Genomic DNA, 125,070 nt, shown 5'->3' with positions numbered 1-125,070 from the left:
CTTCCTCTCATTTCTTGAAGGCTTTGCCTCCTGCCTCATGGTCGTTCCCTCTGATGCGAATCCTGTCCTAGTTCTTCGAGATTTCAACATCCACACAGATAGTTCCATGATCTCTTCTCCTCCAGTGACCTTGCCCTTTACCCTGTCTGAACTACTCACTGCCGTGGTCATTTCCTGGTGCTTGTCCTTACCGGTAACTTCAACCCCTCTGTGTCCCAGGGCCGCTGTACCAAAGTACCACCGACTGGGCAGCTGGAACAACAGAAGGCTGTTGCCTCACAGTTCTGGAGGCTGGAAGTCCGAGATCAAGGTGTTGGCGGGGTTGGTTCCTTCTTGAGGAAGGAGGGAGCATCCGTTCCCTTCGGACCTCTCCCCGACTTCTGGTGGTTTGCTGGCAATCGTTGATGGGTATTCCTTGGCCTGTAGATGCATCGCCATGATCTCTGCCTGCGTCTTCACATGGCCTCTCCCGTGTGTCTATCTGTCCTTATGTCTGATTTTCCACTTTTTATAAGGACACCAGTCATATTGGATTAGGGCCCACCCACATGACTTCATTTTAGCTGGATTACCTCTGTAAAGTCTTTATTTCCATTCTGAGGTACTGGGGATTAGGACTTCAACATCTTTTTTTTTTTCTGAGGGGGGCACAGTTTAACCCATAACACCTCCTATCATCTCAATCTCATGCATCCCACCCTCTGATCACCATCTCATTTCTTCCCAACTCATTCTCTCTAGTACCCTATCACCAAAATTCCTTCGGTCCCGCCAGGACCTGCCATCTACTGATTGTACCTCTGTCATGCCTCTTTTATCATTCTCTCTTCCCTCTTGAACCAACGTAAAGCCCACAGCCAACTAATAGAATCACTCCCTTGCATATACCTTTAATCCCCTGGCCTCTCTCTCCCCTATGTTGTAGTCATTTGTTAAATTGGCAGCCCTGGCTAATCCTGTCTATTCTGTACTTAACACGGCAGGAGAAAAACCCCAACACATTTGTAAATAGAAATAGAAAGTTTGATGAAAATGAAACATTTACACAGTTTCAAAGTACCTCCCCATTATGTTTTTATTAATTATACAGGGAAAAATAGTAAATGTATAATGGAGAAGTCTGGCAAACACCAACTTAAGTAATGAAAATGAACATCCTTATTATTTTTTTTTTTAAGAATTTATTTATTTGACAGAGAGAGACACAGCGAGAGAGGGAACACAAGCAGGGGGAGTGGGAGAGGGAGAAGCAGGCCTCCCGCCGAGCAGGGAGCCCGATGCGGGGCTTGATCTCAGGACCCTGGGATCATGACCTGAGCCGAAGGCAGACACTTAACAACTGAGCCACCCAGGCGCCCCAGAAATGAACATCCTTAGTAATGAGATAAGTCTCACTTGAAGGGACACCCGGGTGGCACAGTTGGTTGAACGTCCAACTCTTGGTTTCCACTCAGGTCATGATCTCAGAGTCGTGGGATCGGGCCCACGTTGGGCTCTGCACTCAGCATGGAGTCTGTTTGGGATTTTCTCTCCCTCTGCCCCTCCACCCCCCATTCTCTCTCTCTAAAATAAGTAAATAAAATCTTTTTAAAAAGTAAGTATCACTTTAAATTCCTAATCACCTCAAGTGGACCCTTCATGCTGTGTGGTATCCCTACTCCATTCCTTAGTGTATTTACTCTTGACCTTCTAGATGACTAGTCATACTATCTCCTCTCTTCTCAAATCTCCAACACCTCGTTTTCCCATCCTCCCTTTTAGCTGATTATTGACCTCTTATTGATTATCGATTATCTGACCTTGATTATTTCCTTGAGAAAGTGAAAGCAATCACAGCAGTACTTCTCTAAGTAGACACTCATACACTCAACTGCATCTGTGCCTTCCTTCCTCCTGTCCCTGTAGATGCTACTTAGGGCCACACATGCCCTAGAGCCCAACAGTTCCCTTTTCTCTCTCCTGGAATCATCATATTTTCTCTATTTTTTCTTTCCTATAAGAAAATGCCTTAATTTCTTCTATCTTTAAGAAATCCTCTCTTAAGGGAGGCTGGGCAATTCAGTCAGTTAAGCACCTGACTTTGGCTCAGGTCAGGATCTCAGCGTTGTGAGATCTAGTCCCACATCAGGCTCCCCACTCAGTGCGGAGTCTGCTTCTCCTTCGGCCTCTGCCCCTCTTCCTGCTTGTGCTCTCTCTCTCTTTTTCAAATGAATAAATAATATCTTAAAAAAAAAAAAATCCTCTCTTAGGGCCTAGGAACCCTAAGGAACAACTCCCCAGTAGCAATGAGCATACCCAGCCTCCAGATCTTGGTTTCTAAATATTACTCCCCACCAGAAGAAACCAGGGCTCTTTGGAGAAATGGCGGATTCCAGGGTTGGGTTGAGGAAAGTCCAAGATGACTCTTGAGCATGTTATGCCAGAAAGTACATCCTCAAAGAATGATGGGGGTTTGTCAAAGAGATGGAAGCCAGCTTGAAGGGGCTCCTACTGGCCAAATCATGGACAATTTGAGCACCAAAGTAAATGATAGTAATGGATTACAAACCATTGAATAAAATAGGAAGTCATGAGTCCATACCGACATAAGCAAATGAATAAATAGAAAGTTTGAGGAAAATGAAACATTTACACAGTTTCAAAGTACCTCCCCATTATGTTCTTATTAATTATACAGGGAAAAATAGTAAATGTATAATGGAGAAGTCTAGCAAACACCAACTTAAATAATGAAAATGAACATCGTTAGTAATGAGATAAATGGAAATTATGGCCCCTAAAGTTAAAAAATGTCAAAGTCTCAGGGCACCTGGTGGCTCAGTCAGTTATACATCTGCCTTCAGCTCAGGTCATGATCCCAGGGTCCTGGAATCGAGTCCTGAATCGGGCTCCTTGCTCAGCGGGGAGTCTGCTCCTCCCTCTCCCTCTGCCCTTCTCCCTGCTCATGCTCTCTCTCAAATAAATAAATAAAAGCTTTTTTAAAAATGTCAAGCTCTCAAAAGTCAAGGACAGTTTGGGGGCACCTGAGTGGCTCAGTCAGTTAAGTGTCTGACTCTTGATTTCTGCTCAGGTCATGATCTCAGGGTTGTGAGATTGAGCCCCATGTCAGGCTCCCTGCTGGGTGTGGAGCCTGCTTGGGATTCTCTTTCCCTCTGCTCTCTGCCCCTCCCTCACCTCCCTTTCTTGAGAAAAAAAAAAAAGAAAAAAATCAAGGACAGATTGAAGAATTGCTCCAGTTTGAAGGACACTAAAGAAATGTCTAAAAGCAATGTGCGACTTTTGAACTGGCTATAAATGACATTATTTGGACAACTGGTGAAACTTGGATGTGGTCTGAGGATTAGATTGTCATTATATATTAATTCCTGATTTTGATAATGGTATGGGGTATATAGGAGAATGCCCTTGTTTGCAGGAAATCTGCAGTCAAGTATTGGGTGATGGATCATCAAGTTGGCTGGCAGGTTTCAAGAGGGTTAGAAGAAAGTTTTTGTACTGTACTTGAAACATTTATGTAAGTTTGAAATAGTTTGAAAAATAAGACTTAAAAAAATAGTAAATATTGCATTTCTTGACCTCACTCTCCTCTCCCGCTCTCTTCTCCACTTTCTTAGAAGAGTTGTACGTACTCCAATCCTTCCTTTCCCGTTTTTTTCTTGAACCACGCCAAACAGCTTTCATTTCCACCAGTACTCTTGCTAAGGTCACCAGTGACTTCTGTATTGCTAAGTTGAAGAAACAATTTTCAATCCTCATCTTGACAGACGCATCAGCAAAACCTGACACTGATTAATCTTTCCTGAAACGTTTTCTTTTTTTATATTCCAGGACTCCACATTCTCTTAGTACTATTTTTTTTTTTTTAAGATTTTATTTATTTGACAGAGAGAGATACAGCGAGAGGAGGAACACAAGCAGGGGGAGTGGGAGAGGGAGAAGCAGGCTTCCCGCTAAGCAAGGAGCCCAATGCGGGGCTGGATCCCAGGACCCTGGGATCATGACCTGAGCCGAAGGCAGACGCTTAATGACTGAGCCACCCAGGCGCCCTTCTTGGTACTATTTTTTCAGTCTCCTCTGTGATCTCTCCTCATTTCCTCTGACCTCTGAAGAAATGAAGGATCCCAGGATTTAGGACTCAGACCTTTCCTCTTCTTACTCCTTTGTTGAGCTCATCCAGCCCCTGGCTTTAAATAACATCCATATGTTGATGACTTACTAATTTATATCTCTAGCCCAGGCTTCTTTTCTAAACTCTGGACTTCTATAACCAACTGCTTACTCCACATTTTCCATTGGATGGTGTCCAATAGACATCTCAAATTTAACATGGCCAACACTTAACTCCTGATCTTCCCTCCCCCAAGTCTGCTCTATTTACTCTCCCCCTTATTGGTTAATGGCGACTTCTTTCTACCAGTTGCTCCAAAACCCTTGGAGTTACCCTTGGCTCTTCTCCTTTCTTCACATCAATTACATTAGCAAATTTTATTGTCTAGAGCACCTCCACCCTGGAACAGGTCGCCACCATCTATCATTGGAGTTACCCAAGAGGTCCCCTTACTGGTCTGCTGCCATACTTGCCCTCTCTAGTTTATTCTTTACCACTCTCTAATGGCTCCCCATTTCTCCCTGAGTAAAAAGTCAAAGTCCCTAACTTCGGGCCACAAGATTCTACATGGTCACTTACTCTGACCACATTGGCTGAGAATAAAAAATTTACTAATACTGAATGATGTAGAAGATAGGTCTCACTTACACATTGTTAGTGAAATGCAATTTGTTAATATCTGTAAAAAATTTAAATTAAGCATATACTATGACCTAGCAATTCCTTTTTTTAAAAAAATGTATTTTATTTATTTATTTGAGAGAGAGAGAGAGACAACAAGCAGGGTGAGGGGCAGAGGGAGAAGCAGACTCCACTCTGAGCAGGGAGCCCGATGTGGGGCTCGATCCTGGGACTCCAGGATCATGATCTGAGCTGAAAGCAGATGCTTAACTGACTGAGACACCCAGGTGGCCCCGACCTAGCAATTCCATTGGTAAAAATTTATCTTGTGAAAATACACAAGTGGCCAAAGACACATATGCAGTGTTCGCTGCAGCACTATTTGTCATGGGAACACAAATATACATGGCCCATCCATACAACGGAAGACCGTGTATGATAATGGAGATTCACGGACTTTGGAAAAATCTCCAAGATGTGTCATTAAATGCTAAAAGAAGCAGATCAGTAACTACAGAATAATCTCATTGTTTAATAAAAGGTCAACATAAACGTGCTGTGTGTGTGTGTGCGCACGTGTGTGCATGATTTGAAAAGGTTACTGATCAGCATGGGTTATATCTGGGGAGTGAGGCTGGGAGTTGGAGTATGAAAGAGATGCTTCTTCCTTCTATAATGTTCTATTCAATTTCAGTCACCTTTCTTTTTTTAAAGAAAAAAATGCACCTTTTAAAAAAGATTTTTTAAAAAACATGCACTTTTATAATTTGTATGTCTTTAGTAATTATAAAAAACATTTTTAAAAGTTCATCCCTATTCCAAGATCATAGAAATGCTCACCTGTATTTACTTCACATTCATGTGTCTTTAAAAAAAAGTACATGTTTGAATTAACTCACACAGGATTAAAGGATGGGTGGGTATATCTAGAGTTTGCTGCAGAGCATGACTGTTTCTTTTTTAAAACCTTTTTTGATAAAGAAAACAGAACATACTATTTGTAGAAAATCTAGCAATAAAAACTCTTGGCAAGCCAGAGAAAACCTGTTAACATTTTAGGACATTTCCTGTAAAAGGCAGGGTGTCCAGTGATGTGAAACCTGAAACCTTCTCAGTCTTTTGCTGATGCCTTAACGCCATTTGAAGGGGGGATAAGGGGGGCCTGGCAGTTTGGGCTTCCTCTGTTTGGAAAATTCAGCAGAAGGGGTCACACACAATGGTAAGGCAAACATCACCCATTGTTCATGGAGAAAATAGTGAGGTCACCTTAATCCTGCCAGCAGATGTTGCCAACCGAGATATGCAGCATTCTGCCATCGTGAAGATCAAGTAGTCTTTTAGCCAAACCCTTCCTTGAAGTACAAGGAGAAACTGGTTCCCCAGGAGTGTCTTTGACCCACGTGTGTGTCCCCCCTCCACAGGCTTACTTCAGACGGAGGGCGCACCCAGTTCCGTGGGCTGGACATGGGCAGATTTAGGAATGGAGCTGCCCACCTTGGAACTGTCAGGAGGGCAGGGCTGGCTCCCAGGTACCAGGTGTGCCTGAGGTTGCTTGGCCCACGCTGCCCCAGGGGCCGAGGGGACACCTTGCATTTCCAACACTGCAGAACAGAGCCTGACAGCAGACGGGCCAGACCCTGGTGACACAAACATGGATGTACCACCTGGTTTCAGCTTGCCAGAAGTGGAGTCCAGAGTCAAACCCACCATGCCAAACTCTTTCCCGGAAAGGACAGAGGGTAAATACCCGGCAGGCAAACAATTCTGGACTAACAAGGAAATGAGGTAATACATCAGGTTCAAACAGAGAAAGGCGCCCGAAGAGCCCAGAAATAAAAAATTAGAAGGATGTAGCCTTTGTATAAGTCCCCGTGGCAAGAGGCAGATTAGTAGCCTGGCAATATCATTCGCTAGCCCATAAAAGCGGAAGGGACAATGGGAAAGGAGCTGCAGATAGAAGATGGAAGTGAGAAAATGGGATTCGGACGTTTAGGGAAAACCAAGATATCTGACTTGAGCCTTCTCTAAGTCTTGTTAATTTCTTCCAGGACATCAACCAAGGGAAACGGGAGGGAGAGAGGCCAGATTAAAGGAGACATAGGAAGAACTAGAGAGCTAAGGAGAAAGGTGGTCTGGCCCAATCTCCTGATCTTCCTTCCATAGATGAGGAAAACCAAGGTCCAGAGAAAGGATGCCACTTTCCCACAAAACCAGACTCAGTGGCTAAGACTCTTGAGTTCCCTGTCTAGTGCTCTCAAGCCCTGCCCATCAGGAGTGATCCATAGGCCAAAAAGGGAGGAGGAGATTAAAGTCCTGCCAGAAGAAAGGCAAGCTACACACTCAGAAAGAAACCACTCTCCTGAGGCTCCATCACTTCTCAGCCAGACTGGCACCATGGTAGGTGTTTATTTTAATGGGGGGAGTTCTTCTACTGCTCTCTGGAGCATTCCAGGGCTGGAGACACCAGTGAAAGGAGCTAGTTTAAAGGGAGGCCCAGACACCCTCCCTACCCTGACCTTCCTTGGGCTGGCCAGGGCACAGAGCGACAGCCAGCGTACCACCGAGGTGTGAATGGGCCCAGCCCTACTCCTGCCAGGCACCCCTGACCTCAGCTCTGCAAGCCTGTGGTGCCAACACAGACCATGTGTTCGCCAGAGGGCCCCCACCCCCATGATGAACGGTCCAGAATCCCAGCCACAAGGCCAGAAGTACTGAGCGCCTGCTGCCCAGGTGGCCTTCAGACTGTACATGATGGGGAGAGGCTAGGTACCGGCTAGGTCTGATGGGCACGCAACAAGTCACCCCACACCTGGCAACCTGGGCAGGAAGGAGGCCCTCCTTGGCCCAACTTGGCTGGCCAATGTGTGATGGTCTAGGTGCCCCCTGGCTTACCTCCAGCTAATGCCCAGCTTCATGCCCAACGGGAAATCCAAGGCCTAGAGGGCCACCGCCACCCTGTGGCCTTTTCATGCCATGTGGAGAGTATGAAATAACTCCTAGAAGCCTAGACCCTTCCACACAGCCTCATTCTTGGCCTCCCCTTCCTGAAGTGAGAATTTCAGAGCAAGGGGAACTTCTGGTTGAAATCTGAGGTAGAGGGGCACCTGGGTGGCTCAGTTGGTTAAGCATCTGCCTTCAGCTCAGATCATGATCCCAGGGTCCTGAGATCAAGCCCCACATCGGGCTCCCTGCTCTGCCGGGAGCCTGCTTCTCCCTCTCCCTCTGCTGCTCCCCTTGCTTGTGTTCCCGTTCTCTCCCTGTCAAATAAATACATAAAATCTTTAAAAAAAAAGAAAGAAAGAAAGAAAGAAAGAAAGAAAAAGAAAGAAAGAAAGAAAGAAAGAAAGAAAGAAAGAAAGAAAAAAGAAAGAAAGAAAGAAAGAAAAAGAAAGAAAGAAAGAAAGAAAGAAAGAAAGAAAGAAAGAAAGAAAGAAAGAAAGAAAGAAAGAAAGAAAGAAAGAAAGAAATCTGAGGTAGAAATAGGGGCAAGAAGATCTGGGGGGAAAGCCCAATGTCTGAGGAGAGATAAGAAGGTGGCAACAGGGGGTGCCTGGGGGGCTCAGTCAGTTAAGCGTCTGCCTTCGGCTCAGGTCATGATCCCGGGGTCCTGGCATGGAGCCCCACTTCACTTCCGGGCTTCCTGCTCAGTGGGGAGTCTGCTTCTCCCTCTGCCTCTGTTCCTCCCCCATTCATGCTCTCCCTCTCTAATAAATAAAATAAAATAAGATTAAAAAAAAGAAGGTGGCAACAGTTTGAGACCCAGCTGTGCTTTGCTTTCTGGCAACAGGAGGCTACAGACACTTAACTCTGTCTACACAGCAGTCCCCGAAGCTCACTGCACACCCCATCCCCCCCAGTATGTACCGGAGTTTGAGCGCATGCCCACAGCCGCACCCCTCCCCCACAGGCAGCCCAGCCTCTGCCCTACCGCAGGGGAATGAATCCCCTGACCCCAGGCACCATTCCAGGCCTAAGTAGGTCCCACACCCCAACCCTTCGTGACCTTCTAAGGTGACCCCACCAGCAGCTCTGCTGGTGGCAGGGGGCTGCCTCACAAGGGCACCTGAGGCCAAGTCTAGGTCCCTGGGGTCCCTCACCCTGGCGCCCACGCAGCCCCCACCCATCTGTCCACCCCGGAGACCTCCCACAGAAAAAGCGGAGTCCAGGGCAGGGAGGGGCCTCCACGTTTTATTAGGAATAGGGCAGAAGCAGAGGCTGGAAGCAGAGCAGCCGAGTTCTTAACGACAGATAAATTAACCGCAGTGCGGGGATGGGGGTGGGGGCTGGGCCAGGCGCTTCAATATAAAAAAACCACAAAAAGACAGACAAACGGACCCCAAAGACATGGGGCAGGGGAGGGCAGCACCATCCAGACAGCAGGGAGGACCAGGGCAGACAGAGAGAGAAGGCAACTTGACCCTTCGCCCCCCAAACTCCACCGGCCCGGGGACTCTGGGCTGGCCCCTCGGGGCTCCAGGGCAGGGAGCAGCCAGGCTGGAGATGGCACAGCTGGTGGGCGGGAAGCCCAGCACCACAAGGTGGCTCAGCCTCAAGGGGGCGCTGGGGGCCGGGACACAGCGACCTTGAACCCCCAGGCCCTCAGAGGACGAGCCTTACTCCAGGTGAGAGAAGGGACCAAGGGTGGGGTCTCTCCCTGAGCTGACAGTGGGCATCCCCTCCACAGCAGCGGTGGGTAATGGGGTGTGTCAGGGACCCCCTTCACCTTCTGATCCATCTGCCTCCTTGGTCCCTGCAGGGAGGGGCCCCATGGGCCCCGAGGGATGGGGCACGAGGACAGCTGGTCCAGTCAGTGGTCTCCAACGCCAGAGAGGGGCCCTAGTGTGGCGCAGCCCCTCAGCCCTGACTCCCGCAGGAGGAGAGTGAATCGTAGAGGGAGTCACTGAGAGACTCTGAGGTCTCCAGACCTGGGGGGCCGCCACTGGCCACTCTCCCTTCCTCGCCCACGTCCGATGTGCTGGGCGTGCGGCTACCTCCAAATGCCGGGCCCTGGGGTGTAGGGGCTGGGTGGCTGGGCTCCAGGCTCCGCTTCTGGTCCATGGGCAGGGCCTGGGAAAGGAAGGGAAGCTCAGGAGGTAGCTCCTTTCACCCCTCCCCAGCCGGGCTGGAGAGGTGCTGGGCTCTGCCCATCTGACGGGGTGCTGCAGAGGGGGCCCACCAAGGTGGCCCGAGGCAGAACTGAGCATGGTCCTACTGAGGTTCTGGGGAGGGAGAGAAACCCTTTCTCCAAGAGGGGTGTGAGAAGGGGCAGGTGGGTGGGCTGCCCGGAGGGGCATCCAAGGGGGCTGACCCTTCAGCCTCTTCTAAGACAGGGCTGTACCTCGTTGCAGGAACTGCTCTCCCCATGTCCCTCCTGCCCTCCAGGCCTGTCCCCTTTCTGGCCATGCTCACCATGGGGTTCCTGGGCAGCCCCTCCAATTGTCGGGATGGGCATAGAAAAGGGTCAGCGGAGCTGTTGGCTGCCCTCGCGTTGGGGAAGGTCCAGTTCTTAGCCAGCTGGACAGGAGGGGGAGGGCCTGGGTCTTCACAGGGATCTGCATGGGGACAAGGGGAAGGTGGGTGGTGGCAGGTAGAGCTCCAGGGATGACCCGCCCTTCTGCCCGTCTACTCACCGTCAGGACAGGTCTGATGGCCCCGGTGGCCCGGAGCGGCGGTGAGCAGCGCGGGGAAGGCTGACATGCTAGGGTGCCGCCCGCTCACCAGCAGCTCCTCTATGCCTGGCACCTCACGCTCCAGCGTGTGGGCACGGCGGGGGACTTTGGTAAGGGGTGGGGGCCGAGCCGGGGGCACTCCGGGTGGGGGGTCCAGCCGTGGTGGCTTTGTCTTGGGAAGATTCTTGCTGGGGGTCCCATTGCTGCCATGGTCTGGGGGTGGAAAGGTCCCAATGCCACTGTCCAGGGTTCGAGTCAAGGAGCCACAGGCTGGGGAGGGGAGGGTAAGTCAGGGAGGGGAGGCTGCAGGCTCCGCCCCTCTGCCTTCTTCTTCCGGCTTTCTGCCCCAGCCAGGGCTCCCCACCTGGGCAGGGCCCCTCCTGGCCCAACAGGCTGTCACCCCTGCCAGTCCTCCCCCTCAACTCCCCTAGACGTGGAAGGATATGTGGGGCGGCGGGGAGGGAAGCAGGCCAGGTACCCAAGGGCAGGGAGGGATTTAGTTCTGTGCAGTTCCAGTGCCTACCTGGTGCTTGGCCCCAAGATGGCACTCAGGGCCTAGCACCTGCTGCAGTGACAAGAAAGCAGTAAAGTGGGCAGGGGCTGAGGGGCAGGTCCCATCCTTGGCCCCTGACCCTGCTGACCTGTGAAGTGTGAGGTGGGCACTGGCTCAGCCAGGCTGTCCTCTGAGGGCATCTCTTCCCGCCTTCCCGGCTCGCTGTTCGGCTGTGTGGGGGTACAGGAGACCTCAGAACCCATTCCTTCCACCCCCGCCCAGGCCCCTCCCCAAGCTCTGTCATTAGGACCCCCTGAGCCCACCAGCCTCCAGAGACCACGAGTACACCCAGCAGCTTCCATGACCCAGGGAAGGGGGACCCTCCAGGGGGTGGGAGATCTGGCAGGGCCACAGAGCCAGGCCCAATACCTAGCCACCAAGAACCTACCTTTCCAGGAGGTTTTCCACAGCTCTGAAGAGGCCCCACCAGGCCATTTCGAGGCCCACAGGCTGGCCAGGGGTTCTTGGGGTCAGAGGACACTGGCTGGTGGAAATCGCCATACTCGGGTTTGGGCTCCCGCCAGTTCTTGGGCGGCAGCTCCTTGCCATCCACCCTACAGGCAGCGGGGTAGACGAAGGTGAAGGGAGGCCCGGGTGCACCCACTCGGACCTCACGCCCTCCGGTGGGGCTGGGTCTAGCGAAATCCCCACTGCCCCCGGCCCCTGGGAAAGGGGACATAGCCCCGGTGGCTGCCGCCATCAACTCCTCCTGATGCTGGGAACAGGCAGAAGCTCTAGGAAAAACCTCAGAGAAACAGCAGGGGAGATGGGACAAGTTCTCCAAAAGCCACACAGGGTCAAGCCTAGAGACCTCTTGACGCCATCTGCTAGTAGATGGCAGCCTGGTCACCTCCTGGTCCACACAGGCCACACCCCCACCCGGTGCCCAACCCCTATGGACATTCTGCCTCATCTGGCCTGGACGGAACAACCCCCAGACGGGACGGCCCCTTCTCTGAGCCACCGCTCCCGCTGCTGAGTCTGTGGCAGGTGGCAAAGGGCAAGATGGGGAGCGGAGCCCCGTGTGCTACGGGACAGAAAATCCCAGAGTAAGACCCCTATCAGCCCACGGTTAACTCCAGCTGACGCTGGAGGCGACTCAGGAGAATGTGGACTGTTAACTCTTCTTCAGTGAGAAGCTGGGTCTCAGCACGTGCAACATCAGGCGGCCAGAGAGGAGGGGGGCTGGGGCACAAAGCCCGGGCTTCCGATCTAAGCCCCGATCTTTCCTCTGGGCCAGCCCATTAGCCCCTAGATGCTTTGGGGGCATTTTACTCGACCTCCTGCCCTTTCTGCTCTCAGGGAAAGCAGTCCCAGCCCCAGGAGGGCCCATGGGGGGTGGGGGGGAGTGCCCCCAGCTACTCAGCGCCTGCTGACCGGGGCCAGGCCTTCCTCACCTGTTGAGCAGCTGCTGCATGAAGGTGTCCGCGCCCTGGTACATGCCAGCCAGCTGGCCCTGCACCTGCCCCAGCCCCGTACTCGGTCCCGGAGCCGGTCCTCCGGGCCGCGGCCGGGCCCGGCTGCTCAGGTAGGCCTTCTCCTCCTCCAGTGCCCGGCGGAGGTCTTCCGCCTTAGCCATCAGCTTGGAGATGTTGAGGCTCTCGGCCTCCAGCTTCCGGGCTTCCACCTTGACCTCCTTCCGGAGCGGGGAGCCCCCGCCGGCCGCTTCCTTGCTCTTGGCGGCCTCTGCGCGCCGGTTCAGCGCCGGCAGCTTGCTCTTCTTCAGGCCGAACCAGCTGGCGATGCTGCTGGCGTTGCGGTGCTTGGCCTCGGCGCCCGGTGCCCGCTCCTGGCCCTGGAGCCGCAGCACGTTCTCCTCGATGCCCTTCATCACCTTCTCCTCGATGGCCGAGTGCGGGGCCCGGCCGTCGGGGCCTTGGCTTGGGTCTGCAGGGCCAGGGGCAGGGGACGGAGGCTGGGCCGGAGCGCCGCCGCTGCAGTCGGCCCACGGTGGGCCCTTCCCCTTGTCAGGCTTAGGGGGCTCCTTGGTGGTCGGTGGGGCCCCCGGGCGGGGTACCACCTTGGTGGGGGACTTGGAAGGTAGCTTCGTTGGGCTGCCATGGGGGCTCTTATTGGGCTTGCCAAGGCTGGGGGCTGAGGTGGGCACTTTGGCAGGGGTGCGGGGTACCTGGGGGCACAGGGCCCCTGCCAGCCGGCTCTTGGCCAGCTCCACTTTGGTGAGGCAGCTCCTTGGTGAGACGGGCTCCAGGTCCACCCGGGCCCCCATGGAGTGGGAGGAGTAGACTCGGGCCCCGGGGTCCCCCAGGAGCCCAGGGTCTTGCTGCTTCAGGCTGCTCGTGCCTAAGGCCACTGCCCCCCGCAGGGCCCCCTTGGCTTCTGGCCCCTCAGGAGGCCGGGGGGTGGGAGGCGCCACGTCTCCAGGGCTCTCCGCTGACCTCCCTGCTCCCCGCACCTTCTCGGTGCCAGGCCTGGCTGGCACCCCGTTTTTCTCTGGCCCTTCGGGGCCAGTCTTCAGTTTCCCCAGGGCTGCCAGTCTGTCCCGCAGAGGGGTGTAGCCAGGATCCCCAGGTCGCCGCCCTGCCCCCTGGCTGGGCTTCTTAGATGAGCTGCTAGGGGTCCGGCGGCCAGGATGGGGAGACTCCGAACCGGCTTTGTCCAAACTCTTCTCCTGGGCATTCCCATAGGAGCAGGATTCTGGGAGGCAAGGGCTGGAGGGAGCTCCAGGACTTCTGAGGACCTCAGGGGCCCGTGGCACCTCCAGAGTTAATTGTGGGTAGGTGGGTACCTGCAGTGGGGATGGAGGTGGCTCTGGGGAAGGCCCCCTAAAGGTGCTCCGGGAAAGGTCCAGGATGTTCTCATAGCAGGGAGAGACCACGGGTCCCGGGGACAGCGTGGTGGACAACGCTGGCTGGGGAGCTCTGAGCTGTGCAGAGTCCAGAGCTGCAGAGCAGGGGGAAGGGCTGGTGGGCAGGCCCTGTGCTCCCTCCGGGGACAGCTCTCCTCCACTCAGACCCCTGCGGGCCAGCAGCGGGGAGGGGCTGCCATCAGAACCACTGTGGCGACAGGGGATTCGGGAGTTCCGGGGAAGCTGGGGGCTGAGCTGGGGGCCTCCTGGGCTGGGGACCTTCTCCGAAGCTGGAGGCAGCTTTAGAAACTTGAGACCTCTGGCTGGAGAGGGCAGAAGGGGTCCCTGGACTTCCCCGGGAGAAGGGGGGCCAATTTGGAGCTTGCTTTTCACCTGAGATGAGGAGTAGGGGTGGCCAGGCCGCAAGCCCAGGGGGGCATCACCCGCACCCATGAACATGCTGAGGAAGGGGAGGGGCCCCTGGCCCTCTGAGGTAGCACCAAAGCCCGGCCTGTGGGCCTCTGGGGTACCCCCACCCCAAGCTGACTTGGGGAGGCCTTTGGACTTGGACAGCTGTGGGGGGCCCTGGTCTGGGGAAGATGGCTGCCCGGGACCTGGCTGGTCCCCGTTGAGTGGGCCTGCAGCCCCGGCCAAGAAGGCCTGTAGGTAAGACTCTGTGTCCTCAAGGAGCTGGCCCAGGTTCAACTGTTTGCGGGCCAGGGCCCCAAGCAGGGTGTCAGGGCTGGGGGCCTCGTTGGGGTCACCTGCCTCATCCGAGGAGGAGGAGCTGCTGCTGCCTGGGGCACAGGGTGGCCCAGAGCCAGTGCCTTGGGCCTGGGAGGAGCCCCTACCAGGGCCCCAGGGCCGCCCAGCACCCTCTTCCTCCCCTGGGCCCCCCAAGAGGCGCTCCCAGTGTAGCAGGCCTCCCAGGCTACCAGGGCCTAGGAGCAGGTAGGGGGCCCAGGAGGAGGGTTCAGGCTGGGGCGGGCCACACAGCTCGCCGTTGATCGGCTCTGGGGAGCCGGGACCCTCGCCTGGGGGCCGCCATGGGGTGGCAGGCGAGCAAAGAAGCAAGGGGTCAGTTTCTTCCAGGGCTCTCAGCACCTCCAGGATCTGCGCTTTCTTTCGAAGGAACGGGGACAGGGCATCCAGTGCCGGGGGTGGGGCGGCCGGGGGTCCCGGGGGTCCTGGGCCTCCTGGCCGCAGCTGCTGCTCCCAACACACCTTCGGGGAGAAACAACATGAGGAGGGGCCCGCGTGCAGGCCTAGGACCTGAGCTGGGCCAAACTGAGTATGTCAGGAACAGAGCTGGCCTGGTTTTGTCCGAGTCCCCAAAAGGAATTAACAGCTTCTCGGATAGGACAGCTCAGCTTCCTTAAGTCACTGAGCCCTGGTTACCCCAACTCTTCCTCCTGGTGTACCTGGGGTGGGGTGGGGACCTCACCTCCCTTCCTGGTTATCGGAGCACCCCCCCACTACTGTTTGGGTCAGCAGGGCTGACACCACCTACAACCCTGATATCTATCTATGTTTGCCCCAGGGGAGGGAGGCCTGTCCATTTTCCAGGCTCCAGAAAGAACACAGAGACTCAAGAAGGGGATGCTATGTGGCCAAGTGCTAAGTCAGTCCCTGCCAGCAAGCCCAGGCCTTCTCGGGTCAGACAGCTGTCCTGCGGACCCGTACCCCAGGGAGGAGGCAACTGGGACGGCTCCACGGCAAGCCTCTCCCCGTTTCTGCCCAGCTCCTTCTTGGGCCCAGCTCATCTGGCATAGTGGTTAACCACACAGGCCCCTGAGCCAGACTATGTAGGTTCAAGTCCCAGGTCGACCGCTCAACTAGTTATACGGACTTCAGCTAGTTTTTTCACCTAAGCTTCACGGCATCGTCTATAAAATGGGGTGGTAATTGTGCTTAACCTCCTAAAATAAAGGAAACCACGGAAGCAAAAGAAAAAATGAGTAATAGTTCTAGACTTGAATAGAGACAATTGTGAATATAGGTCAAAAATTATTAAAAAATATATAAACGAGATCCAGGTGTGCAACCCAGAGCGAGAGCTCAGGAAATGGTAACCATGAGTCTACCACTAACCAACTTTGCTCGCAAGGCTAGTGACTGGCGGTCGGGTCCTGTTTCTCCCGGTCTGAGGCTCATACCCAGATGAGGATCTGGGCACCAGGGAGCAGCCCTCCCCCTGGCACTCCTTAGGAAGCTGCAACAGAGAACCGACTGAGGAGTCCGTCGCCAGCAAAGCCACAGAGCACTCTGGCCAGCCCTCCTACCTCTCTCTGCCCAGCACAGTGCCCCAGCGGCAGCGGGGTGGTCGGTCCCTCGGCAGAGCTCAGGGAGGGAGAGGCCGGTAGCTCTGAAGGCGGCTGGAGCGGCGCAAGTGGGATCTGCAGGGGAGAGGCAGAGTTAGCACTGGGGCTGTCTGTCCCGGGTCCCTACCCCCTCACGAAGTTCGGCCTTCCCCTCCAGGGCAGGAAAATGTTCTTCCAAGTCTGCTCCTTTGGGGACATCTCTTGGCCTCCAGTGTGGCTTCTGCCACCATCCCTGCCACTTGGTCAGAGGAGCCTCGGGAGACTGTGCACAGGTGGAATGAAGACATGTGAGCCCAGGTGGCAGGGAGATACCCTGGGGCTCTGGAGAAAGAAGGTCCCAGGGGCAGAGGGCAGTGGCAAGCCTAATTTGCGGCTCCAGGACCGCTCTGCTTCTCTGCGGGGCCCCCTTCCGATTATAGAGGGCCGGCCCCCAACAGCCCCTTCCTGTTCTGCCTATGACCCGAGCTTCCCCGGGACAGCTGAGACTGGCGCAGAGGCATCTGTTACTGGGTCCGAGAAGAGAGATGGTAGGGGTTCTCATCTCTGCTCCCCCCCGCCCAAATGGTCTCTGAGGATGACAAAAGTACCACTACGGAATCATGGGTCACCTCTCTCTCAGTCCCTGTGAATGTCATTTCCATCACCGAGGCGTCTCGACTAGACAGGAGTCAGCTTTCAACTCCTGCCTCTGGGGTGTTTCTCCCTCTTCTGGCCGGCCGGCTACAGCCCAGATCCTCACTCCTCTGGCCTGGATGCTGCTCAGCGTTTGTCTCCCCGACCTGGTTCAGTGGCTTTACAAATCCCTTATCCACGAAGCAGAAGTATTTTTTTTTCCTTTTCCTCTAAAGCCTCCTATTCCTGCCCACTTGCCGAAGGAGACAGGTCTGGACCCCTCTGCCGGCATTCTGGGCCCGGCCTGCTGGTCCTTCCCTGATGCCACCTCTGGTTCTTTTTAAGATTTTATTTATTTATTTGACAGAGAGAGACACAGCGAGAGAGAGGGAACACAAGCAGGGGGCAGAGGGAGAGGGAGAAGCAGGCTTCCCGCGGAGCAGGGAGCCCGACGCGTGTCTCGATCCCAGGACCCTGGGATCATGACCTGAGCTGAAGGCAGACGCTTAACGACTGAGCCACCCAGGTGCCCGCCACCTCTGGTTCTCACTGCTATTCCTTGGCATAGCCTCCGTTCCAGCCCAGCCGAACAGCTTGCTTCTGCCCGGGGTTTCCCTGCAGTTCCTCCCACAGGGCATCCCTTCTCCCCACCTGCAACTCTACTTTTTAAATCGCCCGTGCAGCAAGGCCCAGGTCCAGTGTCACCTCTCTAAGGCCACTCTGCTGGCCTCTCCCCGCTCCGGGCTCGTGGACAGTACTGTCACCCAGCTCCGTACTATGGCTGTCTGCAGACCTGCCTTAGCTCGCAGCAGACCGGAGCAGACTCAGGGTTTACGTGCTCTGCACCCACCACAGCCCTGTCCAGTTCCATACACGCATTGGCAAAGGCGCTGCCCACAGTAAGAGCTTAATTAGCATTTGCTCAATGGAGCTTTCATCCTAGCAAAGCACAACTTGAGAGTAACATTAATAATATAAATAGTTGCTAATCATTACTACAACTATGGGCCAAACACTATATATTATTTCATTTCATCCTCATGATAACCTGCAATATGGGTATCTTAATCCTCACTTTTAAGAAAAAAACAGGTTCATAAGGTTAAATAATTTGCCCAGGGTCACATAGCTAAGAATTAGCTAAGTTAGGGGCCCAATCCAAGCGTATCTGAGGCCAAGGTTTATGCTCTATTATGTCATGTTACCACTGGGGAAGATAGATCTATTGCCCCAAACCCCTAAAGGTCCCAGATTTCATTTCAGTGATTTAAGGATGATCTACACCTCTGTTATCACTGGTCGCCAAGAAAGGTATGCACGGGGTGAGCTTGGCTAGCGGGGTTAGGCCTCTGGGGATCCCAGGGGGACCTGTCCAGGGCAGGAAGAGCTACAAAGTTACTGCCATCAACTCAGACCCAGCTCTGCATGGGCCTTGGGGAGAGAGCCTCCAAAAAGGCCATGGTGATGAGAAGCCTCAGCCAGTGAGCCGTGGGGCATCCTGCTTAAGGTCTGGGGGCCAAGAGCTGCCTGGCTTGCATCAGACAGATACACCCAGAAGGTGCTTTTCTTCTTGTCAAGGTTGGGGGTGGGGTAGGGATGTGCTGGCTGAACCTGAGAACCCAAGGTTCACTTCAGGTCCCTGGAGCTGGTCCTGATCCTCCCACCCCCATATCTCACCCCAGCCTTGGGGCTCCTGGCCAAACACTATATATTATTTCATTTCATCCTCATGATAACCTGCAATATGGGTATCTTAATCCTCACTTTTAAGAAAAAAACAGGTTCATAAGGTTAAATAATTTGCCCAGGGTCACATAGCTAAGAATTAGCTAAGTTAGGGGCCCAATCCAAGCGTATCTGAGGCCAAGGTTTATGCTCTATTATGTCATGTTACCACTGGGGAAGATAGATCTATTGCCCCAAACCCCTAAAGGTCCCAGATTTCATTTCAGTGATTTAAGGATGATCTACACCTCTGTTATCACTGGTCGCCAAGAAAGGTATGCACGGGGTGAGCTTGGCTAGCGGGGTTAGGCCTCTGGGGATCCCAGGGGGACCTGTCCAGGGCAGGAAGAGCTACAAAGTTACTGCCATCAACTCAGACCCAGCTCTGCATGGGCCTTGGGGAGAGAGCCTCCAAAAAGGCCATGGTGATGAGAAGCCTCAGCCAGTGAGCCGTGGGGCATCCTGCTTAAGGTCTGGGGGCCAAGAGCTGCCTGGCTTGCATCAGACAGATACACCCAGAAGGTGCTTTTCTTCTTGTCAAGGTTGGGGGTGGGGTAGGGATGTGCTGGCTGAACCTGAGAACCCAAGGTTCACTTCAGGTCCCTGGAGCTGGTCCTGATCCTCCCACCCCCATATCTCACCCCAGCCTTGGGGCTCCTGATACAGCGACCGCAAGTGACATCTTTTTTGTTGTTCTTTTAAGTAGGCTCCGTGCCCAGCATGGAGCCCAATATAGAGCGTGAACTCACAACCTTGAGATCAAGACCTGAGCTGAGATCAAGAGTCAGCCGCTTAACCAACTGAGCCACCCAGGCGCCCCCCAAGGGACATCTTAACTGAGTACAGGATTTACACCTAGTAGCCTTCTGCTTTTCCCGGATAAGGCAGGTGTCAGGTCTACGATCAGGGACTAACGTTTGAGGACACGCCTGTGTGTCACTGTGCGAGCATATGCAACTACACACCCACACAGAATGACCCGGGGCGGGGGGTGGGGGGGTGGGGGGGGTGGGACGTGCCTTTCCTGACCTCTCTGTGACGCCCAGCACTGGGCGCCTTACGCCCAGCCCCGCCCCTGCCCCTGGCCAAGAAGAAGCAACACGGTGGCCAAAGGGGCCCCTTGGGAGCTTGAAATCATTGCATTTTCAGCCTCCACCCATCACCCCACACAGGGCAGGAGCCAAGCAAGAACCTTCTCTGTCAACAACAGGGATGACATCCAGTGGGGCAAGGAGCACCTGGGAGGCGGGGGAGAGCCAAGCTTGAGGGGACTCAGGGAGTCGTCCCCTCCCCAACTAAGGCTCAGATCTATCAGGCTAGATGGGCCTTTCCCAGATGGCCACAGCCCCCAGAATGGAGGGGAATGGCTGGTGGCCCGCTTCTTCAAGTGTCGGGAGAAAACAAGGTGATGATGCTGATGGGGCTGGGAGCGGCAGGAAGCTGAGGCAGGAGGAGGGAAGGAGAATCGCTTGTGCCCACCTGAGGGAGGGAGCCTGTCGTCAGCTGGAGTTTCTGCTGAAACAGGGCGCTCAGCATCTGGTTCTGCCGTTCCAGGTCAAACACCCTCTTCTTCAGCTTGATGCACTCCTCCCGCAGGTCCTGAGCCCAGGGAGGCGGAGGGAGACAAGGAGAGGATAGCGGGGAGGGGGCGAGTTGTATGAGCCCGGTCTCCTTCATCAGAGTAGCGGGCACTCCTGCTGGGCATGCCCTTCTCCTGCAGCCTCCTTCTAGGGGAAGCTGAGCCTGCCTACGTTTGTAGCTGTCATATTTTCTGGGGATGGTAAATTCTCTAAAGTCTACCACCCCTGGTGGGAGGTAAATCCTATTCCCTTTGGCATCTTTCCCATCCCTTGAGCCAACCCCCTGCCTCTAAGAAGCCACACATCAAAGAAGGGCCCATATAAGGCAGAGGAAGACCTGGGGGTCAGAGTGGCTCAGAAGTCAAGAAGTTCCCACAGTACTTGAGTAAATATTTAGATGCCACCTTATGCTCACAATATTAACACTGCTATCAAGGCCATCACAATCTGGAGAAACCAGCTGGGGCCAGGATTAGGGAAGATTCAAGCCCAAATCAAAGTTACCATAGCTCAAAGACCTGGCCTTACCTAGCCCACCTCTCCTCCAGGTAGAACAGTATGGACCTGTCCGAGGTGGGGAGAAGGAGCCTTGTTGGAGGGTCAATAGGCCACTTCCACCAAGCTCCCTCCTCTAGCCCCTATGTGAGTAGGCTCAGGGGTCCCCAGGAAGGACTTCCCCTGCTGTATTCAGGGCCTCTCCCCAGGGCGTCTGGGCTCAGGGGCGAGAACGTCTCCCGTGGCTGCTTACCTTCTGGTTTAGCAGTGCCTGCACCACATGGTTGGCAACCTGGGGACAGAGGGCCCGAGGCACAGCCATCAGCCCACCAGCCTCTGCCTGGAGCACCGACAACCCGTGCTCCTCCCAGCTTCCCCACCTCCCCCTGCATCAGTCCCCCTGGAGACCCCACAGACCTCATCTAGACAGCGTTCATAGGTCTCCCGCTGGTTTTCATTGGCCTGAGCAAGCGCCGAGTTCTCTGCCTGCAGGAAGGAGAAAGGGGGCCGACAAGGAGGCTGTGGGATCATTCCTCCACCAGGGCAAATTCCTTTTGGGGAAGGGGAGGCATGGAGTTTACTAGCTACGCCCCTATCCCAGCTCTTGGCTCTGGCTGGATTCCCCACGGGGAGGCCTGCAGAGATGGAGAGAAGGCATCAGAAAGGCAGAGCTGAGATGGCTGGTTTTCTGTAAACCCCAACCTCAGTCAGGGAGGTTGGAGGGACTGCGGAGACACAGTGGCCAGGAGGACCTAAGCTGGGATGTGCCCAAAGTAATCCTTATTTCCCTGGGGGGAGGGCAGAGGAGGCTGGAGGGAGGAGGGCAGGGTCTTAAGAATATGGCAAAGAGCTTAGTGAGGGATCCTTGTCCTTTTCCCTCACATCCTAAGCCCTGGGTCATCTAAACCCTTCTTCCTGTGGCCCCTGTGACCATGCCTTTCTTAAACCGGCAAGGGCGTGAAAGTGGGGGGAGAAAAGGGGGTAAAGAAGGGAGACATTTGGGGGCTAGGACAGCCCTGCCCCTGTGCATGCCTCTTGTCCCAAGCTGCCCCCCCGGCCCCCGAGTTTGGAGAGCTCAGAGCAAAGAAAGGGCTTCTCAGAGGAGCTTTGCTAGAGAACGTTCAGCTCTGCTCCAGCCCAGCAAAGCGGGTTGAGAGGAAGGTCCACCCACATCCATAACGCCTACCCAAGCTCCCGAGGGCCCCAGACGGCACTGCCCCCCCCCCCCCCCCCCCCCGCCGTCTCGTGCCCCACCTCTAGCTCCCGAAGTCGGTGCAGGAGCTCCTGGCAGGTGCCCGGTTCCGTGCCACTGTCACCACCCTCTCCCGGCCTTGGCTTTCCAGGGCTCCCAGCGGGCTGGTCCATGGCCTCCGACATCAGGCCCTGGAACAAGTAAGAGACGCCCTGGCAGGCTACTCCAGGGCACAGGGAGGAGGTGAGTGGAGGAGGAGGACAAAGACAAAACTCGTCAGCATTCTGCAAGTCTAGTGTGACCAGTGGGCCACGGATATTGTAACAACTCAGGGTCTGACTCAGGCTCTTCTGGTCCTAGGACAGACACCCAGACACACTCTGCCCATTTTAAGAACGGAGACCATTGTTTTATAAACCCCAGTCACTGCGTTCACCCCACCACAGGTCACACAGACACTGGCCGGTGACCAAGAAAGCTGAATTCTCTGCTGAGATGGGCCTCGAACCGGCACACACTCGATCTTCCCGGCACAGTGGGAGGGAGCCCGCGTGCCTCACCAGCTCCCTGCTCCCGGCCAGGCCCCATGCCGTTCCCTCTGCAGGGATCCCCTGACACCTCCCTGCTTTCCACGCAGCCAGCTCCTTCCTACTCATTTTTCAGGGTTCCCACTCCAAGTCCAGGTTGGGCACCCCTCCTACACGGTTCTGTACCCGCTTCCCCGGGAGGGTGGACCCCGTGAAGGCAGGCACTCTGCATTCACGTCCCTGCCTGGACTCGCACTCCTTGGTGGGCTACCTGGCATGTCGGGGACAGACTGATGACGAAACCGACTCGTCTGTCACTGCCCGAGAACAGCGCAGCCGGGCTTCTGTCCTGTACCGTGACATATAGGTTGCTGGACTATGGCCGTAGTTACTGGCTGTACCTGACGAGTCTCCAGCTGCTATCTGAGTTGCAATTTCTTTGCTAGAGGAAAGTCCTCATTTCCTTCTTTTGCACAAATATTGCAGAAATTTCCAGTACATGGGAAACCCTTCCTAATGTAAAAGGGCAGAGGCCCCCAGTCCACTCTCTGACCCACTGTAGCCCCCACAAAAGGAGCTTAGTACTGTCAAAGCAAGGAAGAGGAGCCCTCTAGCCCCTCACCGGGCAGGCATCTGAACGATGCCTCCTCTGTGCTCCACGGTGGGGCGCCGGCGATGCCTCCCCGGCCTCCTGGCCCCTCCAGTCCCCCCCCCCCCCCCGCCCCCAGCACGCACAGGCTCAAAGCCCCTCACCTGTCTCTGCCTCCTCAGCCAGGCCAGCACACTCACGCTAGCCACCAGAACGGTCACCTCACCTGTGGAGAAGGAGGGAGACGGTGTGTCAGCCGTGCGTTCCACAAGCATTTACTGGGCTCCTGCTCTGTGCCAGGCCCTGGGCCCTCGGGGATGAACAAGCCAGAGAAAGCCCTGCCTCTGTGAAGCTTCCATTCTACTGGGGGAGGCAGATAACGCAGAGAAGCCAATGGACATACGTCGGGTCCCAATAAGGCACCGAGAGGTGACACCGAAGCAGAGACCTCGGGGACGTCCAGATGAAATCCTGGTCAGGGACCACGGCCCCCAATCCTAACAACTTTATGGGGGGCGGGCACTAGCCTGGGTGAGGGTGCGGAATCTGCGGGTGAAGGAGGCTACCCAAGACATACGGCTGGATCACCAAGCACAGGGGACAGGCCTCGCTTTCCCCCCTCGTAGGTGGCCTCTGTACACACACGAGTTGTACTGCAAGCTCCTTAGAGTCCCAGGGCTCCTGGAGCTATGCAATTCGGGACGGATCCGGGTGAGAATCCTGACTCTACAAGATCTGTTTCCTCACCTATAAAACGGACCTAAGAATACTCAGCCCAAATGTTGGGGGTGAAATGAGATGATGCGTGCAGAGGGTCTTGCATGAACTCAGTAAATGGAGACTTTGCGTGATCACATCCCGACAGAGGTATATTGCTAAGTCCTGCCTCGTTGCCTGCTGCTGCTGGATGTTCATCTGTAAGGGACGCCGAGTCCCAGGCTCCTCCCTGCGGGGTCTGGGCAGTGGGGGCACCCGCAGATCTGACAGGGCCGCACACCCACCCCGCGCTCAGGGGCCTCCTCCTCCTCAACCCCTCCCCGCCAGGTGCCAGCCCAGCCTTCACCCCAGAGGGAAAAAGGGGCAACTGTAAACGGAGAGACTTCTTTCCCAGTGAGAGAGACTGTGCCCGTGTGTGTATGACAGCGGGAAGGGGGCTTCTGAAAACTGCAGGAAAAGGAAAAACTTGTAATACTTATTTTTAAACACTCCACAACAATCTCGAGTCCTTTGTTATTTTAACATCATGAAAAATGTATTGAGTATAACTTCATTTGCTCATGACATTATCGTGTTTGATATTTTTAGAAATGGACGGGCTTGGAAAAAAATGAAAAAAATTCAGGAAATATCCTCCTTCCCACATACATAAATAGGGGTTAAAACCAAAAAAGGCCTCGGGTTACCTCCACCACTTGAGTTAAACCCCACCCCAGCACCCCAGCATGCCCGCTTGGCAGAGGCTCCCAGTGCCCCCAGGGCGCCCTAGCTTTCCCCTCAGGCCCCTCACCCTTTCTCCCCTGTGGACACCTCAGGGAGTAGCGGGGGATGGGAGAGACAGACTTGGGAGGGTGAAGGAAAGCAGCGGGGTGAACACGGCAGTGTCCAGGGCCAGAAAGGGAGGAAGATAAAGCTGGGGAAAAGCCCAAGTCTGTGGTCCCAACAGCGACAGCAAAAACCAAACTAAGGGTGAAGATGCTCTGGGAGAATATCTTTTCCTAAAAAAACAAAAATCAAAACGCCTCCAGGAGGCCCAGATCATAGGGACTGGCTGTGGATCATGTTTGTGGTTTTCTGCCTGTTGAGGAGGGTGGGGACCGGATTACCGCCCCCCCCCCCCCCCCCGAGCTGACTGCCGCCACTCTCTCAATCTGCGCTTCTGTGGATCCCAGGGCGGGGAGGCCTGAGCCCCACTGTGACCTGGGGGAGACCCTCCAAATGATACGCCACCCAAAAGCAACAGCTCTGTCATGTGGGACCGTCTCCGTCTCCCCGGCTGGGCTTCGGGGAGGCTCCGGAAATGAAGACAGACTGTGACTCAACCTCACTTTGGGGAGAAGTTTTCTGCCCTCAGTCGAGGTGGTCTGGCCAACCCAGGACCAGAGGCCTTCCCTCCATCCGCAGGGCCACAAGCAGAGGGGCAGGAAGCTGGCAGCCCGGATTGCCTGAGTCACAGGGAAGAGGCCTGCATTTAAACTTGGCGCCCGAAGCAGTGCACGCTGTGAGCAGGACCGCAGCTGGCGTTCGAGATTTCTATGGCGCAAAGAACACTTCTTACAGCTTCCCTCTCCTCTAGGGAATATTAGGAGATACTACCACCTCCAGCTCCCAGGCTGAGCCTAATGAGGAATTTGGCCCATCACAGCCTGGGTTTTCGGTCTAAATCTCGTGGGGGAAAAAACCAACCCACGTTTGTTCCCCAGTGGCTGTCCCTGCCGCGTGTCAGCGGGGCCCCTCTCCCGGGGGCTGCACACCCTCCTCCTCCCTCAGGCCCCACAGCTCCTACTCACAGCTTCTGGGCTCAGCCCCACCCCGGGCCTGGAAAACCCCCAACCTGGGTTCTTCAGGATGGCCCTGGTTTCAAACACTCCTCCCGTGGTCCCACGACATGCCCGACACGCCCGGATGTTGGATGTTGGGTCTGGAACACATGATACAGGCCACGTTGGGTAGAGATGGAGCTGCAGGAGGTGAGAGCTCCAACTTGAACTGGAGGCTTCTCCCGCCAGAACTGCCAACGGGCAGCCCCGCCCCCCACAAAGGCCTGATTCAGAGGGAGGTGACCTCAGTGCCGAGGGGAGGGGGGGAGAGGAAGGGAGGAAGACCAGCGCCTCCGGGGCCCTCCTTCAGTGGGGGTGGGGGGCCACTGGCAGCAACCAGGGACAGGGAAGGGGGAACAGCTGCTCAGGGGGCTCTGGGTAACCTGGGGACGCGGCTGGCTCAGCCTGATCACTGAGTGAATCTGGTGACTCTGTCTCTTCAGCCCAGTCGGTCATAGGGCCCCCCAAAGAGAGCTGACTGTCCCGGCCTTTCAGTCGGCCAGAGCAAAGGAGTAAGTCTGCAGTGCCCACCCTCTGTCCAGCCAGGGCACAGGCAAGACCCCTCCGTGAGCTCCAAGCCCAGGCCTGGGAGGAAGGGACTAGAGAGGTGGCAGTAAGCCTGTCTTCCGCGCTCCCTCATCCCGGCCCTTAGCCAAGGGCTCTGGGCCCCGATGAGACCCTCACTCACCAGCTGTTCCCCCCAGAGTCCTCTAGGGACAGAAGCCAGGGACCAGGAGGTGGGGGAGGGTGGGCAGCTGTGGGAAGGCAGAGATGGAGAAGCTCACTTTAATAACAGAATCATCCGTAACAACAACCGTTACCCCCCCCCCCCGCCCCCACTCCCCCCATCCCCCAGCTGCTTTCTGGAATCCCCGTCACACCCAAGAGTCCACTTGTAAACAGCAACTTCTGCACCCATTGCAAACAGTCTTTTCTGACCGTATCAGCCCGGGGCTGCTGTGGGTGTGGGGAGGGAATAAAGGGACTGGTGCCCCAGGGCATTCGTGGCCTGAAAGCAGCCACCTTAATCCCTGCCCAAAGCATCGTTTAGCCCTAGGAATTCCAACTGGTCTCCCCCCCCCCCAAGGAAAAGAGGACAGACAAGAATTTCCTTCCCTCCTCCTGACAACTGGCCCTAAGACACAATAGCCCTACTGAGAGGCATGTGTCTGTGGGGAAGGGGCCCCTGCGGCCCCTTCCAACTTCCTCTTCACAGGCACTGCAAGAACCTCCATCCCTTAGTGTGGGTTCTTTCTGACCCACAGTAGGGTCCCCTGCCCCTCCAGGCAGGCAGGAGGAAGGGCAGTCATGTTGAGCCCCGAAGTCTTACAGGCTCCAACACCCCTTACCTCCCCTCTCCCGGCTCCTTCATGCTCCCTGTCCACAGCATAACCCAACAACAAAAAAGCAGCTGCTGGAGGTGGGGAGAGGAAAGGGGCTCAGACACAGACACAATGGGTTTATTTATAGGGCCACATGGCCAGGGGCTCCACGGCTATGAAACCTAGTCCCCACTCACCAAAGCCTAGCTGGGCTCATTCCAGCCAGAAGGCAGATTTAGAGTCTAGTCCCGACACTACAATTTACTCGCTGAGCGGCTTCACGCAAATCACTCAGTCTCTCAGGGACAAGTTCCTTGGTGCCAAATGGAGGCTGTTCTAGAACAGTGGTTCTCAAAATACGGTCCAGGAACCCTGACGTTCATCCAAGGAATTCACAGAGCTGAAACTATTTTCATAACACTACTAAGACATTATTTGCTTTTTTAACTCTCATTCTCTCCTGAGTCTATCCTGGCATTTTCCAGACATGATATGTGATATCACAACAGACTGAATAGAGAAGCAGATATGAGAACCCAGCTGACTTATATTAAGTCAGACATGACATATATGTAAGAACATATATGCCATTCTTTTCACTGTTTTTTTTTTTTTTTGTCCTGGAAAATATATGGTTACTTTTCATAAAATTTGTTAACATATAATAGGTTTATTATTATTTTAAGTTCATTAAATGTTTAAAACTCTCAGTTCTAATTTATATGACAGTAAGTGTCAAAAGGTATAACCTATATAAACCAAAGCTCTTTGGGGGTCCTCAATTTTTAAGAGGTTGGAGGGGTCCTCAGGCCAAAATAGTTTGAGAATCACTTTTCTAGAAGTGTTGTCCAGTAGAACATTCTGTGATGATGAAATGGTTATTCTGTGCTGTCCAATATGGTAGCTGCTAGCTACATGTGGCTCTTGAGCCCTTGAAATGAAACTAGTTCAGGGCGCCTGGGTGGCTCAGTTGGTTAACGGCTGCCTTCGGCTCAGGTCATGATCCCAGGGTCCTGGGATCGAGCCCCATATGGGGCTCCCTGCTCAGCAGGGAGCCTGCTTCTCCCTCGCCCTCTGCCCCGCCCCCACACTCATGCTCTCACATGCTTTCTCTCTCAAATAAATGAATAAAATAAAATCTTAAAAAAAAAAAAAGAAATGTAGCTAGTTCCACCGAGGAAATGAATTTTAAATTTAAATAACCACATGCAGCTTGTGGCTACTGTACTAGATGGTACAATTCCAGAAGATCCCTGGGATTCCTTGATTGAGCCTTCTGGGTCAATGCTTTTTTTCCACAGAGTCTAGATGTTGGGGATGGGACAGGACGAGACTTGACACTCACTTCTGTCCCCAGGCTTTTGCTCACACTGTTTCTTATTCTCTCCTCACCAAAGGAAAGCCATCAACACCAAGGTTTACTGCTAGAGTTGCACGCTTACCCTCCACGGGCTACTTCACACCCACTCCACTCTTCTCAAATTGCCTGCCCTCCCTCCCCCAGAGGATTAAAGCCAGCAGAGGGAAAACCCCTCAAATCTGCCAGCGTCCTCCCAGCTCCATCAGAACGCTTGTACCTCCCCCTCTCCCCAGGTCCTCCCGGTACAGCAGAGGGGCCACCGTCTTCCCGGGCAAGGGCAGTCCCTCTTGCCCCAACCCATTCCCACTTAGGCCTTCAGTAGTGACCTCCTGAAGGGACCTTTCCCATCAGCCTTTAAAGCTTCTCAGGTGTCTTTCATCTAAAAAATAATTTCCCCCTGACATTTCCCCAGACTATGCCCTCTTCTGCCCTTCCAAGCCAAACTTTTTTTTTTAATTTTTTTTTTTTTAGATTTTTATTTTATTTATTTGACAGAGAGGGAACACAAGCAGGGGGAGTGGGAGAGGGAGAAGCAGGCTTCCCGCTGAGCAGGGAGCCCGATGCGGGGCTTGATCCCTGGACCCCGGGATCAAGACCTGAGCCGAAGGCAGACGCTTAGCGACTGAGCCACCCAGGCGCCCCCAAGCCAAACTTCTAAAACAAAACAAAACACCCATCCTCACTTCTCACTCCTTCCTCTCAACCTGGCCCAAAGTCAGCAGTTAACTGCCACAATGCTAAATCCAAACACGATTTTTCCATCCCTGTCATCTTCTCAGGCACAAGTGCCTCTGGTGGCCACTTCCTCCTGGACTTTTTTAAGCTTCAAGACATAGTTCACATCCCCTATGACTCACCCATTTAAAGCGTGCAATCCAGTGGTTCATAGTGCGGTCACAGATTTTTGCCATTGTGGCAACTGTAGAACATTTTCATTACCCTTTAATTAGCACCCCCTCACCCCTGAACTAATTTGTTTTCTGTCTACAGATTTCCCTATTCTGGACGTTTCATATGAATGGACTCATAGAACAGGTGGTCTTCGTGACTGGCTTCTGTCACTTGCATCACGTCTGCAAGGCTCCTCCATGTTGAAGTGCAGATCAGCACTATGTTCCTTTTTTTTTTTTTAAGATTTTATTTATTTATTTGACAGAAAGAGAGAGGCACAGCGAGAGAAGGAACACAAGCAGGGGGAGTGGGAGAGTGAGAAGCAGGCTTCCTGCTGAGCAGGGAGCCCTATACGGGGCTCGATCCCAGGACCCTGGGATCATGACCTGATCATGATCATGATCATGATTAACGACTGAGCCACCCAAGTGCCCCAACTACGTACATTTTTTACAGCCAAACAGTACTCTGATAAATAACTGATGTGCCACCAGTTTATCTCTTCATCTGTTGATGGACATTTGGGCTGTTTCCACTTTTTGGCTCTCATGAACAATGCTGCCGTGAGCATTTGTGTGCAAGTTCTTGTGTGGATGTAGTCACTTCTCTTGGGTATATACCTCGGAGTAGACTTGCTGGATCACATGGTCACTTTAGGTTTACCTTTTGGAGGAACTGCCGAATTTTTTTTTAAAGCGAAGGCACCGTTTTAGTCCCGCCGACAGTGTATGAGGGTTTCCATTTCTCCATGTCCTCACCACTGGTTACTGTCTGATTATCGGATTCTAGTCACCCGAGTAAGTGTGAAGTGATCCCTCATGATGGTAATGATTTATATTTCCCTATTTAAGGATGTTGAGCATCTTTTCATGTGCTTATTGGCCATTTGTATATCTTCCCTGGAGGAATGTCTATTTAGGTCCTTCTCCCATTTTTAATTGGATTATGTGGGTTTTTTTTAAAATGTAGTTATAAGGATTTTTTTATATATTTTGAATACAAGTCTCTTATAAGGTATATGACTTGCAAATATTTTCTCCTATTCCATAGCTTGTCTTTTTACTTTCTTGATGGTGACCACCTTCTCCTAGATGACTTTTCCCTGGTCTATGATGCTCCTCCTCTCCCCCCAGCCATCTTGCACCTCTACTTTGTGTGTGTGTGTGTGTGTGTGTATTTTAAAACTTTGTATGGTTGTGTATACACATACACACACTTTAAAAAAACAGACACAGCAATGTTCTCACTGTTCTACAACTTTCTTTAGAAGAACAATTAAAAAAAAAACAAAACCCAAACCCACAGACTTTATTTGGATCTTCCCAGTTTTTCCACTGATGTCCTTTCCACTGATGTTCTTATTCCAACATCTAATCCATGATTCCACATTGTACTTAATCACCAAATCTCCTTATTTTCCTATGATTCATGATAGTTCCCCAGTAGTCTTTCATGACCTTGACATTTTGGAAGGGAACTGATCAGGTCAGTATTTTGGAGAGTGTTCCCTTACTGGGGTTTGTTTGATGTTTTCTCCAATTAGACTGAGGTTATGAATTTTTGGAAAGAATACCACAGAGGTGATGTGCCCTTCTCAGTGCATTATATTAGGGGGTATAATGTTGAGATGTCTTATGACTGGTGAGGTTAACCTTGAGCACCTAGTTAGGTGGTATCTAGTGGGTTTATCTGTTTATCTGTAAAGTTACTATTTTTCCTTTTGTCATTAGTAACCAGTTTGCGGGGCAATACTTTGTGACCACACAAATACCCTGTTTCTGCTTCAATTTTCACCCGCTAATTTTAGGATTCATCAGTGGATCTTGCTTACAGCAATTACTGTAGTGTTCTAATGATAATTTTTGATTTCCCTCATTCCTTATACATTTATTAATTAGAAATCTTCTGTAAGGAAGAGCTGTCCCTTCACTGCCACTGATTTACTTAATTACACATCTATATTAGCATGAACTCATAGATATTTTATTCTTTGGATTAGAATCCAATATTATCATCACTTATTTCATTGCTTAAATTCCAGCTTTGATCATTGAGAACTCTTTCAGGTCGGTTCCTCCGCTTTCCACATACCTCCATTTAAAAAAATTTATTTACAGGGCGCCCGGGTGGCTCAGTCGGTTGGGCATCTGCCTTCGGCTCAGGTCATGATCCTGGGGTCCTGGGATCGAGCCCCCCATCCAGCTCCCTCTCCCTCTGCCCCTCCCCGCCCCCCCGCCCCTGCTCAGGCACACACGTTCTTTGTCTGAAATAAATAAAATCTTTAAAAAAAATGTATTTAGGGCGCCTGGGTGGCTCAGTCGGTTAAGCAACTGCCTTCGGCTCAGGTCATGATCCCAGGGTCCCGGGATCGAGTCCCGCATCGGGCTCCCTGCTCGGCGAGGAGCCTGCTTCTCCCTCCGACCTTCCCCCCTCTCATGTACTCTCTCTCATTCTCGCTCTCTCAAATGAATAAATAAATCTTAAAAAAAAAAAATGTATTTACTTTTGAACATCTGTTTGCTTCCTGGCACCATAAGATGTTCCAGACTGGGCGCCTGGGTGGCTCAGATGGTTAAGCGTCTGCCTTCGGCTCAGGTCATGATCCCAGGGTCTTGGGATCGAGTCCCACATCGGGCTCCCTGCTCCTTGGGAACCTGCTTCTCCCTCTGCCTCTCTCTCTGTCTCTCATGAATAAATAAATAAAATCTTAAAAAAAAAAAAAAAAAAGATGTTCCAGACTAATCTTATATTTTCCCTGCCACAATCACTTTTCCAAGGAGCTCCACCAGAGCAGCCCTCTTTCTAAAACTGTACCTCTGATTGTGTCCCTACTGCCTCACACCTTCCCATGCCCTCTGACTGCTTTGGGGACAGACCAAAGCCCTCCGCGCAGCACTGAAGCCCAGCGCCGACCCCCCCCCCGCCCCCGCCCAAGCAATTCTCCTGCAAAGCTGCCCCGGACGGAACAGTAGTGGCTTCTTGAAGAACCTCCTGCAGGAGCGGTAGTTCCAACTGTGACGCATCCTGTTCTCTAGTCCTCCCCCGTGAGGAAGAGGGGACTTCCCGTGCCCTTGGAAGGGGAGCTCCCTGAGGAGGAGCCCTGCCTGCACTTCTGTGCTCCCCCACACTCCTGCAGCAAAGCCCTGACCCTGGTCATCTCCTTTCCTTCCAGACAGAGTAAGACCACAAAGAAGGGATGGTGGGCTCCTCAGCTTCTCGTAAAGACATCCAACTGTCCCCCTGCCCAAATGGCTCTGAGGACAAACCATGCGGAGAGGTGAGCAAGGGACATTTTCAGTTTTGTCCCTAACGTTGATAAGACCTTATCCAAGCCCTCAACCCACTCCCGGGCCTGGTGACTCCCTCTGGCCAATGGGACTAAGCTATTCACTCTGCAGATACTTCCCAACAGATCACTCAGGAGGAGGACCGAGGCTGGGGACTGGGGAGCAATTCAGAGATGGCTCAGCTCTTCTGACTTCTTGGGGCTTCCAATCTAGTAGGGGACATGACACATGCAGGTAATAGCTGCACGGTGGAGCATGTGCCACGAGAGAAGTCGCTTGGAGAACTTTAAAAATCAGGAGGGAAATATTAAGCTGCAGCTGCAACAGTTTTTCAGAATGCAAGGCATCAAAGGAACGGACACTTTATAGACCAGTGGGGTTTAGGTACAAGGGAACAGCAAGGGGGTCCTTCTAGGCAAAAGGCAGGCAGAAACAGAAGGAGGCACAAATCTCGGGGTGTATACGGAAACGCAGTGCAGCTGGGCTGAAGGGCATTTGAAGGGGAGTGTTTCCTGGTCCCCTGGCCCATGCCAGTTACTAACTCCTCTCCTATCTCCCGACCCAACAGCACAGTCAGCACATTTTCAACACCCGGGGTGTAACCGGAGACACGAGCTGGATCCCACAGGAAGAGCTGAGGCAGAAAGGCTCCTGGAGGCCGTCGTGGAGGCGACTGCTGAGTTGACTACTGGAACATCAGCTCTCTGTTCTCAGATCCAAGAGGAAGAGGGCCTGGGAGGCCACACAGTCTGTTGGCTCTCAGGCTGCACCTGCAGGCTACACCTTCCCAGCCCCCAGGCTCAGCCCCTGGGGCTCACTCCCTCAGCTTCCTATCCTGGCCTCTTTCTTCAAAGGGAACAGGCTCTGGCCGGCCAAGTGCCTTCCAGGTCCGGGCAGCTTCAGTGTTGACTCAGTGGGTGCCATTTGGCCAGAGCCCGGAGGTGACCTCCTAAGCTGCCAGCTCGGGCAGGAAGCAAGTCGCCTTCTCTGGAACAGAAAGTAGCTCTGGCTCACCACAAGCCCTCACTGGACTCTGCTCTTACTTGTGCCCCCAAGTGGGAGTGAGGCTTCCTGGATTCCGGTTTTGGCTGGGCTGCACTGAGTGACCCTGGGTGAAGCCAAGAACCCTGCTGGGACTCAGTTTTCCTATCCGTAAAGTGGGGTGAACTCTCCCTGACTTTTTCTGCAGGGCATAGAAGGATGAGATCATGTCTGGAAAGGATTGCAGCTGGGGTAGGGGGTTGAAGGTGAGGAGCTCGGCAGGGCTTTTAGGGAGAAGCCCTTGGTTTGGATTCTGCCTTCCCCCTACAGGGCCCACGGGCTTCCCAGGAAAGCAGCGGGGTGGGGAGTAGAGAGAGGAAGGGTCAGCAAAGCCGAGAGCTTAAGACTTCTCCTGGTCCCAGGGACAGGAAGTGAGGTGCCGTCTAGAGAGGAAGTGAGAAGCAAACACCCCCCAACTTCCCTTCAGCCTACAGGGGAAAGGAAGGCTCCAGCTTCAGGAGCCTGCAGGCCCAGAGCTGGGGAGACAAGGCAGTGGGGTGGGGGTGGGGAGGAGGCATTAGCAGCACCATCTGGCAGAGAAGGGGGGTTCTTGTCTTGGACATAATAAAACTCAAGGGGCCCAGGACATCCCACAGACTGGGAGAGGGGGGAGAAGAGAAGCCATAGAAGTCAAGTTCAAAAACACAGCTTTCCAGGTCACGTGGCACTATTATTTACAGTCCTGGCCCCCAGCCTCCTGCCCCCAGCTTCATGCTGTGCCCTGCCATGTGCCTCCCCGCCGGGACACGCACACTCCCGCACACACCGAGGCGGCCCAGGGCCTCTGATTACTTGCTCTTACGGTATATGCCCTTTCTTTGTAGCCTGCATCATAGCTGTGGTTCTACAACTGCTGAATTATTTGATTAAGGCAGACTTTTGGGATCAGCACTGTACCCCCAGGGTCTAGCATAACACCTCGCCCACAGTAACTGCTGAGAACGCCTCAGAGGCTGGTTTGGGCCTAAACCTTGGCATCTGAATGAAGTTCAGTATACAAAGGTGAACAAACCCTGCTCACGGCCTGGGATCGACTGGGTGACCCTGGGGTGGGCAGTAAAGACCAGAAACCAGAGAACTGACAGGCGGCAGGAGAAATCCATGCACACCCAGACACTGCCAACAGGTAACAGATGAAGACAGTATATGCTATCTGCTATCTTTTGGATAAGGGGGAAAAATAAGAATAGACATTTGTATTTGTTTTGTGTAAAGACATCCTTGAGGGATATGTAAGAAACTAATGTGATCATCTGTGGAGGGAAAAGGGGGTGAAGGTAGGAGCACAATTTCTCAACATACACCTTTTTGTACCATTTTGATTTTTGGACTATATTTTTAAAAATGCTAGTGAAAAACTAAAATATAAAACTTTGAAAAAAAAAAATGTTAGCAGGAACAACCACCTGCCCAGGTGATTTCTAAAGGTCCTCCCAGCTGGGGCTATCTACTCTCTTCCCATATTAGGAAGTAGGAACCAGGCCCTTGGGACAAGGGAGAGGTGAGGAGGTCTGGCTAGTTGAGTGTGGGGACTCTGGCCAAAGGACACCAGTCTTCACTCCCTTTCTCCCTGGGCTAGAAGAGAGGCCCTGTCACCCCTAGCCCGTGGTGTGGCACGGGAGCACCGAACTGTTCGGAAGTTGGTCAGGGCCACTTCCTCCTGGATGAGAACTGGGTTCATTCTAGATCCCAAGGGGTAGGGGCAGAGGTGGGTGGTTGGGCAAGGGGAAGAGTTTGGGGCAGGTGGGAGTAAGCTGGGGTAAATGACACCTGGAGGCTCCTGCAGCTGCTGCGGGCAGGTTCTGGGGGTGTCTCAACAGATCCTCATACAAAAGGACCAATTACAGCCCCCACATCAAGACAGCCGAGGGTGAAATGAATCAGCCCATAGGAACAATGACTGCTGAGAACCCTAGGGCCACACCCCAGGAGTTCTGGGGCCCCTCACAGTCCCATCTAGGAAAAACCTCATCATTCTTCTACCCAGAGGGTCAGCGGGGAGGGACAGTGTCAAGCCCTGCAAGAGAGTGAGAACTGCAGACCAGGGCCCCAAGCAGCACCCACCACCACTCAAGCCTTGCAGGCATCAGCATGAGACGCAGAATGGGGTCGTCTCTCCTTTTAAAATATCTCTACAGATGGGTGCCTGGGTGGCTCAGGTGGTTAAGCGTCTGCCTTCGGCCCAGGTCATGATCCCAGGGTCCCGGGATCGAGTCCCACATCGGGCTCCCGGCTCAGCAGGGAGCCTGCTTCTCCCTCTGACCCTCTCCCCTCTCATGCTGTTTCTCTCTCGCTCGCTCTCTAAAAAATAAATAAAATCTTAAAAAAAAAATATATATATATATATATATAAAAAAAATAAAATAAAATATTTCTACAGATACAGATATAGATATTTTTAAAAGCCTAGTGAGTACTGGAGAACTCCCAGAGCTCAAGGACCACCATAAGGGTCCAGGAGCTGTGTCTGACTGGGCTCTTCTCCGGGGCTGCTCGACTTTTAGAAATCAGTAATAATAGCAGTGATAATTCACCTTAATAACAGCCTGGCCTCCTGAGGCCTCTTTCATCCGTGTAACTCCCAGAGCTGGGAAAATGGCAATTACTGAACAGGTGCCACGCCCCAGTGATGATGTGTTATTAATCCATCCGCCCAGGCTGGGAAACTGAGGCGCAGGGAGGACTTCCCCTCACAAGGAACTAAGGATGTAGGAGCTGAGGGCCAATGGGCGGTGCTGGCTCTGTACCTGCTGTGTTTGGGAAGATGTTGAAGAAGGTGGGGGGGCGGGGGGCCCCTCCTTTCAGAGTCAGCCAGGCCTGGGTTTGGGATAAAGGCGAGGAAGACCCCAGATGTGTCCCAAGCCCCCTCCCCAGGCTGCAGCAGGGCCTGGTGGTGGCCTTGGCTGGGAGTCAGGGCCTCTGATCTTGAGCCCATACACTTACTCTGCCAAAGTACTACAAGGCGGGCCAACAGCTGCTCTGAGCATCTCCACCATGTCTGCAACACACGCAGGCACCACGGGGTAAGTGAGGGCTCAGCCTCCCAAACAGCCCCACGCCACAGGCACCACCTCTGAAGCGGGAACAGGGGGCATCTTACAGCTGGGCAGGTGTGTGTGTGTGTGTGTGTGTGTGTGTGTGGATCAAATCAAAAACATGTCAAGAAGTGGGGAGACTACTTCTTAGGGACCCAAGCCCATCTCTGCAGCCCCCTTCCAACTTTGACACTGATCTCAAAGAAATGAGATCCTTCTTATAGCAAGGGCAGGGGAGGGGAGGCAGAAAGTCACAGAACACTAACGATTTTCCCACCGTGGCCGTGGAGGGAAGCAGCGGAGACTCACATGAGGATGGGAGGGTAAAGACAGAGGCACTGCCTGGGCAGAGCCATCCACAGCCTACTGTGTGCCTGGTGCTGTGGGAGATGCTCGAACAAACACAGTCTCAGCTCAGGGAAAACCACAAGGCCCAAGCCAGGCAGCAACCAATGACCTTGTCCTCCAACCTTCCAGGACAGGGCCTGGGGAAAAACAAGGGTGTTGTTCGAAGGGATCCGAAGTTATTTTCTTCAGCATGTTAGATCTGACCAGAGCCCCTGGGGAGGCCCTGAGATAACACTCTGACCCTCCAAGGGTCCAGCTCTCCACAATCTCAGATCCCAGAACTGCCCTTTCTGCTTTAAATTCGGCCAGGCCCTTCACGCCGGAGAAATGAAGGCCGAGGGGGACCATGTAACACACCAGACCGGAGTCAGGAGCCCTGTCACTGCCACTCATTATTGTATGAATCACTTCCCCCTCTGGACTTCAGTTTCCCCATTTTTAACACGAGGGCGTTGGACTAGATGTCTCTAGGATTCCTTCCAGCCTATGACTCTATGTTGTTTTGATGTGGTGGCAGATCCCAGATTGATTTACATAAATTTGCATGTTCAATCAGAAATCCCAAACTCCAAGTATAGAAAATCCAATCAGTCCATTAGTGCAGCCAGACTGGGGCTGGAGGCGCCTGCCAGGTTCGGGCAAAGCAGACCGTGGTAGTGGTGGTGAATTGGGGGAGGAGCTGAGGGAAGCAGGGCGAGAAGTGGCGTTTGTTCTAAGGGATGCAGTTCTGGTGACCCAGAGCCGATGGGGCTGGGGTGCCCTCTTCGGCTACTGGGCAAGGGTCCTTTCTCCTGCTTCCAACGGGGCCTCCGGCTGGCCAGCCTCAGAGCCACACCCCAGGAGGAAAGAGCAGCCTCTGCCTAGCAACAGCCGCATCCCTCACTCTGACAGAGACTGGAAACTGACCTCGCTGGGAGCTCCCATTTTCCATTCCAGGGGCTCCTCGCAGTGAGGAAGGTTTCCTTGGGGTCTAACCTAAATGCCTCCTGCTGCAGCTTCAGTCCGTGGGCAGCAGGGCCCAGGGAAGGGGGCTCCCCAGGCCCAGGAGAGCTAGCACAGGGAAAAGCAATGCAGACAATGTGTCCCCACGTCCAACCCATCCCACAGCCTCTCTAACTACCACCTCCTCTAACATCCCCCCCTGGCACCTGGGAGACCAAGGAAGAAAACAAACAAGGAAAACGTGAAGGCCTTTGGCTCTTGGGCTAGAGAGCAAGTCCCAACCTGGAGAGCCTGACTCCTGAGAAACCATACCCCCAGGAGGGAAGGAGGCCGGGAAAGGTGGGGCTGGGGCAGTTTCTCCCTGCTGCCAGGCTGCCATGGAAGGGCCCAGGAGGCTGGCTGGGCTGGGTGAGGGCAGCAGGGAAAACTCCTTGAGCCCACTGCCTGGGGACTGGGGGCTGTGAGTGCACAGGTGAGGTGAGGAGGGCCAGGGAGTGAGATGGGCAACAGCAAAGGGGCTCTCGTCCTCTTCCCATAAGACGGCGGATGAGTATACTGTGCTCCCTGGCTCAGATCCTAAAACAAGTCCCAACAGCTGAGATGCAAACTGTCTCCTGGGAATCTGCTTACCCGGCTGGCCCTTGGTTGCCTACCCTTCTCTCAACTCCTCCCCAAAGGCCCAACTCAAAGACTGGCCTGCCAGGATATCTCAGCAGAGGCCTCGATGGGTGGGCCAAACCCCAGCCAGCAAGAGTTCACACCCCAAGCCACTAGGGGTGAGCAAGACAATGGCTAGTCTTAGGAGAATAAGGAAGTCTGCACCCCTGCAACCTTGGGTAACTGTGACTTGGGTAACTGTATCAGTCAACACCTACCTCCTCAAACTAAGTCCCCCAGCCAGGGGACCTTTCTCCCTTTCAGTCACTTATCAATGTAACCACACAAGGTCAACAAGTGAAAGGGAATGTTAGAGCTTTCCAGAACAACTGCTGAATTTTACACATGAGGGAAAAGAGCCCCAGAGAGGCAGACTGTCTGGGCCAAAGTCACACAGCAAGCTGGGAAGAGCAGGGACCAGTGCTTCAGACTCCCAGTCCACAGTGACAGCAGCTTGGTCTTCATATACATTGGTTTCTGCCTATTGTGGAACAGCCTTCCTCCCTGCAACCCAGGCCATCTGCGTCCCCAGGTTCCCACTCTGTTCCAAAGCCCTAAGCTGAAGAAAGATGCTGGAGGGCCTGAGCCACCTCATGCACAGACCACAGACTTTGAAAACAAAGTTGAACTATGTGCGACTATCTCTCCCCAGACAGGAATACACATGTTTCTCTGAAGTAGGAAACCCACTGAAGCTAGGCTGTTCCTAGAAAGACAGGGAACCAATAGGAGTAGTGAATTTTGTGTCTCCCTTCTTGAAAGACAAGGGGTCTTGCAAGACAGGGTCTGCAACAAGGCAACTAGGCTGGGTTCATTTTCCCCATTGAGTGCAGACCACAGAACGGTCAGCCACTGTCTCCCAGTACCATCCCTGTCCCAGGCATCTGCCTCCAGCCGCGGCCTCTGGCAGACAACTGCGCTTAGGCAGGAGGACCCAAGGGGAAGGAGAGAGCGGCTGGGAGGGAATAAGAGGGATCTGCCGTCAGTCTAAGACCCCTGGTTCCTCAGAAAGGCGAGCGTTTAAGTAGGAGCTGGCTGGCTGGGTGGACAGCGCTGAGAGTCTGGAAAACCAGGCCCGCGGGAGGCGAGGGACCTCCGTGCCCTTGGGGCAGTGCCAGGGCTGGAGACCTGAGAGCTTGAGCCCAGAATAAGAAGGGGGCTGGGGTTCGGTGAGCCGCTTTTCTAGTCGGCCTAGGCCAGGGGAGTGTCGGGCACAGATAAATTCTCTGCATTCTTCTGGCACCGCAGCCAGGACCCAGAGAGCCTTTTCTGCAGGCGCTGCCCTGGCCCCACACCCTGCCCAGCCCTTCTCCCTCCCTCAGCCTCTCTTTAGTGTTCAGCCTGCTGGCCCCCCGCCTCCGTCCTTCCCGCAGCCCCTCAAAGCCACCGAAGGATTGTTCCTAGAGACCCTGATCTCTCCGCCTCTCCCCATCTTCCCCACGCCCTACCGCCCCAGGCCACGGGGACTGCAAGGAGGGCGAAGAGGAGCCCAGGGCTCGTCTCCGCGCCTGCGCTTTGGGGAGAGCGTCCCTCCCCCCCCCCCCCCCCCCCCCCCCCGCGCAACAACCCTGCACCGCTAAGCGGCACCCGGACAGTGGGATGCGGGTGGGGTGGGGTGCGCAGCTGGGGCAAGGTCAGTGCTTTCAAAGAGGGAGGGAGACCGGCCCCCGGAACATCCCCCTGTCCCGAAAGTTTCCCTTCCGGGGCCATGGAGTGTGCGCGAGGAGGGCGCGGGGGGCGGGAGGGGGTGGGGTGGGGGTGGACAGAGTCGCAGCCGGACCCCCACCCCCCCACCCCCGCCGGGGACAGTGGGGCGGGAGGGAGGGGCAGGCAGCGAGGTCCGGGCAGGAAGGCGCGCCGCCCCCTCCGACCCAAGGCTGCCACGAGAGCCTTACCCTTCAAACCGCCCACCCCCAGCCCACAGCTTGCAGACCCTCCACTCGCCGCCCTTTAAATCCCAAGTAGGCCTGGAACTCACCGAAATCAGGTGTTGAGCTGGGCCAGCGCAGGCCAGATCCGCCGGGTCCATGGCCGCGGCTCGGGGGCGGGGGGCAGAAGAAGGGGGGTGCTGGGGCCGCCTCTTGATGTCAAGGCTTTAAAGGGGCCAGTGAGCCCCGCCCCTCGCCCAGACCTCGCCTCCCTCCTTCCGCGCAGCCAATCCACGTTCGTCTTGGATGCGCGCCCCTCCCAGCCCCCTCCAGATGTTCCCAGGACGAGAGCTAAGTCCGCCCGTTCCGAGAGCGCCGCTTCCGCCCCGGTGGGAAGGACCTCCCCTCCCCCAATAGAGAAACACTCCTCGGGCTCGGTCGGGTCGGGCTTGGTAAACCTCCCCCGTGCCGGGGTAGGAGAAGACGCGCTGGGCCGAGCGGGGGTGGAATGAGGGGCATCTATAGCAGAGAAAACTAAGTAGGTGCGCGCGGAGCCACGGGCATGCGCGTCTGCTTCTGTGGGGCTGGGCGTGCACGTGTATGTGTGGTTGTGAGCGTTGGTGTTTGTAATTTGCCTTCCTGCTACGTGTTGGGTGTAAATCTATGGGACGACGCTTGAGTGCCTCCTTGGCCTTAAATGCTCCCTCCTCACTTTTCCTTCTCCGGATCGGGATTGGGTCTTCCCAGTAGTGTGGAAAGCTGGGCGCTAGGAACAGGCTCCGCTGCTTTCAGAGTAGTGCTGGTCGTTTCCTCACTGGAGGAGGTAAGGCTGAGCATAAAAAAGATATAACCTTGTTCTCAGCCACTTGCTATCTTGATGGGAACGAGTGCCTGCCCTGTTGAACTAACCGCGTGCTTAAAAGAAAAGCAAACAGCCCACCTAGGCCCCTGCAGGGCCTCAAAGCTCCCTTCAGTACCATTCTCAATGGTCCTTGATTAAATATCTATTTGCCCTTGTCTGGATACCGTATAGTCTTCACAATCTGCATGGTAGTGACTGGCCCGCTAATGCAGGTTGGGGTTCTGCAGAGAAATACAAAGGGATCCCTAGTCACTGTCTCTGCCCATTTTATTAAAATCGCTTCTGTTGTGTACACGGAATGTATTAACGCATCATATTAAGTCCAATAAAGGAACATGAAAGCTGAGGGATCTTGGGGTGCTCAAATTGGCTAGGATTAATCAAGAGTTCCTCTCTGAAGGAGGCTCCCTAATTTAGAATGGGATTTGAAGGGCACAGAGAACTTGAATAGATTCAGGCAGGGTAAGGACACAAAGAGGCAGGAAGAGCAAATTAGCTGCCTGGGACAGTGAGCAGATCACCTTGGCTGGGTGGGAAGTGTAAGTCAGTGGAGGAGGTTTTGTATGGAGAAGATCAGAATGACGGTATGGATTTGACAGAATAAGTGATAAAGAAGTCATTTTGGGTTCTTGAGCATAGATGAGTGCCTGAGATCAGTTATTACTGGAGCCTAAAAGATGTCATGATGGTTATTACCACCAGCTCGCTCACCTTTGGTTTAAAATTGATTTATCCTTAACATACAATAAAATGCAGATCTTAGGTGTTCTATCTGGTGAATTTCAACAATAATATACACCTGTGTAACACCCAAAACAAGATAGTGAGTCATCACCCCAGAAAATTCCCTCATGCCCCTTTATATTTATTGTCAACTATCCTGCACCTACCACCACCCACCGCCTGCAACCTCCTGAGTTCTATAACCATAGTTTTGTCTGTTCTTGGCTTTCACATAAGTGTAATCAAATAGTATGCATTTTTGGGGTCTATATTCTTTAGCTTAGTAATGTTTTTGACTAATGTGAATCTGTTCTTTTTTATTACTGAGTAATATTCCATTGTATGACTATATCACTATTTATCCATTCTCCAGTTGATGTATATTTGGGTGTTTCCGGTTTTGGGGCTGTTATATTCTTGTGCATATCTCTTCCTGAACATGTTTTCATTTCTGAGAAAGCTCACCTTATTTTTTTTTTAATTGAAGTATTATTATGGAAATACAGTATCATATTCGTTTCAGGTGTACAACATTGTATTGCAAAATGATCACCATAAGTCTAGTTACCATGTGTCACCAAAGTTAATACAATATTATTGACCATATTCCCCATGTTGTAAAATACGTCCCCATGACTTATTTATAATTGGGAGTTTAAACTTCTTGATCCCCTTCACGCATATTGCCCACCCTCCTACCCTCCTCTTTTCTGGCAACCATCAATCTGTTCTCTGTATCTATATGTCTGGTTTTGTTTGTTTTTCAGATTCCATATGTAAGTGAAATCATAGGGTATTTGTCTTTTTCTGACTTATTTCACTTAGCATAATATCCTCAAGGTCCATCCATATTGCTGCAAACAGCAAGATTTCATTCTGTTTTATGGCTGAGTAATATTCCATTGTATGTATATTATATGTATTATATATATGTATGTATACACACACACACACACACACATTTTATTTATCCACTCATTTATTGATGGACACGTAGGTTGTTCCATATCTTGGCTATTGTAAACAATGCTGCAGTGAACATGGGGGTGTTTTTGTTTTCTTGGAATAAAAACCCAGAGTGGAATTGCTGGATCATATGGTAGTTCTTTTTAATTTTTTGAGTAACTTCCATACTGTTCTCCATAGTGGCTGCACCAATTTACATTCTCACCAACAGTGTGTAAGTGTTTGCTTTTCTCCTCATCCTTGTCAACACTTTTTTTTTTTAAAGATTTTATTTATTTATTTGGGAGAGCACGAGCAGGGGGAAGGGCAGAGGCAGAGGGACAAGCAAATTTCCCACTGAGCAGGGAGCCTGATATGGGGCTCAATCCCAGGACCCTGAGATCATGACTTGAGCCAAAGGGAGACACTTAACTGAGTCACTCAGGCACCCCAACACTTATTTCTTTTTTTTTTTTTTTAATAATAACCATTCTGTGAGGTGATACCTCATTGTGGTTTTGATGTACATTTCCATGATGGTTAGGTGATATCAAGCATCTTTTCATGTGCTTGTTGGCCATTAGTGTGTCTTTGGAAAAATGTCTACTCAGACCATCTACTCATTTAAAAAATTTTTTTTGCCCCATTGCCCCTCTTCTGCCAATTTGAAATCAGATTTTTTGTTTTTGCTGTTGTTCTTTATATATTTTAGAAATTAGCCCCTTATCACATTTATGATTTGCAAACATTTTCTTCCATTCAGTAAGTTGCCTTATTTTCTTGAGAGCTTGCTCCACTGTGCAAAAAGGTTTTCAGTTTGCTGTAGTCCCATTTGTTTATTTTTTTGCTTTTGTTGCCCTTGCCTGTGGAATCAGATCCAAAACAATATTGCTAAGACTGATGTCAGGGAACTCATTGCTTATGTTTTCTTCGAGGACATTTATGGTTTCAGGTCTTACATTCAAGCCTTTAATCCATTTTGAGTTGATTTTTGTGTATAATGTTAAGACAGGGGTTCAGTTTCATTCTTTTGCTTATAATTGCACAATTTCCCCACACCATTTATTGAAGAGATGGTCTTTTTCCTATTGTATATTCTTGCCTTCTTTGTTATAGATTAATTGATCACATATGTGTGGATTTATTTCTCGGTTCTCAATTCTGTTCCATTGGCCTTTGTATCTGTTTTGTGCCAGTATCATTCAGTTTTGATTACTACAGCTTTGTAGTATAGTTTGAAATCAGTGAGCAGGGATTGTGATGCCTCCACCTTTGTTCTTTCTCAAGATTGGTTTGGCTATTTAGGGTATTCTGTGGTTTCATACAAATTTTAGGATTATTTGTTCTATTTGTGTGAAAAATGTCATTGGTATTTTGATAGGAATTGCATTGAATCTGTAGATTGCTTTTGCTAATACGAGCATTTTAACAATATTAATTCTTCCAATCCATGAGCAGGGTGTATCTTTCCATTTATTTGTGTCTTCTTCAATTTTATCAATGTGTTACAGTTTTCAGAGTACAGGTCTTTCGCTTCCTTGGTTAAATTTATTTCTAGGTATTTTATTTTTTGATGTAATTGTGAATGGGACTGTTTTCTTAATTTCTCTGATAGTTTATTATTATATAGAAACACAACAGATTTCTGTATATTAAGTGTGTATTCTGCAACTTTACTGAATTTATTAGTCATTTATCCTTTTTTTTTTTAAGATCTTATTTATTTACTTGAGAGACAGAGAGAGAGCACAAGTGGAGGAGGGGCAGAGGCAGAAGGACAAGCAGACTCCCCGCTGGGCACGGAGCCAGACACAGGGCTTGATCCCAAGACCCCGAGAACACTACCAGAGCTGAAGTTAGACGTTTAACCGACTGAGCCATCCAGGTGCCCCTATTAGTCATTTATTCTAATAGTTTTTTTGTTTGTTTTTGTTTAAAGATTTTATTTGACAGAGAGAGAGAGAGAGAGAGAGAGAGCACAAGCAGGGGGAGCAGCAGGCAGAGGGAGAGGGAGAAGCAGGCTTCCTGCTGAGCAGGAATCCTGACATGGGGCTCCATCCCAGGACCCCGGGCTCATGACCTGAGCTGAAGGCAGATGCTTAACCAACTAAGCCATCATATTCTAATAGTTTTTTGATGGAGTCTTTAGGGAGCTTGATGATAGATAGTGGCATTTTTGGAATCTTGCAGCAGTGATTAATTCTTATTCATTCAACCATCCAATATTTATTGAATCAGGATCAGTGGACTAGTCATGGGTTTACACCCAAAATTAGACATGATCCTTTCCTCACAGGGCTTAAAAATCCAGTAAGACTCCCTATATCTACTGCATTCCAAAAGCATAGGGAAAAAAACCTTAATAGTGTGCCAAGCATTTCTAACTATTTTGGGATGTTTCCAAATAACTAAATTTTGGGAAATAAACAGACCATCTGGATTTTTATACTTTTCACTTAGATGTTTACCCTTTTTTAAAAAAACACAGCCAGAACATCTGCACTTGTCAGAGCAACTATCTGCCCTCCTTACTCAAAGGCTCTTGTATACTTGAAAGTTTAGGCATTCAGATTTTGGCAGATTCTCTATACTTTATAAACCTTCATTTTCACTGATAGGAGGTTAAAGAAGTATAACTACTGTTACCCCATGATCACTTTCTGTCTATGATGGGGCTTAAGACACTTTAAATCCTCAGTGGTATTATTCACTTAAATTATTAAAAACTATACAGGAAATAAAAAAAATAAATAAATAAAAACTATACAGAAGTCCCATAGTTGGTTTTCCACCCTTGTAATATACCATTCATCACGTATTGTTTTTTAAGATTTGTTTAGTTATTTGAGAGAGAGAGAGAGAGAGAGAGCAGGAGGAGGGGCAGAGGGAGAGGGAGGGAGAGAATCTGAAGCAGAATCCTCGCTAAACTTGGAGCCTGACGTGGGGCTCAATTTCATGACCCTGAGATCATGACCTGAGCTGAAACCAGAGTTGGATGCTCAACTGACTAAGCCACCTAGGACCCCCATCACATACTGTTCTTTACTTGAGCTGTCTGTGTTGTAAAACAAGCTAGGTCTCTTAGGCCTCTTGTTGCTACAAGCTGCTAGTAATACAAGTTTGGCAGCATAGTCTAATGGTGCATATGGTGCTGATGAGTGACCGGTAGATCACTGCTCACATCAGTCCTTTGAATGGCTTTAAGCGGGGGTTAGCATAATCAGAATTGCATTTTAGAAAGATTACTGTGGTTGCAATGTGGAGAACAGTTTAGAGAGAGCAAGATTGAAGTTGGAGAACAGACAGAAAGTTTTTGTAGTAATTGAGGGGAAAAATGGGAAATGATGTGCTCTGGACTAGGAAAGTGATAGAGGTAATGGTAGCAGAGTCAGCAGGTCTTAGGATTGGAAGGGGAGGGAAGCAGAGGGCTAAGCCAAGACTTCTGGACTAGGTCACTTGCAGATGGTAGGGCCACTCAATGAAATGGAAAGCCCTGGAGGAAGAGCAGTTTTGGGAAATGATATGCTCACTTCCAAACATGTTAACATTGAAATGCCTGGAGGATGTCCCAGTGGAAATGTCTATCCAAGAGGTAAGAGCTTCCCAACTGTTGTGCCCCAGGAAGAGGTTACAGATGTGCTGCATATTTTCTCAACCCTCAGGGGAGCACGAACTTCCTTGGAAAGACAGCAGTCTTGGTAAGGTGTGTTGCCATGAAAATACCATCATTCTTTATGTGTGCCATGATATGGAAAAGGTTGGAAAGTATTAATGAATAATGCTGTTGGATAAGTAATTCTGAAGCTAAGGAGAGAGATCTGGACTAGAGATAAGAGATTTGTGAGGTATGAGAACATCAGAACATAGATGGTAACTGAAGAAATGGAGTGGAGATCATGTGAGGAAAGAGGGACTGGAACAGAACCCTAAGGAACAGCAACATTAGAGAGGGGTCTCTAGAGAAGGAGGAAGACAACTGGGTGAGTGCCGTCACCAGAGCCCAAGGGGTTTCCAAAAAAAAAAAAAAAGTTCCCAATATTACTGTCAGGTTGGATCAGGACTGAGACATACCTGCTGACTTTAGCCACATCATTGGTGACTTTGGCAAAACCAAATTTTGAAGGGTTGAGAAAGATGTACAAAGTAGGAATGGAGGCAAGAAGTATTTAAAACTTTTTCAAGAATTTTGACTGTGCTTTGAGGGAAAAGTTATAGGCAGGTGGGCGGGGCAACAGGTGATGAGAATTCTTTTAGAAAGCTATTTTTAGAGGGGCGCCTGGGTGGCTCAGTCGTTAAGCGTCTGCCTTCAGCTCAGGTCATGATCCCAGGGTCCTGGGATCGAGTCCCACATCGGGCTCCCTGCTCGGCAGGAAGCCTGCTTCTCCCTCTCCCACTCCCCCTGCTTGTGTTCCTGCTCTCGCTATCTCTCTCTCTGTCAAATAAATAAATAAAAATTAAAAAAAAAAAAGAAAGCAAGCTATTTTTAGAAAGATACTACTTAATTTCAAAACTTACTTAAAATTCATTATTTTTATTTTTTATTATTATTTTTTAAGATTTTATTTATTTATTTGACAGAGAGAGACACAGCGAGAGAGGGAACACAAGCAGGGGAGTGGGAGAGGGAGAAGCAGGCCCCTCCCGCTGAGCAGGGAGCCCGATGTGGGGCTCGATCCCAGGACCCTGGGACCATGACCTGAGCCGAAGGCAGACGCTTAACCGACTGAGCCACCCAGGCGCCCCATAAAATTCATTATTTTTAAAAGCATTATGTGCATATGGTTAACAAACCAAACAACACAAGAGCAATTATGTGCTGCATTTCCCATTTCCAGTAATGAGCCACTTTAACTTTCTGGCTGATTCTTCAATATGACTAAATATGCTCACACTGCAAATTGATTTTCACTTTTAGATGTTTTATTACCTCCTATGTATATATTCTTTTTAAAAGGTACAAAAGTGAGGGGCGCCTGGGTGGCTCAGTCGTTAAGCATCTGCCTTCGGCTCAGGTCATGATCCCAGGGTCCTGTGATTGAGCCCTGCATCAGGCTCCCTGCTCCGCAGGAAGCCTGCTTCTCCCTCTCCCACTCCCACTCCCCCTGCTTGTGTTCCTGCTCGCTCTCTGTCAAAAAAAAAAAAAATCTAAAAGGTACAAAAGTGGACTCTTACCATTCATACTGTTCTGCACCTTACTTCTTACACTTAAAATATCTCGGAGACCTTTCTATTTTAACATAGATAGAACTATCTTGTTCTTTTTAACAATTGCATAGTAATCCATTCATGGCTGTACCATATTATTTGTTTCCTACCAATGGGCATTTAGATTGTTGCCAGCTTCTCACTTTTATCAGACAACTATAATGGATAACATTGTACATACATCCTTGCATATTTATGTGAGTATATCCACAGGATAAATTCCTAGCAATGGAATTCCTGGGTATGTGTAGTGTACGTTTTGATAAATATCGAGAAATTGCCTTCCATATGGTTATGCTAATTTACCATCCCCACTAACAGGGTGTAAGAATACCTATCTTCCCACATTCTCACCATCACTGTCTAAAAAATTTGTGAATATTGTTGTAAGTGCTGAAATATTCTTGCATTTTTTATTTGCATGTAATTAGTAAGATTAAACAAGTTTTCAGGTGTTTTATCTGCCATTATCATTTTTTTGTGAATGCCTTTTTCTAATAGACGTGTAAGAGTTGTTTGTTATAATGAAATTCACCCTTTGTCTGTCACATGTATTGCAGATTGTTTCCCTAGCTGGTGTATGTCTTCTGACTTTATTGGATTTTCTTTTTCCTTTGCCGTAGGTAGTCAGATTTATTGGTCTTTTCCCTGATGGCTTTTAGGCTTTTTATGTTTAGAAAGTACCTTTTTTAAAACATTTTTTCTCTAGTATGCTTATGGGTTTTCTTTTCATTTCATCCAAAATCTAGTTAAATGGCGAAGACCACTGTTATTTCTCAGTACTGCTCAGAATGACATCTCCATTTTAGACCAGCTAGTCCTATCTGTTCTCAACGTATACAACACCCATTCCTTTGTACCTCTGCTGAAATGTTCCTTTCTCCAGGCTCACGGGGCATGCTCCTTTCCCTCTTGTCCATCCTTGCAAAAGCTATATTCCTTTCAGGAACAGCTCAAATCCCATATCCTCTAGAAAGTCTTCCATGCCCATTGTAGCCCACAAAGATTTTTCCTTTGCTGAAGCTCACATGATAACGTGCTGCCTTGTTTGAGCCTCTCCTTTTCTCAACTTTAACATATTTGCTGAGTGAGTCAAATCTAACCTCTGGAAGTCCAGGGTTCTTTAATCTACTTTTCCCTACCCCTCAAAGAAGCTAAAAGCACACTGGGCATTTAGAAGGAATTTGATAAAATACTTGATTTGCCACAAAAGTGTATGCATTGGCCACATCTGAAATTGGCTGGTCCAAATTGAGACAAGCTGCAAGTTAAAATACACATCAGATTTTGAAGATGGAATAAAAAAATAATATAACATTATCTCATCAATAATTTCTGTACTGACTACATGTTGAAATGATCATTATATGATCAATACTGGATCATATATATATACACATATATTTTTTTTAAGTTAAAGTATATCCAGGACCATTGTCTATTCTTGTCCCTAAAGAAGGCTTATCATGCTTAGTGTTGGCTCCTAAATTATGCTGGTTTGAGGATAAATAAGATGATCTCTTGGAGCCAAAGATATTCTGTCTCCAAAGGCTCTCATAAGCCAGTATGCAATCAATACCTTCCTGGTATCAAGGCCTCATCTTAATGGATACTATACATCTTCTCTGAAACTAACTGCTACAGACTTGAAATACAACAGTTCCTGTCAACAGGTCAGGTAACTGCTCAGCCAACAGAAGAGGTCAGGTTCAGATGCGGAAGCATCTCCCAAAGGTTTTGGTGATTGAGGATTCCTCAGTTAACCATGTAGATGGAACCCCTGCCTATCCCTTTGGTCACTGGGGCCATTTTCTGCCATCAAGGAGTTATTTGGGACAGGTGCCACTTGGCTTGTAGTCTAGTCTCATTGTAGTCAGAGCCCCTGTATTAGTTTCCTGTTCCTGTTGTTAACAAATCATTACAAACTTATTGGCTTAAAACAACACAAATTTATTTTCTTACAGTGTTGGAGGTCAGAAGTCTAAAATTAAGGTGTTGTCAGGACTGCATTCCTTCTGGCGGCTTCAGGGGAGAGTCCATTTCCTTGCCTTTTCTAACTGCATTTCTTGGCTCACAACCCTTCCTCACATCACTCCAACCTCCTGCTGCTACCACTTTCTCTCCTGCTGTGGTCAAATCTTCCTTTGCTTCCCTCCTGTAAGGATACTTGTGATTACATTTAGGGTCTGTCCTGATAATCCAGATTAATCTTTCAATTTCAAAATCTGTAATCCTTAATCTATGTATCTACACATCTGTACACATCTACAAAGTCCCTTTTGCTATCTAAGGTAGCATTCACAAGTTCCAGGGATTGGGATGTGAACATCTTAGGGGGCCATTATTCAACCTGCCACAGCGTCATATACATTTCTTTGCACTGCCCTGGTGAAGGGAGAGCACCAGCAGCAGAGTCACAAGGTTTCAAAGTATCCTTAAGATTTACAGAGAAGTAGGTAAATTCACATCTCTAATCACTGTGATCACTGGAAACCATCATAAACTGGCCTCATTTCCTTAGCAATGATCATTCCCTCCCAGCATTGCCTCCTTTAAAATGCTCTGTAGTGCTGAAGCTGAACTTCTCATTACTTCCTTGTCCTAAAAAACAAATTATTAGAGATAGTAAGATGCATGTTTTCTACAGAGATGTTTTTCTCATAAGCCTTTAATCTAACAAACATAGTTGTAGTCTGTGGCATACTTATAGAATGTCATAGCAGCTTGTTTTTAACATTCTACATTTTGCAAAATACCTGTCCACCCTCCAGTTCATTTGGGCATAGGAAAAGGAAGGTCTTGTGATTTCAGTTGTACTGATGAATAAACCGAGGTTCAGAGAGGTTAAGTGACTTGAACAGGGCGGTCATGCAAGGAGTTACTGACAGATCTCAATTCCAAACCTGATTCTTTCCACTGCACTGTTCCTGGGTCAAACTTGATCTCATGGGGCTGAGAAGGACCTGACCGATCTCAGGATCTTAATACACCCTGGAGGTGGCCTTGGAATCCCTATCTCCTAAGCATGAAACAGACTGAAACTCACTTTTAGGAGGTCCTACTCAGGGATCAAAGTTTGGGGCAGATTGGGAATTTCAGGAATTCAGGGGAAGGTTAGGGTAGCTGGCGAGTGAAAGTTAGAGTGAGAAGGTAATGAGGACTGAGAGAGACTTAAGAGTGCCTGTGTCTGCTCTATGTAGCTGTCAACTGCTTTTCCAAAGCACTCAGGAGGGCCAAGCCTGTTTAAATGGTAGGCCGCAGCAGGAGTGCTACTCAGGTACTCAACCTAGAGTACTACTCAACCTAGAATTAGGCCCGACTTCTCTGGGGATTTCTAAGAATATCTGGAATAGCCAAGCGTGGCCTGGCTGGGTCCCTATTCTCAGGTTTGAACATGTAACTTGAGGAAGCACAGTAACTCCAAAGCTCATGCTCTTTTACACTGGCTCTCTGGAGTCTCTTCCCAATCTTGGATATCTGTGACATCACAAGGCATAGTAGCCAAGGCCCAGACTCTGCCACCACACTGCCTAGGTTCGGAGCCCAGCTCTGCTTTGGCTTTGTTGTCTGGCAAATGGTGCTATATTACTATCTCTTCTTTTCCTTTTTTCCTGTTTCTAACCAGACAGACCTCTTTTGGTTCTTCCTTCCCCCCCTCACTCAATAACTACTGGCAGCCCTCAGACCTAGGACCTGGTCCTCTCATCATATCCATGTATTTTTGGAATTTACTACTCTTTAAACCTCAGTCACTGTATATGAATGACTTCCAAATTTTTATATCTAGTCTTGCTGTCCTGTACCAAAGCATCAATAGCCCAGGCCTTGAAATGGACATTTATTTATATTTTTTAAAGATTTTATCTATTTGAGAGAGAGACAGAGCACGAGCTGTGGGGGGTGGGGAGGGGAAGGGCAGAGGAAGAGGGAGAAGCCAACTCCCCACTGCACAGAGAGCCCAACATGGGTGCTTGAACCCAGGACCCTGGGATCATGACCTAAGCTGAGTCAGATGCTTAGCCAACTGAGCCACGCAGGTGTCCCAAAATGGACATTTTATCGCAAATGTATGTTTGAGAAAACTCTCAAACTTCTATGCCAAAGGCTAAGCTTATCTCTCTCTCTCAATTTTCTAATTTCTCCCCATTTCAGTTTCCTGGGCAGTCTTCTGCCCAATCATAGATCTCCCTTTTCTTCTCAATACTTGAATTCAGGTACATTTCTCTTTTGTTCATCCATATATTAATTCAACAAGTACTTCTCAGCAGCCTGCCATGTGTCAGCCATTGTGCTAGGCCTCAATGTACAAAGATAAGTTAGGCTTGAGGAGATCAGTCTTATTGGGGGGGGGGGGGGCGCAGAGCCATATAAATGATGACAATATAATGAGGTAAATACTATAGTAGAGGCTTCCAGGCAAAGTCCCCACTAGAATGTAATAAAAAATGCAAAGTGCCACAAGAGTTGGGGGAAAGATTTCTGACAAAATGTAACATCTGAGCCATCTTTTAGGACAAACGGTTCAACCAGGTTGCAAGGTGGTAGAGCTGGGGGAGAAAGAAGGGAAACAGAGGGAGTTTGTGCTACGTCTCAGAGGTATGAAAGGACATGGCACATCTGACAGGGTGGTAGGTGAGTTCAATGTGACTGGTGTGTGGAGGAAAAGCATGAAGACCAGCGCTGTTCAGTATACCTTTCTGCAGTGATGGAAATGGTCTAAATCTGTGCTAATAAGGTAGCCACTAGTCACATTTGGCTATTGAACACCTGCAATGTGGCTAGAATGACTGAGGAGCTGAACTTTAAATTTTATTTCATTTTATTTCATTTAAATTTAAATACCATGTGGCTACTTTTTTTTTTTTGACAGAGAGAGAGTACAAGCAGGAGGGGCGGCAGGCAGAGGCAGAGGGAGAGGGAGAAGCAGGCTCCCCGCTCAGCAGGGAGCCTGACGTGGGGCTTGATCCCAGGACGCCGAGATCATGACCTGAGCCGAAGGCAGACGCTTAACCGTCTGAGCCACCCAGGCACCCCACCATGTGGCTACTATTGAACAACATTGGTTTAGGCACTGGATAAAGGACAGGACTCTAGGCACTAGGGAACCACTAAAGGTTTTTAAGCATAATACTAGCATAACTAGATATTTGAGGAAAGGAACACTGGCAGCAGGGATTAGAGGGTAGATGACTTAACACAGAAATGCCTGGTAGGCACCAGCCACGTGGATGGAATAAATGGGACTTACATGTAATTGGTACAATTTACCGGACTTTGTAACTTTGTCAGTGTGGGGAGTCTAAGTGAGAAGACTCAACTGAAGTTTGCAGCTTGAGCAATGGGTGGATGGCAACAACAGATAGGATTAGGTTTGGAATGAGGGTAGAGTTTGCTTTGGGATATTGTTGACTCAGGTAACTAAGAACTATCTAAGACGATATGACTACAAAACAGGAAAAATATTAATCTACAACTGTAGGGGTGGGGCCACAAATATATTTGGGAGTTATTAGCATATAGGTGGTCGCTAAAGGCATGGGAGTGGAGGAACTCATCAGAGGAAAAATATGTAGAAGAGGACTGGATGGACCCTAAGGGACCCTAAGCAATCAAAGTGTGGTCTATTTTGGTTTGCCAAGAGTCACCTGGGGTTTTTTTAACAAAAAACCGATTCCTCATTGTGAATGTACTTAATGCCATGGAATTGTACACTTAAAAACAGTTAAAATGGTAAATTTTATGTTATATACATTTTACCACAATAAAAAAATGCAAAAAAACACTCAAATCTAGTCAAACCAAACCGATTCCCAGACCCCATTCCTAACCTGAATCACTGTTTCTGGAGATGAATCCAAGATTCTCCAGGTAACTTAAGTTCAATTAAAATTTGAACTAACTGCTTTAAGAGTAGAGAAAAACTAAGAGATAGCTATGAAGAGAATAAAGGGAGAAGGGCACGGTGAAGAAGCCAAGGAAGAGCAGTTCAAAGAAGTTCAAAGAAGGTCAGTTGTGCTGAATAGTGCCATGACCCAGGAGGAAGACTGAACAAGAAGCCTCAGGATTTGGCATTGAATGGGAAATGAGAGAGCAGATGCTGTGGGGTCTATTCTTTCAAGAGCTTTGCTCATGTTTGGTGGTAAAGAGATGGAGGGAGAGACTGAATAAACCTGAAGGGAGACTGGACAGACAAAAAGCTGGTGGTTTTCAAGATGAGAGAGAATTGAGCATGTTGGCAGGTGGACAGGGAGTCAATGAGGCCAAGGATACACCAAGGGGATCCTCAAGAAAGCACAGTTTGGGAGAGGTAGTGGAGGTTGGGATCAGGAATTCGGGCAGAGGTTATTTGGGTAAAAGCTCACTGAGTAAGTTCAGAAGTGAAAAGGAGGGAAGATGAAGGAGTTTAAGACTGAGGGCAAGAAAAGACTTCCTGACACAGCTAACAAGAATGGCGCTGGTTGGTGGTTAGGTCATCTGTTTAGATTAATGGGGCAGGGATACAGAGTCAAGAACCTGCAGAAGGGTAAAAGTCTAGAAGAGTCACTAAGATGAAAGTGATCAGGAGCAGGAATATAAAAAGACTGAAAAGTAGTACTGGAGTCTGAGATTGGAAATAGCACCAACCACATAATTATCCTGCACAAAATAGAAAAATTGGTTTTCCTAAATGAAGGTTTTGGTTCCGTTCTCCTATCGTTTAGGGACTGCACCAGTTTTTGCTCTCTCATGCATAAAGTTGAAATTCTCTAGCAGGAACTTTTACTAACTTCTCCATCAAAAGGTCGAATGTCTAACTGGTGGTTCAGACTCTCTTATTCCCTACTCCTCCTATAACTTCAGAAAATAATAGGATCTTAAGGATTTTGAAGCTCATCAATCTAGTCTCCCTTCTTAGCTAGGTATATTTTGTTTTCTCATCTTCTCTCCACCAAACAAATCTTTCTCCATCTTCCACTTTCCCTTGGACTCAACTCATAGGTATCAAAACCTGACAAACATCAGTGACACCTATCCCATAGCATTGATGCTAAAGTCATCCAATTGTAGACTGCATTTTATGCCTGCTTCCCTCCACATATTCCCACCCCCATACTGGTATGCTTTGGCAGAGGACGCTAACAAAAGAAGTCCTGAATTAACTTACTCTCTGGCATGTTTTCCATTCTGAGCTTGGGTGAGGTTCTTTTTCTTGAGCTGAAACCTCCCCGGATAGAGTGGTTAAAAGCAGAAGTTTCCTACCTACGCCAGAATCACAGGGCATTCTAAATCATATTCAAGTCACTTTTATTATATATAATTATACAGTCCCACTTCATTAATTTCATTTGTACCAGCTGGATATTGGGTTCATAATTTAAATCTTTTAAACATTTTATAAATGCTAGTCAGTGCATTTTGGCCAGTATCTGTTACCTGTTGTGCTGAACCTGGGCATGTTGGAGACTTGACCTGCTCTGGAAAGATAAGATGTTTTTCTTACTAACCCTCTCCTTTAGCCAGGCCAGTGACTCTTCATTCCAGATTGTATTGTGAGGTTTTGCCTGAAAGGCAGGATGAGTAAGTCCAGAAAAAGCCTGAAGAAGCCAGATTAGATTCAAGTTGCCCATGAAACTGATACATTCTAAGGCTAGCCTGGTATAAGTCTCTAACCACTAGAAGCAGCCCCTTCCATATCCTAGAACCAGGATCACTTTCTCTAGGCCATCTCAATCTGGATAACCCAGCTCATTGCTCCACAGATACATTCTCTTCCAGGATCAACTCAAACAGTAGGGAATAGATACTGATTCTTTCAATTGTATGTCTTGGACAAAAGCTTCTGCCACGTTTTGAGGCTGCCTTACAATCATGAATTAAGGCAAGTTAACCTAATTCTTAGTATTCAGTATCTCTTTCCTGGTCTTCCTGCCCTCCTGTCTCACTGTCTCCAGAATCTTAATCTGTTCCTTTCTTTCCCTTCCTCTGTCAGTAATTCAGGAATCGGATGAGTCTCTGGTTTGTTTTGCTCTGAAGAGCAGAAGGCTTCGGTCCCAGCTGGTGTTGCCAAAGCAGCATACTAATTCCATGCCATGGTCCTGGGTCAAGATCTGCACAATCTGATTAGCCATATCACCTCGGATGGCAAGGGAACGGAAGTGGTCAAAATCATGAAGACCCAGCTTCCGGAGACGCCTTGCAGCTGCCCGGTAACACTTCCAGGGCTGTGGCTCCACAAGGAGGTAGCGGCAAAGGGAGGAAAGGTGACCCAGGAACTCCCATAGGCCATGGTCCCCGTGGTTCAGATGAATCCACATGGTTATTGACATGCAAAAGCCAATGTCAAAAACTGAACGTCCAAACTGGTTTAAGAAAGAGCTCAAGAGAACTTTCCGGGTCCTCTGATTCATAAAGTCCAGGGTGATAAAGGTCAGGGCATCAGGAAAAGGGCATTCTTTTTCAGCTCGCTCCACCAGGACTGGATCTATGTCGCAGCAGAGTAGATGGAGTTCTCTTGAGGCATCTGAGCAGGTCTCCCCATCACGTAGGGAAAGGAAGTGTTTGTACAGAGCCACACTCAGATCCTAGAGAAATCCAAAAGAGCTTTGTCATTGCAGCTCTCAACCAGTGAATGTAAGAAAAACCTCTATCTCTTATCATCCCATTGGACTGTCACTTACCCTTGGCTTTATAGGATGTGAAGCTCCTAGGTTAAGCAGGTTGCCCAAAAAGTTTTCCACAGAGCAGGTTCTCGGCCCCCTCCAGGGGTCTCAGGCTATAATGTGTCCTCTCTATACCTTCCTGACATTGATGGTACTTTGGGTTGTATGGTTGAAAGTTACAGCCAAATGAATGCAGCAAAGGAGCTGAGAGCAGTCTTTCCCACCTTAAGTAATATGCTGGTAAACTCACTTTTTTTCTTTTTTTAGGTATCTCAGACCCTAGGGAGGAGGAAAGAGTTCCAAGGGCATAACCAGTGTCCCTTACCAGGAAGGTGAGGAACAGAGCAAGCACCAGCTTATAAAAATCTGCTTTTCAGACTTGTAGTTGGGTAAGTCTGGATTCCAGAGATTCCTCATTTAGCCTTCGCTCTACAACCTCAATTTTACTACCTGGCTTATGCTTCACTACCCCCTTCTGAGATTTATTCTGCTTCTACATCCATTACTCCCAAAAGTCACTGCTGATCTTCTTCCTTCTAGCCAAGTCTAATGATTTGTGATTTTCACCATCTCAGCACCTTTGACTCTTAAACAAGTCACCATCTCCTTTCTCTAGCGTTGACTTCTATAACCATTATAACCAATTCAAATTTATGTTGTTCTAATCCATTTTTTCAAGGCATTTTTATGTATCACCTCCTTTTGCTCTGTGCAACAATCCTGTAAGGAAAATACTTAGGCCTTTTTGCAAGTGAAGAAAGTGTGGCGGGAAATCACCTAATGTCCAATAATAGTAGCATGGATACTTAAATGTGGTATATTCATTAAGATGGAATACTAAATAGCAGTTACAAATGAAGGAATTCAGCTCAGTGCATCAATATGGATGACAATGTTGAGTAGATAATTCTGAGTAAAAAAGCAAGACACAAAACAAAATACATGGTAAGCTTCCATTTATATGAAGTTCAAAAATGGGTAAGATTAAACTACATTGTTTAGAGATACAAAAATAGTGAGCTATAAAGAAAAGCAAGTAAATAATAAAAATCAGGCTAGTTGTTACCTTTGGGTGGAGGGGGGTTTTATGAACAGGGGAAGTGATATAAGGGATTCATGGGGTACTCACAATGTTTCATTCTTGATCTGGACTATTGTGATAAAGGTGTCTACATTATAATAATTCATAAAGTGTAAATTTATGTTTTATGCACTCTTCTGTATGTGTGGCATAGTTCACAAAAAATTCTGTATTTTAAAAATTATGATTCAGAGGCTAGTGACTTGTCCAATGTCACACATAGTATATGGAATGATTTAGGCTATATTAGATTCTTTCCTCTATACCAGGCTTCTCACATTTTAATATCCATATTAATAATTAATGATATGCATAACACCTATGGATCTTATTAAAATAAAGCTGCTGATTTAATAGATTGTGTGGGGGGGGTACTGAGATTCTGTGTTTCTAGTTTGTTTTTTAAGTAGGCTCCATACCCAGCATGCAGCCAACTCGGGGCTTGAACTCACAACCCTGAGATCAAGACCTGAGCTGAGATCAAGAATCGGACCCTTAATTGTCAGAGTTACCCAGGTGCCCCCTGAGATTCTGTATTTCTAATAAGCCACCCAAGTCATACTGATGCTGTAGATCAAGGACCACATTTTGAGTAGGAAGGTCCTATACTATGCTGCTTAATTTTCTCCCCATTTCCATACTTATTTCTATTCTGACTCCCTCTTCCAATCTGATTTTGGGTATGCCAGTTTGACTAGTCATTTTGCTACATCAGTCACTCCTCCACATCTCTTCACCCTCTCCATCCTCAATTCCCCAATCTCAGAATACCCTAGAAGCTTAAAAAAGAAAACATAGGGGTGCCTGGGTGGCTCAGTTAAGCGTCTGCCTTTGGCTCAGGTCATGATCCCAGGGTCCTGGGATGGAGGCCCACATCGAGCTCCCTGCTCAGCGGGGAACCTAATTCTCCCTCTCCCTCTGCCTGTCGCTCCCCCAACTTGTGCTCTCTCTGTCAAATAAATAAATAAAATCTTAAAAAAAAAAAAAAAAAGAAAAGAAAATACAGACTCAAGGGTTCAATCACCCAAGATCCTGAATCAGTTGGTCTAGAGTGAGGCCTGGGCGTTTTAGAAATGTAAATAAAGCACCCTATAAATTATGGTACATCCATACAATTTTGAAGCTGCTAAAAAAGAATGTAGTGACATGAGTGACCTCCAAATTATCAAGTGAAAAGCAAGGTGAAAAACAGTGTGCTACTATGTATAAAGCTAAAAGAGGCAGGATATTTATACATACATAAATGCTTGTGTACACATAGGGTGCATATCCAGGAAGTTATAAACAGCGGTTGCCATTGTGTAGGGGTAAAGGAGAATTTAGGGTCAGGAGTAGAGACTTACTTTTTATTACATGCCTATAATTTGCAATCACAGGGTCAGAATGTCTGCTCCTCTAGGATATGCTAGTAGTTACAATAGGTGTCAGAGAGACATTTCGATATTCTGGATGTGATTTCACTATAATCACTCTACGCTTAAGAATACTTTGCGGTAAGAAGACGTGGCAATGCCTTCCTCCACTAGGAGGCTGTATTCTCCCTCTCGATCCTCTCCACTGTACTCAGTCAACTCATTGCTTTTTAAATAAATATCCACTTGGCTCCAGGGTCCATCCTACACTATATGGCACAGGAGTCTTAATTCCAAACATGATTCAGTCACCCCGGCTCATCTCTCCCAGTAAACCAATCCCAACCCTACGCTCCCAAAGGTGAGTCTCCGGAAGCCCCGTCTCTGAAGCCAGGTCGCCAGCTACGCTAGACAGGAGGCAAGTGCCGGAAGCCCAAATACGGTGACCCTTCCCACGTGAGGTTTGGCCGTGAGGTGGCGAACGCACGGGTGGGGACGCAGGAATTTGGAACGGAGTTAAAAATTATTCCTCCCCAAGATTCCTAAGAGAGATGGTGGTGGGACCCTAGAGGTCCGGTAGCAGCAGCACGGGGCTGACCCACGCGACGCCTTTAAATTCTTTTTGGAAAAGTCGTGATGGGTGTGACCGCCATGCCCGAACCAAAGCCCCAGCGAAAGCGGAGGAAGCCAACTGCTCGGCTCCCCAACCTCCGCCCCCGCCCCCGTCACTCACCCCAGAGTTACACCCCACGTCGAGCCCCAGGATCGGCCTCGTTTCGGAACTCTGAGGAAAGAGCCGGCGAAGCAGCTCCGGGGGCAGGAGGCGGAGCCGTTGTTCTGGAGGATGGAAGCGGGAATAATGAGGGAAATTTCCAAATGGGGCTGCCCCGGGTTCCAGAATTCGCGGTTCCTCGTCCGCCGCGGCCTCTTCAACGCCCCCCGTAGCCTGTGTCGTGGACGCCGCCATTAGTCAGTCTGGTCTCTGGGTCCCGGCGGAACCGGAAGTCGGGAGTCGGAAGCCGGCTTGCGAGCTGCACGGGCACCAGCGCGCGTGCGTTGAATGGCAAAGGCGGGTGGGTCTGAAGGCTGACGTCCGCGGGGAGAGCGCTGCCAGCCGGCCTTGCGTTGCTTTGTCGAACCCTCACCACAGCCTAGGCGGTGGTGAGTAATATCCCATTTTACAGGTGAGGAAATGAGGGCAGAGAGGTTAAGTGACTTGCCCAAGCTGACAGTTTCAACTTGAGGTACCCAGAACAAGAAGTTTGTTGGGATGTTGGAAATAAATTTTGATCAGCTACATTCCTTTACAAGTGCATTAAGTGAGATCCAGAGGGTAGAAATTACTTACCCAGAGCCACGCAAAGAATCTGTGATACAGGAACGTGCGCCGGTTCATCCCATGGTTCCAGGAAAAGGTAGCCAGAAGCTTCGGGTCACTTGGAAGTGTCAGAAGACCAAGATGGCTCTGACTGCCAAGTGAGTCAGGTGGAAAGGGCCAACTGTAAGTTGTGAGCTCCTTGAGAGGCAAGGACCATCCTTAAGAGCCAGCACTTGAGAGTGCTTATCAGGTGCCAAACACTTGACTAGGACCTCTACATATATTCTTTCAATCGTCATATCACTCCTGTGAAGAAAAGACCGTAGTTATCCCTTTTTTATATATGAGGACAGTGGGTTACAACCAATTTGTAACCTGCTCAAGGTCATGCAGTTAGAAATGATGGTACCAGGATTTGAACCCAGGCAGTCTGGTTCCAGAGGATGTGCTTGCAACCATTATGTTATTCCCAGCCTTGAATCCCCTATACCCACCATAATGCCTGGCCCAAAGATGCTCAATAAATATTTGTTGAATGAAAACTCAGTATTGATAAATGGCGCTGGGAAAACTGGATACTCATAAGCAAAATAATGAAAGTGGACCCTTAACCTTACACAAAAATCAGCTCAAAATGGATTAAGAACTTAAATGTAAGACCTGAAACTGATAGCTAGAAAAAAAAGGAAACACTGATCTTGGCAATGATTTCATGAATATGACACCAAAAGCAGAGACAACAGAAGCACAAATAGACAAGTGAGATGACATCAAACTAAGAAACTTATGCACAGCAATGAAATCCATGGATAGAGTAAAAAGACAACTTAAAGAATGGGAGAAAATATTTGCAAACCATAGATCTCGTAAGGAATTAATTTCCAAAGTGTATAAGGAACTCCTATAACTCAATAGCCGGAGAACTAATAACATAAATAAAAACTGGGCAAAGGATTTATTTTTTTTAAAGATTTTATTTATTTATTTGATAGAGAGAGACACAGTGAGAGAGGGAACACAAGCAGGGGGAGTGGGAGAAGGAGAAGCAGGCTTCCTGCTAAGCAGGGAGCCTGATGTGGGGCTCGATTCCAGGACCCTGGGATCATGACCTGAGCTGAAGGCAGATGTTTAACAACTGAGTCACCCAGGAGCCCCTGGGCAAAGGATTTAAATAGACATTTCTCCAAAGGAAAGCATACAAATGACCAACAGGTATGTAAAAAGACACTCAATGTTACTAATCATCAAGGAAATGCAAATCAAAACCACAATGAGATACTGCCTCACATATGTTAGGATGGTTATTATCGAAGAACAAAAACAAAGACAAGTGTTTTGGCAAGTATGTGGAGAAAGTGGAACCCTTGTACATTGTTGGTGGGAATGTTAAATGGTGCAGCCTCTATGGAAATTCTTCCAAAAATTAAAAATAGAACTGCCATATGACCCAGCAATCCCATATCTGGGTATTTATCCAAAAGAATTTAAATCAAGTTCTCGAAGAGATAGTAACACTCCCATGTTCATTGTAACACTCTTCACAAGAGTCAAGATGTGGAAACAAGTGTCCATTGAACAGATGAATAGATAAAAGAAATGTGGTATTGTATACAATGGAATATTATTCATCTTAAGAAAGAAGGAAATCCTGGCCTTTGTGACAACATGGATGAAACTTGAGGACATTTTGCTAAGTGAAATAAGGCTGTCATGGAAGGCCAAATACTTCATGATTCCACTTATGTAAGGTATCTAAAATAGTCAAATTCATGGAAACAAAGAATATAATGGTAGTTGCTAGGGACTGGGGGGAGAGTGATAGGGGGAGTTGCTAATCAATGGCTGCAAAGTTTCAGTTATGCAAGATGAATATCTGAGATCTGTTGTACAATATTGTGCCTGTAGATAACAATATTGTGCTGTACACTTAAAAATCTGGTAAGAGGATAGATCTCATATTAAGTGTACTTACCACATGAAGTAAAATTTAGGAGAACAAAAACAAACTCAATAGAAGCTGCAAGTAGATGACTAAAGCCAGGTTTGTTTTAGGAAAATTAGAATGGAAGGAAGAAAGGAGCTGAACTGAAACAGACAAAGTGGAATGGAGGTAGGCAAAATATGGGCTGAGCCAGAGGTAGGAAAAGAACAGAGCTGGTAAGGAGAGAGACCAAGGGGTTAGCCCAGGTAGCAGTTTCCAGTTAGAAGCCAGGATAGCCCAGAATATCCAACAGGTTCAGCCAGGGGTCAGCAGAGTTGTGTTGACCTCTCCCCACCTGGCCTGCCATCTTAAAAGGCCTCCTGCTACATGAAGCCAGTGGCTTGCTGAACTTCTAAGGAACTGAAGTATGACCTCTGCAGGTCGTGTTATCTGCCCGTAAAATTTTAAGCGGCAGAGGTTAAAATGGGCCCTGTCTCTTGCCCTCCCAGTTTGTACTTCATACTTCCATCTCTGCCTGATCTATTTGGGGACATAAGTTAAAGACCAAAAGTCATAGTGGAATTGAGTAAGCCACAGTACTCTGAACAACTTCCAGAAAAAGTTCGGGGTGGAACAGCAGCCCTGGTACCATTTCTCTCCCCAGTGTTTTGACAGATTTTGGTGAGCCGAACTTACCTCCTTTTGTCACTAGATGGCGCTAGCACAAACCCTTGACCACCCTTAATTTTCAAGGCGCTGGAATCACCTTACTTTTGTAAACGCTTTTTGTTTGCTTTTTTAAACACAGTATATATTATTGCCAGTAAGGTGTTTGATTTCATTAAGGACATGGGCATGTTTTTGAGTTTTTGAAACACTGTTCACCAGAAAGATAAAAAAGTCACCAGGTCTAGATGGGGAATGGCAGGCTCCTCCTCATCCTGGGATCCTTGAGAAGCAAAGATAGAGGTGGGTCTGGTAATGTTACTGGGGACCTAAAATACCTCAGAGGTGAGCCCATAAAGAGGCATTTTAGTTTGATCCACTTTGGTGACTTTTTGAACCTGTGTCCATTTTTTATTTTTGATTGGCCCAGGTGACCTGACAATACTCAGCTCCTGGGCTTGGGGCCTGAGTCACCCCAACACCTCAAATAGCTATAGCGCACCTAGGAGCATGCTCAACACTGCAGTTGGCCAGGTTTTGTGGAGCCTGATGCTTATACAATTGTGGGGGTGGATGTGCTTGGTGGGTGGGGGATGGCCTAGATGAGGGATGGGGATTAAGGAGGGCACCACTGGGTGTTCTATGTAAGTGATGAGTCAGAAACCACTATTGCATGGTATGTAAACTAACTAGAATTTAAATAAAAATTTTTTTAAAAGATTACAAATACAGAGACATGTAAAAGTGAATATTTATTTACAATGAGGAAATAAATCACAACAAATTACACATTTTTATTTTTTTTAAAGATTTTATTTATTTGAGAGAGCATGAGCAGGGAGAAGGGCAGAAGGAGAGGCAGACTGCCCGCTGAGCAGGGAGCCCGATGCGGGGCTCGATCCCAGGACCCCAAGATCATGACCTGAGCCAAAGTCAGACACTTAACCGGCTGAGTCACCCAGGTGCCCCCAAATTACACATTTTTAAAAGCTCTGGAATTTTAGCTCATACATGAAAGAAACTTGACCAAGTTTTTCCCCAGTTTGATGACAAACTAAATTTACATGACATTGCCAATAACAAATTGTGAACCTGAAAGAGACTTTTCTAAATGATCAAATAATAAAAGGCAAATTTGGGTGTGCCTGGGTGGTGTAGCTGGTTAAGCATCCAGCTCTTGGTTTTGGCTCCAGTTATGGGACTGAGCCCTGCGTCGGGCTCCACCCTCAGTGCAAAGTTGGCTTGGGTTTCTCTCTCCCTTTCCCTCTGCCCCTCCCCGCAAATAAGCAAATCTTAAAAAAAAAATAAAGGGCAAATTTAATCTGCCATGCTAAGAAAATACTGAATTATCTTTTTTGTCCTCTCTAAAAAATGGTATTATTAAATCATTGCCATATGAAGAAGCAACCAAAGAGTATGTAGCCAAAAATGTAAGAAAAAAGTAATATTCAAGTGTGACTAGCATTTAATTCATCAAATTATAATGGGAGTTTTTTGTGATATTTGTGGTATTTGTCAGCTTTTAAAATTTTTCCTGTGCAAAGACTAATCTTAGATATACTCTTCAAATTGATTACATTTACTAGCCAATTTGCCTTTGAAAACCTCATTATAATTGGTGTATTATGAGTTTTTTATTATCTGCTTTGATCTTGGTAATTTGTGTCATCAAAAAAATATGAAGATAAGAATTCTTAGAAATTGTATCTTGAACAGTTCCCATCAAAAAAGAAAAGAATGTATGGTACATTTATAATGATATACTATGTTATTGAGTATATTGCCAACAGGACAAAACTTACTTTGACTAGATGTCAATATGGGCAGAATCCTCTGCTTATATTTTTGCACAGCTGACAATTGGAAGAATTTTCTTCAGACTAGCTTCTGGCTTCATACATCTTCTAACCCTTATTTTTTCCTCCACTCCTGCATACTTCTGGTACCAGGTGCTAAATGTAGGACAGGTTTAGATCTTGATTTGAACTCTGGCCTTGCACCTCTAGGTCATAATAGTGGTGGATAAGAGACTTCTAGAATTATTCCTTCAGCAGGTAAAAGTTCAGCTATGCATGGAAGTAATTTTAAACCATGTGAATAGATCCTAAATGGAATGTATCTCCAACTAAACTTCCCCTTAGCTGGATTCCAAAAATGCCTGTAGCCATTCCAATGCCATTTAACATAAGGGCAAATGTGAAGGAAGGGACATCAAAGTGGAAATCCAAGTTTTAACCACCTGTACTTAAAATATCATATTTTTTCAAATTTTACAAAAACAAATGACCCTGTAGACACATTTCTAGGGCCTTAGAAGTGTTCTATTAGTAAATGAGGACCCTGAAGCTTGAGCTTCATTAGCTCCATGGCAAATTCATCTCTGCCCTGCACAGAACATATACCCAAGAACAGTTAAAATGCAGAGGTGTGTATATATAGAACTGGAATTATATAAGTCAGGAACGATTGACATGTATAATGGTTTCTATGGCTTCCTAAGGAACCTTGTGCAGCTGATGTCTTGGCCCATGGTCTAGTCCATCTTACTCTCCCTTCTTTCCCTTTCAAATCATGCCCTAGAGCCCCTGCTCCCTGCTTTTCCACCTCACTCACTGCCTCCATTTGGGGGTCAGAGGGCCTCAGGACTGAGGGTTAATCAGGAGTCTGTGTATATTTTAAAATATCGAGTCTATTTTCTCACTCCAGAAACTCCAACAAGGGACTTCTGTCTGGACTTTTGGAACACAACCCATCTGTAAATGGAGAACTTACTCCTTATTGTAGTTGAGAAATTCTATAATTAGTCCTTGCAGAGTTTTAAACCACTTGGAAACAATAACCATACAATTTATAAATGGAGTGTTATAGCTGAAACGCAACCAAGAGAACCCCTATTTTGAACCCCTTATTTTCTGATGAGGAAACTGAGATCCAGGAGGTAAAGGCAGTTTCTCCAAAGACAGAGCCAAATTGGTCAGGGCAGGCTAAATGCTGTAACAAGTAACCCCCAAATCTCAGTACCTTACCATAATATAATAAAGGGTTATTTCTCCCTCGTTGTCACAGTCCATTGTGGGTCAGTGGGGAAGAGGGGAAGGGCTCTAAATATACTAAAAAATATTACTTCGTACACTTTAAATGGGTGAACTCTACGTTATGTAAATTGTATCTTAATCTGTTTAAAAAAGAAAAAAATTGAACAAACACCATATGACCCAAGCCATCACACTCCTGGGCATTTATATTAGAGAAATGAAAATTTATATCCACACAAAACCTTTACATGAATGTTCATAGGGCTTTATTTTTTTTTTAAGATTGTATTTATTTGAGAGAGAGAGAGAGAGACAGAGAGAATGAACAGGGCAGAGGGGCAGAGGGAGAGGGAAAAGCAGACTGCCCACTGAGCAGGGAGCCCCACATGGGGCTTGATCCCAGGACCCTGAGATCATGACCTGAGCTGAAGGCAGACGCCCAACCCAGGGCACCCCAGGGCTTTATTTGTAATAGCCAACAATTGGAAACAACCAAAATGTCCTTTAATAGGTGAATGGTTAAATGAAATGTGGGACAGCTGTAGCATTGACTATTATTCAGCAAAAAAAAAAGAACAAACTGCTGATACATGCATTAGCTCAAATGGATGTCAGAAGCATTATACTGTGTGAAAAAAAAAATCCCTGCAAGATAAAAACTATATGATTCCATTATATAACATTTTCAAAATGGAAAAAACAATTACAGAAGATGGAAAACAGATTAGTGGTTGCCAGGGATGGTCGGGGTGGATGTGACCATAAAGGGATAGCTCAGGGAAGATGTTTGTGACGATGGAATGGTTCTGTGTCATTTTTTGTTGTTGTTGTTGTTCTGTGTCTTGATTGCTGTGGTAGTTACATGAATCTGCATGTGTGATAAAATGTCACAGAACTATATACACACATACCAGTGTTAATGTCCCAGTTTGGGTAGTGCATTATAATCACAAAAAATGTAATCATTGAGGGAACCTGGTGAGGGGTGTATGGGACCTCACTGCACATATAATTATTTTAAAATAAAAAGGTTTTTTTTAAAGATTTTATTTATTTATTTGACAGAGAAATTCTGAAGGAAAGTTATTTCCAAACTTTCATTTGATACACAGCCAAATGATGAATTGTGAACACAAAATGAAGACACTTCTAGACATGCAAGAAACCAAAAGTATTATTTCCCATCAACTCTTTCTCAGGAAGTTGTTGGGAAAGGTTTTCCACTAAAATGAGTAGAAAGCCCGAGAAAGGGAAGTTCATGGGATCTAGAATGCAGGTTTCCAACAGAGGAGGGTGGTGAAGGGGATTCCCCAGGATGGAGGTGAGGAGAGATGCCCGCGTAACAGCTGCACAACAGAGCTCCGGAGCATCCAGTGCAGGCTAGAGAAGTCAGAAGATTTGGAAAGACGATATGGTGTCAGCAAGATGAAATGAAAGAACATCTAATATATTTGAACATACTGGGAGGATATTTACCCACTTAAGGTGGTGAAGAAAAATAATAAGGACATAGGAAAGTAAATGTACAAACAACTAACAATAACTGATTAATCTCCAGAAAAGCAAAACGTTGTGCAAGAAAGGAAAAGTAATCACCATATACTACATAGGCCTGTGGTCAACAGGGTTTACAGTCTTAATATGTAAACATTCAATATTGATCAACTCATAATTATTGATATAACCATATCAGAAGGACCCAGGGAGTGGGTGGAAGAGGAAGAGAGAGAGAGTGTGTGTGTGTTTGCATGCCCTGATTTCCATCTCTCTTTCCCAGTTTTGTTTTTTTTTTTTTTTGTATTTATTTATTTGACAGAGAGAGACACAGCGAGAGAGGGAACACAAGCAGGGGGAGTGGGAGAGGGAGAAGCAGGCTTCTCTCTGAGCAGGGAGCCCGATGCGGGGCTCAATCCCAGGACCCGGGATCATGACCAGAGCTGAAGGCAGATGCTTAATGACTGAGCCACCCAGGCGCCCCTCCCAGTTTGTTGTGAAAACTTTGTTTTTCCCTCTGACTGCCCTTTTATTTTCTTCTTCAAACTAATGTATTTCCCATGCTTTCAATAATGCACATGTATTAGTTTTTATATTCAAAAAGAGAAAAAACCAACACAGCTTATTACAAAGAAAAGGTCAGGAATGATGTCTCCAAGCATCCTCAGCTCCCATTCTTAATGCACTATGGACTTAGCATCTGTAAATTTTTCTAAATGTTATTTGAACCTATGTACAGTTTCAGCATGTACCACTGCTCGGGCATAATGAATTTCATAAGATTACCATGCTATGCAAGGAATTCTTTTATAGAATCATAGAATCCTACCTTTTCATTTACCATCTTTCAAATCCAAGGGGTTCCCTACAGTCAAGGGTTTTGTAAGGTGTGTTTAGGACAGTGTGGCTGAGGTAAGGTCTGTGAAGGGAACAGAGGCTAGAGGCCTGGGGTGCTTTGAAGTTAGTGGAGGCAGAGGAGCTGGTGAAAAAACCAGGAAGAGAAGATGAAGACCCACCTCCTCTCCCCTACTAAGGACACAAAGGGAAGACAGATCTGACTGGCAGGCTCCCTGGTGCCTCCTGAAACATGAATATGCAAATGACTCGCCTGAACCTCTTGTTAAAGTGCAGATTCTGATTTGGAGGTCTGAGGTCTACATTCTTTTCTTTCTTTCTTTTTTTTTTTTTTTCCAGAGAGAGAGAGCATGTACTCTCATGAGTGGGAAGGGAGGAGGGGCAGAGGGAGAGAGAGAAAGAATCTCAAGCAGGCGCCATGCTCAGCAAGGAGCCTGACCCGAGGCTCCATCTCTGAGATCATGACCTGAGCTGAAATCAAGAGTCAGACGCTTTTTTTTTTCTTTAAAGATTTTATTTATTTTTCAACAGAGAGAGAGAGAGAGACAGTGAGAGAGGGAACACAAGCAGGGGGAGGGGGAGAGGGAGAAGCAGGCCTCCCGCGGAGCAGGCAGCCCAATGCGGGGCTCGATCCCAGGACCCTGGGATCATGACCTGAGCCGAAGCAGACACTTAACGACTGAGCCACCCAGGCGCCCCAAGAGTCAGATGCTTAACCAACTAAGCCACCCAGGCGCTCCTGGGATCTGCATTTCTGACAGGCCCCCAGGTGATGCCAGGCTGCTGGCCCATGGACAATGTTTTGAGTGCCTAAGATGATCTGCAAGGTCCTCTAAAAACTGACCTGTTTCTTCAGCTTCCTCTCCTCCACCCGCTCCCCACCCCATTCTAATGTCTCTGTTGCAGTCATGCTGAACCACTCAGAGTCCCTAATGTGCGGGGTGGGGGCTCCTGTCCTTGCACAGGCTGTTCCCTGGGCCTGGATTCTACCCTCCCCCTGCCCCCCATGATTGCTACTTTCCTGAGACCCAGCTCGTGTGTGTCCTCTTCTGTGAGACATCACCACCCACTCTTCTTCAGAAAGAGTATTTCTCTCCCTCTACCTAGATGTGTGTCTATTACTGCCTTTCTCATACAAGATTGCAATTTTTTATTTACTCTGAACTTACTGAAGGAAGTGACCCTGTCCTGTCTTTTGTATCCCCAGCATCTGGTACAGTGCTGGCAGCTACATAAATGCCACCTAACAGAATTAATGCTTGTTTTATAAAGAAGGAATAGATTCTCAACAATGTAGTTTTACATTTTTTTGTTTTACAAAGAGGACCAAAAAAAAAAAAAAAAAAAAAAAGACTGGGAAAGGATACTCAATGCACGAAGTAGGTGATACTTGGTAACTGTCAATACTGCCAGTTTCCTTCCCATCTGCCTTCCCTTTCTCCTTTCCTTCTTTCCAATCATCCTTCCCTCTTTCCCTCTTTTTTCTGTTGATTCTTTGAATTTTTTATTATTTATTTTTTTTAAAAGATTTTATTTATTTGACACACAGAGAGAGAAAGGGCACAAGCAGGGGGAGCGGCAGAGGGAGAGGGAGAAGCAGGCTCCCCACCGAACAGAGAGCCTGACATGGTGCCCCATCCCAGGACCCCAGGATCATGACCTGAGCTGAAGGCAGATGCTTAATTGACTGAGCCACCCAGGTGCCCCCTTTTTATTTTTTTTTAAAGATTTTATTTATTCATTTGAGACAGAGAGAGAGAGAGAGCATGAGCCGGGGAGGGACAGAGGGAGAGGGAGACATAGGTTCCCTGCTGAGCAGGGAGCCTGACACGGGGCTTGATCCCAGGATCCTGGGATCATGACCTGAGCTGAAGACAGACACTTAATCATCTGAGCCACCCAGGCGCCCCAATTCTTTGAAATATTTTTTAAAGATTTATTTATGTATTTGAGAAAGAGAGAGTGAGCAAGGGGAGGGGCAGAGGGAGAGGGAGAGAACCTTCAAGCGGACGCCCGGCTGAAGGCAGAGTCCGACATGGGGTTCTATCCCAGGACTCTGAGATCATGACCCTGAGATCCTAACGTGAGCCAAAATCAAGAGTCGGCTGCTCAACTGACTGAGCCACCAAGGTGTCCCTATTCTCTGAATTTTTCTTTTTAGTATACTTCATTATACAAGTTACATAATTTTTCAGTATAGAAAACTTAGTAAATCTAGATAAACCACAAGAAAAGACCTGAAGTCTTATGCACCACCTGGAGATAACCACAATTAACATTTTGATGTATAGCCATCTAGATTTTTTCTTATCCATAAGTGTACATAAAATGTATGTGTGTATCTATATATTTAATTAACATTAAACAAATTAACTTTTAAAATAGTACTCACTGAAATGCAACTGTGGGCATAACCTCCTTTGGAGATAACACCAGAAGCCTGCATTTTGGAACATTTTAAAAAATTTTAGATCTTTTTTTGTACTGTTTTTAGTTTTAATTCCAGTGTAGTTAAGTACAGTGTTATGTTAGTTTCAGGTGTACAATCTAGCAATTCAACAACTCTACATTATTCTGGGCTCATCATGAGTGTACTCTTTAATACCCAATCACCTGTTCACTTGAGAACATTTTTAAGGACTATAAGCCAATTAGCTTGTGGCATATCCCTCAATTTGGTTTTGTCTAGTGTTTTCTCATAAGACTCAGGCTTTGAGTTTTTTTGGTAGGAATTACAGGGGCAGAATGTGTCCTTGTGAGTACATCACATTGGAAGAGACACATAGTGCCGATTATTTGGTCCCCCCAACCTCCCCCCAACCACACACACACCAGGCCTTTATTCAAGCTGTTCCCTCTGTCGGAATGGCCCTCTTCTCTCTTGCCTGCTTGACTAAAATTTGCTCCTCCTTTAAGACCCAGCTCAAAGTTCTCGGAGAAGACTTTCCTAACTCTTCATCTAACTACACTAGTGTGGCACTTACCATGTGACAATCACTTCCCTGTCATCTCCGTACCTGACGGAGCTCCCTGACAACAGGCTCTCTGTCTTAAGGTGGTGGATATGTCATTCAGCATTCTCCTGGGAGCCATACTCTGGTTTTCCTTTGGGGAAATAGCCCTCATTTTCCCTATCCCCATCCATGAGTGCAGCTTAGGGCTGAGTATATGACCTGGGTCCAGTCACTCGGTGCCTTCCATCCCAGTGCCAGAGGGATTGGTCTAGTGAAGAGCTAGCTTCCGAATCAAGGAGGTCCCATCAGGGTCAACCAGGACTTCTGTCAGAATTGCTGCACCAGAGAACTCATGGAACACACACAATAGCCCTTCCATCACATTCCATTAGTCAAAGAACTGTGCTCATTGTGTTAAACTGCTCCATTCCACCCCCTGGCCTCATGCCCCTCCCAAGATCTCCCAAAGTTTCATTCCCCTACTACATCAGGTTTAGGCTTGAGGTCCAGAATCACATCTAAATCAAGTGTATGTGCATGTGAGGCTCCTCAGGTTTGGTTCCTTAGGTAAGGCTGTTCTCAATCTGAACTAAATGTGAACTAAAGACATATAAATATATGTCTTATTAAATAACTAAAGTTATTTACCTGCATCCACACACACACGGCATATAATAGCAGGACAGACATAGGTCCAAAGGCCTCTTCATTTTGTACTATTTCCTCTCCCTTTCAGGTTGAGCTGGTGGTGCTTCTACCAATACAAAGCTTTTTTTTTTTTTTTTTAAGATTTATTTATTTATTTGAGAGAGAGAGAGGGAGAAAGCCAGAGAGCAGGGTGGGGGAGCGGCAGAGGGAGAAGAGAATCTCAAGCAGACTCTGTGCGGTGTGCAGAACCCCACCCCAATATAAATCTTAAAAACTCTGGTTTTTCGGGGTGCCTGGGTGGCTCAGATGGTTAAGCGTCTGCCTTCGGCTCAGGTCATGACCCCAGGGTCCTGGGATCGAGCCCCACATCGGGCTCCTGGTTTAGCGGGGAGCCTGCTTCTCCCTCTCCCTCTGCCTCTCTCCCTGCTCATGCTCTCTCTCTCTGTATCTCTGTGTCTCAAATGAATAAATAAAATCTTAAAAAAACCCAAAAAACAAAAAACAAACCTCTGGTTTTTCTATGAATCTTACTGGGGCACAGTAACAAGCTTCATTAGACAAGTTGCACTCATAAATCTAAGGCAAGGCCTCCTGTCTTGGGCCCCCAGGGAAACTGCTGAAGGCTAGTATCTTTAAGATCGTGAGAAGCCCTATTGTTTAGCAGAAGGCCTGTGCAATAAACACCTTTAAGACTCTTAGGAGTACTTCCGTCTGTTGGAAAGAGTCTATGAAGGCCCCATCTTAGATCTTTCTGAGGTCTTAACAAAGGGCTTTGTAATCACACTTTTGTCCTTGTCTTTACCAGGAGACCGTGTTTTCCTGATAGTGTCCTGGATTTGATTTTTGCTATTGGGCCCTTTATTACTTTGAGAATTCTTTGCTGGCTCGAAAGACTCTCATGGAGCTTTTTATGTCTCCTCCAAATTCTGCTTAAAAACAGAATAAAAAGGGGGCGCCTGGGTGGCTCAGTTGGTTAAGCGACTGCCTTCGGCTCAGGTCATGATCCTGGAGTCCCAGGATCGAGTCCCGCATCAGGCTCCCTGCTCGGCAGGGAGTCTGCTTCTCCCTCTGACCCTCCCCCCTCTCATGCTCTCTCTATCTCATTCTCTCTCTCAAATAAATAAATAAAATCTTAAAAAAAAATAAAACAACAGAATAATTCGGGGCGCCTGGGTGGCTCAGTTGGTTGGGCGACTGCCTTCAGCTCAGGTCATGATCCTGGAGTCCCAGGATCGAGTCCCGCATCGGGCTCCCTGCTCAGCAGGGAGTCTGCTTCTCCCTCTGACCCTCCCCCCTCTCATGCTCTCTCTATCTCATTCTCTCTCTCAAATAAATAAATAAAATCTTTAAAAAAAAAAAAAGAATCTGGGCTTAACTCTGGGAGAGCTGGAGGGAGATGGGAGGTGGGAAATGGGGGTCCCCATCATTAAATAATCAGCATAAGTACGCCTGCCTGAGACACAGCACAGAAGCAGTAGTTTGAAAAGTGCCTGGGGTATATGAGAAGGAGGGAAGTTTATTTACTAAAGGGGCAGGGATCTTTGAGAGACTTCTCCAAGAACAAAAGTGATGGCAGGTGCCACTTCTCTTCCTCTTCGCCAGCCTACAGAGCTGACACTTGCAGGAGCCAGCGCTAACCTTATTATTAGCGCCATGTGCCACACCCCTGTGTTTTTCCAGCACACACGCCCTATCCATCTGCATACCTCAGAAGACACCCCTCTAAGGCAGCTCATGCCCCACCACACCTTGCAAGCAGCCCCAGCAGAGACCGAAGCTACTCCAAAGTGACTCCTCCTCTGGGGAGGGGGCAGATAACCGCACACACCAGCATGCGCACTTCCAGCAGCAAGCTGAAGTGTCATACATAGAAGCAGACAGGAGGAGAGGTTAAAATGCAGCTGGGGTGGTACAGGGGAGGGGGGCTCCGAGGAGGGGATGGCCAGGGCACCTGGGGGAGGGACTGAGAAAGGCTTCATGGGAGAGGTGACCCCTAAAGCTATTGCTCTTGGGGATCCTTCCAGCTACAACATAGGCTTTCCTTCTAGGGACACAGGTTTGGGGTCGACATAAGGAAGGCTCTTCTAACAGAAGTAGAAGAGGGGCACCTCCAGCTGGGCGGTGACAGGTGCAAGCATCCAAAGAGCCTCTGCAAAGGGTATATATTGACAGGAGGACCTGTGTTTCTTTTCTTTTCTTTTTTTTAAGATTATTTATTTATTTATTTGACAGAGAGAGACACAGCAAGAGAGGGAACACAAGCAGGGGGAGTGGGAGAGGGAGAAGCAGGCTTCCTGCTGAGCAGGGAGCCTGAGATGGGGCTTGATCCTAGGACCCTGGGATCATGACCTGAGCTGAAGGCAGACGCTTAACGACTGAGCCACCCAGGCGCCCCGTGTTTCTTTTTTCTATTTTTTATTCATCTGAGAGAGAGAGAGGGAGGGAGGGAGCACGGGGGGGAGGGGCAGAGGGAGATTGAGAAGCAGACTCCCCGCTGAGCAGGGAGCCCGACTCCAGGCTGGATCCCGACTCCAGGCTGGATCCCAGGACCCTGGGATCAAGACCTGAGCTGAAGGTAGCCGCTTAACCATCTGAGCCACCCAGGCGCCCCCAGTGTTTCTTTTTCCCCATCAAGGTAAGTGTGGAGATTTAATTCACACTTAGCTATGCTGGGAGAAACAGCTCTGGTGTGAACCTTTCACATCGAATCTGAGTTAAACCTCACACGGACTCCCCAGCCATCTGAGGTGACAAGCAAAAGGCAGGCGAAGGAAAGGGTTCAGGTGTCATAATTTTATTCTTAGCTCCTGTCAGTCACGGACCGGGAAGGCGAGGCCAAGGAAGGGAACAGGCGCGGACCCTGGGCAGCTTGGAGGAGCTGAGGCCAGAAGGGCTGTGAGTGGCGGTAGGTCTCTGCCCTCAGTCACTTGGGAGAAAGCTCTGGGGCCCGGGCGGCGCAGGGTAGATTCCAGCAGACAGAGATGTGACAACGACTGGACTAAGGGGAACCATCGGAGGCTGATGAGGAGGGAGGTCTGGGGAGGTCTGAGAAGGGTCACGAATGAAGGCCAGATCCTGCCTGAAACCTCAGGCCATACAGCCCACCTGCTTTCCGCCTGCAGAACCAGGCCCTGCTTTTCCTCCGGCAGCCACTGCGGGGCAGCAAAGTGCTTGCGTGAAATCAGCCCACAGGGAGCTCTGCTCCGTCCTGGCCTCGTCCCAGGAGGGTCGGGGAGGGAGAGGCAGGGCCTTTTTGAAATCGGGGTATTCTGGTGAATTCTGGTGTCTGATTCCCAGTCAGAATCCTGGTTGGTTGGTTCCTGACTCCCCCGGGAGGAAGAATCAAGATTCCTGGGGCTTCCTCAGGTGACAAAGGAGCCACACACGTGCCTGGGAATTGGGGCAGGAGTCTGGGGAATTCCATGTGCCCCGGGGACCCCAGCTGCAATCCCAGCAGAGGATCTCTTGATCTGTCTTCCTCTTGGCAAGAAACCTCCGGCCTCCCATCCCAGATGGTCAGATTCCTGGCTGCCTTGAGCTCTATAAAATCCAACCTACCCCTTCCTGGGCCCAGCCCCACCCCTGCCAAACATGTGAGGGGCCAGCAGGTTCTCTTCCTCCTCTGCAGATTGTGGCACTTGCTCAGCTTGGGATTCTCAGTTTCTCCTAATCCTGCATTCCTGTTCCTCCGCCCTTCCTCCTTTGCACGCCCCAGCCAGGTGTTCCTGGGGCTCCTCCTGGCCTCGGTGCAGGTGGAAGGCACGGCCCCCAGCCCTGGCTCTGCTGCCGGCTCGGCATGTCCCGGATCCCTCACAGGACCCAGAGCAGGAGGCTCTGCGGCATATTCTCGCTGCTTTGAGAATGCCCAAGTGGCCCTGTCAGGTTTGTTGCTGAGGGCTTACCTCCTCCCTGCAAGCTTTCGGAGCTCAGCCTTGGATTTAAGCTTCTCAATCCTATTTCTGCATCAACTGTCCTAGGAAGAAGAGGACTTGGACAAGAGGATTCTGGGAAGCATGGCCAAGGCCCGGGCTGAGTGAGCCCTTTGGAATTGGGGCCAGAGATTAGGAGAGGAAGTGAAGGGGCCTTGGAGGAAAGGTGGCAACCAGACCAGGAAGTCAGTGGAAACAAGGGTTCTGGCGCCTCTCCCTCCACTGTGCAGACCGAGGTCTTCCATCTCGCTCAATACCATGACCCTGCGGCAGTGAGACTGGGAATCAGACACCAGAATCCTGCTCCCCAGCTTGTGTCTAAAAGGTGGAAATGACAGAGTACAAAATTTGGTGGTGGTAGTTGGGGGCAGGGGGGAGGCCAGGGGTGGCACAGAGGACAACAAATCTCCAAAGACATCAGGAGATGTCTGGCCTGACCACCTGGTCTCATTCTAGCCCCAACCTAGTAGGTTAGCTGTATGCCCTTGGTCTTGTTCCCGATCCTCTCCATCACCTCAGTTTTTCCCTCTGCGATTGGCATGTGCAGACTACTCCCTTTATAGGATTGCTTTAATGGATTAATTGGGCCCAGCACACAGTAGGCATCCAGCCATGCTCCCAGTTGCCTTTGTCTCATACACAAACACCACCATCTGTTTTTGCTTCCCTCTTTCCTCAAATGCCCAAGGTGGAACAAAACTTCAAAGGCTTCTGCAATATTTCTTGAAAGCTGAAAACAGGAAGGGTGGTCTGAAGGAAGAGTCAAAACAGATTGATAACGTACCTAGTCACTCTCTCCAAGAGCAAAAGAGCCCCCAGCATAGGGGAGAGAGGTGAGCCCAGAAGGGAGAGGCCAAGGGAAGGTCCAGGTATCTGAACCTCCCTGACCCCACCCGGTAACTTTCCACTGGCCCAGAGCCAGCTTTGAGGCGCCGGCTACACACTTCCCCCAGGTGTGGCCCCCTCGTCCCCTCCCCAGCAGGGCCTGCAGGGGGCTGGCTGGCTGACGCACACCCTGCCCAAGTCTCAGCTCTCAGCTGCCTGGAGGCTGATAAGGAGACCAGACCTCATCACATGGGACCAGCTGGAGGGACGGACTCTGGCTGAACAGCTTCCAAACTGGAGAGATAAGGAGATAAGGAATGGAGGGGGCTTAGGATTCCAGGCTGAGTGGCCAGAGAAGCCAGGGGGAGGGACATGGGCACTGCCAACTGAGGCCTCAGGAGGCCTGGCTTGGGGATCAGCCGGCACATGGCAGCAGGGGATGGGGGAGAGTTTAGGAAAGAAGTGCAGAAAGGACTCAGGGCAGGGCAGGATTGCCTCCTCGTGGGGCTGGTTCAGCAGCCAGTATAACCATCCCTCTCTCAGAGCATCCAATCCTCTAGGGCCCAAGCACTCCACTCAGCCTCAGGCCTAGGGTGGGGGACAACCCAGGGGCTCCAGAGAAGAGGGTGAGAGAAGGTCAGTCCTGCCAACCTCAAACGCCCCCCAGGGAGATGCAGGTCTGAGTGAATTGGTGCCACTTCAGAGCCCACGCCTCCCAGAGGGCTGCCTGCTCCCCCTTCCCTTACAACCCCTGGACAGGTCCCCACTTAGAAGCAGAGCCCCCTGCCCCCACCTCCTACCCCAGCAGTGCTCTGTCATGACCCAGGAGGGTAAACCAAGGCAAGTGCAGATGGCTTCCTGTCCCTCTCCCACGGGCCCCAGGGCTCAAGTGCCTAGAACAAGCTGCTGGTCTCAAAGCTGCGAGGATGGGCAGCCTGGGGCAACCATTCGGTCCACCCACATCCCCCACCTGCAAAGCAGCCTCACCTCCTCGCCCTGCTTCCTCCCACCCCCTTATAAGTGTCAATGCCTGATCTGGAAGGAAAGAACAGAGGGGTGGATTGGACAGAGGACAGTGTGCCCCAAGGTCACATAGCTGTGGCAGCCTTAGGAGGAACCTCAGTGGGGTGCAGGCTTCAGCTAGGCTTCCTGGGGTCTCTTTCCCACATCTGAAATCCTGCTGGTCCTCAAACCCAGGGGAGCCTCTGGCCTTGACTGTCCACTTTGGGAGATTAAGTGGGGGGAAGGGGCAGCACAGAGGGGGAGGGTGTGACCTTGGTTCCACAGGGCCCCTAATGCTTGGGTACGAGCTGCAGAGGGTGAGGATGAGCATCGGGCTGAGGGGAGGCCAAAGGATGGGCTGGCAGCTAGTTTTATATCTGGGCTTGCAGGAATACAGGGAGGGTCAGAGGACCAGCAAGGGGACATTATTGGAAGGAAGGAAGAAGGAAGGAAGGAAGGAAGGGCGGGCTCCTCATTCCCGGTTGGTGCCAAAAAGCTGCAGGAAGAAGGTGAAGATGTAGATGATGTCTAGGTAAATGTTGAGGGTTCCAAAAATATACTCCTCAGGGCTCAGTGAGTGGCGTCGGTTACCCATCAGCAACTGGGTGTCAAATGCCAGGAACTGAGAGAAGGGGGAAGAGAGAGAAGTCAGAAGGTCCAGCACTGTGTCACCGACCGAGGGGGCTCAGTGTCCCCATCCAGCCTCCCCCCTCCCCGATTTTGTTACCATCATCTGCTGCTTGGCTGCTCCGTGACCCTCCTGGAATGGCCCAGAATCTGGAACTTTCTCAACACCTCCCGTCCCTAATTAACACCTATTTCCCCAAGCATCTACTATGTGCCAAGCACAGGGAAATAGTCAAGAAAGACAGACAAGATCAGGCCTTAGAGTCTAGAGTGGAAGTAATCGTTAATATGAGGGAAACCAAAGAGAAATGGGAAGTGTCCCAGGAGGGTGGCTAATAATAAGGATCTTGACCTATGTGAGTGTGGCAGGGAGCTAGGGAAGGCTTCCTGGAGGAAGGGACCTTCAAGCTGAGGCCTAGTCTTCTCGCCATTGCCTCAGGGCCCTGCCTTAGAAGATGAACAAATGCTTCATTTAACAGTGAGCAGAGAATAGGCACTTACTCTGTGTTCTGTGGACATTAGCCCACTTAGTCCTAATAACATCCCTTGAGTAGGGATTATTCCTAGAGGAAACCATGGCCCAGAGACGTTAAGCTCTTGCCTGAGGTCACAGAGCTGGGAAGTGGCAAAGCTAGGATTTGAACCTGAGCAGTCTGGCTCCACAGGGCCCCACGCTCAGGCATTCTGTTCTGCTGTCTGTGAGCAGCACCAGTGGTTAATGTGTCTCCTGCCAGGAAACACTCTTTCCAGGGCACCTTCTTGGCCTAACAGACTATGAACAGTGATTCCCTTAGAGAGAGCTCCTCTCTGCCCCCCTCCTGCCCCCTCACCGGGCCTTCCTACTGTCTACACCAACTTAGCTATTCCCTGGGGTCCAAGCACAGGAAGCAGAACGCCCTAGAAATAGCATATGACGCTTCACAGGTACAGTGTAGTTTTCTGGGAGAAAAGAAGCCCAAATTTCCACCAGTATCTCAGAGGTTATGAACCCTGGCCCACATGGGTTTGGAATTCTTTAGATCCATTCACATTCTTGTTAACTGGGCTGTGCCCAGCTCTTCCGTCACTTGTGTGTGGAAGACCTATGTACCTTGAATCCTCTGGAACATTCATCATGCAATAAATATGTATGAGGCAAGAGTTGGTGCGAGCAACTTACTGGCAGAGACACCACCATGCCGTGCCTGCCTTCTGGGGCTCACCGCTTCGTGGGGTGACTACAATAAAACTCAGTAAATGCCATAATTAGGGCTGATTGAGCAGGAGGAAGGTGGCCCAGGAGAGATGACATTTTACCTGGGGCTGGAAGGACGAGTTGGAGTTTGCTAGACTGAGAAGGCCTGGGGAGGTGTGGGCCATGGTGGGGAAAGTGAGGAATTCAGCATGGCAGGAGCAGGGGGCAAGGGGACAGAGGGAGAGGGACTAGAGCCCAGGGGCCGGAGGCTCTGATAGGGAGCATCTCCAGCATATGGGACATCAAGGCATGACACCCTGGAAGGTGGGGGGGGTGGGGGTGATTATGAGCACGGGCTTGAAAGTCAGCCCGAACTGAATCCAGCCTCAGCTCCACTCCTCACTAGCTCCGGGACCCTGGGCAAGGCAGTCTCCCTGAGCCTGAGTCCACATCTAGAAAAGGGAGACGAGTGTGCTTGCCTCCTGAGGTTGCGAGAATGAGGATGCGCACAGAGTGCCTGGCCTGGTGCCTGACACGTGGCAAGAACTTAATGAATGCTGGCTGTTAATGTGGGCTTGTAGTTATTATCTGCAGAAGGAAAGGTGCCCCCGTGAGAACATGTCATAGGCTGCTGCTGAGACCCAGGGGTTTCCGGCGGCCCACCAAGGAGGCAGAAATGTTTCTAGGGGATGCTGTGTAGCCTTAACAGAAGGAATGGGGAGAGCCACAGTGGGGGCTGAGGGGGGCCTTGTGCAGCGCAGGTCAGGCTCCCTGAGCTCAGCAGCGTTGAGGGGAGGGTGCATGAGGACACAGGACTGGAGTCAGAACATTTGCATTTGAGCATTGTTTCCATCCCTCCGTAGCCATCACCCGCCTGACCTTAGTGTCCTCATCTACAAAATGGGACAGTGATAATGACCACACCACGGCGTGGTGTTGAGGGTAAACGTGTGACAGTGGATGTGACATCAGCATTATTATTCTCTCACTTCTTCTGCTCTGCTCTTTCTGATTTGGATTTGGATTCCCACGGAAGTTTTCCCCTCTCCAGAGAGAACGAGCAAGGAGAGGGACCTCCATGCTGCCAGCAGAAGTTAATAAATTGCTGATCTGGCTTATCAATCAGTGGCTTGCTTCGTTGATTTCTCAGAGCCCGGTCACCCCTGGGTGAGCTAATGAAACTGAATCTCTCAACCTAGAAGGCTTGGACCTGACCAGGTTCTGGGGGTGGCTCCTCCAGGGAGCACCCACCCAGGAGGCCTCCCAGAGCAGCCAGCAGGCTTTGCTCTTGCAGAAAAGAGGAATGAGATGATTTCTGCCCCTGCCTTTGACCTGTGGCCATGGATGCTTATCAACGTGGTGCACCTGGGATAGCGTGGCCCAGATTTCAACTGCACTGCCTGGTACCACCCAGCACTGCAGCCTCACACCTGCGAGTCAGCTGACGGCTTTCCGCTCATTTAGTCCCAACAGTATTGATCGAGCACCTACTAGGTTCCAGGGAGCTTGCCTTCAGACAGCCGGCGGTCTAATGAAAGCAAATTATCAGAGATTCCATTATGAGCATGCACTTACTGCAGGGGAAAGGAACCTGATAACCTTGGGTGATGGCGAGCTTTGTTAACTAACGTCTCGGTTTGGGAGCAGCTATGTTGGTCATAGTTAGCATCTTGGCAGCTAAGATCTTAGTTGCGAGCTAATAGCTGGGTTGACCGCTGACGCCTGAAAGGTCACAGGTGCTTGAGCTGGCAGCCACCTGAGCACGGGATGAGATGCTGCAGGAGGAGCACGCGGGAGGAGGGGCACGGCTCGGGGCCAAGAGGCAGAGGGGCACTAGGAGGCTACTAACTTACCTCTGAGGCGCCCTTTCACCCACTAATCCTTGATCTCAGCTCACTTCATAGGAGGTGGGTATTACTATCACTGTTTTACATACGAGGAAAGGCGTCTCGAGCAAGTGAGGGGCTTGCTGACGGTCACTTCCCTGGCGCTGGATGCAGACCATCGGTCTCCCATTTTGATAAAGAAGCAGGCCGGGGTGGCTGGTGGGGACGGGGCTGGGGGGGGCGGTCATTCACAGAGGACAGAGGAGCCAAAGGCCAACTTGCCTCGTCCACCCTGTTGGCCAGGCTGGGCCCAGTCAGGGCTCCCTGGCCACACTCCTGGCCTGAGGCTGCTGTGTCCAGGACCTCGGCTTATGTCTGCTGTCCTCCCAGAGGTGAGGCTGAGAAACACTGGGGAGCTGTGCCAGGCAGAGGCCCGCTCAGAGCCAGCAACAAACAGGCACTGAATACAAAAAGCTGGGGTTGCCATGTGTTGAATCAGCATAAAAAGATCACACGGCGACCGTGTCCATCCTACAGAAATGTCAGTGTTCAGTGTGCCAAGCAGCGCACGCCCAGGGCCACGTGCAGCGGTGCTGGTTCTGACAGTGAAGGGCTGGAAGCCCCAAACGCGCAACCGGGGTGGGTTAAGTAAACCGTGGGCAGCACCTACCGAGGCAGAAACATCCCTGAAATAGGCCGTCATGAGAAAAGAACAGGCTGCAGAAAAATCTACATCATAAAGTCCCCTTTCTGTAACAACAACAACAAAATGCCTGCACAAGACTATGTCATAGAGGCCCATATAGCATATACCTATAAAATGAATATAGAAAGGTCTGGAAGGAGAGACAATTGACCACCGCACTTACCACTGAGCAAGGTAGCGAAGGGCATGCAAGTGACATTTGCTTTATCTATATTAACTGAAATATATGAATGAATGTAATCATATATTATTTAATCGGAAATTTTGAAAAGAAGGATTAAGGTAACACACAAAAAAAGAGCTGGTGAACCTTTTCATTGAATCCTCACACAAGCTTCTAGGACAGGTGTTCCGTCATCATGTCCATCATGAAGCTGAGGAGTCTGGGGCACACAGAGTGTAAGTGACTTGCTCACTTCACATAGCCAAGAGGACAGACCCCAAATCCCGTTCTCCTTCCACCATGTGACACTGCTTTGGGGCGTATGTGTGTGTGTGTGTGTGTGTGTGTGTGTGTGTGTGGAAGGCTGGAAGTGGGGGGAAGAGAAGCACAAACAGAGCACAAGGCCAAGAGCGCTGTAGGCTTCCTGGGGGGCTGTAGGGAGCGCTGGGCCCACCTGGCCTGGGCCTGGGGGATTCTATAGATAGAGGCTGCCAGCCTTAAGCCCTTGTGTCCTTGGCCGGGATGTGGGACAGGATGAGGGAGTAGAGGAATGGAGGAGAGGCAGTGAGTGGAGACCTGGGGTCCACTGTTGCCTGGTGCCAACAGAAGATACTCGAGTGTCAAAAGTTTAAATGGCAAAACAGCATCTGCATGCAGCCCTGGGTCCTGGGGAGCACCTCCAGGTGGCCACTGGAGAAACAGGGTCTGGCAGGCACGTGAGCCAGAAAGCCTGCCCCAGGATAAAGGGGAGCAGTACATGAAAGTGTGTGAAAGAGCCCCTGTGTCGTCCTCTGAGGAAGGGCATGAGTGTAATACAGTGCTTAAAAACACGGGCTGGGGAGTCATGCAGACCTGGGTTCCAATCTTGCAACTGACTACTACTAACAGGTGATACTATTGATTAATCATGTGCCAGGCACTTTCTGAGTGCTTTGCATATATTAATTCACTTGCAAGTCACAACAACCTATGAGGTAGGTACTATTATTATCTGCATTTTAGAGAGAAGGAAACGGAAGCACAGGGAGGTGATAGAATTTTATCAGTCCACACAGCTAGAATGTGGCAGAGAATGGATTTGAACCCCAGGAGCTCTGCTCCAAAATGTGGTGCTCTGAGTTACAAGGTTAACATTTACAATAAGGATAAAAGCTATCATGGTAGTTGAGAAAGCACCAAGTTCCAGGTGCTAGGCTGTTTTCATTTTTCCTTTCGTATATTGTCTTATTTAGTTATTACCATGGCTTTGTGGAATAGTTCATAGTAGCCCATTTTGAAGATGAAGCAACTGAGGCACAGAGAAGTCAAGTAACTTGCCCAGGGTCACAGTGGTAAGAGGATGAGCTAGATCTTGAAAATTGTTTGGGTAGAGCGCATGTGGCCACCTAGAGAGCTCCCCGGCCCTTCTGATAGCACCTCTTCCTGGCTCTGCTCTGGATAAGAGAGCAGTGACTCATGCCTTCCCTGCCCCAGCATGTCAGTTAGATACTCCTTGGCCCTGCGCCCTACAGGAACTCTGAACCACTCCTCCCCTTCAGTCCCCCATCCCTGGGGGCTGGGAGGGGGGCTTCTTGCACCTTCTCCAGGTCAAAATGTCGGTTTGAAGGGCTTGGTTTGAGCAGGGCTTTGTTGCTGAGGATTAGTGCCTCAGAAAGTGAAACTGAGGAGAGTCCCGGGAGGGGGACACCAAGTGCACTTTCCCCCTGAAGGAGCAATCATCCGGCAATCCACCCTCCCACCTATAGCCCTCAGAGGAAAGCACTCCATTTCTGGAGGGTTCAGATGAGGCCTCAGGGGAGGTGTTAGGGCTGTTTTAGTGGCCGGAGGATGGGTGGCAGAACAGAGAAGGTTCTCATAAGATCTTTCAGGCTCATGTAAAAAACTGAGGCAAAAGAACCTCTAAGCTCTGAATGAAATAAAGATAAGACTAAAATAAAATCATACCCTGCCTTGGGTTTGTGTAGCCCTTTTTGCTTTTCAAAGTGTTTCTCCAATTGTGAAGAAGATAAGGCATATATCATGGCCCTGACAAGAAAAGCAGGGAGAGGAGTGGGGTGGTGGCAAACAGGAGTCTCTTTCCAGATGCTGTGGGGCTGGCCCAGGCCAGTCATGGGGACACAGGGGACACAGATTCTCTGTTGGGACTGGCTGGAAGTAACTGCTACAAGCCTGGTCTCAGAGGTTGAGAAAGCCTCTCTGGGTCCTTCTGCTGTGGAGGGAGTCGGTCGGGAGGCCTCTGTTTTCCCTGTGAAGTGGACAGGGAGGTAGAGTTGAAAGAATACTGGGCTGAGAGTCAGGAAAATGGGGCTTTCGTCCCGCTTTGGCAGCTAATACTGTGTGCCTGTCTATGTGTGTGAGTGTGTACAAACATGGCGTGTGGTGTGTGGGGGGGGTTGTGTGGTATGTGGGAGTGTATGTGGGGTGGGGGGCATCTCTCTTGAGGCCTCAGCACAAATAGGTCCATGCCAGCTCTGAGCGCTCAGTCTCCGCCCTCCTTTCTTCCAGGGGCTGAGGACAGATGGCTGTGTGCATCTTTCCCATGGTCGAGGGCCAACATCCAGTATTGGGGGCCTCGCACCTCCACAAACAAAGCATCTTCCTACCTAAGCTTCATTCATCCAAACACCATCGGGCCCTGAAACGTCCACTTCTGACCAACACATGTTCTTTGTACCACATATTCTTTCTGCCACCCTGTCCCTGATGCTGGGACTTGGCAGTGGCCTCTTAACTGGTCTCTCTGCCTCCGGCCTATCCACACAGCTTCTTGATAATCTTCCTTAAAACACAGAGATTGTGATGTTTTCTGAGGTCCGCATACTGGCCAGGCTGGGCAGGGGAGAGTTTTGTTCCTACTGGGCTTGTCACCTAATTTCTAAAATCCTATGCCTAATTTCTTCCCTAAATTTCCTGGCTTGGCTTCTCGATTTAGGCGGCTAGGAGAACTTAGCTTCCCGAAAGAAGGGCCAGCTCTGAGGTAGAGCCATGTGAGCACAGAGGCTCAGCCACAGTGGGAAACCTGCTGGCCTGACCTGCTTTCTCTCTCCCTGCCCCAACCCTTCTGCTTTGTCCCAGCCCCTCCACCTTGCCCCATCATCCCACCCAGCCAAGCCCTCATGCTCCCCTGCCTGATCTTCCATGAGCTTCTACATGAAAGCACCCAAGAAGAGGGAATGAGATGGGTGAGGAAGATGAGGCCGCCCTGAGGTACCTGTGGGCTGACTCACCCACTTCTACTGGCATTTGTGTCTGGTGCCCAGTGCAGGGTATGAGATAGAGGTGAGGCAGAAAATCCAAAGCCTCTTGAGAATGCACCAAGGCTAGACAGGTGAGGCCTAGAAGGGGCCTGTTCCTCAAGGCTGGACCTCGGCTCTAAGAAGCCTGGGCTCCCCACCCCCAAGCTCAGCTTCATCCACCTTGGCGGCTCTGCCCTCCCAGATGACAGAGACTGTCAGGGAGGGGCTGAGGTCTCTAAGAGAGGAGACCATTTGATTCTAGCAGCCCTTCCAAGGCCCTGGCTGGGAGGATTGGGTGGGGGAGGGGGCTCCTCCCTGGGGTCTGGGACCTCCTCTGACGCCTCTCTCCTCTCTCACACATCCTCCTTGCAGCAGCTGGGCAGGGATGCTCTGAGTGGCATCTTGTCGTTCTAGCTGCAATGCTGGGAGGGCCCATCATGGTGCTGAGACTTCTCCACAGCCTGGGGTGGGAGATGCCAGGGTGGGCAGATGAAGAGACTAGGGGACCACAGCTTCCACAGGACAGAACTGACCCAGGAAGCAGGGTCAGATTGAGGTCAAGGACATTCTGAGTTGGGGTTAATGGAAAGGCCCCAAGACAGTTCTTGTGGGGCTGGGCCTCTGATGGCCTCTGTCCACCTGAAACTCAGAGGAGGGAGGAGAATGAATCGAGGGCCCCTCCTCAGCTCTATCCTACCCCAGGGGGCCCAGAGGACCTGTGGCACATCTCCCCTCCTGGTGACCCAGGTGAACAAGGGGCAAGGAACAGAGCTGGGGTATTCACACCACACCATGCACTCCTGACCATTGTTTACATAATCGGCAGGAGGAGCAGGACCTTTCAGCGTGTTGTTCTCCTAATGAGACATTAACTGGTCATTAGGCACCGAGGCTTTTCCTCCCTGTGACTCACTATACCACTGAGACTGTCTTTGTTCTGCTCTGACGAGCACCTCGGCCAGCCCTGACCCCTCGGCTGGCCGGGCCTCTCAGGCCTCCACTCCTTCCACAAATATCAACGGGGTGCTTACTGGGTGCCGGGCACTATTTGAGGCGCTGGGGATGCGGCGAAGAACGAGCCAGACAAAAATCCCTGCCCTCAGGGAACTTAAATTCTGCTGCAGGGAGACAAGCAATCAACAAAGAAATCAGAAAAATATAAGAGTGTGTCAGAGAAAAGTAGGGATCCGAAGGGGTACGTGCACCCCGATGTTTATAGCAGCAATGTCCACAATAGCCAAACTGTGGAAAGAGCCAAGATGTCCATCGACAGATGAATGGATAAAGAAGATGTGGTATATATATACAATGGAATATTATGCAGCCATCAAAAGGAATGAGATCTTGCCATTTGCAACGATGTGGATGGAACTGGAGGGTATTATGTTGAGTGAAATAAGTCAAACAGAGAAAGACATGTATCATATGATCTCACTGATATGAGGAATTCTTAATTGCAGGAAACAAACAGGGTTGCTGGAGTGGGGGGTGGGGTGGGAGGGATGGGGTGACTGGGTGATAGACACTGGGGAAGGTATGTGCTCTGGTAAGCGCTGTGAATTGTGCAAGACTGTTGAATCTCAGATCTGTACCTCTGAAACAAATAATGCAATATATGTTAAGAAAAAAAAAAGAAGAAGAAGAAGGTAGCGGGAGGGGAAGAATGAAGCGGGGGAAATCGGAGGGGTGGACGAACCATGAGAGACGATGGACTCTGAAAAACAAACTGAGGGTTCTAGAGGGGAGGGGGATGGGAGGATGGGTTAGCCTGGTGGTGGGTATTGAGGAGGGCACATTCTGCATGGAGCACTGGGTGTTATGCACAAACAATGAATCATGGAACACTTCATCTAAAACTAATGATGTAATGTATGGGGATTAACATAAGAATAAAAAAAAAGAGTGTGTCAGAGGATGAGAAGTGCTATGGTGAGAAATAAAGCAGGGAAGAGGAGTAGGGAGTTGTGTGTGTGTGCGCGCGCACGTGTGGGTGTGCGCGCGTGCACGTGTGGGCGTGTGTGCGTGCACAGTCACACAGGATCGTAAACAAAGTGAAGACTTGAAGGCGGGGACACAGAGAGCTGTGAGTGGATCCGAGGGGACAGACGGAGGCAGCTGCAGGTGCAGAGGTGCTGGCCCGGGCGTGAGCCTGTCATGGTCAGGGGTGGCAAGAAGGCCGCAGAGTCGGGGAGGGGGCATGGGAGGAGGTGAGGTCAGCAGGGGCCTGGGGAGCGATCTCTGACGGCCAAGTGGAGGAATGATCTGACCTCATTCACCCTTAACAGGATCACTCTAACTGCTTGTGGGGGCCCCACCAGTGGGAGCAATTTGGGACATGGACCAGGGAGTCCTCACGTAGGTAGAGACAAGTGGTCAGATTCTGGCTAGAAGGTGGAGCCAACAGAATTTGCTGCGGGGCCAGATGTGGGGCGTGAAGAGAGTGGAGGAGTGGAGGATGTCAGCAGGGCGTTTGGCCTGAGTGACTGGAAGGAGGAGTTGCCATTGACAGAGATGGGCAAGTTGTGGGAGAAGCAGGGGTTCAGGGAGAAAGCAGGCACTCGGTTTTGTACATAATAGGTTTGGGGTGCCTCGTAGATTTCCAAATGGGGATACTGAGTAGGCAACTGGAAATTCTAGTCTGGAAGTCTGGGCTGGAGATCAGTTTTAGGGCCATCCGCATTAAAGATGGTATTCAAAGTCTTGAGACAGTCTGAGATCCTGTAAGGAGTGAGGGTAGAGAGAGAAGAACTGATGGCCCCATGGCACTCAGGGTGAGCATGGAGGCTGGAGGAAAACAGGACAGCTGGTGGCCAAGATGCCCAGGGAAGAAGATGCTTCTGGGTGGAGGAATGAGCAACTATATCAAAGAAGCTGAGTCTGGCAAGGCGAGGGCTGGGAGATGACCTCTGGATTTAGCAACATGGAACCCGTTGCTGACCCTGGTGAGAGCATTAAGAGGGTTCAGAGAATTGGAGAAGGATTGGGAGGAGAGAAAGCAGGAGACAAATTGGAAATACAGGTACCCCCTCTTGTCGAAAATTCAAGTTACACCATTTCATTTTTACAAAAGACCTGCAGTAGTACCTGATTTCACTAACCAAAAGAAATCCAAAGAGGATTTTCACTTTTATAAAAAAGAAGTATCGACCACAGCATCCAGGATTTGCTTTGCAGTGAGCGGTTACTGAGGCAGCATGCACCCTGAGCAACGAGCGGCGCCCCCAAGCTCCTTGCCTCGGAACCACACCCAGCATCTCGGCATCAAGCGGCCGCAGCTTGGAGCCCTGTCCTGTGTTTTATCTCTATTTATTTTGTGCCAAAGGTCAGCAAGATGTGTCCTAAGGTGGCAGAAAAACCTAAGAGGGGTTATTTTTGGAGTCTGGGACACTCAAAATCTCTTCCATATAAATGAATGGTCATTGCTTGTTCAGTTTACACCGTTCTAGTTTACGAAAGGTTTCATAGGAATGCTCTACTTCCAAGGGGGAAGCCTCTAGTCAGAGTAGATTCCCTTATTAGAGCTTCTTGCTCTAAATGGGGGTGTTAGAAGGGGATGTGGGTCAAGAGTGGGCTGTGTGTGTGTTTCCAGACGGGAGAAATTATAGCCTGTTTCCACGCTGATGGGAATAATCCAGGAGAGAGGGCAGTGCTGGTGGGGGTGGGGAGCAGGGAGGTTGTTGCAGAGAGCTCCCCAGCTTCCCCCCAACTCCGAGCTAATAAGAGTTGTCTTCTTTGAGGGGGACCACAGGGGCGCTGGAAATGACACCAGGCTGGGCACAGGACACCTGGGTCCTGTCCTAAATCTGTCCCTTACCGGCAATGGGACTCTGTGCCAGCCCGAAACACCCAGGGCTTCAGATGTGGAAAGCAGGTCTTATAACATCAGCCACTTCCTCCCTCCCTGGGTTGTGGTGGAGAGCCAACGAAGTAACAGGTGTGAAAGTGTTTTGTAAAATGTAAAGGGTGGAACAGATGACTGGGATTATTTTTATTATTCTAATATCACAGGGGATTATTCAACAAATTTTAGAGATTACTGTTCATCCAGCCCTCTTTGTATGTACAGCCTTCCCGCTACGCTGACATACTAGCTGTGACCTGATCCACATGAAGCCAAGTAACCTCCCCAACCCCCCACTGATGCTCATCTGCCTCCCACTCTGCCCTGCATATTGACCCCTCTTCTTCCATTTGTCCCTGGCAAAAGCTGCCCTCCGAAGCCTCCCAGGCTCGCTCCCCCCCACCCCCCCACCCCCCGGTGACCCTGCCTCTTTCTTTCCTCCTGGCCCTATTCCCCATCCATCCTCGTCACTGAAATTTGTTTTAAGTAGGTACTGCCTGCAGGAGAGAGCTTTGGAGCAGGAGCCAAGAGAAGTTAGTGCAGTGTGGTGACCAACCTTCCCGATTTGCCCAGGATTTAGGGGTTCCCTCAAGAAGTGGGACTTTCAGTGCTCAAACCGGGAAAGTTCCAGGTAAACTGAGATAAACTGGTCAACCTAGTCTTGACCAAGGCCACGGTTAGTTGATATGCCCTCATCTTGCCAGTCATTCAACTTCTTTGTGGTCCAGTTTTCTCATCTATAAAAGGAAGGGTTTGGAGTTTCACTAGATTCCTTTTCAGTCCCTTCCAGCCTCAGGTTTCAAGGCTGAAGGTCATTTCCTCATTCCACAAATATTATTTCCTGAACGCCACTGTATGCCGTGCACTGTGCCCCTCCTGTTGACCGTGGCATCCTGGGCACAGAGCACAGCACCTCACACATAGTAGCTGCTCAATAAACACCTGAGGAGATGAGTGAATGAATCTACCACACCCTGACCACACCCCTCAAAACATCTGCTCCTAGTTCTGACCCTCCATTTTTTCCAGTCTGTCACCCACAAGCCTGTGGAACCTGTGAATAAGCCTAGAACTCTGGCCAGACTGAGCTGAGCTGAGCATTCCAATGAGGCAGGGCCGGAGGGCCGGGTAGCTGCTCGTGCTGGCAGTGAATGTTGACCTTGGGTGCTCCCTGAGAAGATGTTACCAAGATGAGCTTGCCCACCTCGGGGGTGGGGGTCCTGGAACACCGTCACATTCAGGTGCACGGAGCCCACCTGAGCAAAGGACCTGTGGTCCAGGCAGTTGTCTGCCCCTGGCTACCTCCTGTCTCTTGGGCCTCTGCTTCCAACCACCCCATGCCCCTCCCCATGTGGCCTCAGACCCAGAGTGGGGCTCTGGAACCAGACCATCTGGGTTCCCAGTGGGGCCCTCCACCTCCTAGGATGCTGTGTGAACTTGGCCAAGTCATTTGGTCTCTGAGCTTCAGGTTCCTCATCTGAATCTGATAACAATAGATCCTATTTTATAGAGTTTTGGTGAGGACGAAATGCACATGAAGGGCTTGCTGGTGGGGGGAAGTGCTCAATAAATATTAGCTATTACTGTTATCATCGTCATCCTCATTGTCATCAACACTCTCAGTCCAGTGAGAACAACCAAGAGCGAGCTTGAACTAAGTGCATCTCTCACACTTGGAATCTCCCTGACTCCAAGAAGCCTTCCCACATTACCCCTAGGACGCAATGACTTAGTCCCCGTGGCCAGGGCACCCTCAGTCTCCCACCCCCACAAGCAGCACTGCCTCCCCAGGACCCAGGGGTGCCTCTTCTCAGCTCTGGCTAAAGCTCTAATCCTATTGTTACAACCTCCCTCCTTCCCTTCCCTGCAGCTAAGCTGCGTGTTCTGGAGACCAGAGAGAGTTCCCTGAATGCGGCATTGAGCCCTGACCCGCCCCCAGGAGCTTCACAAGGTGTCAGGAAGGAGGACTGCGAGGAAGACAGGGACAGAGGAGGGACCTGGGGAGGTGATCAGAGGCTGAGAAGGCGGGGCCCCCCAGGGAGCCACACTCACCAACGTAAACACGCCCGCTCCCAGCACGGCATACACTGCATGGAGCCAGGGCACCTGCGGAGCAGACATGGAAAGGGTTTAGGGTGGTGGGGGTGAGGGGCAGGGAGGAGGGCTTAGTCCAGAAAGCAGAGGACATAGCACAGATCTCTGTAGTGGATTCCATCTCTCACAGCACCCCCCAACCCTCCCCAGCAGTCCCTAAGAAGCCCCAGAACAGAGAGGGGTCCTTGATTCTCTGTGGGCTCAGGGTGTGTCTGGGGAACCCCAGGATAGCAGTGATCATGGAGGGACTGGCAGGGCCATTCCCAGGTGACTGGTACTTTTTCCCTGCACACACAGCCCCAGACTCAGGCTGGATGAGGGAGACTCATCCTGTGGGACCCCTGTCATCCTCCCAGCCTGAGCCTGGCCTCAGGTTGCGACCTCCCCCCCTGCCCAGTGCGAACTCATCCCTGTCCTGTGTGGGGTCTGTCTGTTCCTCTGTAGGGGAACTCCCGAGCTTTGTCTGAAGGGGTAAGGGGCTCAAGGATGTGTGTCGGGGGGAGAGTCCTCTGGAGTTCCTACCAGGTGTGCATGATGGGACTGCTTGCAGAGACTGGAACAGCGCCCCTGCCCAACCTTGGCTCCCCCTAGGTCTCAGGGGCACCCAGGTGTGGAAACTCTGCAAGTTTCAAGTCATGCCCCCCTCCATAGGGCCTTCCCCCAGAAGAGTCCTGGAAACACAAGCATCCCATTAGCCTGCCCTGAGTCAATAAAGGGTTCTTTGAAGCTCTGAGGTCCCTTCCTGTAACCGTACCCCCATCCTAGATACACAGAGGGCCCCCAGACCAGCTCCGGTCCCTCCCTTTGTCAACAGGATCCTGGGAAGTGCCAAGGAAATGCTAGAATCAATCCTGATGTCCTGGACTTGGAGCCAATACCCTGGGGGCCGGAGCTGGGCAGGATGGGGTGGGGGAAGGGGAGAGTGAGGCATGCTGCTCCTAGCCTAGCAGAAAAGGGGCAGCGGGGGGATCATGCACCAAAAGTGGCTAAGAGGAGCCTTGGGTGGGGGCTGGGGGGTGGAAGAACTGAGCCCTCTAGCAGGGGTCTAATAGCCTCATCCCTGGGGTTCCCAGGATTAAATCTCAGTCCCCTCCGGTGATGCCCTCGATCTGCCCCCTTCTCCATCCGCAGCAGCCTGCTTCAGTCACCACTGAGCCCTCTGCAGTCCTGGTTGGATTTCCCAGGGCCAACCGGCGGCTGAGGCCCCACTGATACTCTAATGGGGTGGGGGTATGCTCAGAGCCCCACTGCCCCACCTCCTGCCTGCCTGGCCAGCCAGATTCTGTCTCTCTGGACTTCACTGATCCCACAAGAGCTCCGGGGGGCCCTTGCTCAGGGCCCTTCTGGGCCTCGTGGCCCTCTGGCGTTCCTGTGCTCCCTTCTCTGCCCCGGGTTTAAATGTGTTGTGCTCCCCCCCTCAGCCTCACCTCCCCCCTAGAGGGGAGGATGAGAAAGGTGAAGCGGATGTGGCTCATGGTGCAAGCAGGTGCCCAGGCCTGCCAAGAAAAGCCTCCTTGTTGGTTTGCTTATCCTGCCAACAAGCCCAGGGCAGGTGCCAGGAGGCCTGGACAGGATGTCAGGCTGTAGGCCTTTGGCTCTGGGCCTCCCCTGGAGGGCGGGGGAGGAAACAGCACCCTCGGGCAAGGTGGGCTCTCCGTCCCTCCCCAGGGCCCCACTGGGAGACCCGGGGGACTCACATATTGGAAGGGCAGGAGGATGGCCAGGATGAGTCCACTGAAGAAAAGAGTCATGAGCAGCACGAAGATCACACCCTGGCAGGAGGTGAAGTCAAACTGCAGGGATGGGACAGGCGTCAGCTGTTAGGCCTGCCCAAGAGGGCTGCACATTCCCAGGGGGCCCCAGCTGGGCAGTGTGCTGGTGTGCTGGTCAGAGGGCGGAGGCCTACACGGCAGCCTCACGCTCCCCCCAGAAGCCGGCATTCCTCCTCCAGGGGGCCTCCGCATATCCTACTCACCCCTTTCACTTCTCCCTAGCCAGGGACCCAAGCCTGGAGCCCCCCATCCCACAGGCCTTGCCCTGCCCACCAGCCCCAGAGCTGACCTTAGTCTGGAAGCTGAAGACGGTGACGGAGAGGCAGACAAGAGCCGTGATGCCCAGGCACAAAAGGACGGACGTGGTGTTGTAGTAGCTGCAGGACGCGGGGCCAGGGGCTCAGCTTCAGGCAGGCCTTCCGGTCTCCCTGGCCCTCCCCTTCTGCCAGCACCTGACCCCTTGACTTCAGCTCCCCACCGTCCCCCCCTTCCCACGGTCCTCCCTCTCCTTGCCTTCCCAGCCTCTTCCCTGGGCCCTGCCCTCCCCAGCAGGCTTAGACTCAGACTCCTGTTAGAAGGATCTTGAAGAGGTGGGAGTAGAGGGGGGGGGGGGGGCTTTGTGCTGCTGCCGGGAGGTGGTTCACGGGGAATGGGGTGATCAGCCAGTCTGGGGTCCTTCGGGCTGCAGCTCGAGAGAGGTCACCTTGCTCCCCTCCGTTCCCCACCTCCACCCCGCTGACCTGGCCAGGCCCCGCTGTCACTGTGGAGCGGAGTGTGCGAGAAGAGGGCTCCAGGCCAATGTCTCCTGCCTGCCTGAACCCCCTCTCATCTGAATGCTCTCTGAAGGGATGTGTTTGGGAGCAGCTCCCCTCAGAGTGTGGCCCGTCCCCCTCCACCTGTCCCCTTTACCTGGACAACATCCCAGTGAGGTAGGCCATGGACAGGGTCTGGAAGGAGAAGCAGGATGAGGGAATGCTCCAGAACTCAGCCTCTGGGGGCCCAGACACCTTCAAGGCCCAGCCTGGGTCTCCACCCATGGTGCACAGCCCTCAGCTCTGCATCTGCCTCGCCCCCACACACATTCACTTCCACAACTCAGGCCTGGTGAGGAGCGTCCTGACAGGCCTGCCTACCTGTCCCCTTCTTTCTTTTGCAGTCCTGCTTCCACCTCCCCACCCCCCAACTCTCTACAACCCACTCTTCATTATCCAGAGCTCTAGGATGCCTCATTCAAACCTCTTAAAAACAACATCACAAAGAAAAGAGACAGTGGATGGAGTCGGGGAGAGACTAAGACCATTTGGAAAGAGAGGATGAGACGTCTGTAGCAGAAGTGGGGTGAAAATACCCCTGCCCCAACCAGTGACCTCACATTGGACATCCCCAACCCAGACTTCTGGGCCCTCGAAGCCCAGCCTCCTTCCCCCCCCACCACCTCCACTCAGCATCTGTCCCCAGCTACCCCTTGGTCACTTACGAAGATGGTCAGGAGAATCAGGTTCCAGGGGAAATGCCTCCTGCAAGACAAGCCACAGAGTTCAGAGGAGAATGGGGGGGACTGAAAGCCACAGCCGGGTCACTGCCGCAGCGAGGAGGTCTTGGCCTCACCCCAACCCCACTCCTCAGAGCCCCTTCCTTCAGGCACATCCCCAGGTACCCCCATCAGTGGATCCACGCCGTGCTGTTGCTACCTCAGGGGCCCCAAGTAAAGGAGGGAGGGGCAGGCTTGATGGAGCCCAGAAGATAGAGACCTCTCAGAGATGCACAGAATACTGGGGGAGGGCAAGACCGAGGCCAGAACTTTCCAGATCCTGCTCATGTTCCCACAAGTTGCTCCTCGAGCCGTCACATACCTAGGTCCAGAACAGCAGGCCAGGGTCAGATAGGTCGCAAAGAATACAGCGCTGTGAGAGACAGATGGATGGGCCAGTCAGCCCGTGCCCCCTGAGGCCCCTTCACCCAGTCCCCTGCTCCTTCTCCTCTCTGCCACCCCTGCCCACAGGTGCCAGGCAGTAGGATCAGGTTGGGGGAAGGGTGTTTAAGACGGCAGTCATCCTAGAACCTGGCAATTGGCAGGTTGGTGGTCCAATCCCCAAAAGACAGGAATGGGCATTGGACGAGCTTCTGGAAATACTGAGTCTGGGGTGCCACGGGGCAGCTGACCACCCGATCCAAAGTAGCCTCCCCAGACACTCTCAATACTTCACACAGAAAGTTTGTCTACGGTGTTTTCTATGTGCCAGGCAGAGTGCTAAATGCTTTATGACTACGAATGGATGCAATCCTCCACCTTCTTGCTCCAGAGTCCTGGCTTGTGACCAGTGGCCCATACTGCCTCAGTCCCCTCCCGCCCTTCTCACTACTTGTAATCACCTTGTCACTTTATTGTTAGTCTACCCTACTAGACTGCGAATGAATCAAGGGAAGGGCCCTCATCTGTCCTGCCAGGACCTGGCACAAGCAGGAAGTGCCTGTGGCATGAATTTCTGGATCAGGTGGCCATGTCCAGCAGACGACTGGCCGGGAGCTCAAGTGCCACATAGTGACAGGCGCCGAGGATTGAGGATTTTCTAGAGAGCAGTGGAGGTGAAGGCCAGGCTAGGAGGTGGAAGATGAGGAGCTGAGGACCCCAGGGGCATGTTCATGCCTACCTAGATTGGTGCCACCACCAACGAATGGTCTCCAGTCCCCAGTGGGCTCTCAACATGGCACCTGCCATCCTTGCCCTTCTCCCTCTTCGGTTCCTCACCTATCCCCCACAGCAGCAATTCCAACCATCCTCCTCCACCCACAGACCTCCCAGGCTGCCTCACTCCTGCATGGTCTGGCCTGATGCATCCCAGAAAGATCTGAGATGAGGTGGGGCTCCCTTGGCTCCCTGGCTGCCACCTGCAAACATCGTATCATGCATCTATGTGCCCTTTTTCCTGTCCTTCCATCCCAGACCAACCCAACCATCCCAGGCTCAACTGCCCCACCATCTCTATCTCTAATACCTCATCCTTTCTACTGGCGCCTCTCCTTCCACAAAACCCTCCTCAGCTCTTTTCTATCTTCGGCCTACGTCTTCCCCAGTTCCAGCTACTGCCACTTTATCCACCCTCACAGATTAGCTTGAAACAGTCGTCCCCACTTCACTATCTCCTTCTTCATCTCCAAATTACTCCCCAACCCTGCAAACCCAAATCCAGCCCCACTTAATGAGAGCCGGCTTTGCCACATCCCTGTGACCTTGTTGAATCCAAGTGACACTTGTCAGTCCCTGTCTTACCTGACTTTTCAACATCTGATCACTCCCACTGTTCCCCTGGTTCCACAATGACAAACTCTTGGGCCCCCTCCTACCTCCCTGGCCACTCTTTCCCAGTCTCCCTCAGGATATCTTAATATTCCCTGTTCCTTTGGTACAGAGTCCCACCCGGCTGTCTCCCCTCATGCTCTCCCTGGGGGCTCGCTCTTCCACAGGACTCCCTTTAGCAGGCAAATGCTCACGGCTCCCACACCCTTGTTTCTCATCTAGATGCTCCTTCTCAATCCCAGACCTGCATAGGCAACTGCCAACTCGGCAGACATAGCCATTCAGAAACATGCCAAACCCAACAGGTCAGGAGTGAACTTGCCCTCCTCCCTGCCCCTGCTCCTGCGTCTCCTATTGTCAAGGACGTCATGCACATTCAGGTGGCCCAACCAGAGAACTCAGCATCCTTGACTCTCACCTGGCCTCGCCCAATTAATCACAGGGACCTGCCGATCCTCTTACCCAGGCAGCGCACAGATCTGTCACCTTCTCTCCATGCCCAATTCCACCCTTTTAGGTGGGGCCACCTCTCCCTATCTGGTCCTGCTGCCTCCAGCCCTACCTTTCACCCTCCAAGCAACAGACAGATCTGACCATGGGACTCCCTTGTTTAAAATTCCCAAAGACCTGGCAAGGCCCTGCTTGATCTGCCCCACCTACCTCCCCCTGTCTTCTGCACCCTCATAACATGCCCGCCACACTGTGCTTCTGCTGGAAAGGACTGACTGGCAGCGACGCCCGAGGCCTGGGTTAGAGGGGCTCCCTCCATGCACCATGGGCATTCCTCAACTGAGGCCCGCACTCACACACCCAACGGGCCTGTTCATCTGAACCCTCACCCAGATGTAGCATCTGGCATGAGCTACTCATTTTGCATTCCTACAATTACCCCGGGGCCTGGCAATGGTTAGGTGACCTTTAAATACTTCTGGATGAAATGCAAAAGCATAAGGGATGTAGGGACGGAGAAAAGCCGATTGGATTTGGCAAATAGGACCCCTCCATCTTCACCTTCTCCTATACTTCGGAGGCTCTCAAGTGATGTGGGACAGTTGTCACAGTGATTAAGGGGCTCTTAGTGCCAGGGACCAGTGAGGGACAGTAGAATTGTCCTGCCCCAGTTGAGAAACACTCCAGGATCTGCTCTCTTCTGGTCTCAACTTGAGTCATTGGTCGGTCACGTCGGCAATATTGATAATAATAATACCTTTGTCTATGTGCATCCTGGGTGTGAGTCCTGTCTCCCTACCGGACTGGGAGCTTCCAAAGGGCAAGGGCCCAGTCTCCTTTCCTCCCTGGCCCTCAGCTCCTCAGCCCTCAAGACCAGGGGTCAGAGGAAGGGCAGAGGGACACCACCCAAGGGTTATGATGCCGCTTTGGAGCCTGACTCCCCTATTCTTAGCCCAGCTTTGCCACTTTGATTATGTGACCTTGAACAAGCTACTTAATTGCGGAGCCCCCTCACTTCCTCCTTTGTAACACAGCAGTACTGATACCAATTCACGGGGCTGTAGCTGGATTGGCCGAGAGCACGCACTCCAGCGCTTAGCACAGGGCCTGGCACAGGGTACGGACTTGAGAATGGGAGTTGTTATTACAATTAGACTGACAGCCTCCTGGGGAGGCTCTGACCCACCTCTCCCAGCTCTGGTCTCACCGTTTCCTCCTCTGCCTGGCCCCCCCACCCCCGCCCCCCAACAGCCCCAACTCCTTCCCGCCGCCAGGGCTCAGAGGGAGCAATCAGACAATATGGCAAGAGCCCGCTAAGGGAGATGACTGGGGCCTCGAGAAGGTGGTGAGTGGAGGGGGGTGCTGGAAGGCCGCCATCCCAGGGGGCAGAGAATGAGTCACAGAAGTGAAAGAAAGACTAACTTGCATGTCAGAGCCTGGGCCCCAGGCTGTTTATAGAGTTCCAGAACAGGGGAGTGAGACTCAGGTGGAGGCCAGCATCCAAACCCAGTGCCCTCCCTCAGCGTGTCCCGCTCTAGGGCCGATCCTGGGCCAGCCGAGCACTTAGGGGAAGGGCACAAGACTCCACTGCTTAAGAAGCAGTAACTGCTCTCCGAACCCCACATCCTCATCTGTAGAATGGGGATAATCATAGTATCTGCCTGGTAGGTTTGTTTTCAGGATCAAATGATAAATACCTGGAAAGCACTTAGCATGGCGCCTCACACATAGGGAAAGAGTGGTTTTATTCTTATCGCTACTAAGGGCTTGGTGTGTGGTAGGAGGTGAGACCCACTAGGTCTCAGACCCAGAAGCAGATTCAGGGGGCAAAGTTGAGGGGCAGGGAGGGGGTAGGGCAGGGCAGAGCCACAGGCTGGCTTTCTGGAGAAAAGGGCAGCATCTTGGTGTTGGAATTCGCAAGCACCTCCAAGGCTTTGTGACACCCCATAAAAAGCACAGGGTCCATCCCCACTCCCAACTTCTCTCCACCACCCCCCCACCAAGCCGGGGGGAACATCTCTCCTTTCTGTCTAGAGATGTTGAGGAGGAGGGCCGTTCAACCTCACCATCCACAGGCCAGATTCTCATGCCTGCCCTCAGTGGGGTGGACTCTGCCCCCACTTGCGAGCCTGCTCATTCCCCGGCTGTGCCCCGGCCGGGGTGCTCCATCTGCTCAGGACGTGGAGTCCCACCGACCCTCCTGTGGAAGGCCTGGTGAAGGGCCTGGGGACTCCATTCCCGAGTCCTCAGGGCACCTGAGTCTGCCGGGCGGTGCTGACGTGCTGGGAGCCATGCCAACCTGCCATGTGGGCTGGCCTGGTGGCCAGTCCCTGGGGTCTCATGAGCTTACCACACAGTGCCTCCCTGTCGCGTCTGCAGACAGGCCCTGGGTCCTATGCCCTAAGAAAGTCTCCAGGTGTGAATGTCTCCTCCCCTGGGACTCCCAACTTGACTGAGCCACCCGTCCACTCCTCTGCTCCTCCAAGGAGCCGCAGAGGCTAGGATGAGCCTCCTTGCTGTCAGCTTATGGTTGGCCTGTGTTAATTCAAGGCCCACTCTCAGACTGTTCTGGACTTGGGGTGGTGCAGGAGGCCGAGCGAACATCTCCACCATTTCTCCGCCCAAGAGCAGGCCTAGCACAGCTGTAGTGGGCCAGCGCCTCGCCAGACGTTCAGTTTCCACTCCGTAAGGCTCCACGGCTCTCTCAGGGGTCTCAGATTCCCTAACAGGGAGCCTTCCGGTCCTCCGCCAATCTTGTCCCTTATTTACCAAATGGACCATGGGCAGTCCCACTCCTGTGCTTTTGTTTGAGCCACTCCAGTCCCCGAAGTGGACTGAGGGCTTGGGTATCTCGGGCTCACTCCCATGCTGCTTTGTGCTGCTCACTACCTTCCCCTGCAGAGGCTTCCTCCCCAGCAACCCCAGTGGCCACTATAGGGCTGGGCTCACAGGCGGTGCGGAAGGAGACTTAGGTGAGAGCAGTTCTGCTCTGAGCCCAGGGTAGTTCTGGCCTAGAATTATCCAGAATGACCCCAAATTGCCCAGATAAGAGGGCCAAGAATCACCCACACCATCAAAGCTCTTCTCTTAAGTTATCCGCCATGCTCCTTAAAAAGCATAGGACAAGCAGGAGCCAAATGGCTTGAGAAGAAGGGAATCTGCCAAGCAGAGTGATGAGGAGCACAAACCTCAACCTGAATCCTGGATTTGAATCCCAGCTCCACCACTAACTAGCTCTGTGACCTTGGGCAAATTACTCAAACTCTCTGAACCTTAAGTTTTCTGAGGTAATCCTACCCAGTTGACTCGAGGATCGAATGTAATACCATACGTCCAGCACACAGAACAGGCCCAGCCCTTGTTAGGCACTCTTTAAGTGGTAGCTATTATGATGAATAATTCATAGGCATTAATAACAAAACATTAATAAGAGTCACAACATCATCATTAGTGTGGGCCAAGGTGTTCCAGCCCCGCTTCCCCTCGGGGCCAAGGTCTGGGTCTCACCAGCCAGGGCCCCAGCCCCACCCTCCCCTCTTTGTGCAAGCACCAGAACGTATGCCTGTCTTCTTCCCCCCGTCTCAGATCTAAACATCAGAAGGGCCCTCCAGGCCCTTCTCTTGTGAGGAGGTGGAGAGGGGCCATGGGCTTGGATTCTGTCAGGGGAGATTTCCCACCTTGTGCCACTGAGCGTTCTCTGGCAAGGGGCCTGGAGGCCTGGGGAATACTCACTAGGATGCCCAGTACCATCCTGGGTTGGCCTGAACATAGTCCTTAACGGGGTCACTGCAGAGAAAGGAGGGGGGAGAATCAGAATGTGTCCTCTGTCTCCATCTCCACATCTGCCCCCCCACGGCTCACAGGACTTGTGAGGAAGAAAGGGGGAAGGCACCCCTGGTGGCACAGGGGCCCCAGCCACAGTCCCAGGCTGGGATGGGGAGGCGCGGGGCTGTGGGCTGGAAGATCCGAGAGGATGTGTGCTTCGCAGACACCTGCTGGCCCAGAAGGCACCAAGTCACCCTCCCAGGGAACGGAGGACTCCTCCGTGGGCACTGGCTGAAGTTCCTCCCCAGCACGAGGGTATCCACTGCCCCCACACAAATCTCTTCAGGCAAACATTCCAAGAGCAGTCTGGCCTCGCCATGGCTGCCCTGGAAGACCCAGACCTTGTGCCCGGTCCACACTGCCAACTCACCAGAAGGTAAAAAGAGCCACGACACCCAAGGTCACCAGCAGCTGGATCAGCAGGATTGTATAGACCTAGGGGTCGGAGGGAGTTCTGCTCAGTTTGGGGAGCCCCATTTGTGGCCAGGGATACTTGGTCCCCCAGTGAAGCTCAGGGAGATCCCAGCTTCCCAGTGACTTAATCTCCTCTCCAGACCTGCATCCTGTACCCTCCACTCTCCTTCTTAGGGGTCACTAGAACAGACCCAGGACAAGGTGAAAGAAGAGCAAAGATGCTCCAGAGCCCACTCCCACAGGACAAGGGATCCCAAGTATCTGGAGAGAGGGTGAGACAATGAGTTTAAGCATAGCAGGGGGCAGTGGAGTGAAACCTAAGGACACACTTCCCAGCAGGTGTTGTCATCTGCGGTCACAGGAGAAGGGGAGAGGGATGGCCTCTGCAGGAATCTGCAGACAGAGGGATGGGCCAGGGTCTTCTCAAGGGACTCCCCCTACCTAACCCCTCCCCCCATCCTGGAGAGTTGGAGGAGGTGGTTACCTTTCTGATGAAGACTCGGCGAACTTTCTGGTCGTCCCAACTGAAGGTGGTGAAGAGCTCATGGTCTCCAGCCGGGAAACCATTCTCATAACTGGAGCTGCCTGGATGGACATGGGGAGGGCCATGAGGGCTCCCATACATTTAAATCATTTAAATGCTGCTCCCAATGGCCACCTGCTCAGAGCTGACTTTTGTCAAAGTGGCTATCCGGACCGGGCAAGGCTTTCTCTCTAGCCCTGTTCTCAAATGTCTCACCCCAACCCCATCCCATCCCCAGATCTCTCTCCCCACCTGCTTCTCCTATCTGCGTCCTGAGAATAAACTGTCATCTCCCCTCCCCTTCCTGCATGCTGGTTGGGGCTCCCTGCGGCCAAGCCCTGCCAAACAAATATGACCCTTTCCTCTTATGTCCCCCACTCTCCTCCCTGAACATGCTGGCTCCCTTGTGGCTAAGAACCAGAGAGGGACAGCCACTCTCCCCGGGCCACCTAGCCCATCCCAGGATCAAAGGTCCTGCCCCAGCTTGCTCTGAGGCCCTTGGGGTGAGAACTGGGAACTAGTGTGGAGGAAGGACCTGCTGGTACTCCAGCTGGGAAGCAAGGCAGGGGGAAGGTTGGAGGATGAAGAAGAGCCAGGACAGGGCAAGGAGGAGGGTATGGCTGGGGGTGAAGTTTGGGGGCCTACTCCCAGAACTCAGGACCCAGCTATCAGGCCTTGGGAAGAACATAGGATCCACAGTCAAACAGACCCACATGTGGATAACTTCCTCTAAGACTAACTAGCTGTGTGACCTTGAGCAAGTCACCAGCCATCTCTGAGTCTTTTCTACGATATAGGTCAGTGATACTCACCTCATGGGGGCAAAACTAGATGAAAGTGGAAGCCTCCGGCTCTGTGCCTGCTGGGGACTGTGCTGCCCCGCCTTTACACCCCTCAGCTCAGCTGGGCCATTCCTGAGGCTTCTGCTCTGTTCTCGTCCACTGTCATTTCAATTCCCCTATTCTCTTCCTGCAATTTCTCCACGAGCTTACCCTCCAAAGCCTCCCCTGAGCCCTCAGCCCCAATGCACATTCCTCCCTCTTACTTTTCTCCAGCCTGACTATATTTTTTCAGCCATGTGCTTTCTTGCTTCTGGGCCTCTCTGCACATCATATTCTTTCAGCCTGAACACTCATTTCCCCGTCTCTTCACCAGTGGAACTCATGTCATCCTTCAGGACTCGATGTGGATACCCCTTTGTCCAGGCAGTCTTCCCTGACTGCCGGGTAGGTTAGGCAAGCTGCCTAGGCCCCTCTCATTGCATACTTGTCTATATAGCCAGGTCTGTGAGGGCAAGTGTTGCAAATCAATGCATCCCCAGAAATTTAGCTGAGTGCTGGACACAGTGCTTGGCCCACACTTAGAAATGTTTGTCACATGTTGACTAAAATGAGCTTCCTTCCTGCCCCGACAGTTCCCTGGAAAACATTACTTAAGGCAGCTAGTCTTGGCCACCTGGAAATGGAAAATGAGGAAGGGGGAGAGAGAAGGAACACACTGCAAACCTGAGGCCTGGATATTTAATATTTACCCTTTAATATTCCACTTCTCTTTCACGTTCTGTCTACAGCCCCTGCCAAAGCCTGAATGGCCAGGCCACAGAGTGGGAGAAGAGGAGAAAGAAAGCAGTCCTGTGGGTATGGGGCAGTAAGAAGGGTTCCCACAAACACCAGACCTTCATTGGCCCTCCAGTAGGTCACGGTGGGGTAGAGCTGCTTGGCTCTGGGCCCAGGGGGTTTGTGGTAAGGGATGTGGACCATGGTGGCTGCTCCTGGTGAGTAGAGGCTCTGTCTGAGGCATTGTTCTTGAGATTGCTTCTAGAATTCTGCTGGGGAGGGTGGGAGTTGATAAGATGGGGGGGGTTTGAGGGGCTGCTGAGGGAGGCCGCAGGGGCTGAGGAAGATTTGAAGGGGGCCCTTCCTTATAGATTGTGGGGAGCTGTATGTTCCTAGCCCTGAGGCAAAGCTCCCACAAGCTGCTCATCCTAACAGAGGGGCTCCCACTGGCTGCGATCCTTGCTCTGCAAGGAGCTGGCGTTCACCAGGGTGAGTCTGCCTATGATATGCCTGGCCGTGAGGGGCTTTGAGGCTAGCATCCACACACCTTCTCCACATCATATCCTCCTGTCCCCAACAAAGGCTTGGAGAAGGGATCCTCAGACCCCTGGCCCCAGCAGCCCTGGGGTCTTCATGGGGACATGTCTCCACTAAGGTTTCAGATCAGCCCACATGGAAACACACTGCACTCCCACTCACAGGGAGCCAGCCACAGCTTAATACTGCCCCTTCCTGTGTCCACTCTCCCCACCCTTTTTATGCACCCCTTTCTTTGAGGAGAGCCTTTCTAGAATGGCCCCCGGTTTCCCCCTCCCCCTCACCCCATCCCCTCTATTTGCCCTAGCTTGATGGCTTGAAAAAAATCCCCTCTTCCCCATCCAAGAGTACTGTGACTGTAGGCATTGTGTTTCTCCCTTTTCATGGAGTCCTCCTTGACCTACCCTTGGAATAGCCCTCCAAATCCAAAGCCTTTGACTACAGAGCCTCATATAACAACCACACAATGCATCTATTTATGGGCAACTTCCTCCTACCCGGGTTTTTCATCTGGGCCCACCACTCCCCTTAATGCTCCTGTCTCCAGGAGCTTAGGGACTTACTAGGGTCCACATAGGCCCAGCTGGGGTGGAGAGGCACAGCCGAAGGGGCTGGGGGGAAGGCCCCTGCCTTCAGTCCCTCCCCAGAGGTGGCCTCCTCATAGGAGGGCGGGGCTGAGGGCACTGCTGGAGTCTCCTTCTTCTCACCATGGGCCTGCTGCTGCCCCTCCGTCCCGGGGGCCTTGTTAGCCACGGAGATCTGTGGAGTAGAGGCAGAGAGAGACAGTCACCGGGGAAAGGGAGCCTTCCAAGTCCTCCTCGCCAGCCCCTAATTTCTGGGACTTTCTCACCTGCACTAGGAAGGGTGTGGGTACAGACAAGAATCTCCCTATTTTATGCGGCATATGAAATATTATTCAGCCTTAAGAAAGAAGGAAATCCTTCATTTGTAACAACATAGGTGAATCTGGAGGATGTTATGCTAAGTGAAATAAGTCAGACACAGAAGGACAAAAACTGCATGATATCACTTATATTGGGAATCAAAAGTAGCCAAACTCAAAGAAGCACGGAGGAGAATGGTGGTTGCCAAGGGCTGGGGGTGGGGGAAATGGGACGATGTTGGTCAAAGGGCACAAAGTTTCCATTGTGCAAGATGAATAAGTTTTGGAGATCTAATGTACAGCATGGTGATTATAGTTAACAATACTGAATTGTATACTTGAAATTTGCTAAGAGGGTGGATCTTAAGAGTTCTCATCACACACAAAGGTAACTATGTGAAGTGACGGATATGTTAACTAGCTTGATTGTGGTGATCATTTCACAATATATATGTATATCAAAACATCAGGTTTTGTACCTTAAATATGTATAATTTCTATTTGTCAATTATACCCCAATAAAGCTGGGGTGGGGGGAATGACTCTCCCTTTTTATATAGATGGTTGAACTGAGCTCCGGGAGGATCAGGGTTGGCCCAGGGCACACACTGAAGCTGGAATAAAAACTGAGGAAGGAGAAATTCTTAGGAGAGCCCACCATTGGCGGTCATCGTCCCTGGGGCAGAGAATGCATCTGTATGGTTCCACTGTCTCCCTGGGGTCCAGGGAAGGGCCTGGCACAGAGCAGGCCCTCAAGAATATTATTGAATGAAAGATTCTTTGACTTAATCTTCCTGCTACCTTGCTAGTTGTATTTTGACCCCTGTTTTAAAAGGAGGGAACTGAGGCTCAGAGGGGAAGAATGACTTGCCCAAGGTCACAGAGCCACACATAGACCATTGGGCTGCAGGGCCCAGGCGCCATCCACTGGGATTGGTCTCCTTCTGTTGGGCGGGAGATGACACTAGGCAAGTGGGGGTGGGTGAGCAGGGAAACAGAGAGGGGTGGAGGGGGGAGACACGAAGAAGAATGGGGACTGGAGGAAGGGCAAGAGGTCTTTGGTAAAGGGTCCTGTTTCGGCCTTGTGTGTTGGAACCTCAGCTTCTCTCCCAAACCAGAGCAGAATCACAGGCTGTCACTGCTAGAAGGGACCTCAGGAGGCATCTAGTTCTGCCCCTTCCTTCATTTTATGGGTTAGGAAACTGAGGCCCAGAGGGAAATGTACCATGGCAGGTTGAAAACTCAAGTCTATTTATACTCAGCTCTGCTCGCTGCCCCAGAGTGTCCAGTAAGCTTTGGTGAGAGGATTGGAGCTGGGGCTGGGGGGGGCCTGAATGCCGCCATAAGTCAGGGGAGACTGCGGGGGAGGGGTGGCATGAAAACTGAACTGACAACAGAAAGACTGAACCTCAGAAAATGAATGGGAGTCAGGTCTGGCTGCAGAAAGAATGTGTTAAGCCTGAAGGGCCGCAGAGCAAGGCTGCAGAGTTCCTTCTTTACAGGGTGCTTCTAGCTGAGGCAGCCCAGAGGTGAGCGAGCACCAGATCTCTGCCTCCATGCAGCCCTAAGGACCACTGAACTGGAGGGTTCTTTTCCATCCCCAGAAAGCCTGTGAGCAAAGCTGGGGATGAGAGGGAGAGGGGGCAGGGCAATGCACTGCACTCATCCCAGGACAGGGAGCAGTGTCAGCAAAGTGACTGGGGGGAGGGGGGAATAGCGGGGGGGGGGGGGCTGCGGGGGAAGCTCTTCATTTTCACCACGGTGAACACCCTTAGGGAAGGGCCTTGCGGAGCCCAGGCCTGTGGGAATAGGGCCCTGGCTCACCGGCTGCCCTCCCACTCCCCGACCTCCTCCATCACCCAGACCAGAAGGGTCAGTCACATCCAGGAAAATCCAGTTCAGCCCACCACAACCAAGGTCCTTTGAGCCCAGACCCAGGCAATGGATTATCACCTCTGACTTCCGCCCTGTCCAGAACAGGTCCTCCTCACCAGCCCCCACCCTGCTGATCAGCCCCAGAGACTCCAGGGCCCTGCCCCCATACACACACACACACACACACACACACACACACACACACCCCGGCATTCCCAAGTGAGGTCTGCCCAACGGGAGGAGGTGGTATCACCCAATGACATCATTTTGAGGTCTCATGAGATTAAAAACAGAGAGAGGAGGGTCTGAGAGCCCAGAGAAGGATGCCATTGGCTCTGAGGCTCATCTTGGAGAAAAGAAGGGGGAGTGTGGGGGAGGTTCCTCTTCTGTTTTCTCTGCCCAATCCTTAGCACCCTCAAAACAGAGGGCCAGAGTACCCTCCCCCTTTGCCCCAGGCCCTGGTTGTTGTATAATTCCACAGGCTGTTGACATTATATAACCATACTAGGCAAGCCAAGTCTCTGCCCCAGCCCCTCCCCTCCATTTCAGGCCTAAAACTGAGAAAAAAGAGAAGACGTTTTATCTGGTCCCATCTAGTCCCATGCCCAGCCAAAACAAAAACAAAAATTAGAGCATCCTGATGCAGGGTTGCCATGGTAAATGCCTCCCCAACCCAACTACAAGGGATGTGTCCAGATGTGGGATAATGACAGGGAGTTGGGTGAGGGGTGTTTCTGTGGGGGTGCGAAAGATGAGCATAATGTGGTTGGGATTGGGATTGGACCAGAGGAGGGTGCAGGATAGGCATGGCCTCTCGGGGCTCACCCAGGTGCCCTCCACCACTCCCCCCACCACACCCCGGACACCCAGGCTGATTCCTTAAGGGAACCTAGGCACCTGTGAAGGGTCCTGAGATGCCAAAGCCCCCTGGGGTGGAAGGGAGGGGAGGTGGGCCTGTTGGGCAGGAAGAAGTCTGGACCCATTCCTTGAAATGGGCCTTTAGGTCCTCTGACTTCAACAAGGACCACAGAGGACCTTTGCACAAGCGCCAGGGGAGGATGCTTATAGTGGTCCAGAGAGTTTGCTTGGGAGGGGCCGGAGGATGGAGGATGGTGCAGGTGTGGGGGGGGGGCGGGGGGAGATGCCGATACCTTTCCTTGGGTCATGGTGCCGTGTCTCCGGGAAGGGGTCCCTGAGGCAGGGGCGGCCGCTTGGCTCACCACAGCCTGCCTGCGTCTCTTCCTTCCTCCGCGTGGGTTCTAGCAACATCCACTGCAGCCGGGCCAGGCGGACCGGAACGTACCATTACAGCGCGGGAGGAGGAGGGGGTCGGGGGCGGGCCGGCAGGCTTGCTGCGGAGGCCGCTGCGGATTTACAAGCCCAGGGGGAGGAGGCGGCCCACTGCCGCCTCCTCCGTCCCCTCCATCCGGTCCCCTCATCCCGGGACCAGGGAGCGCGCACTGCAGAGCCGCCCAAGTGGATGGGTCCGCAGGGCGGGAGGAGGCGCGGGGACTCCGTGACACCCGACCAGCTGATGCTGCCTGCCTGAAACCGGAGCTGGGTGTCAGGGCCTTATCTCTCCACCATCTCTGCTGCTGACAGGCTCTCTCCAAGCCTCAGTCTCCCCCCTCCCCGCCTCTGGATGCGGCCCCAGATTTCTGTCTCCATTTCCACCTCCCTCCTCCTCTGTTTCATCATCCATGGCAGAGTGGGGAAAGTCTCCCACGGCTTGTCTACCCTCCCTGGCTTCTAACAGGGCCCCTGGGCCCTAAGTTCCTATGGGCCTTTGGGCAAGCCATGTGGGCACCTCTCTTGCTTCCATGTTCCAGCCCGTGTAATGGGAGCAATGGGCCCCGCCCCACCTTGTCACTGAGGCCTGGTGTGGGAGGATGCTGCTGCTGGTTTTTTCAACCCTGCTGGACCATTTGACCAGACCTTTCCAGAAAGACCTCTAGTTCTGTCTCAAAGCCTCTCCAACCTCCATCCCCACCCCCAAACTGCTCCCTTTCTGCCTCCACTCTCAGCCTCGATCACCCCACCTCCATCTTCCCCCCATTCTGGAGCCCGTCCCATCCCCTTTCCCAGGCTTGTCCTCGGGAATCGGCCGTCACGAGGCCCTGTTTTCTAAAGCTGACGCAGTGCCGCTGTGGAGTTTGCAATCTCAAGAGCTGGGCTGGATTCCCAATTTAATCACCAGTCACTGGCCTTGTGACTTTGACAAGGCCTTAATGTCTCTGAGCTGCAGCATCTCCTACTGAAAGGAGGAGCTCTGTCCATCCCAGATGGACTGTAAGACACGCAGGGTATGGCAGGGGAAGCACACTGAAGACCACAGGGTGCTGTCAGTATGTGAGTTATTATGAACTGAGCAATCTCCTACTGGAGTGTCTTGGGCTGCCCCAGGGTGAGGACTCAGAGATCTGCCTAAAAGGATCTGAACCTCATAGGATTGGATGGGAAACCAAGACCAGATGCAGGGGTGGCCGCTGACCTTCTGCTTCTCTGTCACCTCCCAGCTAGACCCACTTAAAGATGGTGAGAAAGCAGGGCCTTGGGTGGGCAAGTAGATTACTGAATCTTGATTCCAACTCAGCTCACTCTTTGTGCCCCACCCCCCATAGCTACCAACTGCCCACATGCTTACTTATGCGCCTGGGCCTCCCTGTCTAGAGGGTCTCTCAGCCCTCAAAACCCCGAGCCCCCACCCCCATCCTCCTCTCTGTCCCCTCACTGGCCTCCCCGGCACTTCTCCCAACCCCTTCCTCCTGCAAACTGTTGTCATAGGTCCCCACCCCCACCCCCACACCACTGCGGCCCAAGAGCTGCCTGGTCCACCGCTTCCCTCTCTGAATCTGTTTTCTGGAGTGGTTTCCTTCTCCTGTCTGACAGCTCAAGTGCCTCCTCCTCCAGGAAGCCCCCTTGTTCCCTGGTCCAGCTTAGATGTTTCTTCTGTAGTTTCATAGTACCTGTCACATGGCACTGTGGAGTTTCTTTGTCTGTCTCTCTGGTAGAGTCTAAGAGATCCTGTCTAGCGGTTTTTATGTCAGCAGGACTGAGTACTACTCTGCTAGGCATGCGGAATGTGCTCAATAAATCCTCACCGTGACTCTTACCCAGACATATGGTGTTACACAGAGCCTAAATTTATGTGGGCCTGAATTTATTTGTGACTCTCGCTTGCTCCTTCTCTCCCCGTTTACTCCATTCCTGCCACACAGGCCTCTTGGCTGTTCTTTGACGGGCTAAGCATGCTTTTAGCTCAGGGCCTTTGCACTTGCTATGTCCTCTGCCTGGAACATCTACAGATTGCTGCATGGCTCACTCCGTCACTTACTTCATGGCTCTGCTCAGTCATTACCTTATTGGGGAGGCCTTCCTGATCCTATGTAAGTAGTAATGCTGCCAATGTCCCCCCACCCAGCTCATTGGACAGTCTCTTCTTTGACCCAGCTTTATTTTTCCTTCCTTGGCACCTCTGACACATACCTTTTGTTTAGATTTTTGCTTTCTCTTTGTCTCTCTCGCTCTCGTTCTACTAGAACGTCAGCTGTATGAAAGGAGGCACTTTGATGGGTCTGTGCCCAGGGGTTAATATACTACCTGGCATGGATGTACCAGCTGTCTATGAATGTTTGGATGAGCAAAGTACAATATACAAAGTCCCTATATTCGTCAGACATTTTGACATTGTCAGTGCTGTGATGTTTCTCAGATGTGGGACTCTATCTTGTGTCATTTATGTGTCCCCATTTCATGGTCTTTGGCCAATACCTGGAGTTGAGGATGTTTGTTTCACACGCCTCTGGCCTCGGGAGGCAGTAAGGTGTGGTGTTAAGGGCACGGACTCCAAAGTCAGGCGGCCTGGGTTCCCATCCCAGCTTCTCTACTTGAAAGCTGTATGACTCGAACAAGTCAGTGCCGCTCTCAGAGCCTCAGTTTCCTCATCTGTGAAATGGGAAATAGCGATCGTACTGACTTCCCAAGATTATAGAGGGGATTAAGTCATAATATAGAGAGAGCGCTTCACATGGTACCCAGCACCTGATAAGCTCTCAGTGTCAGCTGTTAGCATGAGCCTTAAGGGTTCCACAAATGTTGTTTAAAGATTTTATTTTTTTAATTTATTTGACAGAGAGAGGGAGCACAAGCAGGAGCAGCAGGGAGAGGGAGAGGGAGAAGCAGGCTCCCCACAGAACAGGGGGAGCCTGATGTGGGGCTCGATCCCGGGACCCTGAGATCATGACCTGAGCCCAAGGCAGACGCTTAACCAACCGAGCCACCCAGGCGCCCCACAAATGTTGTTTAATGAAATAATTAATTTCCACCCTCATAAGGCAGCTCAGTCCCACGTGTGTCGTGCCTACCTCCGTGTGACACATTGTGGTAGAAGCTTTGGTGGCTCAAGGAGGACTCTGACATGCAGCCTTTCTTCGAGGAGGAAAGGTCTATTCAGAGCTCACCCCTGTGCAGTGCTGGGGCGGGAGCAGGCGTGAGCAGGCCCACCAGAGAGGGGTACCTGAGGGGAGCCAAGGACAGGGAGGGGTTCCCCAGGGGAGCGGGGAGCTTATTGGGGTCACATCCCTGAATCCCTAGCCCAGGGAATGGGTTTTATCCTGTTAGCATGAGAAGTGGGGGTGGGGGGGAACTTTCAAGGGTTTCTGAGCAGGGGAACAGCAGGTCCGAAATCACACTTTAGAAGGACCAAACTGCCGCAGCAATTTTTGTTATTAAAGCGTTTTTTCTTCAACAAGAAGGGAAAAAGGATCAGTCTGGGAGCAACGTGGGGAGGGCCTGAAGGAGGGCAAGACTGAGGTGCAGTAAGGAGCTTGCAGACTCTGTGAGCTCTCATGACAGCCCGGAGCCCAGACTTCAGAGCAGGCTGCCCCAGCTCAAATCTGTAGAATGAAACCTGCGAGTTAGGATGGGTAAAGCACTTAGAGCAGAGCCAGGCACTTAACAAGTACTCCATGCATATATGATCATTCAAAAATCAGACAAATGATCCAGTGGCAAAAAAGCTGGAGAGAGGCAGACGGCTGGGGGCAGGATTGATGAGGCTGGATGTGGGATAAAGGGAGAAGGGGGTTCAGAAGAGATGGGGCTTGGAGGCTGAGGCCCTGGGAGAATGGTGCCATTAGTAAAAGGAAGGAAGGAGCTGATGTGTTTGGGTGGGGTGGTTGAGTTTGTGGTGCCCATGGGACATGTAGGTAGACATGTCCCGTAGGCCGTTAGCTAGAGGCTCCTGGTGCCCAGAAGAGAGGTCCAGGCAGAGCCTTACAGAGCTCAGGGGGCACCCTGCATTGTATTCTAGGGGGATGCCACGTCCCTTCCCGCCCTGGAGCCCAACTCTGGGGCCTCATCAAGTTGAGCAGTGCGGCAGCCGGGACTGGGCTGGATTTGGAGGTTTGGGACTCCTTGGTCATTAGCTGAATAGTGGCTGAATCAGAGTACGTGACGATATCCTGCACGGTGAGGGCAAGGAGAGAAGAGGGGGAGAGCAGGCCCAGAGCAGCACCTGGAGGTGATGGTGGGGAGTCGGAAGGAAGTTCTTCCCTCTCCCCAAAACCCCCTCACTGTCTCCAAAGGCCAGGCCAAGGTGAGAGGGAGACCAGCAGGCAGTGCTGTCAGGCTGTCTCTCAGGGTAGGGGAAGGGGTGGGCCCCTGCGCTTCCTCTCCCTTCCTCTCAGGCCAATGCAAGGCTGCCCCTCCCCTCCCCTCGCTCTACTCTGCTCACCAGTCAGCTCCGTTTGCTGCAAGCGCAGGGAGGGGAAGGGGTGAAGGTGTGGACAGAGGCGAGGCTTCTCGTTTTACAGCCATAGCAGCAAAGGGCCAAAGAGGGTGTGTGACTAACTCAAAGTTACAGGACGTGTTGGGGGCCAAGCCAAGATGAGAAGTGTCTGTGACCCCAGCTCTGGGACCCTCAGGCCAAGTATTTCAGTGACAACACTTATGCGGGGTGTAGGGGGGCTTTGGAGGTTCTCGGGCTCCCTAGGTGGGCAAAAGCAGAATTACCCAGGCACCTCTTCCCACATCCTCACCCATAACCAGCCCCTCCAAACCGGCAATAGCCCCTGCCCCCCAGGGATGGAGAGAGAGAACCAGAGGTGGCAGAGGCGGGCGGGCGTATGAGGCTGCTGAGGAGGAAGGGCAGAGGCAGGGGCTAGAGCCCAGGTCGCTCACAGCAGGCAGGTTTCTCAGGCTGGGCTGTAAGAGCTGGACGTCCGGGTGAGCTCAGGCTCCAGGGCACCCTCCTGGCTTTACCTGAGCCTCAGCTGTGGCTGCCCCCGCACCCACCCCCGACAAATTTCAAAGCCTGTCATTGCCCTGCAAGTCCCTGGCCCCCTGCCCCTCTCACTGCTATCCGAACAGGCCCTTCCTCCCTCCTTCTCCAGCAGCCCAGCAGCGAAGAAGCGGACCTCCTATCCTGGCCAGCCGTAGCCTGGTCGTACAACTCCCCTGTGCTGGGGTTTCCGTTCCTGCCTCCCGACCCCCCTTCCCCATGACACACTGCCTCCCCAGATACGGTTGCCAAAGCACAGAGGCAGGAGACCTTTGGCAAGCATCAACACCCTGATGCAGGGATTGCTTACAGGTGTGAAACCACATTCCTGTCCCTCTCTTCCCCACCTCCCAACCCCTGGGCTTTCGCTGATTCCTGGGACGGTCATGCGTTCTATTATGATCAGGTGTTGTGCCATATGATTTCTATATGTGCCTTTCTGCTTCTCCACCGAATGGAAAGCTCCTTAAATGTAGGACTGTGTATCTCCATCCTTCCAGCCCCCACTCCTCTTCCACCTGGTAGAGCTCCATGATAAAACAGGTTTTGGAATTAGGTCTATCTGGGTGCAGATTTTGACCTTACCACTTAGGCAAGTCATTAAACCCCTCCAAGCTTAGTTTCTTCGTCTGTAAAATGGATATTCACTAATGAATTCACTCATTCAGCCCATACTCATTGAGGGCCTGCTACATCTCAGGCGATCATGTATATACAGCAACTAACACAAAGGACACAAGTCCCTGCCCTGCTGGGCTTGCTTTTTTGTGGGGGTGTTAGCACCTGTCTCAAAGGGTGACCGGGGGGGGGCTCGATGAGCTCACTTAGGAACGAGCTCAGCGCAGCGCCTGACACGATAGGCCCGGCAGATGAGAGCTGTTGTTGTGAACACCCACGCAGAGCCCCTTTTCGAGAACTTACTCTGTGCCAGCTCTGTGCTGGGTGCTAGAGACCAAGATGTGGAGCAGCCATCCACCTCCTCAGGGACCTTGCGGTCTAATGCCCCTAATGTGTGTTGAATCGACGCTACCTCATCATTGCTCAGAAGCTTATAACCAGCACCAGCCTGTATTGCAAACGACAAAGACCCCTAGAAGTCTAGAGTGTTGGGTGTAGCACAGAGGGCTGTTTATTCCCCGGTGCCTTTCAGACTAAGTCGTACATGATTGGTGTGCTTTGGGGAGGTTCAGAGAAAGGAGTGGTTTATTTGGTCAGGGGATCAGAAGGGATTTGGGGGAGGTGGCTTTTTGAACTGCATCTGGAAGAAAAGAATAGGATTCCACAGAAAGAGGCAGTGGTGGTGAGAGAGGAAAGGAGGCCCTTCAGGGGACCAGAATGGCACACAAATCAAGGCTTGGAGGAAGGAAAACAGGAGGCACCAATTTTGTGCTTAATCCCAAGGTGGCTTAGCCCAGGGTGAGGATGGAGGTTGATCCAGGCAAGGCAGCTGTATTCACAAGCACAGGAGGCAACCGTCCAAGAGGTGGGGTTTGAGGGACCCCCCTTCCTAGCCTTCTACCTTAGCCAAGACTGCACCAGGCTCAGGATTTCACCATTAGAAATTCATTCCCTTGAGCAAGCATCAGCTTCCAGGAGGTCCCTGACAGAAGCAAACCAGCCCCAGAGGAGTAACACAGAATTTTGGTTCCAGGCGGAGGAAGGAGTAGTGGGGAAAAGAGCTCTGGGAGCAGTGGGGAGCGCAGCAATGACAGGAATAGCTAACATTTATGCACTGTTTCCTTCAGGCCTGACAACAGAGGGAGGTCCCCTTAGCGTCTCCCTCCGACAGCCGAGGAAACGGAGACTCAGGACGGCACGTGACTTGCCCAAGGTCTCCCACAGCTGCGGGTCAGAAGGCAGACCCCGAAGCCGGCTGAATGGGGTTAATGGCAGTGGCTTCACGGAGCCGCGAGGCCTCCAGGATGAAAGCGAACCCCTCCCCAGCAGGGTGACGTGTTGTAGATACTTCACACACACCGTGTCCCTTCCCGACTCCTCAGCGGAAAGCTCCATTTCACAAGCCAGGAGCCTTGTAAATATTTCAGTGGTGTCTGTGGGGTTGAGGCCGTGAAGCCCGTTCTCCGCAGCACTTGTGACAGTGAGGTCTGCGACATGTCTCAGGCCTGTTACGAGTGATCAGCCTCGTGTTAAAAAAAAAAGACCTTTTCCCAGAACAGTTGAAAGCCACTGGCATGAGACAGATCTGCAGACTTCTTCAGGAAAGAGGCCAGGACGTGAACCAGCAGAGGGTTTCCTCTTACCAAAGAGGCCTGAGGGCCGTGCGTGGGCTCCCCACACCCCCAGCCCGTAACCTGGGCCAGGCAAGGGCTCTGTCCCACTAGGGGTCCCGGGATGACTGCAGGGAGCCCAGGAAAGAAAACAAGCGAGACAGACTGAGTCCCTACGGCAGGGGCTGAAGCTAGAACTGAGGGCAAGTTGGCCCCAGGTCAGTGCCTTTGAATTCTTTTTTTTTTTTTAATGTTTCATTGTGATAAGAACATATAACATGAAATGTATCCACTTACATTTTTAAGTACCCAATACGATATTGTTCACTCTAGGCATGATGCTGTACAGCAGATCTCCAGAACTTACTCATCTTGCACTGAAACTTTATACTCATTAAATAACAACTCTCCATTTCCTCCTCCCCCCAACCCCCAGCAACCACCATTTGACTCTCTGTTTCTATGAATTTGACTACTTTCGATACCTCATGAAACTGGAATCAGGCAGCATTTCTCCTTTCCTGGCTGGCTTATTTCACTTGATATAATGTCCTCAAGTTTCACCCATGTTGTTGCAAATGGCAGGATTTCCTCCCTTTTGAAGGCTGAGTACTAATCCACGATGTATACCACATCTTTATCCATTCTTCCATCTATGGACATTGACTTTGTCTCTGCATCTTGGCTATTGTGAAAAATGCTCAATGGACGCAAGAGTTTAATATCTCTTTGAGACCCTTTTGCTTCCTTAATTAACTCTATTTCAAGACATTTTATTCCCTTTGATGTTATTGTAAATGAGATTGTCTTCTTAATTTCCTTTTCAGATACTTTGTTGTTAGTGTATAGAAAAGCAACTGGTTTGCATGTTGATTTTGTATCCCATAACTTTATTGAATTCCTTTATTAGTTCTGATGGGGTTTTCTGCTCTTTGGGGGTTTTCTTCATATGAGATCATGTCATCTGCAAGCTGACAATTTTACATCTCTCTTTCCAGTTTGGATGACTTTTATTCCTTTTCCTTGCTAATTGTTCTGGCTAAGACTTCCAGTACCATGTTGAATAGAAGCAGTGAGACTGGGCATCCTTGCCTTGTTCCTGATCTTAGCGGAAAAGCTTTCAGTGTTTCAACATTGAATATGATATTAGGAATGAGATTTTCATATCTTGCCTTTATTATGTTGAGATAATTTCCCTCTATGCCTAGTTTGTTGAGAGTTTTTATCATGAAAAGATGCTGAATTTTGTCAAATGCATCTATTGAGATGATGATCATGTGATTTTTTAAAATCTTTCATTCTGTTAATGTGGTGTATCACATTAATTGATTTTTGTATGTTGAATCATCTTTGCATCCCCAGGATAAATCCCACTTTTAACGTGTTGAATTAGGTTTGCTAGTATTTTGTTAAGGACTTTAGCTTCTATGTTCATCAGGGATATTGGCCTGTGGTTTTCTTCTCTCGTAATATCTTTGTCTGGCTTTGATATCAGAGTAATGCTGGCATGATAAAATGAATTTGGAAGTGTTCCTTTCTCTTCACTTTTTGGGAAGAGTTTGACAAGGAGTAGAGTTAATTCTTCTTTAAAAGTTTGGTAGAATTCACCAGTGAAGCCATATAGTCCTGGGCTTTTCTTTGCTGGGAGTTTTTGTTGTTGTTTTGTTTTGTTTGTTTGTTTGTTTTAAGAGAGAAAGTGGGGAGGGTGCGGGGGGGCAGAGGGAGAGAGAGAATCTTTTTTTTTTTTTTAAGATTTTATTTATTTATTTGACACAGAGAGACAGAAAGCACAAGTAGGCAGAGAGGCAGGCAGAGGGAGAGGGAGAAGCAGGCTCTCCACTGAGCAGGGAGCCCGATGTGGGGCTCGATCCCAGGACTCCGGGATCACGATCCGAGCCGAAGGCAGCCGCTCAACCGACTGAGCCACCCAGGCGCCCCAGGAGAGAGAGAATCTTAAGTAGGCTCCACACCCAGCACAGAACCCAACTTGGGGCTCCATCTCATGACCCTGAGATCATGACCTGCGCCTAAATCAAGAGTTGGACACTTAACTGACCAAGCCACCCAGGCGCCCCTTTTGGGAGGTTTTTGATTACTGATTCAATCTCCTTATGAGTTATAGTCTATTCAGATTTTCTATTTATTCATGATTCAGTCTTGGAAGGTTGTGCGTTTCTAGGAATTTATCCATTTCTTCTAGGCTATCCAGCATTTTTGGCATTGGGGGACTTTGAATTCTGACATGCTCACAACTTACCCAGGTTGGACCCAAGTGGCTAAAGCACGTAACATACCCAGGAACAGGGAGAGGAGAGGAAGGGAGGTGTATGACCCAAGGTTCACACCAGGGACAATGTGAACTCTCAAGGTGTGTCCCTGGCACCTGTGGATTTTGTGATATATTGGGTGATGGAAGTCAGGGAGCAGAGTAGCTTGGGTGGTCACCACGAAAAAGGAACAGCAGGACTCTGTTGAGCCCTAAGGCGTCCAGTCCAGTCGGAGCCCTTCGGGCTCTAGCTTGCATCAATCATCCATTTCACAACAGCTAGAGAGGCCCTGCTGAGAGGCAGACACTGAGGCAGGCCCTGTGGTGATGCAGGGCTCTATCCCAGGACCCTGGGATCACAACCTGAGCCGAAGGCAGATGCTTAACGACTGAGCCACCCAGGCACCCATAAATAAATAAAATCTTAAGAAAATATGTAGGTATACTTTCTTCTGGTCTTTTTTCCATGTTACACTGCTTTCTTTTCTCCCTTGATTTTTTTTTTTTTTTAAGATTTTATTTATTTATCTGAGAGAGAGAATGGGAGACAGAGAACATGAGAGGGGGAGGATCAGAGGGAGAAGCAGACTCCCCGCCGAGCAGGGAGCCCAATGCGGGACTCGATCCCGGGACTCTAGGATCATGACCTGAGCCGAAGGCAGTCGCTTAACCAACTGAGCCACCCAGGCGCCCTCTCCCTTGATTTTGTAGCTTCAGCACTTCCAAGGCAACATGTTCGTAGACACGGTTGGAGGAAGGAGTGGAAAGGCATGAGGGGCCTCAGATTGGTTAATGGGCCACACCCTTGGCCCAGCCTCAGCCCATTTTCCTGCCTGGCAGGAAATGGGAAAAGCCTGCTGGGGCTGTGTTCTGGGCAGGAATGCGAGGCTATAGCTACACTTCTTCCCGGCAAGGAGACAGAGCTTGTTTCTTGGGTAATGGAGTTGAGTTTCCAGCTCCAAAATTAAGTCGGGCAGACCAAATCCCAAAACCGATCTTCTAGATCCATGCCGTCCAGTATCGTAAACCACTAGCCACCTGGGGCTGCCGAGCACTTAGTATGTGAACAGTCAAAACAGAGATGTACCCTAAGTGTAAAATACACACTGGATTTCCAAGAGAGTATGAAAAGCTAACAACGAAAACTGTCTCCTTCGTAATTTTTTTATATTGACTACATGTTGAAGTGATCATATTTTGGGTATATTGGGTTCAATAAAATATATTAAAATTAATTCCACTTGTTCTTTTTGCTTTTTTTCATGCAGGTATGAGAACAATTTAAATCACAGACATGACTCGCACTTGTGTCTCCTATTTTTCTGTTGAACTATGCTGATCTAGACCGAGCTGTTCTATCTTCCTTCCTCTTCTAAGGGAAAGCCCACGGGGAGGTATGTGGTGTGGCGGGAGGGAGCCTCGCAGAGGGATTGTGACCCACCCAGAGAGGCCGCGGGCAGACGGCTTGCCAAGCCCCATGGGGCTCCCCGGGGCTCCTGGGGAGAAGGGAGTGTGGAGCAGGTATTCTGTCTGTCACCCTCCTATTTCTCCGTTCCTGGGTCGGCCTCCCTAGCCGACTTTGAGCTTCCCTAGAGAAAGAAAATCTTGTTTGATTCACCCTTATATCCTCAGTGCCAAGCACCGTGCCTGCCGTAGACTAAGCACTGGAAAGCATGCACTGAATTAATGAAGGAGGGGAGGGAGAGGACGGGGAGAGATGAGAACTGTGCTGAGATGGGGCCGGCCTGCCTGCGTGGCCACAGCACTCAGAATATTTGGAGATTTTAATCCTCCAGGGCTTTAGACTGTCATCTCCAGAGAGCCGGGAGACCAAACTCTTCTATACCTCTCAGTGGTGGGGAGACGACTGGGAACGGGCAGTGAGGACACCGGAATGTCATCCTCTCCTGCCTCCTTCCCCCTCTCGGAGGGGCAGATTCTGCCCATTGCCGCCGTCGGCCTGCTAGCTCGGGCCTGGTCCTCCCCACAGGCACGTACACCTGGGCGAGGGCTCATCGGGCCTTCGCACACCCAGGCCGGGATGGGGAAGGCTGCTGTGGCAGCCTGGGGAAGGAGGAAATGTTCCACTATTCCTGCCTGGCTCCGCCCTTGCCCAATTCAAGGGTCAGAGACTCTCAGGAGCACTCTTCTCACACACCTCCACTCTCGAGGTGGGGTTCTCCTGGCAGGTTCCCACAGTGCCCGCCCCTCCTGCCTGGCAGAAGGCAACGTACGGATGCAGGAGGGTCAGGGAGTGCCTGTGAATTTGGGAAGCACCCCGGAGGAGCTCCAAGGGTCGGATGGTTAGGACTGCATGCTGAGGCCTCCAGCAGAACGTAAGCACCAGGGCTCTGGAGCTGGAATGCCTGGGCTCAGATCTCAGGTTCTCCACTTGCTGTGTGTGACCTGAACTAGTTAACTAACCTCTTTAGACCTTAGCGTCCTTACCTCTAAAATGGGCACAATACAGGTTTCCTGCCCTTACGATGGTTCCGAGATTCAATGACTGAGAACCAATCGAGGGCCTAGCACTGTGCCTGGCACATGGCCGACACCGTGTTTACAAACCCTCGCTCCACGGCTGGGGACGTGAAGCCCCGAGAGGAGTAATAACTAAGACTCAGTTATAAAGACGAAAAAATATATTTTTTATCATTTGGGTTTTTTTCTTTTAGCTTTTATTATGGAAGATTGCAACCATATAAAAATGGAAAGAATAATATAGTAAACTCCTACGTACTCATTACCCCACTTCCATGATTATCAACGCCTGGCCCACGGAGTCTCATCTACAGCCCTGCCCTACCCCGGGGTTCTTCTGAAGCAAATCTCAGCTATCACATCATTTCATCTATAAATATTTCAGAATGTATCTCTAAGAGATAAGGACTTAAAAGTAGTTCTACTGTCATTCTTACACCTAAAAAATTTAACGACAGTGTGTCAATGTCATCAAATATCTGATCGTTCAAATTCTCCTGTTGTCTCATTTCAGAAAGAATCTGCTTAAATTGGGGTTCCAAATACAGTCTATATAATGCACATGATTGATGTTACTCCAGTCTTTTTTAAATGACAGGTACTCCTTTTTCTCTTTTTCCCCCCCTTGCACTAAATTTATTCGTTGAAGAAACCAGGTCATTTGTCTGGGAGAGTTTCCCACAGTCTGGAGTTCGCTTTGTATCTCTCTCCGTAGAAACTTGATGCGATTCAGGTTCAACATCTGGGACAATTACTCCACACGTGGTGGTGTGTTTTTCTATCAAGAGATACGCATTGTAAGCAGCCGTTGATAATCAACGCTCAGATCCATGATTTCTTTAGGGGTTGCAAAACAGTGATAGTCTGTAATTCCTCCTGCGTCTGCTAGCCGAAACACCTTTACTAAGAGAAACCTCCCTTGGGGCACCTGGGTGGCTCAGGATTCCCCAATCCCAGAATACCCTAGAAGCTTAAAAAAGAAAATACAGGGGCGTCTGGGTGGCTCAGTCGTTAGGTGTCTGCCTTCGGCTCAGGTCATGATCCCCTGGTCCTGTGATTGAGCCCCACATCGGGCCCCCTTTCTGTCAAATAAATAAAAAAATCTTGGGGAAAAAAAAGAGAGAGAAACCTCCCTCTCTCAACTACTTCGTTAACCTGAGTTAACTTTTGTAAACTATACAGGAAAAGCAGGTCAGGGCTTGATTCTTTTCCCTTTCTTTACGGTTTTCAAAATAATGAGTTACTTTTCTTAACATCTCCAAAAGTGATCCATTTTTTAAAGATCATAATCGCATGGATTTAAATATATTTGGAGGGCTTCAACTCATTGTCACTATAGCTAGCATATACTTTTTAATTGTTTTCTGGCTTAAGTTTATTGAATGAAGGCAATAAAAATAAGGGGCAACATGGGAAAGCCAAGAGAACTCTGACCTTGGAGCCGAACAGCCTGGGGTGGAAATCTTAGCTCTACCACTTACAAGTTTGGTGACCTCGGTCAAGTTACTTAATTAATTTCTCTTTTCTTCTATCTCTTCATCCCCCAAATAGAGAAGCAGTTAATAATAACTAACATTTATTGAGTGCTTGCCATCTTCCAAGCATTGTGCTAAGTACTTTAAAGACATGATGACATTTCATCTTCATATCAGCTCAGTGAGGTAGGAGCTATTCTTATCCCCATCTCAGAGAGGAGGAAGACACTGAAGCAGAGTGGTTGAGCGGTTTGTCAAGGTTACACAGTTAGAGGAGTGCCTGGGTGTCTTAGTCGGTTAAGCGGCTGCCTTCGGCTCAGGTCATGATCCGGGGGTCCTGGGATCAAGCCTCACATCGGGCTCCTTGCTCAGTGGGGAGTCTGCTTCTACCTCTCCCTCTGCAGCTCCCCCTGCTTGTGCTCTCTCACTCTTCTCTCTTGCTGTCAAATAAATAAAAAATCTTTTTAAAAAAAGTTTATACCCCTGGAAAGTGGTAGAGCAGGGACTTGAACCCAGGGCATTTTGGTGCCAAAGCATGCTGTCATCCAGTGGTTATTGTGGAGATTTGAGATGATGATGATGATCATTCATCATATGCCTACTACATGCCAGGCATCATGCCAGATACTTGGCCTGACTCCACCAAAGCCCAGGCTTTTAGCTAGCACCCTATTTTCACAGTATGGCCTGTAGTTGCATAATTAGTGAGAATTATCAGTGGTTGTAGAAGTAACCCCCATTAGAGTGAGGGATTGGGCAAGGAGGTAACCAGGAAAAAGGCAGGCTCAGACAGGTTAGAAGTTCAGGGCAGGTTCCAGAGCTCGAGCAGGGCTGTCCTTGGCTCTTGGCACTTCCCCTCAAAAACGGAGGACAGTCACTTGGGGGAGGGTGCAAATCTACTGCAGCTGTGGTCTCTCCCTCCCCGGGCTTCCCTCACCTGCTGAGATGGAGATCTCTTCTCCAAGAATGCAGCTGTCCTTGGCCAGTTCTATTTACACTGCCATTATGGCTCTCATCCTAATTGCCTTATTCATCAGTAAGGGCAGGAAAGTTCCCTCTGCTTTCCCAAAGACTTCCCTCGGGTAGCCTTTGAGGATAGGCCAGGACCTCCTGGGCTGGTGGGGAGGGCAGAGATCCTGGGCGCAGCTGGGATACAGGAGGTATTGAAAAGCACACTCCGAGCAGCAATATTAGCTCTCATTTCCTGAGCACTTGCCGTGTGCCAGGCAGGGGTCAGGCCCCGTATTATCTCAGTTCATCCTTACGGTGCCCCGAAGAGGTGGGTCTTGTTATTATCTCTATTTTGCAGATGAGCAAACCAATGCTAAGAGAGGTTAAGAAACTTAGCCCGAGGTCACTCAGGTGGCAGAGCCAGGAGTCTAACCCAGACCGCCAAACTCCACCTCGGGTATAGGGAGACAAGGAAGCAGGTGATGCAAAGGGGGGGGGGGGGGGCATTCCCAGCAGGAAGAATGGTCTGTGCAAAGGTGTGGAGGCATGAAAGGGTATAGCCTATTCAGGGTGGTGACTAACTCTGGCCAGAGTGAAGGGTGTGTAGGGAGGAGTGGCAGCACATGGATTTGGGGGTTGGGAGGTGCTGGGTAGAAGAACCTCAGCTTTCAGGAGTGCAACTTTGTTCTCGAAGGTTGGGGGGCCATGGGAGGCGTTGAGCAAGAAGGCTGATGCATGATAACTTGGGTTTGTATGATGATCTGTGGTTTGCCAGGAACTACCAGAGGTACATGTCACATGGAAGCCTCACGTGGATCCTGGAAGTTAGCCCATTTTACAGATTAGCAAACAGACTTGGAATGGTTATGGGATATGCTCAGGCCACAAAGCAATTAATGACGGGCCCCAAGCCCAGTGCTCCAGACACCATAGGAGTTTACTCCCCAAATCAGGGCATAATGAAAGAAAGAGGCAGGGGCATCCTTCAGGTCCTGATTCCTCCAGCCCTGCTCCTGCTCAGTCCTATTGGGGAGTGCGAGATGAAGATCAAATGGGTTGATGCCTAGGTCCCAGGCATCTCTGCTTACAAAGACTACCACAGTAAGTAATAAGAACCAATTCACTGAATTCCAACTATGTGCTAGTTTAGTTGGGTTAGGAGAAAGCTAGACAGAGATCAATACCACCAGGGACTCTGATAATTAATATTCTGACCTGAGGGCCCCCACACTGGATTAGGAGGTGCCCAGATCTGCCTGAAGAGTTAGAAAGGACCCCAGTGGGAGAGAATTGCCAGAATGCTGGCTTGGGCCCTAACTATGCCCTTCTGGGGGCCTGCCTTGCTAAGTGAGGGGACCGCAGGAGAGAAGGGGCTTTTATATTAGAAGCCTTAGCAAGCATTTCAAGCTCACTCAGAAGGTCCAGGGAAAGGACTCTGATTGGGGTATTTCATTTTGTTTGTTTGTTTGTTTTTTAGATTTTATTTATTTATTTGTTAGAGAGACAGAGAGAGCACAAGCAGGGGGAACGGCAGGCAGGGGGAGAAGCAGGCTCCCCGTTGAGCAAGGAGCCTGATGCAGGACTCGATCCCAGGACCCTGGGATCATAACTGATTGAGCCACCCAGGCATCCCTGATTGGGGTATCTTAATGAGTTCCATGGGAAACTCCAAAATAGAAACAACTAGATTATCAAGGTCCCTTCCAGATCCAGTTCAAGTTCAATACAACACACATTTATCGAGCACCCACTATGCCAGGTGCTATTCCGTAGGTTGGGGATACAGTAGTCAACAAAACAACAAGATAAATAAGTAAAATTTCTGGGAAGGAAAAAAGGAGCACTGGGCAAGGGCAATGAGGAGTGTGAGCCTGGGGAGAAGTTACAGCATTTGGCAGCGTGGGCAAGGGCCAGGCCCACTGTGAAGGTGACTTGAAGGAGGCCAGGAGTAGCTGGGTGGACACCTGGCAGAAGGGCATTCTGAAGATTCAACAGCCAGCAGCACAAAGGCCCTGCTGTGGGAGCATGCGCGCAAGGGAGCCAATGTGACTGGAGCCGGGGGCCAGAGTTGGGGCTGCACTGGGGAAGGGGACAGCCATGGAATGAGGCTCCACAATGCTAAGGCATATTCAGCCCTGCCCGAGCATCTTGACCTTGATCTCGATCCTGAACCCGTCCCTGCCCTAACTCCTTTCCCACTGAACTTTAATTTTAGGGACCCACCTGTATCCTAATTGCCAAAACTGCTAAATCGAACATAAGGTTACATGCCTAGGTATGCATTTGGTATTTTACCTCCTTAATCCTGAGTGTCTCCAACCTGTCCTAGTCTTCTGTCCCACCCAGGTACCTGCACTTCCTTTCCTGACTCCTCTGTGGCCTGAAGGTAAGGGAGCAGAGCAGCTGGGGAACGGTGGCCAGGGTTATCCTCATTGCTCCGGGGAAGCAGTGGTTTAGGGTATAACATCCAGGAAAGAGAGGACCCCTGCGAGTAACTTTCCCTGGAATACTCATTTATAAGCACCTACTCTTAGCTCCTGACTGGGACTCTCAAGGGGAATAAGACTGTCCCTGCCTTCTGGGGGCCCAGCCTGGGGCGGGGTGGGAGGGGAGAAGCTGGGTAGGGAAGGAGACAGACACACAGAAAATTCTAATTCATATACAGTGGATCGCTTAGGATTCTCCAGTGGGCGGCATTGTGAGAAGGAGGAGAGGTAGGTGACCCCCAGGGTTGCAGAGTTCAGTCAGCCCTTGCGGAGGACCCTGTGCAAATCCGTTAACCTCTCTTCCCAGGCCCTGAGAAGCGCTGAGCTTTATTTGTAAATGAATGCACTGCAGTGTCCTTGCATGTAAATGGAAGTAATAATACCCACTTCTGAGCTCACTCTCCTGTCGTCCGCCTCTGACTGTCCCCTCAGCAATGCCTGCACGTCTCCCCACTGTGGCGTCCGGTGTACCACCAGCTCATATCTGCTGAAAGGAGGATCGTAGCAGCCAGCGGATGTGACCTTGGCCGCAAAGGGCAGCACACAGCTGATGCGATGGTCAT

At 50.6% G+C, this 125,070-nt stretch overlaps 3 protein-coding genes and 2 long non-coding RNA genes across 17 annotated transcripts; 2 read left to right on the top strand and 3 right to left on the bottom strand.

The window, feature by feature from the left end:
- Positions 1–8,903: 8,903 nt before the first annotated feature.
- Positions 8,904–40,926, bottom strand: NCKAP5L (NCK associated protein 5 like). 10 transcript variants are annotated; one of them, XM_064591270.1, is made up of 15 exons: positions 40,197–40,925; positions 26,024–26,090; positions 25,350–25,436; positions 22,963–23,024; positions 21,745–21,902; positions 20,908–20,976; positions 20,744–20,782; positions 19,895–20,014; positions 16,040–16,153; positions 12,349–14,981; positions 11,340–11,505; positions 11,040–11,121; positions 10,360–10,668; positions 10,139–10,281; positions 8,904–9,796 (listed from the first exon to the last, which is right to left on the bottom strand). In XM_064591270.1, the coding sequence occupies exons 5-15, from the start codon at positions 21,865–21,867 to the stop codon at positions 9,584–9,586; spliced, it is 4,011 nt and encodes a 1,336-aa protein (XP_064447340.1). In that variant the 5' UTR covers positions 21,868–21,902; positions 22,963–23,024; positions 25,350–25,436; positions 26,024–26,090; positions 40,197–40,925; the 3' UTR covers positions 8,904–9,583. The 10 variants fall into 10 exon arrangements, with proteins under 10 accessions (XP_064447340.1, XP_064447345.1, XP_064447344.1 ...); XM_064591275.1 differs by lacking the exon at positions 26,024–26,090 and having other exon boundaries at positions 21,745–21,873; positions 25,306–25,436; positions 40,197–40,926; XM_064591274.1 differs by lacking the exon at positions 26,024–26,090 and having other exon boundaries at positions 21,745–21,873; positions 40,197–40,926.
- On the top strand, positions 29,566–32,902 carry LOC135364430 (uncharacterized). Its single transcript, XR_010411527.1, has 3 exons — positions 29,566–29,705; positions 32,081–32,185; positions 32,764–32,902. It is a non-coding gene; the product is annotated as an uncharacterized LOC135364430 (long non-coding RNA).
- A 3,172-nt stretch (positions 40,927–44,098) lies between the features above and the next one.
- LOC135364429 (uncharacterized) lies at positions 44,099–121,276 on the top strand. Of its 4 annotated transcripts, none has more exons than XR_010411523.1 (5): positions 44,099–44,501; positions 56,728–56,849; positions 57,140–57,405; positions 114,366–115,066; positions 119,790–121,276. It is a non-coding gene; the product is annotated as an uncharacterized LOC135364429 (long non-coding RNA). The 4 variants fall into 4 exon arrangements; XR_010411526.1 differs by lacking the exon at positions 44,099–44,501 and adding an exon at positions 55,871–56,007; XR_010411524.1 differs by lacking the exons at positions 114,366–115,066; positions 119,790–121,276 and adding an exon at positions 118,383–118,968.
- On the bottom strand, positions 55,089–59,903 carry BCDIN3D (BCDIN3 domain containing RNA methyltransferase). Its single transcript, XM_045873483.3, is given in 3 exon segments — positions 55,089–55,815; positions 55,817–56,382; positions 59,627–59,903. Coding segments are annotated over 3 exon segments (876 nt in total). The 5' UTR covers positions 59,861–59,903; the 3' UTR covers positions 55,089–55,739.
- On the bottom strand, positions 75,661–107,681 carry FAIM2 (Fas apoptotic inhibitory molecule 2). The gene is made up of 12 exons (XM_064591277.1): positions 107,492–107,681; positions 104,146–104,341; positions 101,451–101,551; positions 100,923–100,987; positions 100,460–100,513; positions 94,833–94,883; positions 94,457–94,496; positions 93,889–93,926; positions 93,269–93,356; positions 92,905–93,000; positions 91,166–91,219; positions 75,661–78,162 (listed from the first exon to the last, which is right to left on the bottom strand). The coding sequence occupies exons 1-12, from the start codon at positions 107,504–107,506 to the stop codon at positions 78,013–78,015; spliced, it is 948 nt and encodes a 315-aa protein (XP_064447347.1). The 5' UTR covers positions 107,507–107,681; the 3' UTR covers positions 75,661–78,012.
- Positions 121,277–125,070: the final 3,794 nt, after the last annotated feature.

The sequence above is a fragment of the Mirounga angustirostris genome, unplaced genomic scaffold (assembly GCF_029215605.1).
Source record: "Mirounga angustirostris isolate CCGP_5_RB_7025 unplaced genomic scaffold, mMirAng1.0.hap1 SCAF_5, whole genome shotgun sequence".
Taxonomy (NCBI): domain Eukaryota; kingdom Metazoa; phylum Chordata; class Mammalia; order Carnivora; family Phocidae; genus Mirounga; species Mirounga angustirostris.
This window is presented reverse-complemented; position numbering and strand designations above follow the sequence as displayed.

Excerpts from the sequence above, each read along its gene's own strand:
- FAIM2 (XM_064591277.1), bottom strand. Across the intron at positions 93,927-94,456 it reads TGATTCTCCTGACCATCTTC|ACCCTGTCCATGGCCTACCT; the intron begins GTAAGTGACCAA and ends TTCTCCTTCCAG. Across the intron at positions 93,357-93,888 it reads CTCACTGGGATGTTGTCCAG|CTACTACAACACCACGTCCG; the intron begins GTAAAGGGGACA and ends CGCGTCCTGCAG.
- NCKAP5L (XM_064591267.1), bottom strand. The coding sequence starts at position 23,073 with ATGCTTGTGGAACGCACGGCTGACACACCGTCTCCCTCCTTCTCCACA. Across the intron at positions 20,977-21,744 it reads ACCGACTTCGGGAGCTAGAG|GCAGAGAACTCGGCGCTTGC; the intron begins GTGGGGCACGAG and ends TCCTTCCTGCAG. Across the intron at positions 14,982-16,039 it reads ACTGTGCTGGGCAGAGAGAG|GTGTGTTGGGAGCAGCAGCT; the intron begins GTAGGAGGGCTG and ends TTCTCCCCGAAG.